The 134,993-nt window shown below is 37.6% G+C and overlaps 1 protein-coding gene and 1 pseudogene across 2 annotated transcripts; one reads left to right on the forward strand and one right to left on the reverse strand.

The window, feature by feature from the left end:
• Nucleotides 1-45,705: 45,705 nt before the first annotated feature.
• On the forward strand, nt 45,706-121,646 carry LOC131046457 (uncharacterized). 2 transcript variants are annotated; one of them, XM_057980208.2, is made up of 4 exons: nt 45,706-47,459; nt 88,893-88,970; nt 119,593-120,108; nt 120,288-121,646. In XM_057980208.2, the coding sequence occupies exons 1-4, from the start codon at nt 45,909-45,911 to the stop codon at nt 121,356-121,358; spliced, it is 3,216 nt and encodes a 1,071-aa protein (XP_057836191.2). In that variant the 5' UTR covers nt 45,706-45,908; the 3' UTR covers nt 121,359-121,646. The 2 variants fall into 2 exon arrangements, with proteins under 2 accessions (XP_057836191.2, XP_057836192.2); XM_057980209.2 differs by lacking the exon at nt 88,893-88,970.
• Nucleotides 47,756-53,869, reverse strand: LOC131857114 (auxin transporter-like protein 4; annotated as a pseudogene).
• Nucleotides 121,647-134,993: the final 13,347 nt, after the last annotated feature.

Raw genomic sequence — 134,993 nt, forward strand, 5'->3', positions numbered from 1 at the left:
GGTTGCTGACTGAGGGAATCTAGGGATGGTTGGAGAAGATTTAGGCATGAGAGGACAAGTGGACTCAAGTCCTTCCTAAGATGCAGGGATGTTAGAGATAATATAGAAGAAGGTTATGAAATATGTGTACGTACACAATATTTCATTAAATTTGGAAGTTGAAGATAAGTGGCTAATAAATGATTTATTTATTTTAATTTTGTTGAATTAATTTAGTCACATGATGGATGAGTTGGAAAAGGGAAGATGAAGTGGAGATGGAAGGTGAGTTGGAAATGAAATTAAATAATTTAGGAAATCATTTAATATTTTGAGACTATAGGATAGAAGAATAATCATTAGATATTAGATATTCGAATGATTGGAGGAGATAATTAAATATTATATATTTAATTAATTGATCATAAGAATAATTAAATATTAGATATTTAATTAATTAGAGGAATAGGATAGATGAATTAATTAATAAAATATTTCAATTAAATTAATTAATAAAAAGACACGAAATGAATTAAATAAATTAATCTTTTCAAATTAACTATTTAATAGAAGAATAAATATAAAATATTTATTTAATTGCTCATAGCCAATTTTTATGTGTATACAGTTTTCAAACTTATATGTTTTGTAAGTTAACTATAAAGTCTTTTTTTACAATCAATGTCGCACTATTTACAAAATCACCTTGTTTTCATTAGGCTATAACCTCTAGACCTGATTTCTGTAAATATGCACCTTAGTTAGGAGTTGATTTCATTGCTTTAGATGTTCTTAATATTTTCATAACAACCCTTTATATATATATTGTTTATGTGTATTTCTTTTAGTATCTGTGAGATACCATAGTAGTTGACTCAATATTCATATAGCTTTGTATGTTAACTACATAAAGTTTGTTATTGCAATGAATGTGTCTTTATTTACAAAATTAACAATCAACAAAACACAACCAACAGTTAAGATTCTAAGACAAACACAATACGGTAAAGTAAGTGGCCATTACAAAACAACTACCTTATTTTCATTACGTTATAACCTATAGACTTGATTTCTTACCTATACTTTTTAAGTATCTCTGTGATACAACAGTCACCTCAATATTGTTTTAAGAAAAGGCCAACCATTGATAATTATGCACCTTACATTAATTACGGTTTCATTTCCTATTGGTTGAGTTTAATTGTCTGTGAAGTGCATTTGTTGAATGTAATAGAGCTGGTCGAGGTGCATTATTTAGACTGCCTACAACATGTGCATTAGACCTCATTAAGGTGCACTGTTTTGACCACCTAGAAGAGGTTTCTTTCTCTAATATAACCCAATTTGTAATTTATTGAATGTAAGGGTCATCTCTAATTTTCCTGTTCTTGTAATGTTAACCAAATTTATAATTTATTAAATCAAATTCATTTATGTAATTTTCTTCTCTTTTGTTTTTCGGTCCTCATTTTCCTTTGAATTGTTTCTACTCAGCAACTTTCCGATTGATTACGTTTTACTTTGGTGGTTGTCGTGAGCAGTGAATTAGTCCTTTTTGCATTGTTCAACAATGTTTTGTTTTACTTTGGCATTGGCTGCCTTTTTCTCCTGTATTAAGTTCTTTAACGATGTATTTTCACTTGTTGGTTCTCACAAAATAGTGAAACAATAATTGAATCAAAATTTTACAATGAATAGAGGGATGCAAGAAAGAGAGGACATTAACAGTGTTGTGAGGAAGCTTTTGGAAGAGAGCAACAAGATAAAGCAGAACCTCATAAAGGTTATTGATCGGCTCGAACGTAGAATGGTCAAGAAATCAAGAACCCCTCCTCCTATTGTTGCCACTCTTGTTTCCACCATTCCCAGTATGGGCAATGATGATGATACTATTAACAAACTCAAACTCTACCCTCTTCCTATACCAAGTCTTGAACAATTAATTGATCCACTAAGTGTTTTTGAGCTAGGAGATAAGATGCTTAAGTGGAATGATAATCAATATGGATGGGTTGCATGGGTAGATACTAATTACAATTAATTACACACTATTTCATGGGTTTAGTTCTTATTTTGATTATATTTTGATATTTGAAGTAACCTTCATACTATTCATACTCAATTCTTATATGTGCAACTCATAAATCGGTACTGTGATTTTTTGTCTTGGTGTACCTATTACAAGTAACATAAAAGAAATATCCACACACCATTGTGTTGTTTCAATTTTGCTTTGCTTTACTCTATTTTGGGTTTCCTTCTACCACATTTTGATGAACACATAAATGCATACATATGAGTACTGAAAATTACAATGGACCATTACATTGGAAACATTAGAAATTGTGTTAAAATTACAGTAAGACAACTTTTGTATTCGGTCAAAATACCTTGCTATGAAACCTTGGATGCAATTAACAAAGTTCTTTATTGTATTTCAAAAGCTATATCATCTGATTGAGAAACAAAAATGCCATTGATCATTGAGATTTTTGTTGAGCTATTTTAATTAGAAGCTTTTGCACTGAATTAGAAGATTAAACCATGGCTTTGTGCTGATTTTTCTATGTATTGTGATGTTATGGACACTTTACAACTATGTGATGACACACACATATCCCTGTTACAATATGTTGTTTTTACTGTTTAGTTTTACTAGTGTCATCATTTTGGTTTTCAAGCATTTTTTACCTTTCTATTTTGTCTATGGTTGCACCTTTATTATATTAGTCTAATAAAAAAAATTGATTATTTATTTAAATAAGCTTTGAATGATAAGAATGTTTTATATTTGAAATATTTTTAATTTAATACAACTATCTTAATATGTATATAAAAAAATGTTAACTCAAAGTTACAATTGGAATCTAGCAGTTCGATCAGAGATCAGATCTACTTAAAATATTGAGTATGAGTTTAGGTCTTCCTTAGAATCTTTCACTAGTCTATAACTTGTATTGACTTTTCTCAACCTTTACAGTTGACCAAGCATAAACTGTAAGTATCCATTGACAGATAGCAATTTGAGATTAAAATGAGAATGTGACCCACTTGAGTGCCCTTCATATATAAATGAGATATAGAAATCAGACGATATCTCCAGCAACGTTCTGATACCACTCTCAATGAGTTTGTAATTAAGGCGATTATTAAAACAAATGGTTGTCTGCAAATCTGTTGTTCTTTGTTGTCCATTCCTCATTTTTTGTGCATTGTTTTTGGTGTGCAAGTTTTCAAGCCATTAAGGTTTAGTTTGGTGGTTGTCCTTGGCACAGACTTTTTGAATCCATTATCTCATTATATGTCTTCTAATAAGGAAATTTCCAACCTCGTACTAGAAATGAGGACCAAAAAACAAAAGAGAAGAAAATTATAGATTAGGATTACTCGGTTTTTAGTTGCCATCACTTTTTGTTTGCCACTTCACCAAGATTCATGCAAAGGACACACGTCACAATCCAAATACGTTTGTATACACCTAAATATATCCACAAAAATACCTATATTTCTTCTTATATACTTTTATATAGATACATGCGTATTTATATATATTCATGTCTTAGTACAATTATATATGTATTTACATACTGTAGCGTCATAAATTGTACGCACTTGCTGTGGTGGTACAATTTCACACCTAGTTTAGCACCCGCCTTGGTGCATTTTACATTTTGCATTGCATCTCTCCTTTAGCACTTAATTAATCAAATTAATTAGGTCTAAGGCCCTATATCATTGTCCTCTACATCATAAAGTTGGGCCCTTTCGTTAAAGCGTGCCCTTTTCATTTTATTCCTCCAATACATCACTCAATCAAAAACCCTAATTAAGTCCTATTTTGAGATTGGGGGCTTGGTTTCGGGGGTCAAAACATCTCGAAATCACCTGTAACTTTGGGATTCTCTCTAAAATCATCATATCCGACGGCCCTGAAAATTTGGTGAAAAGTTGTCGGGACCGTGGCGCCCAGAGTGCACATGGTCCCAGACATTTTTCCCGAAATTTTAGGAGCACAATCCAATCACAAAATAAAGCCTAACCCCAAGAAATTGGCGGGAAATTCAATCTCTAGGTCGGCCAAATGACGAAATTACGATCTAGGGTTTCATACATAAGAGCTCTCTTTCTTCATTTGAAAGGATCCGGAATTTTGTTTTCAGGAACCTCATATACAGCGAAAGAGAAGATCTTTGAAGACTTCAACAACATTCAACATCCTTCTATCAAGCATTTATCAATTTCATTCATCCATTTAGGGCTTGGAAGACATTGAAGAACAATAGGAGATTACCGACTGAAGATTGGCTTGTACTCCTCCCTTGAGGGTTGGGTATGATTTCATGTTGTTTTCATGTCTTTGCATAAGCTTCAATATATCCTTTATTCATGCTTTAGATCACTTTGCATCTTGATTTAGAGCATTTACATTATCATTTACAAGCAATTAGGGTTTACTTTCTAGGTTGCTCTAGTTTGCTTTCTTGCATTTTAGGACCTTGCACACACACTAGGTCTGCACACACAATACATTTTAGAAAACAACTTGGCTATTCATGGAAGTGGAAATCACCGAAGCGGGGGTTTGACTAAGGCAAAACCCTATATAGCCGCCCATACCCTTTTCAGATATAAGTGCAGGTTTCGGGACTCGGACGACGCCGCAGGAGACAGATCCGGGAAAAGCAGGTCGAGACAACACTCCACATCAAATTGCAGAGCAAAAGACCTAGATAGGGGCGCTGGGCGCCCTGGTCCTCCGGACAGACAGCATTTTTTGACACTTCCAGCAGTTTTCCAGAGTGCAAAACAACAGTTTCAGGTGCAGTTTTCGGGACAGAATTAGGACAGTGGCGCCCGCGCCCCCGTCCCGAACATTTTCAATCCGATTTTGACTCCAGGTACACATTTGCATTCTTATTTCATCCTTGTATTTACAGTTGTTCATTGTTTAATCTCAATTCTGCAATCTTGTTATTCGTTTGTATATGCATTTTGGGATTAGGACTTGAACTTGTATCATTTTATCTTTCAATTTCAACGAAGGAATAGAAATCCTAATAGGTAGCCCGTGGCTCTCTCTTTCACAAGAAGAAGTAGCCAATTGTGTGATACCTCTAGGCTCTTTCGTATTCCGTAATGTGTGTCAAAAGGTAAGATTAGGGCATGTTAACCTAGTCTCGCTTTTTCCCCTACACATTTTGGTGAACCCGACGTGAATCTATCATTGCTTCCTCTTGCATTGCATTTGTTAGATCTAGATCTAGATTTAGTGTGTTTTCATTTCATTTTCATTAAAAAAAAAAAGAGTGTGTTTCTTTGCATTGTGTGTTTAAATTTCATGCAACCTTTATTTCAAAATGTCAGATTTTTATTTGCAAAATGTTCATGCTTTCGATGATTATTATGAGTATAGCCAAGACGAATTAGATGAAGCTTTAGATGAGTTTTTAAACCCTAAAGATGCCAAACCTTCATTTTACCAAAAACTCATAAACCTTGTTACTATGCCATTTAGATGTGATGAGAAAGATAAGTCGAAGGGTTCCTCTCAAGGGTGCATTCCTATCAACTCTTCCACTGAATCTAGTAACATGGTTGTGTTCAATAACCCCCTCTATGAGGAGATGTATCCTTTTGAATCAAAAGACAAACCTTTTAATCGATATGATCATGCTTTGTTGGATGATGCTCTGGATGACTTTGTAGCTTTATCGAAATCTTTAAACAAGAACAAGACTTCTAAATTGGTTAACATGATAAACCTGAATGAACATAACAAACCTCTTTTTGAAGTCCAAGGTGCTTATCCTTCTCCCACCTTTCAATCACCTCTCCTTACTGTCCAAGGAGGGTATGATCATGATTCCTTTCATACTCTGAATAAACCAATCATCACTGTGCAAGGAAGAAAACCTATAAGTCCTTATAGTTATGCCAAGCAAATAACTAGAGAGAGTTATCATGCGGTTGCCCATACTTATCACACCAGAAATAATAGGCAACCTAATCCTCCTCCTATTATTCCAGTTTCTCTGCCTAATCCTCAACCAATTCTTCCACAAGCTCCTCGTATTTCAAAAATTATGGGTAAGGAATATGATCTCATAGAACAACTTAAAGCTACCCTGAACCTATGAGTAATAATTTTGTGGCCGCTTCTCAAACTTCTTCTCCTCACACCTCTAATTATGAAGAGTTTGATTCTTTGTCTTATGAAAAACCACCTTCTCTTCCTGAAATGGCTGATCGTTATGGTCGTGGTTTTCACATTTTTGCTAAGCATGGGTATCATGGAAATGGTTGCGGTGCTCATGAACAAGGGATAAAAGTTCCTCTAGAGACTAATTTTCACAATTATGCCTTTGGACTTGGCTATAATCCCCGCAAACGCACTAAAGCCTCTAAAAGACCATGCATTAGTGTTAATACTATCTCTACATCTCTATCAATGCAACACCCTGAGTATATTGATGGGGATCCTTCGGGTGACTGTGCTTTGGATATCTTCCCTACCGACGATGCTTTAGCTGAGTTCTTGGGAGCCTATGACACTCTTCCTCGTTATCATCACAATAGGGGACTCCCTTATTGTTTGAACACTGAAGCCTATTTTGGAAAAGAGATTGATAATGATGAGACTGTGAAAGAATTCCCTCAGTTAAAGGATACTCCTCAACAAAGTAATCTTCTCATAAGTGACACCACTGATGTTAAGATGGATCCTTGCAATAAAGAGAAAGTTATTAAAATTGGAAAATGTTTGGATGAAGAGGAACAAAAACAATATGAATATTTATTGCACGAATTCCCCGAGATCTTTGCTTGGACATACTCTGATACGCCTGGTATAGATCCTAAGATTGTAACTCATAACATTGTCTTAGTTCCCGATGCTAAGCCCGTGAAACCAAAGATTCAAAAAATGAATCCTAAGGTGGCTTTGCTTGTTAAGGCTGAGATTGAAAAGTTATTGGAAGCTGGATTTATCCACCCTATCGACTATTCCCCGTGGATTTCAAATATTGTCGTTGTGGCTAAACCAGATAACAAGATAAGAATGTGTACTGACTTTCGGGATCTAAATAAGGCTTCTTTAAAAGATGATTTTCCTCTTCCAAACATTGAAATGATAGTTGATTCTACGGCAGGACATGCCTTGTTATCCTTCATGGATGGTTTTTCAGGATACAATCAAATTTTCATTAACCCTCAAGATCAATTCAAAACCGCTTTCACCACTCCTTGGGGTACGTTTTGTTGGATAATGATGCCTTTTGGATTTAAAAATGCCGGTGCAACTTATCAACGAGCGATGACCCTTATCTTTCATGATTATATGCATAAGATTTTAGAGGATTATGTTGATGATATTTTAGCCAAATCCTTTCTTTGCATGGATCATATTAAAATCCTTCGTCAAATCTTTGAAAGAATTCGTAAATATCGCATGCGCTTGAATCCCCGAAAATGTGTTTTTGGTGTGGATAGTGGAAAACTATTAGGGTTCATAGTTTCGCATCGTGGGATTGAGGTGGACACTAAGAAAATAGATGCTATTGTCAACATGCCACCTCCTAGAAATGTGTCTCAACTTAAAAGCTTACAAGGAAAGATTCAAGCTATTCGTAGGTTCGTGTCTCAACTTGCGGATCGTACCTTTCCTTTTACTCAACTTCTTAAAAAGGATATCACTTTTCAATGGAACGAAGATTGTCAGCAAGCATTTGAAGATTTAAAAGTGTATTTGGCTAGTCCTCCTATTCTTCAACCTGTCGAACCTTCTAAACCCTTCCTTCTGTATACAGCTGCTTCCTCTCATGCTCTCGCAGCATTGTTGGCCCGACATGATAAAGATGGTAAGGAATGTCCGGTTTATTACATAAGTCATACCTTACTCGATTATGAGACCCGATATTCTGCGATACAAAGACAATGCTTGGCCTTGGTGTTTGCGACTCAGAAATTGAGACATTATCTTTTAAATTCAGAAGTCCACGTCATGGTAAAGTTTGATCCTTTAAAGCATCTTTTCTCTAAAACCGATTTATCAGGATGCCTAGCTAAGTGGGTTATGATGTTAACTGAATTTGACCTTAAATTTGTTTCACAAAGAGCAATTAAAGGACAAGCGTTGACCGATCACTTAGTTGAGGCCCCTTCGCCTTTCTCCTTCCCTAACCCTGAGTCTTTTCCCGATGACTTCATTCTTTCTATAGAGAAAGATGAAACTTGGGAGTTATACTTTGATGGCTCTAAGTGTCGTACGGGATTGGGGGCAGGTGTTGTTTTGATTTCTCCTACAAGGAAATCCATTCCCTTATCCTATCGTATAAATTTCCTGTGTACCAATAACATTGCTGAGTATGAGGCTCTTATCGCAGGAATAAAAGTAGCCTTAGCTCTGAACATAAAACACATACATATCTATGGGGATTCGCAATTGATTATAAGACAAGTAACAGGACTGTATCAAGCGAAACAAGACAAATTATCACAATATAAAGATCTTGCTATCTCTTTATTACAAAAATTCGATTCTTATACCATGGAACCTGTTCCTCGAAAAGATAATCGACATGCGGACACAATGGCATGTGTGGCTTCTCTTGTATCTTTAGAGGACCCTGTGGTTGATCTTAAATTCGTTATTCACAACCTTATCTCTCCAGCTATTGCAGACGATTCTAGCTTGGTAACATGTTGTGACTTTATAGACTCAGATGAATGGTACTCGCATATCATAAGATATTTGACCAATGGTACCTTTCCTAATTCTGCTAATAGGAACACTAGGGCTAGAATCCGCAAGCTGTCTGCTAGATATATCATTCTTTCTAATGTCCTTTACCAAAGGGGTTATGATGGTCTTCTCCTTCGCTGTCTTAACAAATCAGAAATCCCCATTGCTCTTGAAGAGGCACATTCAGGTGCCTGTGGGGGGCATTTTGGGGGCAAATCCTTGGTTCAGAGATTGCTTCACATGGGATACTATTGGCAAACTATGAAGAAGGATTCTTTTTCATTTGTTAAGAAATGTCAACAACATAATAATTTGATTCATGCTCCTGCCCAAGAACTTCGTTCTCAAGTAGCTTCTTGGCCTTTCTCCGCATGGGGTTTGGATCTTATTGGTAAAATATCTCCTCCTTCATCTCAAGGACACACCTTCATTATAACTGCAACAGATTACTTTACGAAGTGGGTAGAAGCTATTCCCCTTTGCTCTACTACTGCTGAAGTAATTTGTCAATTTCTTTTAGAAAACATCATTTCTCGGTTCAGGATACCTTCCACTATAATCTCAGATAATGGGACATCATTTAAGAACAAGGACGTGAAGAAATTCCTCGAGAAGTATCATATCAAGCATCGATTTTCTACACCATACTATCCTCAATCAAATGGTCAAGTTGAATCATCCAATAAAATAATTGAACAAATTCTTCGCAAAACTGTGAATAAGCATGGTAAGGATTGGAGTAACCAGCTAATCTATGCTCTTTGGGCCTACCGAACGAGTGTACGAATTGCTACAGGAACTACTCCTTATAATCTTGTTTATGGTGCTGATGCTATTATGCCTTTAGAGTTAGAGATTCCATCACTTAGGGTTTCTCTCAAAGGTATAGTAGATGATGACTCTTATAGAGAACAACGACTTCAACAGCTTGAGATGCTTGATGAACAACATATAAACGCTCTTGAGCATATCCAAGCGTATCATAAAACTCTACAACGAAGCTATAATGATAAGATTATTCAACGTTCCTTCTCAGTAGGTGACTTAGTCCTCTATGAGAATCAGCGCAATGTGAATGCCTTACCTGCAGAAAAGGGAAAATTTAGTCCTAATTGGCTTGGACCATACATCGTTATTGAAGATTATGGATCAGGTGCTTACAAAATAGCGGATGTAGACGGTACGCCTCTTAAAGAACCTATCAATGCTATGCACTTGCGTAGATATTATGCTTAATTCTTTATTCCTTATCTTTCATTTCATCTATCTTCTTTTCAGTTCTTCAACATTGGATAATATGTTAGTATCTCCTAATTAGAGCAAAATAGAATTAAATGTATGGTGTTTAATCTATATTGCTTTGTTCTCGACAAGCGTGTTTCTTTACTTTATAGTTTGTCTTGAATTCATTTATGTAAATTGTAAAAGATTTACATTTCCATTATGCTAGCATATTATACAGTGTCTTTATGTGTTAAGTAGAATCGTATCATGTTGTGTTTAAGCTCAAAATTAAATCACATTAGTTATATGATTCTTAGACTTAATGCATAGTTCTTCCCTATCATCAACGTAGTACTTGATTAAATATTTTAATTAAGTCACGCATGTATCAATTTAATCATGGAGCATTGAGAAATCAATCACATGGAAATTAAATCTTGAATATACATGTACATCTACCAAATGTATTAGATTTAATCAAAGCAAAATATACATTGTTTTAAGCATTAAAGATAACACATTTGAGACAAAAGAGAAGCATGTATATATATATGTGTGTGTGTGTGTGTGTGTGTGTGTGTGTGTGTGTGTGTGTGTGTGTGTGTGTGGATCGTATACAAATATAGGTCATTGTACATCCAAAATATGACCTATTCTACATCATAAAATCATCTCCTATCCCTGGGGCTGGTGGCTGGAGAGTGTCGACTAGATGCTCCCTCCTGATCCGGCCGTGCAGGTGGACCCATGGGTGTGTAGTGCGATATAGACCGCGAGTGACTCCGAGAGGAACTCCTACGATCTCTATCCATAAGGATCGTACGATAGGAGGTAGCCTCGGCCTGAGCTGCTGCTAGATCTCGCCACGCCCGCTGAAGGTCCTCGGATAGGACTCTCTCTCTCTCCCTCCATATGGCTACCTGTACTCGGAATGGGGAAAACAAGTCCTCATGCCGACCCGCATTCCCCTGAGGCCTATAAGCAATCTGTGAGGAACTCGGGATCTGTGCCATCGTGGAAATGTCTGTCACTACCTGCTGAATGACGGAACGCCACTCCTGCACATTAGCTGTAGCAGTAGAATAGATTTTTGTTAGTACCATTCTATATATCATCAAAACATTAATTAATCAATATAAACCTACTATACCTGGATCTCCCTCACACCAGTAGGGATCATGATATGGTAGCATCTATGACTGGGAATTACTAGGCTCCCCTCGCTCGAATACTCTGTGCACAATGGGTGTAGGCTGGACGGTACTAGGAATAGGTCTCCGTATCGCCTCATGTTCCCCCTTTTGGGGAATAAGAGGAGGATCCAGAGCTATGGTATCATCTCCTGAATGATGGGGAGCTGCATCTGACCCTTCCTCATCATCTCTATCCTCCTCCTCATCGCATCCTCACCTGCATCCTCATTCTCCTCATCTCTATCTGTGTCCTCCTCCTCCTCCTCCTCGGCACTAGGCTGATCTCCTGTGGATGGATCAGGATCTCCTACCTCCTCATGACCCTCTCCCTCCTCTGGCTCCTCTGACTTGGATCCCTGGTCCTCATCTCGGTCTCCATGTCTCCATGGGCCTAGATGGCCTATCGGGTGATCTGGTGGAAAGATAGGCCCTGGGTATGATCTCATAAACCATGAGACATACCTGCGCTATGCTCTAAGCTCTGCAGAGTAATCAGTAACCACATCCTGATTAGATCCCTCTATATCTGTAGTCTCGATGTCATCTATCGTCAGTCTTGCTACTGCTCTAGGTCTGGGAAGGACTCGTGAGTGTCGGGTATAGATGGGCACATCGGCTGGAACACACTGCTCTAGCCCAAACTGCCTCCGTACTCGGTCGAAGTAGAATGGGACTATGATATGTGAATATCGTCCCCGTAGTAGGCGGTTCCTCTGTAAGCATGCTAACTGTCTCTCCATCCCATCCCATCTGTGCATCCGCAGATAGGGTCTCCATACTGTCACCTCGGCTGTCAGTCTATCAAGTATCACTCTCCAATATAACAGATCTCCAAATCTCCACTCGCTGGTAAGTGGATAAGCAAACACCCTAGGTCGCTCGCTCGCCATACTCAGCGGAAATCCGACGGGCCTGGTGCATGTGAAGTGCTCAAATATCCACACCTGCAGAAGTGTGCATGTCATCAAACTGAAACCCTGTCCAAATACATACTCCTCAAGGTCGTGATAGAGATGTGCAAGCATACTCCGACCCCAAGCATACACTCTCTTGTGTCTCTCCATAGCTCTGATGCACCATGTGAGACCCCCATGCATGTGCGTACCTCGCCCATTAGGGCAGACGGCTAGTGCTATGATGGCGATCATAAGGCGTCTCAGAAGGGGTACCTCCCCTGTAGGATGTAAGAGCCAGCTGACCATGATGCGACCTCTCGTCTCGCTCGGCATGACTCTCCCTATGCAATATACCTGCTCTCTCTGATGGTCTTTCGCTGACCGATCGGTCGCATATGTAACAGTCGCTCCTCTGATAGGAAGATGAAGTATACGGTACACATCCTCAAGTGTAACCGTCAGCTCCCCTACCAGAAGATGAAATGTGCATGTGTCAGGATCCCATCGCTCCATCAATGCCATCAGCATCGCAAGATGGAACCGAATGGCTGGCATGAGGATCGCATACCATAATCCCATGATCGACAATGTGTCTCTCTCTGCCTGAGTTAGCCACGGAATCTGATCTCGCAAATTGCGAAGAATATGTCCCGCTGTATGCTCTCTCATGTATGGGAGACCCTGCAACACAAAAACATAACCGTAATCAGTACTCGATCATCAAAATCGCTCATGCAAACTATCGAACATCGTATGCCAACCCTGAAATCCCTCACCAAGCCTTGATTGGGACCATGGCGCCCTGTCAAGGACCATGGCGCCCTGATTGGGACCATGGCGCCCTGTCAGGGACCATGGCGCCCTGAGGGGACCATGGTGCCCTATCAGGGACCATGGCACCCTGAGGGGACCAGGGCGCCCCACAGGGACCATGGCGCCTTGGGTGGGGCCCGGGTCAGACTTCAGAGCTCGCAAACGATCACAGAAAAGTCAAATGCGGAAAATCAAAAGTCAAACATTCAGTCAACTCACCTTGTCCAGTGGCTCGTCGTCGATCACGGCCTGGCGAAGGATCTCAATCCTCGTGGGACACTCCGGTCGTCGTGAAGGCATGATGATGGCTATGTGGGCTCCGCTGCAATGAACAGTATTTCAAAATCAACAAAGTGACAAATGCAAATGTCACTTTCAAAGTATATACTTTCATTTCTTTATCTTTACTTTCAAAACCCTAATTTTCCTCTATCATTCATTTCATCATAACTTGAGTTTGGGAGATGCGATTTTCGAGCTGTTTGTTGCGTAGGAATCGTATTTTCATTCCCCTACTCTCGGGATGTTCCAAAAAGTGCTCTGATGAAGCCTATTCAGTGAACATCCCTCATTAATACTCTCTTACACAATTTGTTGTAAGTAAACATGCTACCCTGTTTCACCTCCCTAATAAGCAAGTCGAAACAGGGGGGGCATATAGCTACTCACAAATTTCATCACTTTCCTTAGTAAGCATTAGGTGATTTTGTGATCTAACGTGTGTTTTGTAGGGTGCGGTTCCTAACTGTGTACTGCAGATACTGCTCGGGGCTTCGTCCGACAACTTATGGATATATCCTTTTTCAAATGATGTTTACTTTTCTGTACTTTAGCTTGCATATGCACGTAGTACTCATATGACCGCTAAAGTGGGGGCTAAATGCAGCGTCGTAAATTGTACGCACTTGCTGTGGTGGTACAATTTCACACCTAGTTTAGCACCCGCCTTGGTGCATTTTACATTTTGCATTGCATCTCTCCTCTAGCACTTAATTAATCAAATTAATTAGGTCTAAGGCCCTATTTCATTGTCCTCTACATCATAAAGTTGGGCCCTTTCATTAAAGCGTGCCCTTTTCATTTTATTCCTCCAATACATCACTCAATCAAAAACCCTAATTAAGTCATATTTTGAGATTGGGGGCTTGGTTTCGGGGGTCAAAACATCTCGAAATCACCTGTAACTTCGGGATTCTCTCTAAAATCATCATATCCGACGGCCCTGAAAATTTGGTGAAAAGTTGTCAGGACCGTGGCGCCCGGAGTGCACATGGTCCCGGACATTTTTCCCGAAATTTTAGGAGCACAATCCAATCACAAAATAAAGCCTAACCCCAAGAAATTGGCAGGAAATTCAATCTCTAGGTCAGCCAAATGACGAAATTACGATCTAGGGTTTCATACATAAGAGCTCTCTTTCTTCATTTGAAAGGATCCGAAATTTTGTTTTCAGGAACCTCATATGCAGCGAAAGAGCAGATCTTTGAAGACTTCAACAAAATTCAACATCCTTCTATCAAGAATTTATCAATTTCATTCATCCATTTAGGGCTTGGAAGACATTGAAGAACAATAGGAGATTACCGACTGAAGATTGGCTTGTACTCCTCCCTTGAGGGTTGGGTATGATTTCATGTTGTTTTCATGTCTTTGCATAAGCTTCAATATATCCTTTATTCATGCTTTAGATCACTTTGCATCTTGATTTAGAGCATTTACATTATCATTTACAAGCAATTAGGGTTTACTTTCTAGGTTGCTCTAGTTTGCTTTCTTGCATTTTAGGACCTTGCACACACACTAGGTCTGCACACACAATACATTTTACAAAACAACTTGGCAATCCGTGGAGGTGGAGATCACCGAAGTGGGGGTTTGACTAAGGCAAAACCCTATATAGCCGCCCATACCCTTTTCAGATATAAGTGCAGGTTGCAGGACTCGGACGACGCCGCAGGAGACAGATTCGGGAAAAGCAGGTCGAGATAGCACTCCACATCAAATTGCAAAGCAAAAGACCTGGACAGGGGCGCTGGGCGCCCTGGTCCTGCTAGGACAGGGGCGTTGGGCGCCCTGGTCCTGCTAGGACAAGGGCGCTGGGCGCCCTGGTCCCTGGGACAGAGGCGCTGGGCACCCTGGTCCTCCGGATAGACAGCATTTTTCGACACTTCTGGCAGTTTTCTAGAGTGCAAAACAACAGTTTTAGGTGCAGTTTTCGGGACAGAATCAGGACAGTGGCGCCCGCGCCCCCGTCCCGAACATTTTCAATCCGATTTTGACTCTGGGTACGCATTTGCATTCTTATTTCATCCTTGTATTTACAGTTGTTCATTGTTTAATCTCAATTCTACAATCTTGTTATTCGTTTGTATATGCATTTTGGGATTAGGACTTGAACTTGTATCATTTTATCTTTCAATTTCAACGAAGGAATAGAAATCCTAATAGGTAGCCCGTGGCTCTCTCTTTCACAAGAAGTAGCCAATTGTGTGATACCTCTAGGCTCTTTCGTATTCCGTAATGTGTGTCAAAAGGTAGGATTAGGGCATGTTAACCTAGTCTCGCTTTTTCCCCTACACACATACATACGTATATCTATGTACAGATGTATCTATGTATGTATATTTATTTTCATGTGCGTATATATACACACGTATTTATCTATATAGATATATGTAACTATAGATATATGTATTATATGCCTATGTACGTGCCTTGATATTCTTGCAGTTCCATTAATACAAAACAATGTAACTGTATCCTTGTTGTCATACATGCTTCAATGCCTTCTCTCTTCAATTGTTAAAATTTTAATACATTTGTGTTCTGTTACAACTACTAGATATCTTATCAACCTTCCACACAACAAGGTGATGCCATCAAATCCAGGAGGAAGCAAACAAATAGAACTTACTATGCAAATAATAGGGTGAATATCTCCAACAAATGACAAATCAAACGACGTGCACACCAAGCATCTGATAGTGACTTCCAGACACTATTAAAAATGCAAACCAATGAGCCTCAGCTGAATAATGTTCCCCAAACACATTGTACTACTCCTGAGCTCATCCTACACACTCCTACATTCCAACACACATTGTCTAACTTCTGAATTTTTTTTGACAAGTTGGAGCTCACAGAGGCATGTTCTGTTTGTAGAGAAAGCTATGTGGGCCTGATTATTAAACATGCAGACCATGCAGTTGTTTGCATGAGATGTTCTACTGAAAAAGGCATTCACCATTTCTCTTCATCAAATAATATGGACCCAAGTGAGCAACCTTATATTTTAAAGTGTCTTTCCCAAGTAGAAGAAATCCTCATAGAAAGGATTGCTTCTATTTTGCAAGTTACTCATGCAAGGGGAGGCCAATATAAATATTCAAGCCACACAATTAACTTCCCATAGGATATTTCAAAAATTGATATTTCCTTGCCACGAAAAATTCAAGATTTAGAAATCCTTATTGTTTGTAGAACTAATTTGGAAGGGTTAAGTTATGATTGTTATGTTAATAGGTATCACGTTGTGAATGCATTGACTTACAAAATTTAGCATGAATAATATTATAAAGATGTACTCCTTGATCTTGCTGCACTACAACTATTGCCTAAAACAAGTACTGACATTTTAGATATGTTACATTCAGTAGATACACCTCAAGAACAACCTATAAAAGAAAATGACGATGTAGCCATCATGAACCATGCCAAAGAAGAAATGGAAAATACTTCTTCATTTATTCCACGACTTCCATCCTCAATGCCTAAACTAGATGCAATTAGGACAATCCTACATCTGGATACTACCGACAACAATGTTGTCCCTTGGCCAATAATCAGTTCATCACCTATCAATGAATACAATACAAAAGGTTTACTTACAATGGCATTCCCAACATTATTTCCTAATGGATTAGCTTTAGCACTTCAAGACAAAACAAAACATGTACATTTGCATGAACATGCTTTGCACTTGATAAAATATTATGATCAAAGATTTGGGTAGCATGTCTAATTCAGATATTATATCTACAATCTTATGATGAGGTATCGCTCTCAACAATCAGTTGTTGTTTTCATAAAGACAAATTTAGAAGATTCTCTTCTAGCCAATGTTCATGCACCAAGGGAGCACTTGCAGAACACACCTTCAAATGAATTGCCTAACCACATCATGCGATATGTTGCCTCCCTGTGCGACACACATGCATTTTGGAGCAAATCTCATAGGGACCTTACCATAATGATAGAACAGTTATGACCACCAACACTTTTCTTCACGTTAAGCTTAGCTGATACAAAATGGACTGACCCGCACAAAATGTTTCCAAACACTCCCTCAAATACTTAACAACCCACTAGAAAACAATCTATTGAGAATCTTGTCAATAACCCGCATATAACTGCTTTATACTTGCATCTAATTTTCAGATCTTTCGTGATGAAGTAATTGTCAACCTATTGCATGCAATCAACCATTGGTACAGATATGAATGGCAACACCGAGGGTTTGCACACATACATGGATTTCTATGGTTGTCACATGCACCTAATATTGACAACCTTGATTAGACAAATCATGAAAGCATTCAACCAGTTAAAACTTTCTTTGACCAATACATCACAACATGGAATCAACATAGTGAAGTTGAGCGATCAAATAGGCAGTATACACGTCCAATTTCAGATCCATGCCTTTCAAACACAGATGCCATTTTTAGATTTGATCCTTCCACATAATACACTGAATTGGTGAATATTGTTCAGCATCATACAAAGTGTTCAAAGTTTACTTGCTGAAAAAGAAGAGCACAACTCTTGAATGTCGTTACAAAGTGGTGCAGGAGCACCTAGATTAACACTTAGTTTTCTTGATGCATTTTCAAAATTTTGGAGTGATTGATCCTCGTTGGGTCAATGAGTGAATAAAGGACTATTGAAAGGTCCAAAAGTGTGTTTTAAGGTTATTTATAGCTTGATTGTCTCTAGTTTTAACTCATTTTCTCAGTTTTGGCCAATGTGCCTTTGTAAGCCTAAAATGGCATAATGTTGCAAAATTGTGTAAAATGATTTGTAAGGCCTCATAAGGCTTTTGGAAATGTTGTTTTGATGTTAGGAAACCATCCTAGGGGGCATAGAGTGTGTAGATATATACAAGTTGCAAAAATACATTTTGGAGCAAAAGTTGTCATGTTTGCTTGACAACTTTTTGCAACAAAGTGTGCAACTTTTTCAAAAATGCCCAATCGGTGGTTAGAGGTCCGATGGGTGGTTGGTTTGTAGTGAGTAGGCATATATAAGGCCTTTCAAATCATTGTAAGTGGGTTGGAAGATCCAAAAAACCAAATTCCTCAATAAGCTACTTCAAGCATTTCTCTTGTTTTCATAAAAAAATGGCAAATTGCTTATTGCAGTTCATACTGGATGAATTAGAATCCGTATTGTACCTTCATGGATGCTTAGTATGTGTTGGTGTGGTTCTTAGAAAGTATTTTTGACATTTATTTGTGTAATTTTAATTGGTGTTTTGAAATTCTTCCTAATTACACTGCTCTCGGCCTGAGTAGGGGTTAAAGCCCAAGAGAATGGTTCCAACTTGATTTTCCTTTGTGGTTTCTCTATGCCCTTAGTGATTTGAGTAATGGAGTCTATAAATAATGTAAATAATTTTTTTAATTTCCTGGAAGTTGCTTGGGATCATTTTACCTCCATGCCCTAGGCGAGCTCTGCCATAGCCGGCTAGGAGCATGACTACTATTCTCATATTTGCTTGCAGGGGTGATCTAATCTAATTGTGCCAAGTATTTGGTATTGAATTTTATTTTATTGCAAAGCTCTAGTATGAGTAGGGAGGTATGAAAAGGTGTGAAGAATGGTAAACTCCTTTGAAGAAGACTCATAAGCCCAAAACCCTACACAAGAGCCAATTTGGGGGTCGTACTTGTACGAACAAACCAGACCTTCTCATCTCATAAATATAGAAGAGTGTAGAAAAGGGTATCTAGATCACAATAGATTTTGGGGAGTCCTTTGGAAATTTTTTGAACAAAAGAGCAAAAACTGAGAAAGGAGGGCTAAAAGGGGCTCATAGGGCTACTAGGCCTTAAAATTAGGAACCTACAGAAGCGATCAGGAAATAAAGGGAAATAAACTTCAAAGCCACATGGTAGAAGTTTTTAAACCACTTCAGACTCCTCCTAGTCCCCTGCAAGTGAAGGTTAAAGGATTTGACATGTTGTTGGTTGGACTTACTCCTGTGAGTCCTAACCTTGTTTGAGTAGTTTGAGCAAGATCACTGATAGAGAGTTCTCCAAAGGAGATTGGGAGGTTGATGTTGGTTCAACAAGGAGAGAAGGGCATAAGACAAACAAGGAATCCCACAATGAGACCTACTTCTATTGTATAAGTCAAAAGTGCACTTCTTTGTGAGATTCTCCCTGTCAAAGTGGTATCAGAGCTAGTTAAGATTTGGGAAGGATCTAAGAGACTGAGTCAATCGGTGAAAATAGTCTTAGAATGGTGACTAATGCAGAGTTAGCCAAAAGAGTAGAAGACCGAGAGGAAAAGAATAGACTCCTCAGGGAAAAGTTGCAACGATTAGAGAACAAACTAGGTGAAGTAGAAGACAAAACTGAGAAGATGACTATCAAAATCAATGAAGAAAAGGGTAAAGAATTGGTAGAAGAGGATGGCACACTTGAACAAGATCTTATTTTGCCAGAAGAACCTTTCCTTAGAGCCATCAAAGCTTTAGGGGGTAAGTCCCTAGAAGGAGTGCCACTTTTTAGTGGAAAAATGGAACTAAAAGCAGTTATGGAGTTGATTGAAGGGTTAGAAAATCACTTTGATTGTGATGGAGTTAGTGAAGCCCAAAAGGTGAAGGTAGCCAAATTTAGATTGAGAGGAGCAACCTTGACTTGGTGGAAGTTCATCCAAGAGGAAAGACAAAAAGAGGGTAAGAACCCAATTTCGACTTGGAAAGGAATGTTAGCCAAAGTAAGAGAAGCTTATATCCCTGAAGACTATGATATCCAACTACATAAGAGGAGACAAAATTTGAGACAAAGAGAACTATATGTGAGTATCTACTCTGAAGAATTTCAAAAGTTGTGTTTGAGATCCAAGGTGGTAGAAGATGAAAGCATCAAGGTTGCTAGATACTTGAATGGTTTGTGGTGGAATATCCAATAAGAGTTAAGTTTGTTGTGTCCTAGTACTGTCCACAAGTGCTATCAATTGACACTCAAGGTGGAAGAGAAGAGTAAGAAGAAGAAAGAGAAAAGTAATAGAGGCAGAGGTAGGGGAAGAGATGGTAGAGGTCATAGAGGTAGCTATGGTGGAAGAGGTGTAGACCAAAGATCCCAAGGGGAATCCAAGTTGGTAGAGCAAAGTGGGGATTCCAATAGCAAGAGCAGCTATAGAGGAAGGGGATCTAGCAACTCTAATAGAGGAAGGTCTAGTGGATCAAGAAGAGGGTCCTATTTCTCCACAATGAAGTGCTACAATTGTCACCAACTTGGACACCCGACCTATAGATGTCCTGAGAAGTCTTCTTCATCCCAAGGAGGTGAAAGGAGAGTGAGTTATATCCAAGAAGATGCAGAAAATGTGAAGACATCAAAGGTGAGTTTAGATTTTGAGGTAGGAGAGAACCTCATGATAAGAAGAGTTTTGATCAAAGAACCGATGAAGGAGGAACCTAGTCAAAGAAGATCCTTGTTTAGGATAAAGTGCAAGATCATGGGTAAGGTGTGTAGAATGGTGGTGGATTTAGGATCCACTGATAACATAGTGTCAGAAGAAGCAGTAAGCAAACTCAAACTGCAAAGAATCCCACATGGTGATCCTTATAGGGTTACTTGGCTCAACAAGGGACAACATGTTTTGGTAAATGAGCAAACTTGGGTGGAGTTCACCATAGGAGGCTACAAAGACAATATTTTGTGTGATATCTTGCCAATGGATGCATGCCACCTACTCCTAGGTAGGCCTTGGAAATTTGATAGAAAAGAAATACACCATGGAGAAAATAATTCCTACACCTTTCAAAAAGATGGAGTTACTTACAAAATTTAGTTCATAAGAGATGAGGAAGAGAGAATATCTAAGGGTTCAAATGTGTTATTAGTTGGTGAGAAGGAGTTCATGAACACTCTCAAAGAAGGTGAAGGAGTGGGGTTTGCACTTGTTGTGAAACCAAAAGAGGAAAAGAAGTACAAGAAGGTTTGTATCCCTATTGAAGTGCAACAAACACTCAATCAGTTCAAGGAGATCATAAGTGATGGAACACTTGCTACTTTGCCTCCTCAACGAGCCATAAGTCATCAAATTGACTTCATACCCGGAGCCTCATTGCCTAATAAAGCAGCCTACAAAATGACACCGGAGCAAAACAAAGAAGTGGCTAAGAAAATCTAAGAACTTTTGGATAATGGTCTAATAAGAAAGAGCATCAGCCCATGTGCAGTTCCCACCATTTTGGCACCAAAGAAGGGAGGTACTTGGAGGCTTTGTACTGACTCAAGAGCCATCAACCAGATACAATCAAGTATAGGTTTCCTATTCCAAGAATTGAAGATTTAATGGATTGTTTGGGAGGTGCCAAGTATTTCATCAAGATAGACCTCAAGAGTGGCTACCACCAAATCAAAATCAAGGAGGGAGATGAGTGGAAGACAACATTCAAAACCACATAAGGTCTTTATGATTGGCTTGTTATGCCATTTGAACTCACAAATGCCCCTAGCACATTCACGAGACTCATGAATGAAGTGCTCAAAGATTACATTGGTAAATTTGTTGTTGTTTATCTAGATGACATCTTGATTTTTAGTAAGTTTAAAGAAGAACATCTTAGGCATATAGAGATTGTATTGAAGAAATTATGTGATGAGCAACTAACTATCAATTTGGAGAAATGTGAGTTCATGAAATAGGAGTTGGTATATCTTGGGTTTGTAATCTCAAGTGGTGATTTGAAGATGGATGTACCTCAAAGGTGGAAGCAATAGTCAGTTGGCCTACACTTAAAACATCAAGTGAAGTGAGGAGTTTTCATGGTTTGGCACAATTTTACAGGAAGTTCATCAGAGGGTTCAGTGAGATATGTGCACCTATGCTTGATACAATCAAAGGAGGTGTAAAGACAAAGTTTTAGTGGACAAAAGAGGGCCCAAAAGGGATTTGAACTCTCGAAGACAAAAGTGGCTACTCAACCTATCCTTGTTCTCCCAAGCTTTGACAAACTCTTCACCATAGAATGTGATGCAAGCAACATAGCGGTTGGAGAAGTTTTAAGCCAAGACAATAGACTGGTTGCATTTTTCAGTGAAAAGCTCAATGAAGCCAAGAAAATGTATTCTTCCTATGATTTGGATTTATATGCACTTGTTCAATCACTTAAAAAATGGAGGCATTACTTATTGCCTAAAGAATTTGTGGTTTATACTGATAACCAAGCTCTTAGTTTCCTCAACTCCCAAGAAAAGTTGAATCATAGGCATATCAAATGGGTAGAGTATGTGCAATCTTATACTTTTACCATTAAACATAAGAAAGGTCAATGTAATAAGGTTGTTGATGCATTAAGTAGAAGGTTCCTATCAGTTCAAGAAGTGCAGCTCAAGAGCATTGGAGTTGATAGTTTTAAAGGGCTATACCAAGATGATAAAGATTTTGCTGACATCTACAAGGTTTTCCAAGAGTTTAAGAATCATTTTCGTAGTGAGTATGCAGATTTTACTTTGCAAGATGGTTTGTTATTTAAAGGAGGACAAATTTGTGTGCCAAGAGGGTCCATGAGATAGAACTTGATGCAAGAAAAGCACAATGGTTGCTTAAGTGGTCATTTTGGGTTGAATAAAACCTTGGAACTTGTTGAAAGATTCTATCACTGGCCAAAGATGCAAAGTGATATCAGAAAGTATGTTGAACAATGTGTTGTTTTTCAAAAGGCAAAGGGAACCTCTTCTAATGCTGGAATCTATTACCCATTGCCTATCCCACACCGGTCATGGGAGTGTGTAAGTATGTATTTTGTTGTTGGTTTACCCAAGACCAAAACTGGATTTGATAGTATTTATGTTGTGGTAGATAGATTTAGTAAAATGGCCCATTTCATTCCATGTAAGGTGACTCATGATGCTAGCCATATTGCTCATTTGTTTTTAAAATAAGTAATTAGGATTCATGGTTTGCCAATCAGTATAGTGTCAGATAGAGATACCAAATTCATTGGTCATTTTTGAAAAACTTTATGGTAGAGATTGGGTACTAATTTGTCTTTTAGCTCCGCATACCATCCCCAAATAGATGGCCAAATAGAAGTGGTCAATAGGACACTTGGGAACCTTCTCAGATGTTTGACAAAGGAGTATGGACAAGCTTGGGATCAGATCATCCACCAAGATGAATTTGCTTATAATGACAATGTGAATAGATCAACTGTTAAGAGTCCTTTTGAGGTAGTTTATGTGATTCATCCAAGAGGTGTGTTGGAGCTTAGAGACCTTAGAAGCATGGAGCAGAGGAGTGGACATGTTGTTGACATGGCTCAGTCCATGAAGGAGATTCATGAGCAAGTTAGGCAGGATTTACAAGGCAACTCACAAAGAATCAAGGACAAAGTGGATGAAAAGAGGAAGAATGTGCAATTTGTTGTTGGAGACTTGGTAATGGTCCAATTGAACATGGAAAGAATTCAAAAATGTTTCCCTAGAAATATTCAAATGAGAATGATTGGACCTTGTAAGGTCTTGGCTAAGTATGGGCAAAATGCTTATAAAATTAATCTACCCGGGGACATAGCTTTGTCTCCTATATTTAATGTTGCAAACTTGGTGCAGTATAAAGGCACACTTCTAAAGGAATGTAGGAGAGTCTCAGATGTCTCTCAATCACTTTTAGACCTACCTTTTCCACCTCCAACCATGCTACAAGCTGAGAAGGTATTGGATTCAATAATCCTCAAGAAGACTAGGCACACCACCTACATGGAGCATTTGGTTAAATGGCAGCATTTTCCAGAATTTGAGGCCACTTGGGTACCTAAAGAAGACTTTCCAGAGTTTTGAATTTCTCTCTTTTTTTTTCCAAAAGGAGTCACTTGACTTCTTTCTCATTGGGGGAGTATGGTGCAAGAGCACCTAGATTAACACCTAGTTTTCTTGATGCATTTTAAAATTTTTGGAGAGATTGATCCTCATTGGGTCAACGAGTGAATAAATAACTATTGAAAGGTGGACAAAATTGTGTTTTAAGGTTATTTGTAGCTTGATTGTCTCTAGTTTTAACTCATTTTCTCAGTTTTGGCCAATGTGCCTTTGTAAGCCTAAAATGGCATAATGTTGCAAAATTGTGTAAAATGCTTTGTAAGGCCTCATAAGTATTTTGTAAATGTTGGTTTGATGTTAGGAAACCATCCTAGGGGGCATAGAGTATGTAGATATGTACATGTTGCAAAAATGCATTTTGGAGCAAAAGTTATCATGTTTGTTTGACAACTTTTTGCAACAAAGTGTGCAACTTTTTCAAAAATTCCCAATCAGTGGTTGGTTTACAGTGAGAAGGCATATATAAGACCTTTCAAATCATTGTAAGTGGGTTGGAAGATCCAGAAAACCAAATTCCTCAATAAGCAACTTCAAGCATTTCTCTTGTTTTCATAAAAAAATGGCAAATTGCTTATTGTAGTTCGTACTGAATGAATTAGAATCCGTATTGTACCTTCATGGATGCTTATTATGTGTTGGTGTGGTGCTTAGAAAGTATTTGTGACATTTCTTTGTGTAATTTTAATTGGTGTTTTGAAATTCTTCCTAATTACACTGCTCTCAGCCTAAGTAGGGGTTAAAGCCCAAGAGAATGGCTCCAACTTGAAATTCCTTTGTGGTTTCTCTATGCCCTTAGGGATTTGAGTAATGGAGTTTGTAAATAATTTAAATACTTTTTTTTGTTTCTTGGAAGTTGCTTGGGATCATTTTACCTCCATGCCTTAAGCGAGCTCTGCCATAGCCGGCTAGGAGCATGACTGCTATTCTCATATTTGCTTATAGGGGTGATCTAATCTGATTGTGCCAAGTATTTGGTATTGAATTTTGTTGTATTGTAGAGATCTAGTATGAGTAGGGAGGTATGAAAAGGTGTGAAGAATGGTAATCTCCTTTGAAGAAGACTCATGAGCCTGAAACCCTACACAATAGCCGATTTGGGGGTCGTACTTGTACGAACAAACCAGACCTTCTCATCTCATAAATATAGAAGAGTGTAGAAAAGGGTATCTAGATCACAATAGCTTTTGGGGAGTCCTTTGGAAATATTTTGAACAAAAGAGCAAAAGCTGAGAAAGGAGGGCTAAAAGGGGCTCATAGGGCTACTAGGCCTTAAAATTAGGAACCTACAAAAGCAATAAGGAAATGAAGGGAAATAAACTTCAAAGCCACATGGTAGAAGTTTTTAAACCACTTTAGACTCCTCCTAGTCCCCTGTAAGTGAAGGTTAAAGGATTTGACATGTTGTTGGTTGGACTTACTCCTGTGAGTCCTAACCTTATTTGAGTAGTTTGAGCAAGAACACTGATAGAGAGTTCTCCAAAGGAGATTGGGAGGTTGATGTTGGCTCAACAAGGAGAGAAGGGCATAAGACAAACAAGGAAGCCCACAATGAGACCTACTTCTATTGTATAAGTCAAAAGTGCACTTCTTTGTGAGATTCTCCCTATCACAAAGCACCTTGGACTGAACAACAAAATTCAACATTGACAATAGACCATAATAATAGCCCATGCTACAAACCAACAAGGAATGATAGTCATCTCAATGTTCACAACCCAACCATGCTAGCCATATGGAGGGCTAATGTTTATTGCCAAGTTGTCTGCTCAAAAAAGGTAGTGCTCCAATATATTTCTAAATACGCATAAAAAACTGAACGCAAATCAGAGAGCTATACTGACATGTTAAAACGAATTGTTGCATCAAGAAATACAAAAGATACAATTCTCTTAGCATATCAGAGATTTATGATGGGCGTTATTGTTGATAGGGTAATTGGTGCTCAGGAAATTTGCCATATGCTACTAAAACTCCCCTTGATCTCCTGCACACGTCAATTTGTCAGCCTCAATGTTGGCAAAAAATCTTCCAGCGTATAATAAACTGTGATGAAGCTTCTCAGCCATGCATTTCTTTCATTTCCAGTTACATGAGAAGACCGTCCGAGTTATCAAACCTAACTTTGCTTCATTCAACCCAACAATATACATACAACCAACAACGCAAAACAAGTAAATGGTAGAAAATAAAAGTGATTGTAAATGTCTTCCCCCAGTTCAGATCCTTGCCTACAAAAGATGACAGTACATTTGAATCTTTCAGTTGGAGTGAATTGCTTTTGTACAAGCCTTTCCGCAACATTCCTCTACACGTAGGTACATCAAGTGATGAAATTATAGTCAATTGGAAGCAACTTCAAAGCACTCATTACACTCGATGGCATGTTAATGGAATTGAAAAACATTCCACTGCTGAAAATAATGAAGACCTCCACTTGCAAGATATTCCACAATCTACTGATCAAGAACTCTACGAGTGGGAGTCCCTGTCACAAATGGGAGCTTCAAACAACTTTGATGTTGCTACTCTTCAAATGTTTGGTAGGCATGATTATGACCTCCACTTTAATTGGAGTGAATCTGTACCTAACAAATTCCTTCATAGTATAGCCCCTTAATTCGTTTCAACGAAAAAAAGCCAATCAGTTGGCACCCTTGCCAAGATTCACTCAAGTACCCCTAATTCTTTTGAGCTTGCAACAAATAAAAAAATTGCACTTGATATTATAACCTCCCACGCTGCACAAAATTTGAATGTCTCACCATTATGATTGATCATTCAAGGCACAACAGGTACTGGGAAATCGTTTCTTATTGACTATATACGAAATAAGTTAAATTTCCACTTAGTTCCAAAGCAATACCCATTGCTTGTGCTTGCACTAACAAGTGTATCCACTGTAGCATAGAAATTAGGAATCATCACAACAAGTAGATCAATCACAAACACAAGACATGATAACTTAATCAAAAGAACACTCATGAAATGAACCTAATTCCAAAGCACATTCAATAGAGGTATGGAAACAAAGCATCTAAAAGAAAATATCATGCAAACCATATAACAATTCGGATGCTTCTTCCATGCGGCTCCATTGTTGTTCTTTCCTCTTCAATGGGTTTGTGGATCTCACCTACAAGTGCACACACAATTGAAAGCAAAAAGCTCAAGAGTACTAGAAACGAAAGTTCAATAGTTTGATAGAAATTCGGGGTTCATCAAGGATTCGAAGGCCTTGATTGAAGAAAATTATCCAATTTATAGAGAAATTGGATAAATGACAAGATTGGCATGATGCAATTCAAAGGGAAATTGCAAATCAATATGACAAATTATGACAAATTATGCATTTCCCATGCACAATTTGATTGATTGATAATTGATGACAAATTATGACACATTTCATGTCAACATTGATTGATTATCAATTATGACAATTTCATGACAAATTGAAATGTCACTCCCATAGAATTAGGAGATGAAATAGGAGGGAAAAGGAATTAGAAATTTGAAAAATTAGGAAATTGAAATTGATGACAAATTAGGAATTAGAAATTGATAGAAATTAGAATTTATTAATCAATTCACAAAGAGGAATAATTAGCCAATTAAATAAAGATTTAATTGTAATAAGAAGACTTAGGATTAATAAATAATTTAGTAATCCTAGAGGAAGAAATGGCAAATTAGGTTAAATGGCTAAATCATAAAACCCTAGAAGACGAATTAGAAATGCGAAAATGACAATTAGGTCTTGATTGAAGATAATTAATATCATGATTTTGAATTGATAAATGACCAATGCGACAAAATGATTTGATTGGTAAATGCGCCAATTGACGAGGAACAATGACAAATTGATCCAAATTGACATAATTGAGACAGACAACGATGGATAGCGAAATGATCGCAAAATGACAAGATCGACAAGAGGACAAGAATCGATGACAAATAGATTGCAAAACGACAAGATTGAAAATGACCACGATCGATGGCAAATCGATCGTTAAATGACAAAATTGAACATGACAACGATTGATGACAAATCGATCGTGTGATGACAAGACTGAAAAGAGGACAAAACCCTAATTAGGATTGACGATGTCCAAAATGATGACAAATTAGCACGCACATTGATGCAACAAGATAAGTTCGATCAAAATCATGATTGGATAATGTTGTCGACAAGACCAAATTTGAGGACGAGATGATTGAAGAATGTAGAAGAATGACTCGATGTTCGCAAATGATAAAGACCAAGTGCGTATCATAGGAGAAATGTTAATGCGACGCAAAAACCTAAAATGAGGCAATGCGCAAATGTTAAAGTATGACCTCGCAAGCGTTGACCATTTTTAGGTGTCTACATTTTGCCCCTCTTTGAGACAATGCGATTTTAAGCGTTGTTTCAAAGAACAATGATGAAAATGCCCCAGACAATAACAATGACATATGCATGCCCCCTCGAGGAATTGGCCGGAAACATGCGGAAAAGAGGCCAATTGATCGATAAAAAAAAATGGTAGGATCGAACGGACTGACAATCGGATATCAGATGCATGAAGGACAAGCAATTTAATGTGCACAAGACCGCGACCAACATAAGATGGAGAGGACGCACGTCCATCTATGCAATGACAAAGAGCTATAAATGAGACCAAGAGGGTGAAAATTGCTCATTTTGACTAGCCAAAGAGGCGAATTTGTTGCTCTGGACAAGAACACTTGCAGAGAGATGGTGAACATTCCAAGGGCAGATCACCTCGGAGAACATGTATGCACATTCAGACGATCGGACGACGCAGGAGCAGCGATATGTATCTCGAAAACCCATGTGTTGAATTTCATGAATTTGACGCGTTTGCGGGACATTGCGGGGATGAGGAGGACAGAGGAAGCACCCAGTGACAGAGGCACGTACTCCTTATGACAGACAGTGGACATTATGTAGCTTGATATTATGTAGTCAGCCTGCGGGCCATACTTAGGACAGACAGTCCGATTTTGTACTCCGACATGATTGTGATATGTGATATGATATGCATCGATATGATGGGATGCAATGTGTTATGATTTATGTTATTTTCCATGTATGGATGACTTATGCACTGGTTTATGAACATGTATGGATGCATTTTTATGTATTCGTATTTTTTTTGATGCATTTATGAAATGAAATGGATAAAATGCTTGATGTAATGCTTGATACAAATGTACTAACCAAATGGATGCAGGACGCAATATGGTTTTGGATATCGGAGCACTAGACCGAACTGACTATCCGACCGGACGGAAGAAGTGTTAGTAAGAAATGAGACAGAAGACAGTTAGAGATGATGAAAACTTGCTTTCAGTAATGCACTTTGTAGGTGAGAACCTTTATTTTTATTTAGCAAAATGGATGCGTAGCATCATGGCATTGAAGGCCAGAGCTGAAATGCAACCCTTTTTGCATAAGACAGACACATCATAGACAAACGACAATCACAATCAAAAAAAGAAAGAGACCATGAGCCATCCCGGTCACTCTAAATCACTCAGTGACATCATCGAGCGACATAGGAACATGATCGAAGATAAATCAATAAAAAGATAAGATGCGCAAATTCAAACAAACAAACAAACATCTTGATCTTCATTGTCAAAAGTTGAACGTGCTGATAGGACGATCATGCTGTCTGGTTTCAGGAAATGTGGTACCCCGTCTAAGACAGGACACAGTCTGGTTTCGAGTATACCACACCCTGTATAAGACCCATGATAATAAGAACAAGGACAAATGAATTTGAGGTTGATTGACATGACAAGTTTGATCAGTGTGAATGTTTGGTTTTGATTGCAAAAGTTCATCTGGTTAAAGCATGATTTCATTAAGTGTCGTTGGATGAATGCTCAGTGATTTGTCTGATGCACAAAAGGAATACTTTATTGCAAAAATGCATGTTTTTGGTTTTTGGAGTTTTACAATTTTTTTGTGTTCATTCTTTTTTCTTTTTTTTTTCAGGACTTTATTTGATTTTTTGGATTATTTCAAGACATTATTCAATATTTTTTGGTTTATTTCAGGACATTATTCAATTTTTAGGAATTTTTTCAGGACATTTTTCAATTTTTAGGAATTTTTTTTAGGACATTTTTCAATTTTTTATGGATTTATTTCAGGACATTTTTCAATTTTTAGGAATTTTTTCAGGACATTTTTCAATTTTTTATGGATTTATTTCAGGACATTTTTCAATTTTTTGGAATTTTTTCAGGACATTATGCAATTTAAACGCTTCCAGTGATTGATCATGACGAGGGAAAAGCACCCAATGCGCACTTGAAAGACACATAAACCAGGACCAAAACAAATGTACAAGACACGGGAGTAAACAAGACAGTGATGTTGACCAATAACAGGCCTGGAATAAAACATTGGGTTAAGACAAAAATAGGTATGATAACTGGCCGAGAAAAAGCATGGCTAGAAGTCATGATAGATGACGGAGCAATAAGCTCATTACTCATGGCGCCTGATTGCCAGGTTTTCACCATGGTACTTGCCCAAAGCGCCTGTTTGCCAGGTTTTCACCAGAGGGCGAATCATTCATTTTTTTCTTTTCTCTTTTTGCTTTTTTGCTTTTTTCATTTTTTTGTATTTTTGCTTTTTTCATTTTTTTGTATTTTTTTCAGGATCATATTTGAAGAAAAATCTGACAGCAAACTATGCCCAGTACTTGCGAAGATGCATGCTATTAATAGGATCAGACAAAGGGTCACCTTCGGGAGTCCCAAGCTGATATGCCCCCGATCCATAGGCTGCAGTTACTATGAAAGGCCCAACCCAATTAGGTTCAAACTTGCCCTTGATGATGTCAGTAGACTGTGCATTCTTGGGATTTGCCTTTAAAACCAGGTCTCCCACTTCGAAGTGTCGCCCTTTGACCTTCTTATTATAAGAGCGACGGAGACGGTTTTGGTATGCTTGCAAATGTGTTAGAGTTGTCTGACGTTTTTCATCTAACATCTCAAGCTGATGCAGCCAAGAGACTCTATGTGTCTCATCATCAACCAGGTGTTGCAAGGAAACTCTCAAGGAAGGAATCTCGACTTCCAAAGGTAAAATGGCTTCCGCACCATACACCAAGGAATAAGGTGTTGCACCAGTAGGTGTGCGGATAGAAGTGCGATAGGCCCATAGTGCTGGATTTAACTGTACGTGCCAATCTCGACCAGCGTCATTGACAACTTTCTTCAGGATCTTGATAATGGTTTTATTTGATGCTTCAGCTTGATCGTTACCCTGTGGATAGTATGGGCTAGAAAAACGGTGTTGAATATGAAATTTTTCACAAAGCTCTTTAACATCTTTATTCTTGAAGGGTCGACCATTATCCGTGACTATGGCAAGGGGAACCCCATATCTGCATATGATATAATTTAGCAAGAATTTTGAAATTTGGACACCAGTGATATAGGTCATGGGGATGGCTTCAATCCATTTTGTAAAATATTCTGTAGCTGTAATAATGAACTTGTGCCCATTTGCAGATGTTGGGTGAATCTTGCCAATAAGATCCAATCCCCACTGAGAAAAGGGCCATGGAGATATAACAGAATGAAGCTCTTGAGCTGGTGCATGAATATAATCTCCATGAATCTGGCACTTGTAACACTTTTTCACAAACTCATGAACATCCTTTTCCAAAGTGGGCCAGTAATACCCAGCACGAATCAAATTTTTGGCTAGGCTAAGACCATTAAAATGGCCCCCACATATACCATCGTGAACCTCGTGTAAAGCCGTTTGTGCTTCGTCAGAATCCAAACACCTGAGGAGGGTATGGTCAAAAGAACGACGGTAAAGGGTGTTGGCGATGATGACATATTTGGCTGTGTGTCGAATAAAGGCTCGACGTTGGTTAGCGGAAAGGTTAGGTGGTAAGGTTTGGGATTTCAAATACTGATATATGTCATTGTACCACGGGGAATTGGGACCAACAAGAATGCACATCACATCAGTTGTCGGAATGTCGAAAGAGGGGACTAGCAATTGTTCGACCAGGAATTCACACTTGTCCATATTCTGAGGTATATTTATCATGGAAGCAATTGTAGCCATCGCATCTGCCGACTTATTTTGTATTCTTGGCACTTGACTAAAATAGATAGCTGTGAATTTTGTCTTGAAGAAGTCTACCATGTGCTTATAAGGAATAAGCTTTTCATCCTTTGTCTCATAGTCATCATTGACTTGTCGGATGACTAATTGAGAATCTCCATAGACTTGCAAATGCTTGATGTTCCAGTGAACTGCCACTCGGAGTCCCGTAACCAATGCTTCGTAATCTGCCATGTTATTGGTACATGGGAAAGTTATTCTGTATGACTTTGGAATAGCATCACCTTGAGGGGTGACAAACAAAATGCCTGCGCCGGATCCGAACTTGGTGTGGGACCCATCAAAGTATAACTTCCATTCTTTGGATGGTGTGAAAGCAAAGACTGATTCATCTGGGAAATCAGTCAACATGGGATGATCGTCTGAAATAGGAGCATCTGCCAGTTGATCTGCTATGACTTGTCCTTTTATCGCCTTTCGCTCTGTATACACAATATCAAATTCACTGAGGATCATTACCCACTTTGCTAGGCGACCTGTCAAAGCTGCTCGGCTAAGCAAATACTTTAAGGGATCAATTTTTGCAACCAACAATGTTTGGTGGCTTAGCATATAATGTCGAAGCTTTTGTGTTGCAAACACCACTGCTAAGCATGCCCTTTCAATAGTGGAATAATTTAGCTCATAGCCTACCAATGTCCGGCTGATATAGTAAATAGCTCTTTCTTTGCCGTTCTCATCTTGTTGGGCCAAGAGAACGCCTAATGCTGTTTCAGTTGCAGAGATATACAATAAAAAAGGCTTTCCTTCGATAGGAGGCATTAGGATGGGTGGCGACAACAAATAGTCTTTTAGAGCTTGAAAAGTTGATTGACATTGCTCAGTCCATTTAAAAGCAACACCTTTGTGCAGTAAATGTTGGAATGGATGACATTTGTCGGCCAACTGAGCTATAAAGCGACGGATTGACTAAAGCTTTCCTTGCAGACTTCTTAATTGCCGGAGGTTTGAAGGTGGAGGCATATCCATTATTGCTTTGACCTTGGCGGGATCGACCTCAATGCCTCGGTGAGAAACAATGTATCCGAGCAATTTTCCAGCTGTAACACCAAAGACACACTTTTTTGGATTAAGCCTGAGTTTGTAGGTCTCCATTCTGTCAAAGATTGGGCCCAAGATGGCTAGATGACTATCTCTGGTGACAGATTTGCATAACAAGTCATCCACATAATCCTCCATCAAAGTATGCATAAAATCATGAAAGATTGTCGTCATTGCTCTTTGATATGTTGCACCGGCATTTTTCAGACCGAAGGGCATCACATTCCAACAATAGGTGCCCCAAGCACAGGTGAATGCGGTCTTATGCTGATCTTCAGGTGCAATACGGATTTGATTGTAGCCGGAGAAACCATCCATTAGTGAAAGCATCTCATATCCAGCCGTCATGTCCACTATGATGTCTTTGTTTGGCAATGGAAAATCATCTTTAGGGCATGCTTTATTCAGGTCCCTAAAATCTGTGCAGATGCGGATGCCCCCAGTTACTTTGCTAACTGGTACTAGATTTGAAATCCATTCTGCGTAATCAATGGGTCTAATGAAGCCCACATCTAGCAATTTTTTTAATTCCACTTTGACCAAAAGAGCCACTTGAGGATGCATTTTTCTAAGTTTTTGTTTGACGGGTTTAGCACCTGGTTTCAGTGGCAAATGATGAAGGACTAACTCTGGATCAAGGCTAGGCATATCTGCATAAGACCACGCAAAGCTGATCTTCTTCTCTAGAAAGAAATTAATAAAATCAATCTTCTCTTGTTTTGACAAGGAAGCAGCAAAGTGGATGACCTTAGGGTTATCAGGTGTACCCAAATTGATTTCCTCGGTCATCTCTACCAGCAATGTGGATTTGTCCTGAATTGATAGGGGTACGTCCACTCTTCCACCTTTGGGCGCCTCAGAAAGGTTTTCACCCGCAGGTACGTCTTTTATTTTTACTTTTGTACGATCAAAGAGCGCCTTACGGTTTTCACTCAAAGATCCATTCTTTTGATTTTTTTCTTTTTCTTTTTCTTTTTCATGACTGGAAGAGGGAGTTGACTCCCCAAAATATGTCGTTGAATCCAGGTCAATAGCAAAGCCTGCCTTATGGTCGCCTTGCGGTATACCTTCCCGTAGTCCCAGGAACTCTACAATTGCTTCGTCATTCTGAAAACAGTCCAACGTGAGCGGTTCTTGTTGGTCATATTGGATAAGTTGGGGATATATGAGGGGCATGTCATCGTCGATTGTAAGGATAGAAAGGGCTGATATGGTAAAAATGTGAATGTCTGTGGTGTCACTATCCGAACTGCTTGTGTCGGATTCGGAGCTGGGATCCCAAAATGACTCGATCCAAGCATGAGGACAGGTTTTAGGAAGAGGAGTTATTTCATGTTTATCCTCCATAGGCAAGTTATCAGGGTCAATGAAGATATTGCCAAGGGCATAGGAGCTGGAAGAAAAAGAACTCCACTCCCATTCATTAGAATCAGTCTCGGGTTGGGTAGCCTCAGGTGTTATTTCATCGTCAGAATCACGCCCTTTTCGACACGTGGACCTTTTGGTAAATGTGGATCCAATTCGTAACGGTACAAAACCTAACCCTAAAGTTGGGGGTCGCCTCTCAGGTATGATGGGTTCTATCCTTCCATTGTTTTTCAAGCCTAAGCCACTGCAGCCATCATATCCTTTCTTCTGCAGCATAGTAAATCCTTTGCCATATAATTCCACTGGCAACTTGACAGGTGGAGTTTCAGTTGGATCCTTATAGAGCCAATCTATGACATCATCATCTATAGTTTCTTTGTCAAGTTCTCCCCATCTTGCAAATGCAGTGGGAGGCTGATATTGAATAACGACCTTGGGTTCCTTTTGCAATAAATGCGGTTTTCCATATGACTTTGGAGATATCGGCAAATTCCCAATGAGGAATGTTTGGTACATTGAATATTCTCCACACCCTTGGTCTTGTATCTTCAGTTTTCCTTTGACAACATCCAACAATGCATTGGGATCCACATAACTATCTGATTTGGCTTCTGTATTGACTGGTACTTGCCGCTGAGGAGTATCCCTTAGGGTAGCACAAAATTGGAACGGATTAAGATCTCCTGGAATGGTTATCTCAGTTCCGTTGTAAGGATATTTTAGACATTGATGATAAGTGGACGGAACTGCTTTCATGGCATGAATCCACGGACGGCCAAGGATCATATTATAAGGGAGATCAAGGTCTAGGACTTGTAGGAAAGTGTTTTCCGTCACTGGACCAACTCTGATGGGCAATACAATTATCCCTTTGGATGGGCGTTCAACATCATCATAGGCTTTGATTGTTATCCTTTTGGAAGCATCAATGTCATTTTCTGAATATCCGAGGCCAATGACCACTCTTAAGGTGCAGATATTAAGACTCGCTCCGCCATCTATCAAGACTCGTCGGATTTTGCAATTGTGGACAAAGACTTCTAGGTGCAAAGGGTCATTATGGGGAAGCTTGTCAGGTGAGATATCACTATCGGAAAATGCAACACTTCGGGAAATGGCTAAATGTCTAATCCGCGCTTGAAATTGGTCAACATCAATATCTGTTGGGACAGTGGACTCAGTCAAAGCTTTATCTAGGACTGCACGATGCATGGGAGACATTTTCAACAACTCCAGAATGGATATTTGTGCAGGTGTTTTTCCTAGATGATCCAAAAGATTATACTGACTCGCAAGAACTGGTTTGGGAGGAGCGGCAGGAGCTCCTTTCACAACTATTTTGGATCGACGAGTGGTGACCGCACAAGAAGGATCTTGTCCTTTTATTCTCAAGGTTGAAACATACTCATTTGACGCATGAAAACAATTAATGACATTGTGATAACTGGTATTTGCATAATTGGCCGTTTGAACAGAATTGGAAGATGACGCTTTACCCTTGTCATGATCAAGCAAAGGAGTTTTGAAAATAGTATGATCAGTATTAGAGGTCGGATGGGTTGGATCTATCTCAATTACTCCTTGTTCCAATAAATCTTGAATCATATGTTTTAATTGAAAACATGAAGCGGTTTTATGTCCTTTGGACCGATGATATTCACAGTACGCATTATCATTCCACCAATGCGGTTTTACCGCTGGTTCTGCCTTAATATCTGGTAGTTTGATAAACTTCGCTTGTATTAATTGCTTCATGACTGATTCGATAGGCTCTCCCAATGGTGTAAACTATCGAGGAGGCCCATCCCGCGATCGGAAGGGTTTGCGTTGTTGATTTTGTTGTTGGTCTTGTTGTTGATTACATTGTTGAGCATATTGTTGTTGAGCATGTTGTTGATATTGTAGCTGTTGAGTATGCGGTTGATATTGCGACTGTTGAGCATGCTGTTGATACTGCGACTGTTGAGCATGCTGTTGGTATTGCGACTATTGAGCATGCTGTTGATACTGTGGCTATTGAGTAACATTGTTCCTGGGTGCTTGATTTTGTTCCATAGTCGACATATTAGGAACACTCAACTTCTTGATTGTGAATGGGGGTTGATTTGCATTCACCACTCTCGCATCAACAACACCATCATTAGTGACGTTCTTGTTCTTATACCAAAATCTGTTCCTATCCCCTGAATAATTTGTGTTGTCATTGTCCTTATTGAGCTTGATCATTCCTTTAGCTACAAGAGCTGCTTCAATATTCATTCCTTTCTTAATGAGTTTTTCTATAGTACTAGGACTTTTCAATTTTAGCTCATACATCATTTCTGGAACTAGATTCTGGATAAACAGATTCACTTGCTGTTCTTCAGGTATATCGAGAGAAGAACGACTATACAAACTTCGCCATCGTTGCAAAAAGGCCACTAATGGTTCACCTTGCTTTTGTTTGGTATTGCATAAATCCAACATAGTCACATCACTGTCGATGTTGAACGCGAAATGAGATACAAACTTTTGTGCCAGTTCTGACCAAGTCTTTATATTTCCTGGCAGATGAGAATACCAATCCATAGCTTGTCCAGTGAGACTTCGTGCAAATAACCGCATTAAATATGTGTCCTCATAGTTTATTTCTGTGCATGCCGCGTAAAATGCTCGAATATGATCTCTTGGATTGCCATTCCCTCTATATTTCTCAAAGTGGGGTGCCTCAAAATGCTTAGGGAAAGGGGGCATGTATACACTCTTGTCAAAGGGATTAGGACATAAATCTTGATCTGTATACAACTTCTTTGTTCCTTTAGTTTCTAATGCGTCAACTTTTCGTCGCAACATCTCAAGTTGTTGCGCAATTGTATCAGATTGTAGAGGTTCATCATTAATCCCAGTTGGTATTCTTTGTTGATATATCGCATTTCCGATTGGCTGTTGATACTCCGCAATGGCCGTTTTTGGCGTCTCCTACATATAAAGTTCTTGGTACTTCTCTTGTTGTTGCAGTTGTGCTATGCCTTGATATTGCAATTGAGTAGGCTGTTGATATTGCATAGGTGCCACTTGCGGTTGTGAGGTAGGATAACTTGTTTGTCTTGGCACATATTGTTGGTGTTGACGAGTTGGAATTTGTTGACTTTGTGCCAATTGTTGTCGCGGTGTATATCCAATCATTTGTAAAAAAGCTTGTTTAGATGATTTTCGTTGCTTCTCCTTAGGATGGGGTATAGCACTTGCATTAACTTGTTGTGTTGTTTGTCCAATCCCTTGTGGTGGTTGCAAGTTTGTGTTAACTTGTAATGGTGCCGAAGGCGCTGCGATTTCTTGTCGAATGCGACATTGTTGTTGTTGCACTTCATTTATTTGCACATTTGATCGTACCTTCTTCGTATTACTCAATTGTTGCAACAATTGCTGATGGTGCACACCACTATCTATAGCTCTTTGTGTAGCCATTATCGAAGGATCTGTCGCAATAGTGTTTGACAAAGATACATAAGAACTTTGTTGCATCATGGAATTGCTTTGGACATTATTGACATTAGGCATTCCAGTTGTGAAACTTTCTTGTATCTTGGATGTTGATCCAATTTTATGCATATGAGGAACCACTTCTTGTTGAGGAACCACTGTCGATATTTGCATGGTCTTCATTTGATCTTGTATTGCAGGCATTGTATTGAATAATGGATTATTTATCGTCTCAAACAACGACTTTTGAGGAATAGTCACTGTCAATGCCTTTGAAGCACGTTTACTCATCAATGTAGGTTGAAGCTCTTGTTGCACATTTTCTTCATTGAGATGCGAAGAGAAACTTAACGGCTCACTGCCTTGTTGTGTTTGCACATTAATTGGTTCATTTAAGGGAACCATATCACTCATCATGTGAAGATACTTTTGAGGACACGTTTTAAAGACTTTGCTCAGGAACTTATCCATCCTTTTTATTACCTTTGGATCTTGAAGGAACATGTCAACCTCATCAGAAGCATCAGAATCAGATGAAGAATCTCGTTGGACATTTGGATTCGTTTCTTGTTGAATACCTTGGTCTGAACCGAATCCTTGTGAAAGAGTTTGGTCTTCATACAGTGTTTGAGTTCGAATGTCATGTTGCAAATTTGGTTGATCCCAATTAAAAGGTGCACTTCCTCTTGGAGTTGGTGGAACACTCCCATGTCCTGGTTTCATGGGTACACATACTGGTTCATATAATGGAGGTGGTCCAAGTTGAACCGTTCCATATGGTGGTAGAGATGTGTTTAATGAACCTTCAACTTGCACTGTTTGACTAGTTTGACACTGCGAATTTACTATGTTATCCATGGATTGATACATTGGTTCACTCATCTTCTTAGATCTTGATCTTGTCTCAACAGGCATGTCACTTATGCAAATGCAATTTTTTTTTTTTGGAATTTTTCAAAGACAATATATGATATGCAACTAAATGCAAACTAAATATATGAAAATGCAATCTATGTTTTTGGTTGTTTTTGAAGATTTTGACAAACTTTTGAAATGCAAATCTAAGAGATGGACCTTTAGGAAATTGAAATGATGTCTAGACCTCAAAGGACAAAAGGACTTAAATGACAAAGGACAAGATGACAATGTCTCCCCTATATGCTTGGATACTAAGCTAGGTTTGACGAAATGATATTGATGACAAAAGGACAAAGGACTTTGATAAGGTCTAGACCTCTTAACAATGACTTAGGGCTTTACCAAAGATTTGGATTACTCAAGTATGACAAGACCTAGGTTTAACACTATATGCAAAAGGAAAATTAATATGCAAATGATCTTAATATGATATGATAATGACTTAGGTTTAATGAAGAGACTTGGGATATGCAAATGCAAATGTATGACAATGTCAACCTAAGATGAAACCTAAGGTTTAATTATGAAATGATATTACTCTTATGCAAGAGGACATATGCTAATGGATGACTTTTATTGATATGCAAAAGAAGTATGACTTAGGTGAAACCTAACTTTGATACTTGATAATGACTTTGAAAGATGCAACCTAGGATGAACCTAAATGTAAGTGACATAAGAGTTGAGACAAGTTTTTGAGCAATGTTGGATAACCATGCTTGAAGGAATATGATCTTTGAATCTTGTTGAACTTTTTGTTGGATGAATGTCTCTTGTGCTTAATCTTATGTTATATCAATGTGCTTGTTCTTGAAATGGAATTCAACTTTTGACAATCAAAGAATACAAGATATTGCAATTTAGACTCAAGACAATCATGCTCATTTCCACATTTCTTATGGTAGGCAAAGACATTAGGTACTTGAGAGGTAGACTCATTATGGGATTCAAGGAGAATACATAGATGCTTGACCCCACGGGCTCCCCTCCACGGCACTCACTTCTCAGGGCAGCCAAGCATCAGTCCCCATGGAATCTCCCCATGGCGAACTTAGTATCTCTTCCAAGTATCCGAATTTGTCCTTCTCAAGCAACTAGAAGGGTTTTTGGCCTCTAAAAACAAGGTATGTGGTAAGGATTTCTGTCAAGCATTACTCCTTGATGTCATGCAAGCATGATTGAGACATTAAGCCCATCAAGATACCAAACAAATGTAGTCGCGCAAGCACGATTTAGACCAAGAGGCCCTACTTAGATGTTGATATGAGAAAGAGTTCAAGGGTCATCACTTCCCAAGTAACTGCAATTCCCACGTAACACTTCCTTCAAAGCTTTCGCCCATCAGGTATTTTTTTTTATAGTGAGTTAGAATGCCAAGGAATTCTAGCCGTACTCACTTTGGGTCGTCCCCTTCTCACGATTATCACTTGCTTGCTAAAGCAAAGTGGTCGGGAAGGCAGGCCCTCTAATGGAGACAAACAATCAACAACACCAGCATGGTATCGAAGATCTGGATTTCTGATCACCCTATGAAGGATGAGAGCATACTCTCCTACTCCAATGTCATACTTAACAAACAAAGCAAACAAAGGTTCATTTCCACCTATTTATAAATCACTAAGTGCCTAATTAAAAAACTCAAACACACAATTTGGTTGTTTCTCCAAGGCAACCTGCAAAACACATGTCAGAAGTTTGATTTGTTGTCTTTGACCATCGAATCTGCATAACACATGTTAGTAGTTTGATTTTTAGTCTTTGTCATGCGTATGCCAAGATCCTGCACAAATAATCAGTACCAAAATCCAAAGCATAGAAAACAGAATGCAAAAAAACATCAAAAATTTCAAGTAAACTGCATTTTTTTAACCTCTGATCTGGACTTTACACAGGCACAGAAGACAGGACACAAGCGCAGGATGTGTAACACAAGCGCAGAATGTTGCAACACAAGCGCAAGATGCTTCAACACAGGCGCAGAATGCTTCACACAGGCGCAGGAGTGTCCAGAATGCAATGCACGGCTCTGTTTTTTAGTTTTTGACCTGCAAATCAACTTAGAAGCACTCCAAAACACAGTAAGATGGTTAGAAGGTTAGTATTCACGTCGGGTTCACTAGTTAATGTAGCATAGAAATTAGGAATCATCACAACAAGTAGATCAATCACAAACACAAGACATGATAACTTAATCAAAAGAACACTCATGAAATGAACCTAATTCCAAAGCACATTCAATAGAGGTATGGAAACAAAGCATCTAAAAGAAAATATCATGCAAACCATATAACAATTCGGATGCTTCTTCCATGCGGCTCCATTGTTGTTCTTTCCTCTTCAATGGGTTTGTGGATCTCACCTACAAGTGCACACACAATTGAAAGCAAAAAGCTCAAGAGTACTAGAAACGAAAGTTCAATAGTTTGATAGAAATTCGGGGTTCATCAAGGATTCGAAGGCCTTGATTGAAGAAAATTATCCAATTTATAGAGAAATTGGATAAATGACAAGATTGGCATGATGCAATTCAAAGGGAAATTGCAAATCAATATGACAAATTATGACAAATTATGCATTTCCCATGCACAATTTGATTGATTGATAATTGATGATAAATTATGACACATTTCATGTCAACATTGATTGATTATCAATTATGACAATTTCATGACAAATTGAAATGTCACTCCCATAGAATTAGGAGATGAAATAGGAGGGAAAAGGAATTAGAAATTTGAAAAATTAGGAAATTGAAATTGATGACAAATTAGGAATTAGAAATTGATAGAAATTAGAATTTATTAATCAATTCACAAAGAGGAATAATTAGCCAATTAAATAAAGATTTAATTGTAATAAGAAGACTTAGGATTAATAAATAATTTAGTAATCCTAGAGGAAGAAATGGCAAATTAGGTTAAATGGCTAAATCATAAAACCCTAGAAGACGAATTAGAAATGCGAAAATGACAATTAGGTCTTGATTGAAGATAATTAATATCATGATTTTGAATTGATAAATGACCAATGCGACAAAATGATTTGATTGGTAAATGCGCCAATTGACGAGGAACAATGACAAATTGATCCAAATTGACATAATTGAGACAGACAACGATGGATAGCGAAATGATCGCAAAATGACAAGATCGACAAGAGGACAAGAATCGATGACAAATAGATTGCAAAACGACAAGATTGAAAATGACCACGATCGATGGCAAATCGATCGTTAAATGACAAAATTGAACATGACAACGATTGATGACAAATCAATCGCGTGATGACAAGACTGAAAAGAGGACAAAACCCTAATTAGGATTGACGATGTCCAAAATGATGACAAATTAGCACGCACATTGATGCAACAAGATAAGTTCGATCAAAATCATGATTGGATAATGTTGTCGACAAGACCAAATTTGAGGACGAGATGATTGAAGAATGTAGAAGAATGACTCGATGTTCGCAAATGATAAAGACCAAGTGCGTATCATAGGAGAAATGTTAATGCGACGCAAAAACCTAAAATGAGGCAATGCGCAAATGTTAAAGTATGACCTCACAAGCGTTGACCATTTTTAGGTGTCTACATCCACATATAACATTCAAGCTACAACAATCCATGCTGCCCTCCGCATACCTATTCAAGAATATCATCCTTTAACAGGGCATTCCTTATTGATGTTTCAAGAGCAATACAAACATTTACGGTACATTTTGATTGATGAAATGAGTTTCCTTGGCCCACAATTACTCATCAAGTTTGATAATAGATTGCGACAAGCATTTCCCACTAGACAACACAAATCATTTGTAGGCCTCTCAGTTATGTTGGTTGGTGAACTTGCACAACTACCCCAAATTATGGACAAACCGTTGTATGCATCCCACTCAACAACACTCGCTTTATGGCACTCCTTCACTGATGTTGTCACCTTAGATGTTTCTTTCTGCCAACAAGGTGTGTCCCCATCACAGATGCAGTTCCGTGACCTTTTGCTAAATGTACGCAACACAACACCATTGCAATCAGACTAAGAAATTATGTAGATGCGCTCAACACATGGTTTGACACTTGATCAAAACAACCACTTTGACCAAAAAAAACATTTGTTTGCAACCAATGCAGCTTCAAACTCACACAATATTACAATATTAAAGCAATTGCACTCACCCATTACACGTGCAAAAACAATCATAACACATCACAGAGAAAAACAAACTCACCAAGATGAGCAGCTCTCATTTGAAATTCTTCTTTCTATAAACCAGCAAGTAATGCTCATTGCAAATTTATGGATAGAAGTTGGTCTTGTGAGTGGTTCTTTGGGACAAATCAAAATGATTGTCTACGATGCAACTTCTAATCACCAGATTTACCAAAATATGTTGTTGTCCCCTTCCAACATTACACTGGACCACCATGGCATGCTACAAATCCAAAACATGTTCCCATTCCACCAATTACTAGAGGAAACCGCACACAGATTCCACTAACGATGGCATGGGGTATTACTATTCACAAATCACAGGGACTGACACTAGACTTTGCTACAATTGACAATGGAAAAACAGAGAAACAAGGTCTCGCGTTCACAACATTGTCTCGAGTAAAATCAATTGAACACCTTCGAATTCACCTGCCTTTCACTTACTAGAGGTACTCGAAATTGCAAGGTGGTCCATCAACCATTTCAATAAAGAATGAAGAAGCTTGTTTGCTGAAGCTTTGTCAGATCACAAAGGAAAATTACTTGCAAAAAAATCCAACACAGGTATTGTAACCACAACGTCTATACCCTTTTGCATAGCATATATCTTCTTTCATGCTTTGCCACACATTATAACTCTTGCATCTTGCAAGGTCAACAACAAATGTAAAAGGTTCCATCGTAGCAAGAACTTTCCTTTCTCATTGTTGTTCGCATTCCAAAAATACAGGTTCGCACATCACGTACACTCACACTTCACATTGTTCTCGTTGCTTCTATTTACCCTCCTTCTAATGTTTACTCCCTACAATTACAATATCTCATATCTTACTAAAACTTCTCTCATGTTCTTCTACTTGCAAGCCATCAAAAAAGAGATTATTTTAAACCACACATGACACAAGGGTATCTCAATCTCTTTGACCTTTGCGTTCAATGATGCTAACTTCTGTTTGTACTTCTCATCTTGTTTGCAGATTTCACAACCACCATAAAGTTTTTTCAGACATATCATCCACCATGCTTTCAACAATTGTAAGTACCTTCCTTTCCTATACTTTTCAATCTCCAAGTTTCACCAGTTTCAATTATTTAATGCACCTACAATGTCCTAATAGATTTTAATTTCTCGCAGGTATGCAATGGTGACTTAAATTCAGTCTACAAAACCGAGCAACAACATACAGTGCAATACAACATCAACAACTACTCAATGCTTTGATTCAGCTTTGCAACCAACATTTTACATAACATCAATTAAGTACTTCACAAATATATACCTTAAATGGCTCTATAACATGCTGGCAATGCCAGCATGGGGGTTGGAGGGTGGCTAACTTATATTTTTTGGGACCAACACATTAAATTGGTTGGGTTTTATACAATCTAAAATAGAAAACATTTGTAATGAGTACTTTATTTTGCTCTTTCGTATTGTACATCATGCTACCTTCAACAACATGGGGGTTAGTGGGTGGTTAACTTTAGATTTTGGGAACAACTGAAAACATTGGTTGGGTTATGTACAGTTTTATATTTTCATATATATAAAGATTCCACTTTTCTTTTCCTTTAATTGCTTTCTTTCTATATGATGCTTCTACAAACCCACCTATCGGCCTCCTGTTGCAGGCACTCCCCCTACAACTGCTAGTATTAAATTGTGTGAGGATAACCTTAACCTAACTAAAACTATATATAGAGAGAGCACAATAAGATAGTAAGATTGAATTAGGCTAATAGAACATTTATGCTTGTGCATGGAAGGAATATTTACATATTGGAGCTGCAATAAAAGTTAAATGCATGGAAGTGTAAAAATTGGTAATTATGATTTGAATTTGGGAATTTGTGTAATCAAAGAGAACTAAAGGCTAATATAATAACACATATTTAACACAATATTTCATCATTTACTAATATTTAACTATAATAATTTTTTTGATCAAAATGGACACAAAATTAAATGAAAGTATATACAATGTATAATAGTTTAATAATAATAATAACTTTAATGAATGAATAGTTAACAATTTAATTTAATAATATTATTACAATTTTATATAATTTATAAGGATAGAACTATTCATCAATAACAATAAAATAATAATTATTAAAAATAATATTTATTTTTTTAATTACATGTGTTATAGTAAATATAGAAAAAATTAAAATGTGAAAAATATTTATGTCATAATTCATTCTTCAATATTCAATTTGAGTTATATTACTCAAATTTTGTTTTCAATTTTTTAAAAGCTTTTATTTTAGTTAATTATTTTATATTGTTTTAACTTTATTCTAATGTAAATTATAAGATATAGAAGACAAAAATTTGAATATTAGGTGAAATTATATTCTTAATTTATTAAATGAATGTGGAGTGCTTTTTTAAAAATCTAAATCAATTATTTAATTAGCATCAAAATATTTTAATCATCTAAAAAATTGCCTAAAATAATTGATAGAATTTTTTTTTAATAATAACTAGTTAATAAAAATACAGATTGCAATAATACTAGTCTAACGATAAATACTAATAATATTAAAATCAAACTATAATATGTGACATTTTTGAAAACCCGTTTGACACCTTGGAGTCGTAAGGTTTTTATGCCGTTAAAACCCTAGTTAGGGTTTAATCCCGAAAGCATCGTTACAAGCATTTTGCTTCCTCTGATCTTAAATTTCATATTTTTCATCTAAAGGATTTATACCCTTATGGCCATAATGCCCCTGTTCTTCAAATCATCAAGCGCATTGAATTTACAGAAGAAAAATGGTCGGCTTGCATTCAGCAATCAGAGAGCAAAGGCGTGACAGGAAATCTGTATCTTCGGAAGTTACTGAGCTCGATTCATTTCTTTTAGACGAACCATTGACGGATAAATTTGACCCGCTTAGTTCACCATTGCAAGATTTTGAAGACTTGGGTTTTATAGACGATTGGATATGCGAGCCAGATTGCTTTGAAATGGCTGATACACAGACAAGTTTTGATAAAGATATAGCAGCAGCAAAAGAAATCACTGAGAGAAATAAGGTACGTGAAGAGTGTAGCCCAATTTCTTTTACATTAGAGGCTGCAGGTACCTCACCTAGTGATGTAGACAGTGTAGGGGTCATGATTGGAGAGGTTTGCTTGGATGGGGATAAAGGCATCCTGTCCGAGCACACATATTTGGAACACACAATAGCTCAAAATGAGTGCCGAAATGTTAAAAATGGGTGCCCAGATGGAATACGTGTTAAAACAGAGAAAAGTGGGTGCGAAGATGGAAAAACTGAGTGCCCCGATGGGTCAAGTAGTCTATCTGAAAAAGATGGAGGAATTTCAATGGGAAAATCAAAAAATGTAACTAGTTCTGGGGTTTCAGTAACTGGTCCCCTTCTTAGGCCAAAGGAAGAATGTGTTGAAAATGCCAACTCAGTTAAAAGAACATGGAACAATATGGAAATGAGTGTTCTGGAAAAGAATGACTCTAGCTTCGATTCGTTTAGTGGTTTCGAACACCGGGTAGATAATTTTGTGAAAAGTGAGGAATTCCCAATGGGAGAATCACATAATGTGGCAAACAAAGGCGATGGTTTATCTGAGATTTTGACCCCTGGTGCTACTCTTAGTTCTAATGAAGAAAATGCTGACAATACCAGTTTGATTCATGGCACAGGAGGCGGCATTCCTGAAAGGAGTGTTTTGAAAAACTGTGGGGTTCACTTAGATGAGCATAGAGGTTTTGAAAGCGCTGGACCAGATGCCCAGTGCCCAAGTGGTGAAAGTGAAGAAACATTAATGGAAACATCAAAAATTTTGACAATCAGTGGCAACGGTGTTTCTGGGCTTTCAGTGACTGGACATAATGAAGGCCATACCAACATAGTTCAGGGAATTGGGTATAACACTAAAAATGAGGTCAATGAGTTTAAAAATACAAAAGTGTCAAGAATAGACTATAGTGATGTCGAGAGCGGGGAGATAGTGAGTGAAGATGACGGGGAAGAATGTACTGGTCTTATGAAACCAGACTGTGAGGAATGCATTGATATGGTCGAACCAGACAGGGAGCACTGTATTGATATGGTAGAACTGGATGGTGAAGGTTGTGCTGGTATGGTGGAATCAGATAGTGACTATTGCTCCGATTCTTTGTTGGGCAGTGCTGACAGCGATTATAGTGAAGAAGATGAGTATGTAGGAGGGGAAGAGGAAGGAGAAATTAAAGTTGACAAAGGAAGAAGAAAATTGCATGTAGGAAGCTTGGATTATGATTTTGGCAGCAGTGACGACGAGGTTCCCAAGGGGCCTATACGGTCAAAGCATGAGCTTGAGGTAATTTTGTTTTATTTGCTCTAATGACATTTTCTGGACATATCATGTCCTGCAAAGAAAGTAATTACTCATTGTCTGTTTGATCAATTTGCTCTCAAAAAACTAAAGAGGAGTTTCCTATGTTTTTGAAAATTTAAATACACGCTATTCTGTCTTGTATATTTAGGTTCTGTCCTTTCCGGATGACTATGTGAATATTTTCTGCGTTCTTAAAAGATAATGCTGTCCACAGTTTGCAAACATTCTCTTACTTATTTTTTGTAGATGGCAAATTATTTTGTTAGATTATCGCAAAATCATGTTGATGAATAGCTGAAGATGCCACCCTTGGGGGGGCACTGGTAGCTCTTTGCAAACAGACCAAATGTGTTCACTTGTTGGAAAAAGTTAGTCATGCTTGCCCAGCCACCAAAGCCAAAGCCAACTATTAATACCCAACCTACAATGAATATGTTCAAGATGTACATAGCTGTCCAGCCTCGCAGGAAAAATGGAGGCTTTTCCACAGAGTTCTGTTGACATGAACATGGAAGAGTGATGTTAGGAACCTAGAAACATGAAAGCTTGCCCATAAAACACTCATCAATAACTTTTTAATCAGCTTAATCAAAGATAATTCCCACAAAACTATTTCATAGACTTCATTAACACATTTATGCTATTGTTTCCGAGATCAAATGCTCATAGGTTTACCTTTGTCTTTGTCAGTAAGAATGCTAATTAATAAACTAAAATTTTAAGAAAAACAGATTTATGCTGTCAATTCTGAAATCAGATGGTAACGTTAAATGAATGCTTTACCTCTGTTCTTCTGCAATAGGATTATTAAGATAAAGAGAGAGAATTGGCATAGTTTGTTTGTTAATGTTACAGCTAGGTCGGATCCCTTCTAGGGCCAACCTAGCACGTTTGGATGACTAATGGGCCCTTGGCCTTAGTCATGTCCTATAATACAATAATCATATCTCGCTTGAAACGTGTGGGGCTATTTCAGTTTTGGCGCCAACCTTATGCATCGAATTGTAATTATATATATTCTTCTTGCAAGCCGACTTGGGAAATTAAAAAGGGCTAAGTCGCCTATAAATACAAGGCATTAAGCATTGTTCAAACACATCATTCACTCAGTGATTATCTCCTATATTCAGCACTCACCAGCGAACCACTTCTGTGATCAACGAAGTACAATTCAAGGATAGCGGATCATCCTTGAGAACAGCAAATTATCCTTGAGAACAGCGAACATTACTTTGAAGACAGCGAACATTACCCTAGGAGCAGCGAACATATCTCTGAGACAGCAAACATCCTATTCTTGGAGATAAGTTCATCATTATGTGTATATCCTAGGTTGAAGATATTATTCTACTGTGCATAATTTACCGGTTCCAAATGCTTCATGTGCTGAAGGCTAAATTGTAAAGATACCTACTGATTATTGAATAATAAGATCTGAGAATTATAGCTGGGTTTTTCACCTTCAAGAGGGAGGTTTTCCCAGGGTATATTGGTGTTCTTTGTGCACATTGATTTGTCTATCTGTTATTGCTATCAAATTTGCTAGAGTCTGATCTAAAATTAAAATTGTTACCTGTCTGGCAAGAGCTGTCCTATAGGTGAACATATGTGCCATAGATGGTATAATGTAGACAGTGAAACTGACCAAGAGAGCACCAACTGCAGAATTGATAGGCCCAAAGAAAGGAAAAATAATTGCAAGGAACCAGATTGGGACCACAACAGGCAGCCTGGCCAACGTGCGGAGAAATATGCTCTTTGTATCATGCATGCCAATTACTTTCTCCCAAACAAAATATAAAGGAGTGCATGCAAACCCAAAGGTAATAAACTGTACAAAAGGAATACACGAGATATATTTCTTGTCGGTGGAAACAATTGGATTTCAGCAAGTCTGAAACAAATTAATAAATTTAAACTGGATGAATCTCTCAGCAAATTTAAGTCCAGATCCGAAAAAGGAAAAATAAAATATATACAGCAGCTGCCAAACAGGGCTTCAAGTACCTGGTGGATAAGCTTTAGGATGACTGCAATATCATGGAATGCTGACTTGGGGAGCAAAGAGAAAGCATTAGAATGATTCAAAAGCTCATCTCCAAATGCCCAGTAGACAGATATTGCAGATGGCAGAGTCAATGTCAATACATAGAGAGTTGCCAACAAGTAAATTGATTTGAATTTCTGAGGAATCCACATGGCATGCATTATTTCCCTGCAGGGAATAAAATTAAAATCATGTTACAACATATTAATCCAGCTAGTTCATCAAACTTAAGTTCAGGTGATAGGGGAAAAAAAAAAATTAATTAATTAACTAATATCCATGAATTATTGAAGTAGACCAACAAGGCTCAAGAACTACAGAAGCTACAATAGGTAAATGGAGCTTGGAAGTATAGCACGTTTCATTAGGTCAATAGTACGTGAGTCAAAAGCAATATCTAGGAAGCAGAAGGAGGCTGATAAGTGATGAAGAACTTACACCGTAACAGCATGACCTCCAAAAGTGTAAAGAATATTTGTGGATCCAGTAAAGTAAAGCACAAGTCTGGTTGGTGCAGAGTGTTTCACATCTTCAACCTATTTAATTGGAACACTGTTAGATATTCTTATGTAGTCTGTAACTAAAACTTTCATCAGTTTCATGTATAGAAAAACTACTATGCAGGATGTCCAAAAAATCTTTGGCAAATGAAGTTTGAACTACACTAGACTTTCAGTATCTATACCTGTCCATGAACAAGTGATGCAATTGTCATGTACCATGCTGTGTATGTTGTCATTTTTAGTCCAATAAATGACCAAATTCGATAATTATGGAAAGATGGAATAAAGACTGTGGTTGCACAACAAGCTCCAAAGATGTATGTCCAGGTTCTCTTGTCCAGATTATCATTTATATAATATATGTTACTGTAAACAAAGCAGGCCTCAGCACCATAAATACAAAAGCAAATACAAGAACCAGACGGTTAACATTTTGGGTGTGAAGCAAAACCCCCCAAAAAACTTGACTAGAAAAAATACTTAAATTAAAACCAAAGTTACATGGACACGGATATGGTATCGGATATGGATACGTCTATTTTTTAAGACCGCCAATATGGATACGGCTATTTTTTAAGACCGCCAATATGGATACGGCTGGATACGTCATTCATTAAAAACACATACACATATATTTAACACAGTTTTCTAAGTTATTCGAGGAGATTCTCATTACTTCAAAAGCAATATAGACACATAATTGCTACATAAATAATGAAAGTTGATTTGACATTTTACAACATGCAAAAATAGTAGAGTTGCATTGGAAGATAACCCAAAAAATGGGTCAGTGAAATAGAAAAACATTTCATCCGTCTTTCTCATTTGGTGTAGGTTTTGTTAATATCAATTTTTTTTTAAAATGCATGAATGAAGTTTTTTAAAATTAAATTTTGGAAGATTTACATCAAATTTTAAAAAAAATCAAATCGCATTAGTATCTAGCATGGTTGGAAATCAACGATTTTTGGGCATGTGTGGGTACATTATTCGACGTGTATCCGGGCTGTATCGGATACATATCCATTCTGGAAATGGGAATGGATACGGGGATACGCGTTCCCAGTGAGGGACAAAGGAGTTTCCGGCAACTCTGATTAAAACCCTAAAAGTAAAGCTTACCTGGCACAAGCTATGAGCTGTATGACAGATCCAAAGAGAAGAAATGTACAGTTAAAGGCAAGGCCAATGGCTTTCCAATAGGCTCCCAATAGACCATCTAGAACCTCAAACCACTGCAAAGGACACAATAACACCTGTAAGTGTGCTGTGCTGATATCAGTGCCAATATTAAATTGCGAACTTGTGTGAAATCTCCTTCAGTTTCTACTTGGTCTGGTCTTCATCTATACACAATATTATTGCACAAAGGAGAACTGGACAGTAAAACTTGTAGTGACTCAGAAGAAAATGATCAAGCAGTTGAGTACCTGATTGCATGAAGTATCACTCTGCTATGCTGAGGCAAATTTTTGGGCGATTAATAATATGATTTCTGTCTATATGTGTTGATGAAATGTGATGCTTTGTATAAATAGGTCCTATGGAATTATTATACTTTTTCTTTGTATAAATAGGTCCTATGGACTTATCCTTGATATTTGGCATCAATGAAGTTTGCATAGCGCTTGACACAGAACCCTCGAGTTCAACTCGGCAAGACAATTTGTTTATAAACTAGCCTACATCTGGATCATTATATACCTAGAGTTAAGTCAACAGAGAAACCCTCAGTCCTCTTGTTATTATAGAGTTCAAGAGAGATTCTACAAGATTATTCAAATCTAATCTCTCCAGGACCAGCATCACTTAAGGGTTCTACCGTCTACATGTTATAGTCTCATAGCACAAGAGGTATCCTGCCGTCTGCTGACATCATAGTGTAACTCTCATAGAACAAGAGGTTTCCTGCCATATACTGCCATCATAGTGTAACTCTGATATTAGCATTTTTCGGTGAATCTCTACGTAAAATTCCTTAAGCTTTTCTGAGATGTACAACCTGGGCATGATATCTATCCATCTGGTAATAATAGTGTTTGAAGATTCTGCATGTTAAGTAGATCCCTATGGCTTTGTGGTCAACTAGTTATTTGTAATCTCTTTCTGGTACTAAGATTACTTTAAGGCTCTGTAAATGTCAAACAGATTCCTTTTGACTTCGTGGTTAGTTGTTGTGGGTAATAGATATGGGCTGTACGCTGATTACACCAGAGGCCTCTGAACCCATAAGATTGCAGAATGCTGTACTATAAATGGGTTACTTTGGCTTGTGGTTAGTGTACTCTGTATCAGTGCAATTTGTGGATGTCATAAGCACTGGTAGCATCCAATCTAATCCCACCAGATTGTTGTGAGAGAGAGAAAGAGAGACAGAGTTAGTCAGGGGATGTTCCCTGGCACAATGTCAGGGATATGCAGCCATTTTGAAAATTATTCCACTATTATGTTGGGATTTTTATCCACGCAAAAAATGGTCTTCACTAGTTTTTTGGAATTGACCTTAGGACCACTGACTTTTGCCCCCACATCATATCCCAAAGTTAGATTTTTCCACAAAATTACCTTTGTATATACCCGCACAACTACCCAAAGCCACATCAAGAACCCAACCACAAAACTATTGAATAAGTAGCCCTTACAAGATTTGGGTTTGAGAACCTCATCTCCATTTAATCACAGATTAAACTACAGCGTTGGGGCAATTCTGTCAAGTATTCCCGGCCATGGAATGCCGACCAGGCAAACCACTGGCAGAACTCACCTTAACAGGTCAGGAAGTAGCCCTAGCAAACCCAACGGTTAAAAAGTTTAGACTTTACTGAGATAATCACCTGAATAACATGGTTCTCCTTCTCCTTCCTGCTCTGGTACTCAACAGAAAGAACACTAATCAGATAAGCTGTCCAGGTACCCATGAGGCCATAGAATATTTGGAACAGGACCCCAGACACCATTCCAAGCTGTGAGAAGGAGTATGGCAGAGTTAGGAGCACTTGGGCCACCTGCAAAATCCCACAGTCCATAACTTATCACAACATGCCATTAACATTAAATGAGGCAAATGAACAGAACAGAGCATAACTCATTGGACACAAGAAAATCCACAACACCCACATGCCTAAACTTTCAAGAACACAACCAACAAAACCCACATCCCTTAACGTTCAATGACACAACCAAAGACATCCACATCCCTTAACTTTCGATACCACAACCAACTATGATGTTAGCATTGCCACACTGCAGGAGTTATACAGTTTGAAATATGCATAGATATTAAGTATTAACTGATACACTACTGTCCTATGTAATTATATGAAAATGACACAATACAGACTGAAAACTAACACACAACATGACATTTGCCCAGATTGGGGGGATGGGTCTGTGCACCTGGTTTGATGCACAGCTAAATCAGGCATCGTAAATAGAACCCCCATGCCAGAAGAAGCTCTTAATGGTCCCTTTAATGGATGCCTCATCAGTACTCTTATTCTGTAAATCCTTCCCCTCCACCTCCATCTCTCCATAATTAGCCACAATGGCTTCTTCTGCCTGCTTTTGTGTAACCATCTTCATCAGGAAACAGTAAAAGAGCTCAAGATCTGTCGTTGCAGCAATATGTTGACTCAATCGAGCAAAACATACACCTTGAGCTGCCAAAGGAAGGATTCTAGGTGAATTGAGGCAATAAATTCTCAATGTAGCCTAAATATCCAGAAGCAGGATTGTTATTCTTGTTCTTCACCACAGCTCAAGAGAACATACATACTTATTGTATATATATGTTCTCTAGCGGTGTATGTCTTGCTATCTAACTTGAGCTCCTACTGCTTCTGTTGTTTGACAGGATATCCCAACCAACCAAACAATAATACTGTTACCAGAAGAATAGAGAGCTCTTGACTATTAGAAATTAAAGAGAGTAAAGCGGCCTTATCATAATTTTTTTAAAACAAAATATATTGCTTGCTTTGTTTGGCATTGTTGCCGTCATGCAAAGCAGCAGCCTAGAATGAGTAATACTCATGTCATGATAATGAGTCTGCTCTGGGCCTAGGCATGCGGATGTGCATAATTATTAGTGTCACCCACAGCACCCTAACACTAAAGGCAGCAGGGTGACATCAGGCTAGAGAAGAAGGGGATAGTGGGGCTTAGGTGGTAAAGTATAGTTGTTTTTCACATTGTAGAATACTGCTTGCATTAGCTTTCAAAAAATGCTTCCTTGCATAGAAGCAGGGTTACTTTTTTCACCAAAGTGCGAATGCCTGCTGTTTGGGAATTTGTGTCCCATATTAGAGTTACCTTTGTGATGTCTATCTGACCTTAACACGCTTCTGTTATCAGGGTGTCTTTAGCCTCTTCTGATTGTTACACAATGTACTGTAATTAATGACTTTTGCATGCAGAAGTCTTCTTACAAATTTAATGCGATGGAGGATTTACACAAGAAATTGGTGTATTACTTATCCACCTAATGCTGATCTGTGAACTCTTAAAGCATAGTAATATTCAGGGAATATTGAATTTTTTAAAAGATTATTCACAAATTTCTGATTAAAATTTTAACCATTTTTTCACTCTTCTTGTGAATTTGTTTATGTCCTGCATGATTCAGTGCTTTTGGATTCAGGCAAACCATTTCTCCATTTATGATCTTGTCCAAGTAAAAAGGTTTTATTTTTAAAGTTAATATTTGAGGGAATGTATTTGAAGTTAATATTTGCCATGATGAAAAGCATGTTGTTGTTGTGTTCAATTTTTTTTAATGTAAATGATAATGCTAGTTACATGTCAAAGAGCTATTTTGTTACCCCCATGTAAAATTTGGATCATCCTTGTCATATAAATTTTGAATTATGCATGTTTTATTTTTTTGAATTATCCATGTCAATCAAGTTCTTACTGTCAGTAAGACAGTTTTAGGTTGTTCTTTTACGGTGCTAAGGAACCTTGATTCATCAATCAAGGTGTGCGTAAGCTTTGACAGTTATCTTAATTTATAATGTTAGCAAGATGTGTTGTGATTGAACAATTTAGTTCTATGTAGTGTAACCTAGCATTCTTGCATTTATTGACTTTTATAATTGATATCTTATTTAAAACTTATGACACTATAACATTTTAGTACAAGAATGCAAGTTAGTTTATCATCAATAATCAACTGAGAAACAACATACCTAAGTTATCAAGCCACTGTAGCATGAGGGTAAACCCACACAATTGATCAAGCATTAGGAGAATATATATAGTTAAAAGGGGAAGTTCATAAATTGGTAATTTTAGCTGTTCTTCTCCTTAATCTCAGCATCTTAGCCTTCTTGTTCTTCTAAAGATCGGTTTTCACTGTTAAGGAATTTAGATCAGAGATAGAGAATACAACAGTCTGGTAATATGTAGTGAGGATAGACTTTAATAAGATCAGTGCAATGAATATGTTTTACCTCTGATATATATATATATAACTCTAACTATTAATCTTCTAAGATAATATCGACAGCTTGCTGGTTCGTGAAACTGCCACAGTTATTGGTTTTGGTTCACAGCAAGTGTCAATGCCTATAAATAAAAGGATGAAGAGTCATGTCCATGTAGGGGCATGACTTCTATGTGGCTTATGCCATGTAGAGTCATGACCCTACGAGGACATGACCCTTCGTTCAATGTCGTTATATATTACTTGCTTCAATCTGAATGAAGCTATATCCTTAACACTCCCTCTTAGCAAAAGAGGATTGAATTTCATAATTAAGTTTTAAGGAACAACATTCTAGATATACACATTCATTTGACATGATCATTCACTCAGTAACACTTACTAGTGAAATACTTCATATCTCAGAGAGATATGGATTATCTGATATCTAGCACTTTGGGACAACAACTACTTGAAGTCTTATCAGATTACAACCTTGATTCTAGTGACAATTGTAACTTTGTCATTATCACAGGTGAAATAATTTTAGTATCATGATATCTGACACATTCCGGGACAGCAAATTAATGTAGTCAATCATGATATGATTGTTATCATAATTTCTAACATATTTCGGAAAAATCATTTAATGATAACAATTCAATAATTCATCATAGCAAATTTAGTATCAAGATTTCCGGCACATTCCAGGACATCAACTTAATGTAGTCAATCTTGATAACAGATCAGGTTATTGTGAAAGTCGTCACCTTACAATAGCGATCTTACACTTGCATCACATGAAAGATCGTCACCTTCCATGACATAGCACATACATGCAATATTGCATTCAAGATATTCATGAATATATCAATTACATATGATTAAGATTGATATCAGAAATTTCCATTATAATTTAGTTTTACCAAGTTTACCTCTAAAGTACTCCACTTTCAACTTTGCAATATGTCGGCACTTTGCTCTTCAATGCTGATGTAGGTCAATTTGATGACATCTCTGTCTACCATATCTCTTATGTAATGGTATGGGATTTCTATATGCTTGGATCGATTATGAAAAACTGGATTTACAGAAAGTTTGATGCAGCTTTGATTATCACAGTGAATCACAGTGGGGTTTAGGGGCTTCCCAAATAGTCCAACTAGCAATTTCCTTAACCATACTGCCTCACGTGCTCCCATGGAGGTAGCCATATATTTGGCTTCAGTGGAACTTTGAGCAACTGCTAACTGTTTTCTGCTAAACCAGGATATCATAGCTGATCCAAGACTAAAGCAACACCCCGTTGTGTACTTTTACGATCAATGGAACTTCCGGCCTAGTCGGAATCAGAATACCCTTGGAGTTGTATCTCAACATTTTTATACTTCAGGCCAAGTCCAATAGTGCCACGCAAGTATCTCAGAATATGCTTAGTAGCCATTAGGTGAATCTTCTTAGGTTCGCATATGAAATGACTTAACACATTGGTTGCATAACAAATATTAGGGCGAGTGTTTACCAGGTACATAAGAGATCCAATAATTTGTCTATAGTATGTAGGATCTGTAGGTTTTGAATCTATTGCTTCACTTTTGAGCTTATGAAGATTTGTTTCCATTGGAATGGATAGAGGCTTACAATCTATCATACCAAATCTGGTCAGGATATCAGTGGTGTATTTTCCTTGATTTAGGAAAATATAATTTCTCTTTTTGCTATACTTCTAGGCCCAGAAAATAGTGCAGTAGACCTAGATCCTTCATATCGAATTCAGCCACAAGATCTTGTTTGCATTTTGCAATGAGGTGATCTTCTCCTGTTATCAACAAGTCATCAACATAGAGAACAGGTATTAACATGTCACCATCTGATATTTTGAAGTATATGTTAGAGTCTGCTTCATTTTTGGAATATCCTAGTTTGGAGAGATAACTATCTATCCTTCCGTACCATGCCCTGGGAGCTTGCTTAAGGCCGTAGAGAGCTTTTTTTAGTCTACACACATAGAGATTTATATCATGTGTAGCAAAGCCTTCAGGTTGTTCTATATATACTTCTTCCTCAATAACACCATTCAAAAATGCGGTCTTCACGTCCATTTGGTGTATCTTCCACCCTTTGGAAGCTGCAATGGCAATGATGGTTCTTACAGAAGTATATCGGGCAACTGGAGCAAATGTCTCTTCGTAATCAATTCCAGCCTTTTGAGAGAACCCCCTGGCAACGAATCTGGTTTTGTGTTTTTCAATACTACCATCTGGTGCATATTTGATTTTGAATAACCACTTTGATGAGACAACTGATTTGTCTTTTGGTCTAGGTACAATGTCCTAGACATCATTTTTTAAGATAGATTGGTATTCCTCAATCATTGCATCTTTCCAAGCTTGACATGTTAAGGCCTCTTCAACATTTGATGGTTCAGATTTTGTAAGTTCGGTAATGAGTGCAACATAGCATGATTGACTTCTTGTTTTCTTATTCTCTTTGAATATTTCATCGGGTTCCACATTATTTTCTTCAATCATCTTTCTTGCCCATGGTGGTCTTTTCTTATTGTTAGGATTTTCAATATTCTCAAAATTTGGTGATTGAAGTTCATGATTTTCTATGCTATTCTCCCTTTGATTTTCAATTGTAGGATTTTCATCTGATTTTGCGATTAGACCATCTTTTGCACTTAGAGATAGTTTATAAGCAGCATCTTCTTCAAATTTGACATCTCTACTGATTTCAATAAATCTTCGTCCTTTAGTGGTTTCATTGTAGCCAACAAATATGCCTTTCTCCTCGGAGGGTTCTTGTTTGGTTCTCTTTTCTTTAGGAACGTGAATATACACGTGGCAACCAAAGATTCTTAGATGGCTTAAATCTGGTTTATTTCTTGTAAAGGCTTCTTCCGGTGTTATATTCTCTAGGATTGAATGAGGGCATCTGTTTTGAATGTACACAGCTGTATTTGAGGCTTAAGCCCAAAATGAGATATGTAGATTTTGATTATGCATCATTGCTTTAGTAGCTTCGATGATGGTTTTGTTTTTTCTTTCTGCAACTCCATTTTGTTGAGGATTATAAGGTACAGTACACTCCCTCTTAATCCCAACAAAAATGCAGAATTCTTAAAAATTTTCAGAGATATATTCACCCCCATTATCTGATCTTAGAGTCTTTATTTTCTTCCCAGTTTGATTTTCCACTAGGGCCTTAAATTCTTTAAATTTCAATAACACTTCATTTGATTCTTTGAGTTTTATGAAATAGATCCAAGTTTTCCTAGAGTAATCATCAACAAATATCACGTAATACAAGAATCCCCCTAGTGATGGTAATGACATTGGACCACACAAATCAGTGTGGACAAGTTCTAGTACAACTTTTGATTTTTGTTCACTTGAGGGAAAGGACCCTTTTGAGTTCTTCCCTAGAGCACATCCTTTACAAGTTCCAACATGATTAGATTTTAGATTGGGTAATCCTGTGGTAATTTTTCCTATAGAAGGTAGGGCACTAAATCGAAGATGTCCTAATCTTCTATGCCAAATTTCATTAGAGTTCGATACTTCATGATTTAGTGCTTGTTTTTGAGTATTACATAATTTGTATAAACTACCATCTCTAGATCCTATAGGAATGGCATTCTTTATGTTAGAGTTTTTAGGCGAGAGTAGAACTTTATCTTCATGGAAGGTGACACGATATCCTTGATCAGCTAGTCCTGAAATAGAGACCAAATTCTTTTTGATACCTGGTACAAAGAGAACATCTTTCAATTGTAATGTAACTCCTGTTCTTAATTGAATTGAGCAGGTCCCAATTCCTTTCACTGGATAGGTAGAATTGTTTCCTATTGTAAGTTCTTCAGTTGAGTGGCCTTTAAAGATTTCGAATTGATCTCTAAAACCGGTTATGTGTCGAGATGCTCCACTGTTGATTATCCACATATGTTTGTTTGAGTTTAGTTTGCTTGATAAGGCTAAGAAAAATAGAGGATTCTCTACTTCCTTGATTTCAACTATGGTTGCTTGAGCTTTCTTTCTTTCTGGGCAGAACCTGTGAGTGTGCCCAAATTTATCACACTTGTAGCATTGAATCTTGGAGAAGTCTTTGCTTTTGTGATTATTTCCTCTCTTCCCTTTGAACTTCCTTTTCTTCCCTTTGTTGCTTGTGTTAGCATGTAGTGCTTGAATTTCTCCCCCTTTGTTTGGACCCAATCCTCTTGTGATTAGTTGAGATTCTTCTCGAGTACAATCATTCTTGAGTTGATCGAATTTTGGTAGTGTCGGACGAGCACTAATGCCTTGAATAAAGGATTCCCAACTGGATGGTAATCCCTTAAGTGCTATTAGAGATAGCTCCATATCATCTATATTATTCCCAATAGTTGACAATTGGTCTTTTAATTCTGAAATCCTCCTTTGTTCATGTAGATATGCATTAATTGCCGTTTTAAAGTGAGCAATCTGCTTGCATTATTTATTTCATATGAGTTTTGAATGGTCTTGAACATATCATAAGCTGTAGTTAGTTTTGAGATGGTTGGGAGAATGTGATCTTTAACAGCATCAATTATGATTTTCTTAGCCTTGTTGTGTTGTCTTTTCTAGGTTGTTTTCTCTGGCTCGTCTTCAAGCATCTTAGCATCTTCTTCTATGTATGCATCTAGTTCGAGTTCTTGAAGAATTGCTATTATTCGAATTCTCCATGAGACGAAGTTGGATGCGCCTTCGAGTCTATCCTCCACTCTAACACTGTTCACCATGATTGTTTTTTCCTTTGATTCTGAGTGCAAGTCTGAATTTTTTTTGGAAAAGAGGTGTCACTATTTTATTATTCCTCTACCAATGTGGCTTTGATACCATGTTAAGGAATTTAGATCAGAGATAGAGAATACAATAGTCTGCTAATATGTAGTGAGGATAGACTTTAATAAGATCACTGCAATGAATATGTTTTACCTTCGATATATATATATATAACTCTTAACTATTAATCTTCTATGATAATATCGACAGCTTGCTGGTTCGTGAAACTGCCACAATTATTGGTTTCGGTTCACAGCAAGTGTCAATGCCTATAAATAAAAGGATGAAGAGTCATGTCCACGTAGGGGCATGACTTCTACGTGGCTTATGCCAGTCCACGTAGGGGCATGACTTCTACGTGGCTTATGCCACATAGAGTCGTGACCCTACGGGGACATGACCCTTCGTTCAATGTCGTTATATATTACTTGCTTCAATCTGAATGAAGCTATATCCTTAACTTGTTGGTGTTGGAAATAAGCCACACCCGAATTGACGATGGACTGGTCCAAGAGGGGCCAGGAGCTCAGTGGTAGAGCACTCCAGCAGCGTATGGAAGGTCCTAGGTTCGAGTCCTAGCTGGTCCATGTCTCAACATGGTATTAGAGCCAGGTCCAGGCTAGGAGCCCCAAGTGCACGAGAGGTGTGGCTTAAGGCGGGGTGTTGGTGTTGGAAATAAGCCACACCTGGACCGACGATGGACTAGTCCAAGAGGGGCCAGTAGCTTAGTGGTAGAGCACTCCAGCAGCGTATGGAAGGTCCTAGGTTTGAGTCCTAGCTGGTCCGTGTCTCAACATTCACTAGTGCAGTATGGGAAAGGACTAGACCAATAGCATGAGGACCTCCTTAATTCACAAAATACACAAAATAAGCATAGATCCATGATACGTGTTCAAATATATAAGATACGCATTATGGTAATTAATTACATAGCGACATGAATGTTTAATATAAAAAGCCAATAACATGGCAGATCATTAGGAAACGTAATCCCTTATATTAGTTCGTGAGTGTTGGATATTTTGTCATTGATGTCAAACGATGATGATTCAAGGTCGTATAAATCTTAGAGTATTTCTCAAAGTAATAGATTGAGCTGCCTGGTTGTCTTCTTGAGGTGCTTGAGCTGGTTGCTTGTGTGTTTCAGCTGCTTGATAGTTTGCTTGAGCTACTTGGTTGCTTACTTGAGCTGCTTGCTTGTCTACTTCACCTAGCTGCCTGTCTACATCAGTTGGCTGCTTGTTTGTGCCAAGTCATATCTTATGCCATGCCATTGTTTGAATCAAGGTTGAAAAACATTTTCTTGACAATAACTCTTTTGGGCCAAGATTTTTGAAAAATTGGGACTTGGCAAAAAAATGGGGAAAAATTTGGCAATAAATCTGCAAATTTATCAAACATTTGAAAACATATAATTTCTTAAAATAAAAAAACACACACACATACTCTAAATTTATAGAACATAATAACATATTACTGATTTCCATCATATATAAATCAAAGTTTGAGTCAAATACATTTCATATACCAAAAAACAAGTGCAACCTCTGAATAATTTTGAGTGAAATACATATTGTAGAGTTTAAACCACAAAACAAATACAATCTTTGAATACATATTAAGTTCAAGCTTTCATATCAATGAAAATTAGAAACCCTCATTTTTTCCTTTGTCGTCGTCCATGTGTCCTTCTCCCGTGCGGAAATGATCGGTGACCACTATCTTTTGCGGTCAAAAGTGTAATGCATACCGAAAAAAAATTAGGTTTCCGTTTTGACTTAAAAACAAAATACGGTTTTTTTTTTTAATGTAGAGATTTAGCGCTTTACTTTCGATTTTTTCACGATTTTTTCTAAAAAAACTCATCAATTTTTTACATTAAATCTCTGACAATTTTTTGATAGATTTAGTCATTTACGTTTTTGATTCGCAAAAAATTGTGATTTAGTTGATATTTTCATCACTGGTTTGAATAATCAAGGGATTGATTTCTATAAACTTTTAAATGTGGCGGCTTGTTTGAAGTATGCATTGCATATATTCCCATTTATACTTGGCATTATTTATTCTTCCTATCTCTTGTTGAATGGCCCAAGTTTTTTGTAACATTTTGTATGAGTTTGGCACTTATTTAAGGGATGCATTTCTAATAAATCAAGCATGATGGAGCCATTTTTTTGGGCGTTTTCTTTTGAGGTCTACTGCTGTCGTGTTTCCTTGGTCAGCAGCTTTAGAAATCTATGTTTGGCGTATTTCTTTGGAGCAAATTCATTAATTTGTTCTTTCTCTTATAATGTGGTGGCTTTGATTCCCTATAACGTTTTTCCAACACTTAAGATTCAAATGAAGATTTGTTGTGTGGGTTGGTATTGGAAAACATGTGTATCCTGAATGAGACTATCGTATTCTTTTTAAGGAAAAAGTTATTGGGGGAAAGAGAAGGTACACTAGTGTTGGAATTCTTTGCTTGTTGTTTTTGTGCATTATCGAAGTAGCTTTAATATCTGCAATGGAATTGTGGTTGTGTATGAAGAATAGAAAAGTATTGACATGGTGGTTGGCACGATATTCCTTCTTCAAGATGTGCATGAGAACTTACCATATACTGGGTGTTAAATATACTAGATGATGATTAGGATGAGGTTTTTTTTGGTCATTTTGATGAATGAAGAATATTGCAACCGTCTTCTGTTTTTGTGAGAATTTATAGAGTATTTGCTAAGTCACGACTGTGTATGATAGTGATAAAAATGGAGTTTTTTTTTTTTGATTGATTGAGCTATAATGGAGTCATGGCTTCTTGGAAAATGCAGATGTGAAGCCGTTTTTTGTTTTAACATGTTTGTACATTGATGAAGTCTTCACGACTAGGCTATGAAACGTTAGAGATATTGTGGGAGTATTTTGTAAAGTATAGACGAGTTCATCAAAGTTGTGTATGGGGAGTATAGTTGAGTTTATTTGAGATGCGTATGAAAAAAGACTGGTGTGAGATGAAAGAATATTATTGTTTTGGTCTAATGTGACTTGTATTCATTGATACATCTACTGTTGAAAATACAAAAATGCTGTGTAATTTTTGGATTGAGATTGAAGTTCTAAGAAGTATTTTGAGTTTAAGTGTATTTTTTGAGTTGGTGCTCAAATTGAGGTTGGTGCCTTAGTTGGCTGGAGTTTGTGCGTCAGTTGTTAGGAGTTGGTGCTTTGAGGTTGGTTGGTACTTGTTGTGACGTATTCACACATCGCCCCATTGCAAATGGGGACCCCTGCTTTTTGCTCTCTAGGGTTTGTTTTCTAGGTCTTTTAGGGTTTAGTCTGTTAGCCTTTGCATGGTGAGTGCTGTCAGGAGGATCACTGGATGGCAGGCTTTGCTTGAGCCAGGGTGAGTCCACATGGCCCCAGAATTAGGGTTTCTTTGAAAATCTTCCTTAGGGCTTGGTTTTGCTCTTGTTACTAATTGTGTCTTGCTTGGTGAGTGAGTATCATTCTTGATATTGATATTGTTGAAGAAATGGTGAAATCTATGGGTCGATTCAACAATTTGCATGGTCTCTATACTTCTCAAATTTGATTTCATGTTATTAGATGAGTGGAAGAAATGTGTTTGACTGATGGCGAAATTTGTATATCCATACTACTAGCAGTTTGTTGATTGCAGACTTGCCCTGTGTACTCAACTGGAATCATCCAGCTTAAGCTTAACTTCAATTGTCGCTTCTTCATTGACATGCATCAGCTTGATGGTGTCTATGCCTGTAGCGATGATCTGAACATCATAAAGCTTTCCTTCGAAGATCGCACTAACCTTGTGGAGATGGTCCTGGGATGTCAAAACAAGACTTACTTAGAATTTCATCAAAGGTCATTCATTGCTCCTACATTCTTAGTGTCAGAATTAGATTCTTCCCTCGCCCTCGTCCTTTTTTTTTTTTTCTTTCAAAATCTAGACTAGTGAAATCTTGTGTTCCAGCAATATTCAAAGCAAATCAAACGTTTAGTCATCAAGTGTAAGTGCCCTTGTGATTCTAGCAAAATCACATGATACCACAAAGAGCTTATCCACGAGTAGAGAACCTACATACAAGAACCTTGGAGTTGCCTCGACTGATCCTTCGGTGAGATCTTCAGCAGTCGGGAAACTTTGCTCAAGAGAGGATAAGGTACCTTTAGGTATTTTATTCTGTGTTTGCATGTGCATGAAAAACACATCAACAGAATTGGCGCTCGAAGGAGGGCCTGATTGCGATGAATGCCTAAACACCTGAAAATCCAGATTCTATCAATTCATAATTTACAAGGAGTAATCTTAAGGACTTTTTTACCCTCCTCCTGCGCTCAACAGAATTGGCGCTAGAAGGAGGGCTGAGCATTTGAACGTTGGATCTTGTCAAGTCACATTGCATTTGAAGAAATCATTTGAAGGCTTTTTACCCTCCTCCCACGCTCAACAAAATTAGCAGTGTCTGACAGTGAACGTGAACTCTTGAATCCAAGGAAGATCAATGGATAGCCTTTTCTCAAACACTCGACGAAAGTGATACAAAGAAGGAAGGTGATCGCTGGGTCGTCAGTTGGACTTGCGAAACAAGGAAACAAGCTGGAACCAATTGAGCTTTCAAGTTGAATCTGAGATATTCAAGATCTCTCTTATTCCGGAAAATCCAAAAAAGTGAAAAATAGAAAATCCAAAAAAAGTGAGAAATAGAAAATCCAAAAGAAGAGTGAAAAAGTGAAAAACCAAAAAAATAAAATAAAATCTAAAAAATGAATGATTTCTCGATGGAGTGACAACAGTTTCACAATGAGCAACAAGTTGATTTTCCTCAACTTTGGTGGAGATTAGATATACAGCTTTATCCACGCAGATTGTCCGAGTTTGCAAGGCCAGGGCAGTGTCGAGTCCATGAGACAGAGGAACATGATGAAATGCATTGTTTGAAGTACTTATCAAGAATTGAATCGGTAGCACAAGGAAAGATCTTCTTTTGGGATGTCCCCAGACCAAAGGCAGAAGAAAGCAATTTCAGTGTCCCAGAAACCAAAGATCCTCTTCTGAGCTTCTTGTGGATGATCGAGAGTCAACTCATTTTGAATGGTGAAATGCATTTAGAGAACACATTACTACCATTGTGGTGTAGAATTCACAGCTCACCTCACTCTGAATTTACTTGCTCAATATGTGAAATGGCTATCAATCAAGTCAGAAACCAGTTTGGAATGCTAACTTTGTTCGAGGAAGAATGCATCATGAACAGATCTTGGGGTACACATCTCGCAGCTGAATTCAAGAGGACCTATGAACAAGACATTGTTCCAGCATCTGATTGTGAGAAGGATCAGTTGTACGTTGACGATACAAATGCACCTGAGGAACAATGTATTACAGTGGATAGCTCGCAATGCCATGCACCTGAAAGGAATATCATGAAACAAAAGTTGAAGAATCAGTTGAGAATACTCAAACAGTAATAAAGGAAGATCTAGGAGTTGAACAAGCAATTAAAGGAGAAGGTGACTCATTCCTTGAAGAATTCTCGTTTATGCTACAAAAGGAGATCCTTGAGATTGAATTGCAGGAGGTTTCAAATAGCATCATTGAAGAAGACAATCAAGTTGAGATGTTGAACAAGGAAATACAAATCATCATAAGTGAGCCCAGGTATGAAGAACAATTCAAAGGGGCGCTTAAAGATTTCATCACCATCATACTATTTGAGGAAGCACTGAAGGATCATATAGAGGAAGCACAAGTAGAATCACTGCCAAATTTTTTTCAAGATAAACAAGCTATGGTGAGTGATGCGATCCATCATCAATTGCGACCTCCCGAGACATCGCTCGAGGATGAGACATCACCTGAGATTATCTTTGATCAACTAGAGGAAATGTTTGAGGCTCAGTCCATCAGGGAGTGCTTGCTTTTTGAGGATATGCTAACAAAATTTCATGAAGATGCTTGGTTTATGCAAGATGTCTCAATGAAGGCAAAGAATGTTGAGCTATTTGAAGGGGCGCTAACCTTATTCAAAGAAGAACTTGTATATAAAGATCAACATGTTGTGGATGCTTGTGGAATTGTTCATCATCTGTGGCGACCTCTTGAAGCAGTTGGTGACCTCGCTTCCGACAATGTAGTGCCATCCGAGCCTGAAATATGCCAGGTTGTCTCTTTCCTTAATCCTAGCCTTGAAAGTTATTATGATTTTGATTATGGGGATTTTGGGAAAACAACTTGCATCTGGATTGATCATGGTCCTAACGAATTACCCCAGTTGATCATTTTAAGTAAAAACTTTCTTGAATATGAGAGATGCATGGTGAGAGCTTGCTTTTTTGTGTTTAAGGATGAATTTGCTCGACTGAGAACCATCACCTTTGCTATGCTCCTATTGCACAACCTGAGAAATCATGTAAAGTCATGTATATATTTTGCTTCTTTGAGTCGTGTTGAGTCGAGGAGTCTTGTATATAGTTTTTAGAGTAGGTTTTCCTTTCGTGTGTCTTAGCTTAGAAGCTTTTGAGCCTTGTTTTTAATTTGCCTTGGGTCATTTGACTCATGATCTTGGGTAGTTCAGTCTTTTGCTTTCTTTAGATAGTTTGCTTTTTGGTGTGCGCTTTAGCTTAGTTTGCTTTTGGGTCAGTCGTTTGCTTTAGTTTAGGTGTCTTGAGTAGGAGCCTCCGTTTGTAAGAAAGGTGTTTGTGTTGTTTCTCACACGCTGGCAATATCCTGGATCTTATGTTAGACTCATTTCTTAGATATCTATTCATGAAGTGCTCGGAATCTGAGGTTGTTCCTCTTTAGCTTTATCATCTGATCAGGACCTGTATTTGACTTGGAAGGGAATCATTTTCTGTGTCTTGATGCCGACATTTGTTGATTACTATATCTTTACATATTAATAGACTCCGAGTCATTATGGTTTTTAGGCAAAGCTGTGATTGGTGAAAAATCTAAAATCTGGCTTCAGCACCACCGCAATCCTCAAACCCTAGTAAGCTTCACTGCTTACGAGCCAAAAGAATTGACGGAATAAAAAAAGCAATGTCAAAAGGAAAAAATGAGAAAATAAAAGAGAAAAATCAAGAAAAAAATGAAATATCAAAATTGGCTAATGGGAATATACGAGTAACTCCATCGGGGCTATGGACGCCCGGCTGGCAATGGAGCAATGTTCGTGAGATTGCGGCGAGAACCTCGTCGGGACTATAGACGTCTGACTGGCAGCGAGGCTCTATCTAGGATGCTTATGAAGTGTAGATATACTATGTAGCCGATCACAGGGGAACTTGAAGGTCATAATTGTCTTGTCGAGAGGAATGAATACACTTGCACACACCTGGGTAATCAAAGACTAAGGTCTGGATGTAGTTAGAGATTTTCCTTCCACTTTGAGTACATTTTCTAATCTCTTGATAAAGCTAGGTTGAATTTTCCGGAGGTTCTAAGTGTCAATTGAGTCTTTATCTCTGAAATGTTCAGGAACATTTATTCAAGGTGGCGCTAGATGTTGTGACGTATTCCCACATCACCCCATTGCAAATGGGGACCCCTGCTTTTTGCTCTCTAGGGTTTGTTTTCTAGGTCTTTTAGGGTTTAGTCTGTTAGCCTTTGCATGGTGAGTTCTGTCAGGAGGATCGCTGGATGGCAGGCTCTGCTTGAGCCAGGGTGAGTCCACAGGGCCCCAAAATTAGGGTTTCTTTGAAAATCTTCCTTAGGGCCTGGTTTTGCTCTTGTTGCTAATTGTGTCTTGCTTGGTGAGTGAGTATCATTCTTGAAGGTCCGAGCTAGGTCAAGTTGGTGAGTGATGAAGTCTGGAATGTCATCCTGATCTTCAAATGCCCTGAAATTTGGCTAAGTCTGGAATGTCCTGATCCTGAAATTTGACTAAGTCTGGAAAACTGAAGAATCGTCCAAAAACTAGATTTTGCAATATAACTCCTGGAGGTCCGAAACCACTCTCAAACATCCTAACAGTATATATGGAATATAACTTCTTATACTTAAATGTTATATTCCATACATGAATCCTGACGGAGAGCCCAAAATGTCAAATTTTGCTCCTGACCCTTCCAAAGGGTCCAGAGCGAAATTCTCCATAAGACATTCTACTTTGACCAAAACCTAGAACTAACGCATTCCCAGGATTGAATGAAGGTAAAAACGCTTGTTTGAACGAGGAAATGTGAAAATGAAGTCAGGATTTGAGCCCAAGGATGATTTTCGCTCCTGACCCTTCCAAAGGGTCCAGAGCGAAATTCATTTTTTCTCCACTTTGCTCTTTGATATGACCAAGTTTGTTGACTTCTGGGGCATGATGGGAAGGTTTTGATGCACATTTGTCTTTGAGAGGAGATTTGAGCTGACAAAATGATGGAAATTAGCCTAAAGTAGGAATTTCAATAAGGTCAAGTGCATTGAATACATACACCTTTGAATACCTTCCAGATAGGAGCTCATAGAACCAGTCTCTGTAAGTACACCATTGGAAGAACATTGTTAGAGTGCGTTTCTGCCCTGTTGACGTGTTTTTTAGGACTACGGCGAACACAAAATAAAGTTTACCGACCGTCACTCTATTCTCTCTTGATCAAAGTTATACCGTATGCTAAGATTGCAAAGAAAGTTCAAACGACTAACTCCAACGTTCCTTTAAGCCTGGACACGACTTAGTTAGTTGATGGGGTGGTTGTTAACCGAAGGGGCCTTACGTATGTTCATAGAAGATCTTAACAAACTTGCGGGTTCAAGGATTTTTTACGCGAATGATTTGCAATGAAAGCTCTATATTTTCGGATTTTGGGGGTTTAAAATATGCGGAAAGCAAATGAGTGAAGGGTTTAGAAAACTAAGTTAAGACTAATCTAATCCTCACAAGGAGACGAGATCACTCATGCAAAATCTAAGCACGCTTTCGTTCGCCAGCAAAGCACAACTAAGCGAAGGCGGTGCAATCTTTAGGGGGTGTGTAAAGGTTTTTCAAATCACCAATGGAGACCATCAAATCGAACAATCTTCATGGATAATCAAAGTTAAGCATACACATATAATGGAGGCTCAGGCTAACTTTGCACAGTATGCAATAATCAACTACACACCAAAAGTATGAGCTTGTACTTTGCAACAAGTAATCCTATCAAATCCAGCTCTTCTAACAACATAAAGCAAATCTACTTTAAATGAAGAGAGTGAGAACATGCAAGCTTTGAAATAACACAAGAACACACCAACAATCGAACAGTATATTAAGTGTTTGTTTCAAAAACTCTAAGCAACAATCTTTGAAAACAATCTCTCCTCTTGTTAAAAATGAGGGGGGTCACCCCTTTATATAGGCCTCTGGCCTTGGCTACATGCAAAACCCTAATTAGGGTTTTGCCCAAAAGATTCTCCACTCAAGATGCAACAGGGTGGGAATCAACAATTAATACCCACAAAGCCCATATGCAATCAATTCAAATAAGCCCAAAAATGGCATCCATTCGTGCATTAAATGCACCATTTCCATCAAGTTTGCCCAACATACGATGAATATCCCCCATGGAGAAATAAATGCCCATCATTCCTTCATGTGATGGCGACATGCGGAAGGAATCTGTTATAAAAATGACGGCTGCATGCAAAAGATTCTTCATGCACTCAACATGCATTGATCGGGCTGTCGCTTAGGCAAAATATTCCAACAATAAATGCGTCGCCACTATGCCTTCACATGACGGTTGCATGCAAAAATGCTCCATTGACTCAACATGCGTGGACGCAACTGCCACTTGGCAAGAAACCCCTGGAGAGAAAACTTTAGGAGAGAAGAATTTGATCCATGAAGAGTTTTCTTGAAGTTTTTCAAACTTTCCTTGCTCTGGAAGGGATTTTCAACGTTTTTACATCATCGCCTATTTTTTAGGAACTTTCCTAAAATTTAGAACCTGAGTCCAGGGGAGAGAGAATTATCTCACGAGTCCAAATATGTAAATTTATTTAAATTCCGATGATATCTGGTGCCAAAAAATGGATGTTTTAGAATTTTTTCCGAGTGGATTTCTTGCTTTTCATTCCATTCCATGACCCTTGAATTTTACATGCCTTAGAAGATTTCTTCAATTTTCTGACTAGGCATGGAATTTTGACTTTGATGGAGGAAATTCATCCTTTTCATGCTCTTCTTGGATACCTTGACTTAGAACCTGCCTCTGACTTTGGCTCTGAATTGCTTTGATGAAGAAATTTTGATGACGATTGACTTTTCCTGGACACTACCTTTCTAGCGCTCCACACTTGCCTTGGGTTCTATTTGCTTACAGAGAAGGATTTTCACGTTTTGAAGTTTTCCATGACTTGATGGATTTGGTGCCCTTCTTGGACCTTGGGGGCTATTTCACTGTGAAGGAGGAATTTGATTATGCATTGTTTCCATGACACCCCCTTTTGGGCTCTCTAACCTCTACTTGGGTGCTGATTTACTTGGATGGAAGAATTTTGGATATTCATTGATTTTCAACAACCCCCCCTCTCCTAGCGCCCTCAACTAGACTTGGGTGCCAAATTAGCATGGTGAAGGAAAAAGTGGTGTGGAGGAATTTCCTACACCCCATCTTTCTAGCGCCCCTCTTCCTCCTTGGGCGCCAAAAGGCTTAGGTGGTGGAATTCTCATTTATACCTATTCTCTTTGGCATCTCTTTTCTAGCTCCCATCTTTGCCTTTGGGCGCCAAAAGCACTCGAGCAAGGAATTTGAGGGGGGTGGAAGAAATTCCTCCATCACCCCACTTTAGCGCCCAATTCCTTGACTGAGCGCCATTTCCTTATGCTAAGGGAGTGATGGTCTTTCCAAGCCACGCTTGCATACTTCCACCTTGGTGAAGATTCTTGCTTGGTATTTCATCCATACTTAGCCGATTTTGGTTGTTTCCAGATCAGGATGCCATATTTGGAGCTGAGGAGACTTTCTTTTTGTACTTAAAAGATTTTGCATGCTTTCCACTTTTGGAATAGGAGTTCCATACTCAGCCATTTTTTTTATCACTCTGCTTGCTTTTGACTTTCCGAATTTAGTCGAGTTCTTAGGAATGTTTAGTCTTCAATGTTTGTTCGCAAGGAACCTGCCAAAATAGATTTTCCCAAAATAGTAAGTGTTTCAAAATGTTTAGAGCAAAACAAGACGTAGTGAAACTTACTAAAAATAGTAAGTGCTCAAAATTTGCTCATTCACGTGTTGGATCCTTAGAGGGTCCTGATTCCATTGCAACTTTCAGTTTTTAAAAACCTTAAAAGGAAACCCTTAAAATCTAGGACTAAAGGTAGAAACCCTAAAATTGACAAAACGAGCCCTAGACTTAACCAAATTCGCTCAAACGAAAAGCAGACTTGATCAAATTGACCCCCAAACACTTACAAAGCGAGGAGACTGAGAAAACTGCCGCAAAAAGACTCGACAAACCAAAGCCAAAAGACCAAGAGTACCAAAAAAGTAAGGGGTCTCCATTTGCAATGGGGCAATGTACAAAAACATCACAACATGTCCTACCACGAAATATTTTCACTTTCTTGGAATCTTTAATGACACGAAAGATACCTGATTCAACATGAGGAAGACTAGCAAAGTATTATTGGCAAGAGTAATGGACTTTGTGTAGTACGATTCTAATACAACAATGCGCACAAGGAAGAACATAGTAACTTCATTATGATTTCGAACTCTTTCCAAAGAAAACTCCAAAATACTTATGGGCATACAAGAGGACATAAATGCACACAAGATCACATAAGAGCATAAATGAGTATTTTTTGTGTGCTCTTCAATAAGGTCAAGTGCATTGAATACATACACCTTTGAAGACCTTCTAGATAGGAGCTCCTAGAACTAGTCTCTCTAAGTACGCCATGGGCAATAACATTGTTAGAGTGCGTTTCTACCCTACCACGAAGAATTTTCATTTTCTTGGAATTTTTCATGACACGAAAGATACCTGATTCAACATGAGGAATACTAGCAAAGTATTATTGGCAAGAGTAATGGACTTTGTGCAGTACAATTCTAATACAACAATGCGCATGAGGAAGAACAAGTAACTTCATTATGATTTCTAACTTTTTCCAAAGAAAACTCCAAAATACTCATCAGCATACAAGACCACATAAATGCACACAAGATCACATAAGAGCATAGATGAGCATGTAAGAGTATTCAAGAGCATATTGTTGATGTGTTTTTTAGACATCTCTAACATAGAATAAAATACCAATGGTATCTTACCCTCTCTTGATCAAAATTACCTCAGATGCTGAATGTGTGATCAACCAAGACCATTCCAAGGTTTCTATTATCAGTTCTTGACGTGTGGGTAACTCAATTGGTCGATGTTTTTTCCAGTTCCTGCAAGGGGTCTTATGTAGTTGTTCTTAGAAATTTCAATCACAAGGAATGCTACCTTGACGAATGATTTGCAATGATGCTCTTTACTACTACTACTACTACTACTAATTATCGCTTTAAAAAAATGTAGAAGGGATAAGGGTTTAAAGGTACTAAACTACCACTAACAATGCAAGAATGATGGACGATTTCAAGTGAAACTCAACTAAACTTTGCTTAGACATGCGAAGAACATCTCCACAAAGCTAGTGCAATCTTCTAAGGATAGCTAATGATATTCAAATCACTACTACGAACATAGATACCATCAAGATGAAGTATATTGACGAAGAAGTAGTAACCAAAGTTGAGCTTTGCTATGCAAGCTCCAGTCGATTACGCAAAATACTCCACAACCAATGAATACTTGTAGTATGGATGTAGGAGTTTCATCATCAATCATGCACATAAGTCTTCTATTCATCTAATACTTAAGCAAATTTACTCTAAATTTATTTTGTTTTTAAAGTTTTAAATTCTCTCTCAAAAGTATGAAGAAACAAGCAATTGCTCCAAGACACAATAATTCACCAACACTTCAATGACTTTATTATTTCTGGCAGCATCAATCAACAATTCTCCAAATTCTTCTAATTGATCCCTTTCAAATGAAATGAGTGGGCCTTATACAATGCTCCCAATTACAATGAGTGGCTAAGATTAAATCAAGATCAATGGCCAAGATCAAAACTCTAATTAGGGTTTGTCTTAACAAAACCTAATTTATTGAAAATCATTAAATATCAGTTAATGGGAATGTGATACCCATTTGGCACAAACATAGAGGAAAAGTCCTCCAATGAGAAAAATGATGCCACATAGGATCATAACAAATTATCTTCTAGAAATTTATTCCCTTTATCTTTTTCTCTTGCAAATTCAATGAATTTGGATACCATGAATTCAATCTTGGTCATTGGAGTAGCAAGCACGTTTTTCAATTGATCCTCCATGAAGCTCACCTTCTCCAAGGTAGAGGCTCACCTTGTCCAAGGTAGAGGCAAAGGTTGTCTCCCATCTTGGCCCAAAATTTTTAGTCTTGCTGGCAAGTACCATGAATGAGTGTATATCATCCAGTTGCTTCTCCAAAGGTGATCCAGCGATTCCAAAGAATATGACCTTCACTCTTTTAACTAGCTGATTGACATCCATTTGAATTCCTTCACTCATCTCCTTCTCGAGTATGATCTCGACTACCTCTACAATCTTGTCATGTGTCAAGTCCATTGCATTGTCCACTTGGGTGCAACCATTGCTGATATCCTCGAAGATGTCCATCATTCGAAGCATGTTTATAACATTGTTGGGGATTAGGTGACTGTCTATCTTTCAACACTCCTCCATTTAACAAAGTTTGCTTAGGTAAATTCTTCATTGCTTGCGATATCGGCATGGTGTGATCTCTAGTGAAAACGAAAGTGTCATAGGCTGCCATGAGGACCTGAGTTCTCTAAAGAACACTTGTGACTTTATCGAATATCCTCACTATCTCTTTCTCAAATGCAGTTGTCTTCTTAAAAGATTGATTTATCGAACTCCCCATCAGATGGGCTAAAGTTCGCATCTTCTCCAAATTATCAATTGACTCTGGAGGAAGCATCGATGGTGGCATGCTTGAAGGGTCATGTTGTCTTAGCGGTTCCTTGAACTGTTGCAAGTAGTTTCTTAACACACTCACTTCTTTCTCCAATTTCATATTTTTTTCTAACTCAATTTTAGCCTGTCATGAATGGTCTTCATTGTGTCATTCAAGCTTTCCATTGCTTGCTTGATAGTGATTGGGCCTAAGTCAATAGTCTCCAAGTCATACTCCTCTGCTATAATCTCAATTGCTGGCTTGTCTACTCTTGGCTTCGCAGTTTGTATAATCCGAGATCCTGCATCATCCCTTGTAATCTTGGATAAGGTAGTGGTCTTCTTCTTCTTCTCAACTGTGTCTTGAGTTCTATTCAAGAAGCTATCTAAATCATCCATTGGCTCATCATCTACCAATAGTCAACCAATAGTCAATATGAGTGCTCAAGCAAGGGTATGGAGGAATTCTCCTCCATACTACTTTTTCCTTCATCATGCTAAAATAGCACCCAAGTGTGCATTAGAGCACTGGATAAGGGGAGTCAAGGAAAAGGTCATACCAAGCATCCAATGCCCAAGGTCAAGAAAGGGCGCCAATTCAAAGGTGCTATGAAAATTTTGAAATTGAAGAATTCCTCCATGTAGTGGAAATAGTGCCCAAGTCCAAGTCAGGGCGCTAGATAGAGGGGGTCATGAAAAAGTCTTCAATGGTCAAATTCCTCCACTGTAGTGTTTTAGCGCCCAAGGCAAGCAGGGAGCGCTAGGTGAAGGGGGTCATGGAAAAGTGTTCAAGATCCAAATTACTCCATGAGGGTGAATCGGTGCCAAGAAGAAAGATAGAGCACTGGATATGGGGAGTCAAGGAAATTGAAAATTCCTCCTCAAGGTGAATTCCATGCCCAAGTTTGAAGAGTAAATTCCAAGGCAAGGAAATAGGCAGTCAGGGATAGATTGAAAAAGAAAATTCCCCCCGGGAAAAAAATTGAAACATCCTCTTTCTGGCATGAAAATTCATCCGAATTTCAGGAAAAAAAAAATTGGCTAAGTAGGAGAATTTTCTCTCTCTTGGACCCTAGAACTCAAATTTGGAAAAAATCGCAAAAAATAGGAAATGTGGAGAATTGATCAAAAATCTCCTCCAAGGCAAGGCAGATTCAAAATTTCAATAAAATTCTTCGTGGATTAAATTTTATCTCTCTATAAATTTTTTCTCTCCAGGGGTTACTCGCCAAGTGGCAGCTAGGTCAACACATGCTGAGGTAGTGGAGCATATTTTTTCATGTAGCTGTCACATTTAAGGCATTATGGTCATACTTTTTGCATGCAGCTGTCACATGTGGAGATGATGGGCGTTTATGGCAGCGTGAGTAGTTTTGCATGGAGGAATCTTTATTGCATGTTGGGCGAATTTGATGAAAAGTGGTGCATTTAATGCACAAGTGGGTGCCATTTTGAGCATGTATGAATTAATTGTTAGTTGGTATAATGGCATTTATTGAATATTCCCACCTTGTTGCATCATGTGTGTGGAATCGTTTAGGGCAAATCCTAGTTAGGGTTTTGCATGTAGCCAAGGCTTGAAGCCTTTATAAAGGGGTGATCCCTGTCATTTGTAAAAGGGAGGAGAGATTGCTTTTTGAGATTGTTGTGATAAGTTGTTGAAGCTGTAACTTAATACATTGTTCAATTTGATGGTGTATACTTGTTCTGTTTTGCAACTTGCATGGTCTCGCTCTCTTCACTTAGAGTAGATTTGCTTTTACTATTTAGATGAATTGGATTTGATGAGATTGTTTGTAGTGATACCCTTGCTCATACCTTTTGTTAGTAGTTGACTGTTATTAACTTTGTAAGGTTAGTTTGAGCCATTTTGCATGAAAACTTAACTTCGATCATCGGGAGAACATTGTTTGTTGATGGTGTTCATTGGTGTTCTAAAAATATTTTGCACAACATTGGAAGATTGCACCACCTTTGTGTAGTTGTCTCCTAGTGGCAAAGCAAAGTGTGGTTGGTTTCACCTGAGCAATCATTGTCTCCTTGTTCTTAGAGTTAGCATAGATTTTCTAAACACTTACCTTTTATTTTCGACATATTTAAATCCAAAAATCCTAAGAAAGAGCTTGCTATAGATAAATCATTCGCGATTGAATTTCTGAAAGTTACAAATTGTTTAATCTTCTTCAAGTGTGCGTAAGTCCCCTTGGATTACCAACAATCATATACGCCAACTAAGTCATGTCCATAGCATAAAGGAACCTTGGAGTCGATAGTTAGAACTTACTGCAATCTTTGCATACAATCGTACTTTGATCAAGAGAGAGTGAAGTGACGGTTGGGCAACTTTATTCTGTGTTAAACGTTGTCAGAAAAAAAACACTTCAACAGGTACCTCATTAAATACTATTTTATGTACGTAACCTCAATTCTCTCCTTGGTTAGAAATCAGGATGGACATGTGTCCAATTCATTGTAATGATCTTGTTGGCTAGAAGGAAGTTTGTTGTAACAAACCCTGATTAGGGTTTCAATCTCCGCCATTGATTTTGAATCAATTTGAGCCATTGAATTGTATTGAGAGCACTATAAAAGGCTCAAATCACTCATTTGTAAAGGGTTAACAAGAGTAGAATAATAGTAGAGTAATAGATAATAGTTCATAGATAGCAATTAGAGTAGAAGTTAGATTGGGAGCAGGCAAAGATTGTTGCCAGGACTTTGTTGTAAAGAGCTTATGATTTTATTGAAGCTGTGGTGAATTTGATGTGTTATTTCAACAAGTTGCATGGTCTCTACTTCTCAATGCATTTTCATGTTGTTTAGATGAATGAAAAAACTTCTGCATGATCAATGATGAAAGTCATATATCCATACCACTAGCAATTTGCTGATTGTAAGTTTGCCTTGTGTGGTCACCTGGAATCCTTAAATGAGCTTAACTTCAATTGTTGTTCGTGCTTTGATATGCATTACCTTGATGGTATCCTTGTTGTTGATAGTGATTTGAACATCATATACTTTGAAGATCACATTAAGCTTTGTGGAGTTGTTGCTTTGCATGTCAAAGAAAGGCTTATTCAAGTTTCACCAAAGATTGTCCATCGTTCCTACATTCTTAGGATTATATTAGAATCCCTAAACCTTATGTCTTTTGCCCTTTTATTTCCAAGTAAATAGTTAGAATCTAAGTTCCAACAACATCTAAATATTCAACATTCAAGTACTCAACGGAAGTCCCCTTGGATTACCAGCAATCACATCAACCAATTGAGCTATCCACACATCAAGACCTGACTAAAGAAACCTTGGAGTCGTCTTGGTTGATCATATAAGTTAGCATCCGAGGAGATTTTGATCAAGAGAGGATAGAGTGCCTTTGGTATTTTATTCTGTGTTGCATAGTGCATAAAAACACATCAACACTTTGATCCCCCAAAAGTGCGACTTAAGCATTGGAAGACTTCCTTTGCCCCCCTAAATCAGCAACCTAAGGGTTTTCACTTCCTTTGACCCCTTGAAACAGCGAATTAAGGTTTTTGCATTGCATTGTTTGAAATGGGATCATGATTTTTGCTAAGTGTTTTGCTAAGAAGATGTTGCAAGTTCAATTGATAGCAAGTTAGGAAGGAGTCAATCACTTATAATGAAGGGTCAAATCCACGAGCTAAGGCATGGCGATTTCCTTTGATTGCCTAGATCAGCGACTTAAGCATTTTGGTTCATATCCTTTGCCTCCTCCAATCAGCAACCTAAGGTGTTTCGTTTCCTTTGATGGTCTAGATCAGGGAACTAAAGGATTCTATTTCCAATCAAGCTCCCAATGTGCGATTTAGGCATTTCAGACCTCATTTCCTTTGAGGGTCTAAAAGTGTGACTTAAGGATTTTACTTCCTTTGACCCCTTAAAAGTTCGACTTAAGGATTTTACTTCCATTGACCCCTTGAAAATGCAACTTAAGAGATTGACTACTTCCTTTGCCATGCTAAAAGTGCGATATAAGGGTTGAGTGATTGCAATTGACACCTCAAATCAGCGACTTAAGGATAAGCAATTTCCTTTGACCCCTAAAATGTGCGACTTAAGGAAATATCGTTTTGTAAAGAGGAAACATTGAATTCACATCAACCTTGAATGGGCCCACGATAGTGAAGGAAAAACATTTATTTAAATTTGAATCTATGATCACAAGCCGGCCTTTGTTTTTAGTTGCAAATCATTTAAATGTAATCGTATGTCGGCCTTGTGATGATGTATTGCACCCTTTCAAACAACTATAAAGTTGTGTTGATCATTACATTTGATCAACACAAAATCTATATTGCCAGCACTCTTATGAAGGCAGCAATTCCCATCAGACATATCAGACATTTCATATTGTCAAGTTTGCCAATGCTAGGAGGGCAAACTCATTCCTTGTTGACTGCAATTTTCATCAAGACAAAGGTGAGGTCATCAAGACAAGGCGAATTTGCCATTGCTTACTTCAAGATTGCTTCCATTAAGAATCAGTGAACTTCCTTTTCCTTCCACCTCTACTTCCTTCCACTTCCACTTCCACTTCCTTTGCCACCTGAAACCAATGCAAATAAGGCCTGTCCTAGACCTGAAACCTATCAAAACATGCATATTAAGTGGAAAATCATACATAAATCAGGCATGAGACACAAAATCATATGTTTTCATGATTAGAAAATTCATCTCCAGATTTAGAGAAGGTAATAGGAAGCTTGATTAAGTACTTTTTGCAATGTCTTGATTCAAGCTATGTTTGTTTCCAGGTTTGATGCAAGTAGGATGAACATGCAAAGCAAGTGATGAGGACCAGCTCCAAGATGAAGGCTTATCAGCTCACATAGAACCTCAAGATTTCACCACATAAGCAAAGACAAGGGCCCAAAGAAGACATTGCACTTCAAGTCTCAAGCTCATACAAGGCAGCTGATGGGATCGTCAAGCATAATGCACTACAATGCAATGAGCAGGTCAAACTTCACAATTGGGATATAGCCACATAAAGGAGTGCAACGTGGTGAAGGTCATCACAACTGCAAAGTAACAAGAAAGACATCAAGATCAACACGAGGAAGGCGCATAGAACATGATTAGCATGATGATACGCTAGCACACTTCAATTTCAATATGTGAGAGGACATACATGGAAGGCTTTACCAACAGGTAGAAGGATACAAGGCAGCTGTTTGAAGGAAAGAATTTCACAAGATTACACAAGAAAGATGAAGATAATGCATTCAAAGCAAGAAGGAAGGATCAAGCATAAGCATCACAAGGTCTACATCAAATGCAGCACTAAGGCGGAATTCCCCAAACTGGAAGATGAAAAGTGAGATGATCAAGAAGAATTATAGTCACACACTTGTGATGAGATACAAGGATGAGCTAGCTGAGGTGATGCCTAGTCATCACTTATCCAATCATATCATTTTAGGATAACACATCCAAATCCAATGCTCCTAGCTCATCCATCAAAGAGACAACTTCCACATGTGGGCACAAAGCTCAATGCACCTGCCATTGTCATTTATTGGTCGAAAATTAAAAGGACATGTGTCTCACTCAGTGTAATTTTGTCATTGGTCAAGCATTAAATGCTTTGTAATGGGCTTAATAAACCTTAATTAGGGTTTATATTTTTTAATATTGGCTATTGATGAGGATTTGATCCTAGCCCTTCATTGTAAATGAGAGCACTATATAAGGCTCCACTTTTTCATTTGTAGAGGTTAATAGACAATAGTTAATAAGTTCAACAATAGTTCATAGTTGATAGATGTTAGATAGCTAGAGTAGAGTAGGAGGAGAAGGCAAAGATTGTTGCTAAGACGTTGTAAGAAGCCTGTAAACTTCATTGAAGATATGGTGAAATTCATATGTTGATTCAGCAATTTGCATGGTCTCTACTTCTCATTTATTTTCATGTTGTTTAGATGAGAGGAAGATCTTTGTGCATGACCAATGGTGAAATTCGCATATTCGTACTACTAGCAGTTTATTGATTGTAAACTTGCCTTGCGTAGTTAACTGGATCCATCATTAGCCAAGCTTAACTTCAATTGCTACTTCTTCATTGATATGGATTGTCTTGAAGGTGTCTATGCTCGTGGTAGTGATTTGAACACCTTAAACTTACCTTAGGATATTGCACTAGCTTTGTGAAGATGTTGCTTGCATGTCAAACCCTAGCTTAGTTGAATTTCATCAAGATTAGCTTTCTCAACCCTCATCCTTACGCTATTTTTTCAAATTAGTTAATTTCCATGTTCCAACAATATTCAAGATTCAACATTAGTCCACTTTGTGATTCCAACAATATCACATCATACTATTGAGTCTATCCAAGAGCACGTCAAGACTTGACATTTGAAACCTTGGAGTCTTCCAATTGATCACATTGTTTAGCATTTGGGAAGATTTTGTTCAAGAGAGGATATAATACAATATTTTTTTAGTGTTGCATGAAGTCATAAAACACTCATCAACACAATGTTCTTGTGATATGCATGGTGAAAGTGTCATTCACCCTCCTATAATGCACTTTGTCAGGGTAGTGCAACAGTTTGTATGATTCACATGCTCCCATCTCTCTGGCTCCACTTCCAACTGGACCTCTATACATCAATCTTGCGTACTCATGAGCTCTAGCAAGTGAATATATGATGTATAAACTCATGTAGAATGTCCTATTATGCATGAGCTTCTTCAACCGTACATCAAGGTTGCTGCTTATAATTTTTGCCTAGTTGATCTTCTTTGCATTGGTTGATATCGCTTCCATGAAATAAAACATCCAATTCTCAAATTGAGACGCTTGATAGATTCCTATAACGCGGTTGAGTAAAGTGATCAAATCATCGAACTCCTTAAAATCAACCTTGTGGAGCCTATTGGGTACCTTGAATATGTGGGGTCTACTCTTCAATAACCAACACTTGTTTATTATACTTAGGCATTTGTCGGGGTCGTCTTCAAATATTGTCTGTGCTCCTTCCTTGCTCTTGTAAACCATGCCTTTATGATCAAGTATGTGGAAAGCTTTGCTGATAGCTGTCTTAGATAGATAGGCAAGTATTTTGCCATCAGGTGCCACTATCATCCTTGTGTTGGTATCATTGTGCTTGACACACTCAACAATCAACTCATTGCATGGCATAGCTGGAGGGAAGCCTGTCGCCTCTATTATCCTGCTCTCAATCATCTTCTTTGACAATCCAGAAGGTTTGCTTGTTTATAGTGGGCCTTGGAACTTTTTCATGTCAATTCGCCCTAAATTGGTGTCTCTCATATTGTTCCAAAATGATGTGATCTTGGATTCCAGCATTTCTCCCTTTGAATCTTCTTTAATGAGGGTTTGGAGTGTACCTGCTCCAGTCTTTGGGGTTGCCATGCCCTACTTGCGAGAGTTGTCTAAGTTAGTTTTATAATATGATATTAATGCTTTACAAGCTGAAATTAATCACCTAAGTTAGCAATTATGCTCTAAAACTGATAATTACTAAAATCTTCAATATTGCTAAAAACTCTAGGTGCTTGTGTTAAAATTCTAGCTTGTAAAACCTGGTCCTAGAACATAACCATTTAATCCTTATGAATTTTGCATTAAAACTCGTCAAATGATCAATTCAAGTTCTCTTCTATGCCTGAAACTTCATAAAAACCCAAATAGTGGAGCTAGATTAGCACATGAAGGTCTGATTTTTTATAAAAATGGTCACATATGACCTGGCTCAGACCTGAAGACAAGTTCTAAGCTGGCTGGGAGCTTCAAATTTGCCCTTAATTTGGCAAGATTGCTTTTAATTATATGTGCTTTCAATGTGATATCATCGTGATAATGCCTTGAAGCTCAAATTGCCTTATTGGTATTGGTGATCGCTTCACTTCTGATGGTGATATCACTGTCTTTGAAGGTAGATCAGTTTGCTGTTTTTGAGCTCTAACAATGTTGAATCATCAATCATCAATGAAGGCTTCACCTTATGCTTGAATAGAATCATTGTGGTTATCAATGGTGATCAACTTGTGCTCTTGGATGCAAATTCACTGAATGCTGATAAGCTTGCCTAAGCGTTTGAATGGAATCACTGTCGCCGTCCAAACTGATCAAAATCATAGCCCACAAAAGCTAATTTGTATTGCCAATGTATTTTGATCATATGCAATGATCAACATTGCCTTTATAATCGTTTGAGGGGGTGTGCTTCTTCATGTCAAGGCTGACTTGTGTCTCATTTAATGTTTTGCAATTTCGTTTTTCAAGGATGAAGGCTGACTTGCTTTCACCAATTCAAATTTGAATTAAACCTCTTCTTGCCTTGTGGCCCCCTTCTCTTTGATGGGTGCAAAAACATATGTGTCTTCCTTTAAGTTGTGTATGAAGTTCATGCCTTTGGATGGGCATTGGAAGTGCTAAGGTGAAAGGTCGCACCTTGGAGAGGGCAAAGGAAATAGTGTGTGGGAGGTTGCGGCTTGAGGGGAGCAAAGGAAGTTCGGTACTTTGCATGGGCAAAGGAAGTGAATGATGAAAGATCGTGCTTCTAGACCATCAAAGGAAGTTTGCTCCTTTGGGACCTGTTGTGACCATTTCACACATCGCCCCATTGCAAATGGGGAACCTTGCTTTTTTTTGCTTTTTAGGGTTTGTCCTTTTAGGTTTTTTAGGGTTTTGTCAGTTAGCCTTTGCATTTTGAGTGTCGCCCGGGGGATCACATGGATAAGCAAGTCCGGCTTGAGTGAGGTCCTGATCCTGAAATTTGGCTAAGTCTGGAATGTCCTAAAATTTGGCTAAGTCTGAAGTCCTGATCCTGAAATTTGGCTAAGTCTGGAATGTCCTGATCCTGAAATTTGACTAAGTCTGGAAACTGAAAAACCTCAAAAAAGTAGATTTTGCAATATAACTCCTGGAGGTCTGAAACCACTCTCAAACATCCTGAAAGTATATATGGAATATAACTTAAAGTATAATGTTTCTTCTTTCTTATACTTAAATGTTATATTCCATAAAAATTATCCTGATAGAGAGTTCAAAAAGTCAAATTTCGCTCCTGTCCTTCACTGAGGATCCAGAGCGAATTTCGCTCCTATCCTTCTCCAAGGGACCAGGGCGAAAATGTCCTAAGGTACACTCCTCCTAAAGATCAAATAAAATTAAACTCGAAGCTCCAGTTAAAAGTACCATTTAAATGCCTAGATGAAGTTTTGGACGAAAAAAAGGAGATATGCAAGGTCTAGATTGAAAAATCGCCCCTAGCCTTCACCAAGGGTCCAAGGCGAAATTGATGATATCCTTCATTTTTGCATTAATTGAACGTTGACATTCCTTGAAATTCAACAAAATTTGCTAACTTTGGAATATTTGAAAAAATTAATTAAATTGGCATTTAATAAATTAATTCTGGGCCTCAAAAAATCGAATTTCTATTATAAAGGCATTTAAAATTAATTTTTTTTGTGAAATTAAAATTATAATGTGGAGCGCACAAGGCATTATTTTGCCTTTATTTGCTAGGTCGGCCTACTCCTTTTGAGGTTTTATTTATTATTTTACCTTTTATTTGCCAAGTCGGCCTCATGGGTAAATGGAAGGTGAGCGCTCTATATATTGGGGGTGTTGTTTCACAATTCAAATCATTCAATCATCCTTTCAAGTACGAAATTGGAGAGCAATTTGAGGAGCGAAATCTAGAGAAGTGGAGCGAATTTTTACTAAGTGTGGAGAAGCTAGTGGAGGGCGAAATTCACCTTGAAGGCTATTGGAGAGGTGTATTTCTTGCTAGATTGGAGAATAAATTCCAGATGTTTTGAAGGTATTTGAAGGCGAATTTCCAGATTTTTGAAGACTAAACGTGGTGGAGTTCTTTTCCAGGCTAAAGGAGGTGCATTTTATCCAAGGGAGAACTTTGATCTATGCTTTGCCTAGCGAAATCTATTTTTACATCATTTCTTAGAGTTAATTCTCAAGAAGAGGTATGGCAAAATCATCTTGACACCCTTATTCAAGGTTTGATTTTTTTTTTGACATTTGTTTTGGAAAATCTAAGTATTGTGTAGTTAATTAGGAAATGATAATTCAAAGATTTATCATAAGGTTTCCTAATTAAAATCTTGAATCTTCCTTTTAAAGTTTAATTTTTAGATTTCAAGATATATTACTAATTTTGAAATGTTGTGTAGGTATCAAGATGGCGACTCCCAAGCTCGAAGGATCTACAAGTCGGAAGGCTCTCCTCAAGGAAAATCAAGCCAGATCAAGGATGGTCTCCTCCAAGAAGATCAACAAGGGACAAGGGCGACCTCCTCTAGCCTAGCATCATCAAGGATGGCTTTCTTCGATCAAACATCAACAAGGGCGACCTCTTCCAATCCAGCGTTCCAAGGCGAGGTACATCATCATCCTACAAATCAAGGACACAAGAAGCCAAAGCAAAGGGTTCGTTGAAGAAGCAGATAGTACCAGATGAATTAATTAAAGCTAGCTTCTCAACAACATCAAGTTGAATATTTACCAAGTTACAAGTGTCAGACGAGGTGGCATCCTAGTCATTACTTCTCCAGTCAGTGTGGTCCACCTCAGCACGTCCAGATTCAATGTACCTAACTCATGGAAGGTGGCACAAACTCCGATGTACCTACCCCGGCTATCCACTGGTCGATTTTTCTAGAGAGGACATGTGTCCAAGCAATACAATTTTATCATTGGTCAAGCATTAAATGTTATGTAATGGTTGTAACAAACCCTAATTAGGGTTTTCATTGTAAAATCTTGGCCATTGATCTCGAATTGATCTCAGCCATCGAATTGTATTGAGGGCACTATATAAGCCCTGACATTTCATTTGTAAAGGGAGTTAGAATATAGTTGGAAGCAGTTAATGAATAGAGAGTAGTTAGAAGGTGATTAGCTAGTTGATAGAATAGCAATTAGAGTAGAGAGAGAAGGCAAAGATTGTTGCCAAGATGTTGTTGTAAAAGACTTGTAACTTCATTGAAGAAATGGTGAAATTTATGGGTCGATTCGACAATTTGCATGGTCTTTATACTTCTCATATTTGATTTCATTTTATTAGATGAGTGGAAGAAATATGCTTGATTGATGGTGAAATTCGCATATCCATACTACTTGCAGTTTGTTGATTGCAGACTCGCCTTGTGTAGTCAACTGGAATCATTCAGCTTAAGCTTAACTTCAGTTGTCGCTTCTTTATTGATATGCATCAACCTGATGGTGTCTATGCCTGCAGTGATGATTTGAACATCATAAAGCTTTCCTTCGAAGATCGCACTAGCTTTGTGGAGATGGTCCTGCGATGTCAAAACAAGACCTAGTTAGAGTTTCATCAAAGATCAATCATTGCTCCTACATTCTTAGTATTAGGATTAGATGCTCTCTTCGCCCTTGTCCTTTTTCCTTTTTTTCAATCAAAGCTAGCAAGAGCTTGCGTTCCAGCAATATTCAAAGCAGATCAGAAGTTCAATCATCAAATGTAAGTCCCCTTGTGATTCCAGCAAATCACATCATACCACTGGAGCTTATCCACACGTAGAGACCCTACATCAAAGAACCTTGGAGTCATCCCGATTGATCCTTTTTCACGACATCTTCAGCAATCAGAGGCTTTATTCAAGAGAGGATAAGGTACCCCTGGGTATTTTATTCTGTGTTAGGCTGTGTACAAAATACACGTCAACAGGACCCCAAAGGAAATGCTGAGGTCGATGTTTGAAGGAGCATTGACAGCGATCCATCACTTGTTGATTAACTTGCTATTCCATTCTATCCCTTTGCTTGCCATGGATCAGCCTTTTGATAATCTCTTATAAGAAGCAAGGGAAATGTGAAAGTTCGCTGATTTTGGGGGGCAAAGGAGGTTCGCTGATCTTGGGGGGCAAAGGAAATGACTGAAATGTGGTTTGCTGATTTGAAGGGGCAAAGGAAATGCTTCAAAGGCATCAAGCTTGAGTTTGTTATCCTCCAAATCAGATGCAAAACACACTAAATGCCCCTCTTTAATCAAATTTCGAGGTCTCCTTCCTTGATTGGGCTTCAATGAGGTCTAAGGGAGTGCATCTAAGGAAGATCACAGCTTGAAGGGGGCAAAGGAAATGTTGAGCTAAGGCAGGTCATGCCTCTAGGGAGGCAAAGGAAGTGATCCAAGCTAGATCGCAGCTTTTTGGGGTCAAAGGAAATGACTCCAAGATGACAAGTTTGTTCACTTGGCACTGAGCCTCTTCATGATCACTTTGACTTTAGCCTATCCTCCTTCCAGCATTCACTCTCTAAAACAACTTGCCTTAATCAAATCTCAGCACTTCATCTCTGATTTTGCAAGCTAATGATGATGATCAAATGAAATGATTATCATGGATCGTTCATTTCAAAATGTTGAGAAAATCAACTCAACCTTATTCAACTCTAAAGGATCATACTGCTGCCAATCCTAACCTAAAACCTAAAGCCAAAAGCAAAAGAGGGGGTCCCCATTTGTGATGGGGCAATGTGTGAAATGGTCACAACACATGACTATCCGTGCAATGATTAATAAATTCACATCCCGATAAGCATACAGGGTTAAAATAGAAATAATAGAGATTTCATCTTTTAAAGAATAAGCAAATATTTACTAAAGAAGGTATATCACATGCACATGTAAATATAAATATATAATGGTATGTACATATATGCATATACATTCTTATATTGAAATGAAATATAGAGATTACTAACATGAACAACTCAAACATTAAGAATTGAATGAAAACACTCATGCATAAAGGATACCTAACTCATACATGGTTTTGCATCTCTATTATTTCCAATTTTATTGCAATAATATCTCCTAAATCTTATCACAAGCTCTATCCTCACTTGGTTAATCTACTATATACAAGAATGTTGCCATCAAGTTGTCAAGACCTAGATTTAACCTAGATTCAGGCAAACATTCCATATACTATTTATCCAACAATCCCAATTATTTATAAGTTATCCTTAAGATTTATATTAAAAAAGGAATTATCCTCAAGTCAACTGTTGAAGAGGTTGAAACTAAAGTAATGTATGCATGAACCCCCAAACATACACTTCAAGATTCAATATACACCAAAAATAGTATTTCACAATCAATGCTTGTTATGATTTTCAATGTAACCTAGATACTTAATAATAATTAATACAGGTATATCACATGCCATAATTCTCGTGCAATCCTAAAATAATAAGACACTCTTCCAATATGTGTGATCCTTTATATTGTTGCTAAATTTACTTAATGATGGAAAAGTCATTAGAAACCCTATATTAGTTTTCCCAAAAGAATAGCAATCAAATATTTTGCTAACATACAAACATTAAAATATCTTATTCTTGCATTATAATTGATTGTCCTTCCTAATAACTTGATCCTATCAAACTGAGGTTTTGCTCAGTTTTCTCTTTTAGTGCAACAAATGTCACAGTAGCATTTTAGGGGCCTTTTCTGTTTCCTCTCTCAAAAAATGCACGAGAAGATTAGGTAGCTTTATCTGTATAAGGGTCAAAGGACTAAGGTGTGGAATGAAATTCTACAAACAGTTTCCGTGGATATTTGGTATTTTACTATACTCAAGGTCCTCCTTCAATGACTTCGATATAATTTTCACTGATCAGAAGACTAAATTTGTAACTCTCAGAGAACACCTGTAGGTGTTAACTGCTTACAATTCCAAGTTTCATGTATCTACTTCTATAACAAGGGTGTTGTAAATGTAATTCACCGTAGTCTATTAATTGACAAGCTAGTACGAGATTCGTGGAAGTTTGTAACAATGAACCATGTTGATTTGTGCGTTTCCCTGAAGGCCCTATTTGTAGTACCTCAATGTTTTCAATTTTGGGTACTTAGGTGCAGAGATGAGATGTTTCCTTGCCATCACTGACTGACCACTGGGGAGGGTGCCCTACCTACCTAGGATGTTTTGGCCATTTTGGTGTCATTTTGCGAATTCCCCTCTTTTTTGACTCAGTTGGAGATCCCTGTGAGTACCTAAGATTGCATTTGGACTTTGAGAAAAATCCAATACAGATTCCATGAACATTGTAAAAAAGTTAAAAACATTAAAACGATTATTATGCAAACTCACAAAAAGGAAGAATCAGCATTACCAGAAGTAAGTTATGGCATGCTAACATAATCATAATTGTTTGATCAAATCTTACATATTCATGGGGAATACCGACCATCAAAATAACACTGCATGGAGTTGAGAGCATGAAAATGTCCTTGTGTTTTTTTAGCCCTATTTGATAAAATGACGGAGAAAAAATTATCTCATATTTATTTCCTTTGCTTTGTACATATAGCAAGCACGAGCGAGATATCTACTATATGTAATTGACACATGCTGTTAGATACAAGCAGCAAGCATGAAAAAGTCTCACCTTTGCCTGAAGATATGCCTAACAGTTGTTTATTAGATATGACAGTAAGAAAATCATTGATTTAGTAAAGTAGTCTTAATGGAATTGGTTCTTTTCTTATTGCGATAGTTCTGAGTATTGGTTTTGTTAGCATCTAGCAGCTTTTACTGATATCTCATGGTGATATATTGGTTTGGATATAACCTTATGTTACACTCCAAAAATGACTCAAGGTTTGCATGCAGGTCCTGCCACCTGTTCCTCCAGTGAACATAGTGCTGGAGAGTCATCATCAAACTCAACCTGCTGGTGTAATTGCTTCTGTAAGCATAGAATGTTTTAGCAATTGTATTTGTAATCATTACTATGATTTGGCATCTTAAAATACATTCCTTACTCTCATTGCATTAAATACTAACTGCTACATCCTAAGGAAGAAATTATTGTGACCTGACTATTTCCTTGAATGTTTATGCTTCTTATATTCTTTCTAGAAATGATTATCTTATGTGCCCACAATCAAAGTTATTTCTGTTTAAACCTTTTGAACACATGTTTGAAATGCAAGTTGTAGCTCTATCCTCTTCTTTGGGTTAGCATATCCTAAAGAGAGATATTAGTGGTAGTCAACAGCTTCAGAGTTGTGAATAGTGATCATGATAAGAGTAGCATTTTAAAAAATATTTCATGGAGAAGTACATGGTTGCTGCGGTAAATATGGAGTTCTATGAAATTGTTTCATGAAACTAGCTGTGAGAGGCTACTTTTTTTATATGTATTTGTTAGAAATTAGAGCTAGCATCTTAATTTGCACCTTTCAGTGTGACAAAACATAACAGTGTGTACGGTAGGACCTTTCTTTGAAGTGTGGGGGGAAGCTCACTTTGAAGAAGAGTGAATGAAATGATGCGTTTCCCCACTTCGTAATTTATAAAACTTAGAAATAATGGGGATTTATGTTGAAATAAAAACCTATCTTTTTGTTATTTGGCTGGGGCACAAGGTAATTTGACACTCGTGCTCTAAAAAGATTTTGTATTTTCTCTATATTGTAGAAAAAAGACCCAAAACAACTAATGGCACTTGTATTTTTCAATTAAATACAAAGATTGAAAATTACAAGTAAAATGTGATTGAATTGAAATGAACACAAACAAAGATTACACTTAATAAAAAATAGTAGAATTACATACAAAACTACAAAATTTATGATAGAATTGCAATATAAAGCTTGCAATGGTTATCAAGTTGTACTTAACTCACAAGACAATTTAATGTGGAAAACAAAGCACTCTATGAACAACAATATCGACAAGTAGACATGAAGATTACTATTCAAAATTATTTGTAAGCTTCACAACAAATTGCATAAAAAGCCAAAACATACATAGAAAGGAAGACCAAAATACTACATTGTTTGATAAAATATAATATAAGGATCCAGTGTCTTACATCTCTTGAAATAAGAGATTTAAATATATGACCCTTATACTCGTTGTTGCATGAGGGATGCATTCTCCCCCAAAAATCTTAAGTTTTTGGGACAGGGATGTCCTTGGGACATGGGAAAATCAAGGAGGGGTACCCTTGTTACCCATCCATTACCATCATTGTCTCTAAGATTGACTTTGGGGCATTTTCCTATGATAGGAGATGTTTCCAAGAAACATGTTGCTGCCCCCCGCCCTGTAATATCCCTACATAAATATTGATATATAATCAATTATCTTATTTCTCATCTTATTAATTTATTTCTTATATAACCAATTTCTATCTTATATTCTTATATAATCAATATCTAAATATTAATTTATCAACAATGTTTAATATTTAATATTAATTTATAATCAATAATAATTAATATTAAATAATATAATAAATAAATCCCAAGTATTGAAGTGCTGTTTGAAAAGACATGATTCCATTAATTTTTAGCAACAGCTTATTAAGAAACTCATGATGATGGAAGGGGGTGCAAGGAAAGGGTGTTGACTAAGTGCCACGTCCTTGCACACAATGACAAGACCATTGAAAAAGGTTATAAGGACAGGATTCCTAGGGGGAAGAAGGCATCGAATGATATGTGATGCCCCCTTTTTGTTGACATCAGATGTTCAATGGGATTAGCCTATTACTAACCCTCGTAGGCTAATAAGATTGAATAGAGGATCCTTTGAGGGATGCAGCTTCTCCAGTGGTCAGAGTTTTGTAGGTTTGGCTTTCGTTCAGCTTCATTTGGACTCCATATGCATTACTTACTATTTAAAGTAAGTCAGAGATGTTAGAGATGGACCCCTTTGCTATTTTTAGTAAAGGGATATGGATGTATGCAGCTTCATCATGTCAGCTCCCAGTTCAGACGACGTTCAAAAAGGATGAGTTATAATGGATATATTAATGTTTATTTAGTTTAAATAAACATTAATGGTTCTGAGCTTATATTATTAAGTTATAATATAAACTTTATATTATAACTTAAGTGAGGGTCGAGCTATCAAGTTGGGGCCATTGGAATTAATTAATTACTCTCAAATCAAGGTAATTATTAAATGATAGAGTGCATCTAATTTTATTATCATTTAATATCATTTAATGAGCAAAGGAGAAATCGAACTTGTGAGGGAAATATATATATTGTCTTGAAGAACTCGAACCTCATGGTGAATTATGCATTTTGATATCTGAGAAGTTTGAGAGAGGAAGAAACCAGGGTTTCAACCTTTGCACTTTGGAGAGCGTAAATTCTTCGAAGCTAGGGCATCTGAGGTGCTGAAATAATCACTGATATTTGCCATTGGGAGTGACTTCATTCAGGGTCACTATTTATGCACAAATTGAAGAAGAATCCATGGAATGTTGAGCTGATTAATGAATTTCATCTCCAAGTTGAAAGATCAGATTGGAGGAAACTTTGCCAATGCATTGTCATCATTTATTTTGGAAGCTGCTACAGTACCCGCGTGAACAGTGTTCCGCTACAGTAAACGCTACAGTACCTTGCCAATTTTGTGATTTTTGTGGAGACCAAATTGGAGATGTTTGTTCAGATTTATGATGAAGATTGAATAAGGAGTCTTTGGCTGCTTCTTCTACATTCTGCAAACCCTTGTAGCCGCCTTCATCACCTTCAGATTGTGGTCGATTGATATTCCAGGTCTGTTCTTAAATATACATTTGTTGCCTGTGAAGTACACGTTTTATTTGCAGAAAACTGTTTAGTAATGAGTCTAAGACTTGCTGTTGTTATTTAAGGCTGCTACGTAGGGATCCCAGTCATTGTATGTTCAGAAAAAAAGACATCTCTTATTGCTGTTACAGTCCCAATTCATATTTCTGGGTAATATTCAGGTTGCCTCTGTGAGTCTTAGCAACAAAGGGGTATCCAGTAGATGGCTGTCATAGTCTATGATGCATAGAAATGTTCCTTACATGTATTGCCGTGTGCATAAATGCCTTGTTGGGTCATTAATGCAAGCTACAGGAATGTTAAGGTCTGATATCAAAATCTGAGACTCACTGTCATTGCAATCAGTCCTAACCTTATTCAGAAATTAGTAGATTTTATGCTAATAAAATCTTGTAGTGTTGCTATGGAAGAATTGTAATAACCATGAGGGGCAAGGAGACTATATTAATGGTCCTAGCTGCTGTAACCACCATATCAATAGAGATTGAAGACATTTCTGAACTTGTGCATTGCTGATGAATAATTCTGAGTACACTAAATTGCAAATCAAAAACCAAATCATTCAAAAACACAAACATTTGCAAGTTGGAGGCTGGATAACCCGTAAGGGTTACTACAGTGGTATCAGAGCGGTTTCCTGCCAACCTGTTGGGTAGATTGATTCAGCTAGTTAATCATGGTTACTTCAAGTACCCAGAATCAGTGGGACTAGAATATGAAGCAAGTGTATTCCTAATTGGAAAAGTTGAAACAAAACCAGAAGAATCTGGATGAAGTGATTTCACACCCTGCAAAACTTGATAGAATTGCTCGGTATATGACATCTATTTTTAAGGGGAAGGAGAAACAAGAGGGCTTTACAGGTGAAGTATCTAGAAACCTCTGTAATGAATTTCTAGCAACTTGTGACCAGCATACAGCTGAACCTATGGCAAGCAAAAATCAGACTTACATGGAGAAAGATGTTGGGCATAAGACACTTCATGATGACTCCAAGAGTGAAGAGGAGCAAGAGCCAAAAAAAAGGATAAAATTTGAAGTGGGTGATGATGATTCCCTTCATGATTCCTTTGGGGCTGATGTTAAATGCACTCACGAAAATCCAGAGGCAAAAGTAACAGGTGAAGTGTGGACCAGCAGTATTGAGACCGGGTCTATTTCAGTTGATCTTCACCCAGTTGATGTTACAAAAGGAAGAAAGGAAGAAACAGTGGATTCTATAGGACAGGGTTGCATGAGTCTCCTAGTTGGTGATATGGAGGTTATGATTGGGGACTCTTTTGATACTCCTAAGAGTGAACTTACTTCTCTGCATGAGGTTAGCGATTCACCATCCACTGAGTCTACTTTTTGGAGTGTTGATGAGGAGTTTGGGTTGGGAACTACTGCTGCTCTAGTACCAAACCAGCAAGAGGACACTTTAGAAGAATATTTTGATGAGAGTCAAGCTCTCCTTTGGCAGCCCACAACTTCTACTAATGAATTTTCCTTGGTCAGTAAGTCTGATTTGGAGAGCCAACTTAAGGTTGGTGAAGATAAGATTGTTACAGCATTGTCCCATTTTGATCAATTCCGCAAGATGGTGGAAACTCATCTATGGAAGGTCCAACTTGAAGGGAGATATAGAGGCGTTGAGGAGGTTTCATCTATCTCTGATTTGCAAGCATTTAAGACAACCATGGAGATTATGAAAAATAATTATTTAACTCTTCTTTCTGATAGAGATCACCTACTTGAATTGGGCGTTATATATTCTGATGCATTGAGGACGAAGGAAGAAGAAGTAGACTCACTTACTAATGAGCTTAGGAATACTAAGGAAACCCTAGAGGCTACCTTAGTGGCACTTCGGCTAGCTGAAAATCAGATTGTTGAGCTTAATCAGAAATCAAATTTGTTCCAGTCTACTTCAGGTCAACAATCAAATGTAACAATTGAGGAGGACCAACATGTAACCGAAGTTGATGAACTCCGGGTGGATGAGATGGTACAGGAAGGTTTCATGAACAACAAAGAGATAGATGCATATGAGCATGATGCTGATTGTAAATCAGCTGTCTCACATTACGATACAAATAGTAGCTTTGAAGTTAAGACTTTAACATGGAGTACAAATCAGTTTCATCGGGTTGAACCTCTTGCTGTAGTCTATGAAAATGTGTATCCAGAGGTGGAGGCGGTAACACAAGCCATGGGCCAAGTTGATAGGATTGCCACACTTGTTGATTATCTCATACAACATTGGTCTCAAGATGGAGTTTCCATGACAAGCTTACAAACCATTAGGCATGCATTAGGAAGGATTAAAGCAGATATCTCGGTGTTACTTCCTGATATCGATCATGCCTCTTCATGTGATGAACAAGATGAATCATACTATATTGTGACTAATGATTGTGAGAGTGCAATATCCAGTGGTACCAGTAATTCTACTATCACTGAGGTTGTCATTGATGATAGCACTTGGGTTGGTCGGAATGAGTATGATTCATCTACATTCGATAGGCCGATTGTGTTTAGTGATGAGCCATTAACTGAGGTTGGTGCCTTTTATTGCAACTATACAGTGAGGAGCGCTCATCATTTTTCTTTTGATCCACACGTGGATGACCTGATGTTGCGTAGGTGTGGATTGGCTCAGGGATTATATCATCTCTTGTGGGATGGAGGGTCGCCATCTACAAAAGATGGGACTAGAGGCTGCAAGTACTTGATTCAGATGGTTGTAGGAAATTATTTGCAGGGACACCAGTTAGTTTTCCATCATACTGATGTGTATCCGACAGGGTTGGTCACTCTTATATCACCGAGATTTCGTACGAATACATGGTTACAGGGTGATTATTGTGTTAGTAGCTGCAAGTTGGATTACTTGTTGAGTCAGCACATCTATGGGAGTCTAGCAGAGGTGAGAGATAGTTGTGGAGTTGCAGATACCTTCAGGAATTTGTATCTCTTTATCGAAGATGGATGTGAGTGCAGTTTGCTTTGGGACCCGAGTGATGACAGGGTTAACACTGTAGTTTGGGTGGGTTCCGTTGGTTGGCTTCACCACTTTTGGCATGGTGAAGATGAGATCAAAGTTGAGCAGCAGGAGTTTGAGGATCTACTTGGCATGCTTCTATTCGAGGTTTGGGATCTTTTGGGTGCATCGGGATTTCAGACAGAGCTTGCAAATGAATTTATGGGTGTGCACATGATGTTGAACATGTACATTTTCACATTTGACCCTCATGTATGTGATTTGTTTCAGATGCACAGTTCATTGGAACATGTGATGGCCAGTTTGTATGAGAGCATACCTTGTGCCAAGTTTGGTAGCAACCAAGATCAGTGTTATGAGTTGCCTCCACTTGAGACTCTTACTCCAGTGACACGAGATGGCGGGGATGAGTTGATTCATTAGGTTCAGCTTGATGTGTCAGGGTTACAGGAGTCATTTGTTGATAGTAGGGGAATTGTGTAGGTCTTCACTTGGGATCCAGGTGGAGGAATCTATTTGTCGACGAGATTGCTTGGGGACAAGCAATTCCAGGAGGGGTGGACTGTGATGTCCCCTTTTTGTTGACATCAAATATTCAATGGGATTAGCCTATTATTGACCCTCGTAGGCTAATAAGATTGAATAGAGGGTCCTTTGAGGGATGCAACTTCTCCAGTGGTCAGAGTTTTGTAGGTTTGGCTTTCGTTCGGCTTCATTTGGACTCCGTATGCATTACTTACTATTTATAGTAAGTCAGAGATGTTAGAGATGGACCCCTTTGCTATTTTTAGTAAAGGGGTATGGTCGTATGCAGCTTCATCATGTCAACTCCCAGTTCAGACGACGTTCAAAAAGGATGAGTTATAATGGATATATTAATGTTTATTTAGTTTAAATAAACATTAATGGTTCTGCGCTTATAATATTAAGTTATAATATAAACTTTATATTATAACTTAAGTGAGGGTCGAGCTATCAAGTTGGGGCCATTGGAATTAATTAATTAGACTCTCAAATCAAGGTAATTATTAAATGATAGAGTGCATCTAATTTTATTATCATTTAATATCATTTAATGAGCAAAGGAGAAATCGAACTTGTGAGGGAGATGTATATATTGTCTTGAAGAATTCGAACCTCATGGTGAATTATGCATTTTGATACTCGAGAAGTTTGAGAGAGGAAGAAACCAGGGTTTCAACCTTTGCACTTTGGAGAGCATAAATTCTTCGAAGCTAGGGCATCTGAGGTGCTGAAATAATCACTGATATTTGCCATTGGGAGTGACTTCATTCAGGGTCACTATTTATGCACAAATTGAAGAAGAATCCATGGAATGTTGAGCTGATTAATGAATTTCATCTCCAAGTTGAAAGATCAGATTGGAGGAAACTTTGCCAATGCATTGTCATCATTTATTTTGGAAGCTGCTACAGTACCCGCGTGAACAGTGTTGCGCTACAGTAAACGCTATAGTACCTTGCCAATTTTGTGGTCTTTGTGGAGACCAAATTGGAGATGTTTGTTCAGATTTATGATGAAGATTGAATAAGGAGTCTTTGGCTGCTTCTTCTACATTCTGCAAACCCCCGTAGCCGCCTTCATCACCTTCAGATTGGGGTCGATTGATATTCCAGGTCTGCCCTTAAATATACATTTGTTGCCTGGGAAGTACATGTTTTATTTGCAGAAAACTGTTTAGTAATGAGTCTAAGACTTGCTGTTGTTATTTAAGGCTGCTACGTAGGGATCCTAGTCATTGTATGTTCAGAAAAAAACGCATCTCTTATTGCTGTTACAGTCCCAATTCATATTTATGGGTAATATTCAGGTTGCCTCTGAGTCTTAGCACTAAAGGGGTATCAAGTAGATGGCTGTCATAGTCTATGATGCATAGAAATGTTCCTTACATGTATTGCCGTGTGCATAAATGCCTTCTTGGGTCATGTTGTGACATATTCACACATCGTCCCATTGCAAATGGGGACCCCTTTTTTTTTGCTTTCTGGGGTTTGCTTTCTAGGTTTTTAGGGTTTTGTCTATTAGCCTTTGCATTTTGAGTGTCGCTAGGGGATTTTGAGTGTCGCTAGGGGGATCACTAGGATGGCAAGCTCTGCTTGAGCTAGGGGGAGTCAACAGGTACTCCAGGTTAGGGTTTCTTTGAAAGTCTCCCTTAGGCCTAGTTTTGCTCTTGTTGCGAATAGTGTCTTGTTTGAGTTTGAGGAGGTCAATGAAGCTTGGTGAGTGAATATCCTCTTTCAAGGTCTAAGCTAGGTCAAATTGGTGAGTGATGAAGTCTGGAATGTCATCTTGTGATCTTCAAATGTCTTGAAATTTGGCTAAGTCAAGAATGTCATCCTGATCCTGAAATTTGACTAAGTTTGGAAAATTGAAGAATCCTCCAAAAACTAGATTTTGCATTATAACTCCTGGAGGTTCGGAACCACTCTCAAACATCGTGATAGTATATATGGAATATAACTTAAAGTAAAAGAACTTCTTTCTTATACTTAAATGTTATATTCCATATATGAATCCTGACGGAGAAACCAAAATGTCAAATTTCGCTCCTGTCCCTTACAAAGTGTCCAAAGCGAAGTTCAATTTCGCTCCTGACCCTTCCAAAGAGTCCAGAGCGAATTCCTCTATAGGACTTTCTACTTTGATCCAAACTTAGAACTAACTCATTCCCAGGGATTATTGAGGGCAAAACACTTATTTGGAGTGAAGAAATATGAAAATGAAGTCAGGATTTGAGCATAAGGAGGAATTTCACTCCCGACCCTTCCAAAGGGTCTAGAGTGAAATTCATACAAGACCCTTTTTTCTTCACAAAACCTTGAAGTGAATGCTAACTTGGACTGGAGGATGATCAGGAGAAGCCTAATGAGTTATATCCAAGCCAAAGAAGGGAGGAAAAAAGTGAAAATGAGCCTAGAAGGAAAATTTTGCTCCTGACCCTTCCAAAGGGTCCAGAGCGAAATTCATATTTCCTCTATTTTGCTCTTTAACTTGACCAAGTTTGGAACTTCTAAGGCATGGTTTGGAAGACTTGGATGCATATTTGCCTTGGAGAGGAGGTTTGAGGCGATGAAATGATGGAAATCAACCTGGAAGGAGAATTTCGCTCCTAACCCTTCCAAAGGGTCCATAGTGAAATCCTCAATTTGACCTTCTTTTTTGCCTTAAGCCCTAGGTTGATCTTGTCTTGAGCTAGTTTGATGGTGGATTGCCTTGATTATGGTGAAAGGAGCTTGAAATTGATCAAGTTTGAGGGAGAATTGGATGAATGAAGTGTGAAATCAACCAAGAATGAGGATTTCGCTCCTGACCCTTCCAAAGGGTCCAGAGCAAAATTCTTCATTAACCTGATTTGCTTCCTTGCTTAGGCTACCAACCTTGTTCCTTGGGTGTAGAATGATGTATTTTTGCCTTACAAAGAAGATTGGAGTTGAAAAGATGAAATATCAAGCCTAGAATGTGGATTTCGCTCCTGACCCTTCCAAAGGGTCCAGAGCGAAATTCCCCCAAACCTCTCATTTCTCTCAAATTTATGCCAAGACAAGTGTGGGTTAGGGTGAACTAGGATTGGAGATGTCCTTGGGCATGACTTTGAGGTGCTAGTAATCAACAAATGTGAAGGAATTGAGCAAAAACTAGGATTTTGCTCCTGACCCTTCCAAAGGGTCCATAGCGAAATTCCTAAGATAACCTATTTCCCCTTCAAAACAAGTCAATTTTGGTTTTTATGGAGTGAGGTATTCTTGCCTTGTAAGGTGAATTGGAATGAAGAAAATGAAGGATCAAGTCTAAAACTTGAATTTCGTTCCTGACCCTTCCAAAGGGTCCAGACCAAAATTCTCAACTTCACCAAATTTGCTCATGATGAAGGCCAAGTTGTGGATTCCTAGGCTTTAGAAAGAGAAAGATAGCATATGCTTGTCTTGGAGGCATTTTGTAGTGAAGAAATGATGCAATTTGAGCTAAAATGTAAATTTCACTCCTGAACCTTTTAAAGGGTCTAGAGCAAAATTCCTAAGTGGTCTAATATTTTGCCTAGGTCCTTGAGAAAAACCTATTCCTTGGCAATTTTGGAGGTGAATGACTTGATCTTGGTGAAGTAATGTTGAAAATGAGGTCTGATTGAGCAACTTTGTCAAAATTCGCTCCTGACCCTTCCAAAGGGTCAAGAGTGAAAATCTAATAGGGCATGTCCCTGGAGAGGATATTGAGCAAAATTCCATTTTGATGTCTTCTCATTAATGATTTAAGGTTGAAAATGCTATGTTGAAATGAATATGTCATATGTACTTAATCATCCTTTGATTTATTTTGCAGATAGGAGGAGATCAAGCCTGGGCAAGGATGACCTATTCCAGTCCATCATTATCAAGGACACTTCAAAGGCATGGAGGAGGACTCAAGGTGTTTTGAAGCCCTGGAAAACTACAGGTGTTCAAGAAGTTGCCAAAACCTTCACTTCACCACACTAAGGAACCACATGATGACAAAGAAAGGCTTTGCCAGCACTTCAGGGCGATATATGCTATTGGAGAAGGAAGACTTGACAATAAGGAAGCCTCATCAAGCAAAGGAAGTACATCATTCATCACGTCAGAGACTAAAAAGGATCAACCAAGTCACAAGCGTTAGACAAGGTGGCATCCCAGTCATCATTCCTCCGATCGGATTGGTCCACCTCAACATGACCAAATTCAATGTACCTAATTTATCGAAGGCGGCACAAATTTTGGTGTACCTACCCATGCTTCCTATTGGTCCTCACTCTTGGAATGTAATTTTCTCATTGGCTAGAGGAAGTTTGTTGTAACAAACCCTAATTAGGGTTTTGTTGTGACCATTTCACACATCGCCCCATTAAAATGGGGACCCCCTCTTTTTTGCTCGTTTTGCTCGTCCTTCTCTCTGCTTTTTAGGGTTTTGGGTTAGTATGTCAGTCGTTTGGACTAGGGTCAAGCCTTAGGGTTTCCGTTCTGATGTTTTCAGGCCAGTGTCCAGTCCATTTTGAGACTTGTTGAGCTTCCTCCCGTAAGATGCAATTTTGAAATAAGGTGAATTCGTCAGAGGTCAAGTGAGCCTGTCTAGGTTCAGTCGGAAATTTTGAAGGCAAGTCCAAATTTTGCCTAAGTGTTAATGAGGGAATTAAGAAATTTTGTCCGAGTGAATTTTTGACCAAATTTTGAAAATTTTAATAATCGATTCCGGGCATTGGAAAATTCTTATTTTTGCCTTGTCAAGTAGTTAAAGCCTTAAAATCATGATATTTTGGCCTAGGGAAGCAAGTTCGCTCCTGTCCCTCAGCCAGGGACCAGGGCGAAAATCGTATTTCTATGCATCTTGTGAATTAATTTGTTTCATTTGTCTTGTGCAGGGTCGCCAGGAGATGTGGTCGAACGTAAATTGAAAGCTTTGAGGATTTTGAGATTCGAAAATGGCAAATTTTTGGAGTTTGAGGTCAAATCGCTCCTGTCCCTCAGTCAGGGACCAGGGCGAAATGTCTTGCCTAGGCTATTTTGACCTCATTTTGATCAAACTAAAGCGTTAAGGGCATAATGAAAGGTGAAATCAACATGACGGAGCGTCCAGACTTAGTCGTTTGCGAAGAAAAGATGAACATTTGCCCTCAAGGACAAAAATCGCTCCTATCCCTCACTGAAGGACCGGAGCTTGTTTCTCAAAATTTCACTGTCCTTGCAGGATCAAGACGATTTTTGGATTGGAAGAGATAAAGGGAGGCATGTTCTTTCCATTGAATATAATTTGAAGAAATTCGCAAACAAGGAAATGTGCCAGGAATAAAAAAAATCGCTCCTGTCCCCCTCACTGAAGGACCGGAGCTTAAAATCCAAAATTGTCTTGTCCTTGAAAGATTTCAATGATTTCGCAATTTAAGAAGAACAAAGGAGGTACATCTTATCAGTTGAATATAACTTAAAAGTGCTATCGTGAGGAAAATTGGCCCTAGAAGCAAAATCGCTCCTGTCCTTCAGTCAAGGACCAGGGCGAATTTTAGTGATAGCTCCCGTCCCTCTCCCAGGGACCAGAGCGATTTTCCTTATAAGGCAAGTTTTGGGCAAAGATCAAGTAAGTTTTAAGTTTGAGGCAAGCAAAGGAGGCGTAATGAACCCATTGAAGATAATTTGAAGATTAAAAAAACGCCAAGTGAAGTTCATGTTGTCCTAGGCGCTCCTGTCCCTCAGCCAGGGACCAGAGCGATTTCTTCCTAAGGAGAATTTCTCACCAAGATAAAACGAATTCTATGTCAAAGGTGAATGAAAGGGAGCATGACGAGTCCGTTGAAGATAGTTTTAAGCATTGGCAAAAAGTGATTGAGCCTACAAGTGCAAGTTCGCTCCTGTCCCTCAGCCAGGGACTAGGGCGAAATCAAGATTTCCCTCCAAGTTTAAGTCACTCCAAGTCAAGGTACAAGGAGGCAATGATGTTTGGAACGCCTCGACAAAGAATGAAGTTGCAAAGACCGCCAAATGTGATGAAATTACCTAAGTTCGCTCCTGTCCCTCTCCTAGGGACCAGAGCGAAATCTCTAAGTATGCTTAAATTTTGAAGGCCACGTTCGTTTCAAGTGTTCAAGAAGGAATAAAGGACGTCGTTTTACGCCTTGAAGACAAATTGATATCAATATGATGGAGGATTTGCACTATAGACCAAAGTTCGCCCCTGTCCTTCAGTCAAGGACCAGGGCGATATTTACTAAATTGGTCATTTCTTTCAAAAAACCACGTCAAGGCAAGGTCGCACAAGGTCGCACAGGGTCGAAAATGTCTTTGAGAAGATGATATGCAAGAAACCAAACGTCAAAAAGTGATCAACTTGAGCAAAGAGGCAAATTCGCTCCTGTCCTTCAGTCAAGGACCAGGGCAATATTCATAAAATCAATCATTTTCTTTCCTAGATCACATCAAAGCAAAGTTATACAAGGTTTAAAATGTCATTTGAAAGGTGATAAACAAGAAGTGAATGTTAAAAGATCACAAATTTGAGCTAGAAACTAAAGTTCGCTCCTGTCCTCCAATCAAGGACCAGGGCGAAAACCACCTGAAGGACAAGTTTGCTTTGCAAAGAAGAAGTTTGGCGTGTGCGAAACAAACATGGAGATCATTGCCTACCTCACGAATCAATTTGGCAACTTAGAAGACAAAGGCCAAGGAGTAAATGCAAAATTCGCTCTGGTCCCTCAGCCAGGGACCAGGGCGATGATGATCATAAGGGGCTTTCGTCTACAACATTGAATCAATCAAGTTTAGGATTCCTATTTAAATTGCCAATATCAACGTAAGAGATGTGGTTTTGAACGTAAAAGGTGAGAAATTCAAGAGCAAAATGCTAAATCGCTCCTGTCCCTCTCCCAGGGACCAGGGCGATGTGGTTTGTACCTCTTTACATCTCCCAAATTTTGGCGCTAACATAATTTTCAAATTATATTAAATGCTAAAAATCGATAAAATTTGAAATATTCAATTAAGTTAGCATTTAAAACTTGCGCATGAAACATTTAATTAATTAATTTTGCCTTTTAAAAAATCGAAATAATTATTTATGAAGGCATTTAAATTAATTAATTAATTAATTAAATAAAAAGGGTGAGCGCTTGGATTTTATTTTTTATGTTTTATAAAGTCGGCCCCTATTTTTTATTAAAATTTGTTTTTAATTGCTTTATTTTCCAAAAGTCGGCCTAGGGGAGATTAAGAGGGTAAGCACTTATATAAGGAGGTGAATTATTGCATTTTCAAATCATCATTTAAACATTCCTTTGCATGTGATTTGGAGAAGACAAGGAGGTGCGAAATTTCATCAAAGGTAGTGCGAACTTGGTTTGTGGTGGAGCGAATTTGCCATCATCACGTTGAAGACCTCAAAAGTTGGCGAAGTTGACAAGGAAGGCATTCGCTAGAGGAAGATTACGTAGAAAACTTCAAGCTTTGATTTTGCCTAGGCGAATTGCCTTGTTTTGCATTTTTTAGAATTAGCTCTCAAAGAAGGTATGGCGAAGTCTTCCCTTATTTTGAATTTTGATCGTCATAGCCTTGAGTTTTGAATTTTGAAATTTTGAAATTTCAGTAGCTCAATCGTATTTAGGAAATGATAACTCAAAGACTTATCATGAAGTTTCCTAAATTTAATCTCTAATCTATAGTTATACATTGCAAAATCTATTACTTATTATGGAATGTTGTGTAGGTGTTACAATGGCGACCCCGAAGGCAGGAGCATCCACCAGTCGTCCAGCTCTTATGAAGGAAGATCAAAAGAACGAAGAACTGGAGACCAAGATCGTGTCTAAGTGGAGCAACATTGGAGATACCAACTTGGGCAACTTCAGTACGAAGAAGTTTGGAGAGGTCCCTTACATTGGCAAGCCATCACCTATCGCCAGGAGGATAATTGAAAGTGGCATCATTAAGGCGGCTGGCTTCCCTCCAGCAGTCCAGTGCCATGAGTTGATGATCGAGTGTGCTCGCCATTATGATCCACAGTCAAGAACGATCGTGTCCAAGGAGGGAAACACTTTGGCTTATCTTTCAGAGGAAGCTATAAGTGAGGCTTTCCATCTTCCATAGCACAGAGATATGGTCTACAAAAGCATGGAAGGAGCCAGGTCCATGTACGAAGACGATCCGGACGCTTGCCTAAGCATCATCAACAAGAACTGGTTACTTAAGAGTCGTCCTCACCTGAGCAAGATCCCGAACACACCACATAGGATCGATTTCCAGGAGGAGTACAGAGATTTGATAACAATGCTTAACCGAGTCACAAGCGCCCCTCAAGCCTTCTATTTTGAGAAGTGGATGTTCTACTTCATCCAAGTGATAGTTCAGGGAAAAGGAACAATTCATTGGGCTAGAATGATTAGCCATTGCTTGGATGTACAGTTAAGGAGACTGAAGGCTACCAAGTCCTTCCACATGAGTTCATACGTCATATATGCCTTGATTAGGAGCTTTGAGTACGCAGGACTACCTCACAGAGGAGTGATTGGAAGAGGACCCGGCGAGGTCAGAGTTTGTGATTCCTATGTCCACTTGCATCATCCGCCAGGAAGTAACTACAAGTTAGTTAATGATACCTTCACGATGAGCATCACCAGGACGTTGCAAGGTGGGATTCACAATAGGCTATCACAGGATGCACAAGAGCTAGTAAAGAGGTACGGTGCTTGGTTTATCCAATTTCCGAAATTTACATATATTAGAGTGCATGGATGTCCTTCACCTCCATACATGTTGCCGAGATATCCAACAGACAGAATAGTGTTACTTGAGGTAACTAGGTAGTTGGCAGCTTATGCGAAGGCATTCAGACACAGACATGGAAATGGAGTTCCTGTGCCTATCATATTAGGCAATTCAGTTGAGGTATGTCCTAATGCTCTAGCCATGGATGATGCAGAGAAGGAGTTAGCTTTGTATTCTTTTTCATTCTTTGCCTTGAGAGAGAGCTTTGATCCATATGGATATATAGAAGAGACAGTCGGTAGAAAATATAAGCATGAGTTTCAGATAGAAGATTTTATGATGAATCTCTTAGATGATCTTGAAGTGAAAAGAAAGATGCATTCTAGATTGCCTTTGGATTTCATCAGGAAATGCAAGATTTACAGAGTGGCTGACCAAGCTCAGGACAGTGGCAGACATCTCCAATCATCCTATGATCAAGAAAGCAAATCAGTGAGGTTGGATTGGAATGAGCCCGAGGTTGTGGATCTAGATACTTTGATGGCTCCAGTCTTGTCTTGTACTCGCAGATGGGTTGATGTGCAGCATCAGAAATTGAGAGAGCAAGGCATAGCTATGACTTTCACCTTGGAGGAGAAACCAGCTGAAGGTGGAGCAAGTGTAAGCGAAGGTAATCCTAATCCCAGAAATGCAAGCGAAGGCAACCTTCGAAGCGCAAGTGAAGGCAATCTCCATCCAAGAGGCTCGAAGAGGAAAGAGAGACCTGAGAAAAGAGAATCTTCCAAGAAGAAGCAAGAGGCCAATCGAGATCGTTCATCCGGCGCATCTTCTCGACAAGAGAAGAGGACATTTGAGATAGAGGAATCTATGGAATCAATGGTACAAAACGATAAAGAAGGACAGGCACCTCGAAGGTCACCAAGTGGATCTCTCCAAGATAATGAGTTGCATGAAGATAAAGAAGATAACGAAGTAACATCTCCTCCCAGAGAAGAAGAAATATTGCCTAAGGAGATTCAGGTTAAAGAAACAAGATCGGCCATCCCAGATTGGTTAAAGGAAAGACTAACAAGGGTGATTGTGATCGAGGACGAGGACAACGTGATTGATTTAGAGAGCCTTGTTGGACATTCCCAGGAAGTGATAGAGAAGAGGAAGGCTACTAAGATGACCAAGATGATTAGAGATGAGACTGGATCCAGGAAATTGCAGATAGCTACACCGGCAGTGGACAAGTATGAAGGTGAGATCCTTGCTGAAGAATATGATGTAGAGACTTTTGAGCTTGGTCCACTCACAGCCGAGCAGACACTAGATGATGCTACCGATTCATTTGAGGCATTGAAAGACAAGCTTAGGGAAGAAATGGAGAAAAATAGAAAGCTTGAGAGAGAGGTCGGTGCATGGAGAACATATTTCAGCCATCTCAATCAGCCTTTAGGACGTCAGGATCCAGCAAGATCACCTGTACAGGCACTTCCCCTTCAATCAATTGGTGAGGCAGAGAGAGTCAGGAGCTTGGTCCAGCTTATGAGCTCTTGGATTGACAAATCTCATACAGTTGCCATGGAATTTGCAACGAGGATGATGCAGACCATTCATAGGGCTATCCAGGTTCTTGAGATCATCCACAATTTGATGATAACGGTAGCCGCCTTTGCTCATACTAAAGATGTTATCATTCCTGTCTTGCAAGTAATCAGACAAACATCAAGGAAGGTCCTAGTGCAGGAAAAGATCATGGATGGAGGACCTCATAGTTTACTTCAGTGGTCGACCTTACTCCAGATGAAGGAAGTTCTCTTCGAGGACATCAGTACTAGATGCAGTCATGTTGAGGAGGTTATCCACCCGATCCAGGACAGAGTGTTTGAGGTACTACGTACCATTCTTGGCAGGAGGATCGAAGTTGAGACAGATGTGGATTTGCAGGAATTGGAGGAAAGAGTTAAGGTCATCTTTTGCAAAGATGCAAATGTTATCACTGATGAGCAGCGAGACCAGATGTTTGCTACCATGCTCCTGATTGAGAAGACTAAGGAACTTGAACCTGAATGGGACGCTGCTCTTCTCAAGGCATTTGATCAGGTCATCCACTTGGAAGAAAGAATGAGGAATCTTCCCGAGATTCCAATTGCTGAGATCGAAGGAATCGTCTCCAGATTCATTGCATATGCTAAAAAGGAGCATTGGAAAGGGAATAAGATTCTAGATGAGAGGTTGTTATAGATGACATGGCACCTTAATTGTCATTGGTCTATGTCTCCTAGATTTTTGTGCCAAATTTAATATTTGGCTATGCATTTAATATTGTTCAGTAAAAAGGGGGCTATTTGTAATAAACCCTAATTAGGGTTTAGGTTTCATAATCTTGGCCATTGATCTTCTTTCGATCTGGACCGTTCATTGTAATTGAGTATGCTATTTATACCCTCATTTCTTTCATTTTGTAACTAGAAAAATTAGAGAAGAGTTATGTATTAGAGAATTAGAGAGATATTAGAGATTAGCAATTTGATTTGTAGCAAGATTGAGCTTTGAGGAAGGAATTTCAAACAATTGTTGTACATGATGGCTTTGAGATCAATAAAATATTGAAATTATGGTGTTTTATTGCTATTCTTGTGGTTATCTTCATGGTTGTTCACTTTCTTGAATCATTCTCAATCAAGGTAGTGTTTTAGTTCGAAGGACAAAGTGTTGGACTTGATCTTTGGTAGGATTCACTTTCCAAACCACTAGCTTCTTGTTGATTGTAGGAACGCATTGCGTGGTCAACTGGATAAACTTGAATCGTTTAAACCTTCAATCGTTGTTATATCTTGGATATGTGCCTTCGTGGTAGTGTCCTTGATCTTTGATGTATTGAAAAATCATTTGTTACCTTAGAAGATCGCATCAATTTCAATTAAGTTGTTATTTTATGGCAATATTGAAGTTGGTAGAATCTTGCCAAGTCTCGTTCACATTGAGTCATTCTTAGGGTTAGACTAGACTAGATCTCTTGCAAACCCTACTCTTTTGATATTTTTTGAGAACTTGTTTAGTTTAGGAAATTCTTCGGAAACGTAAGGCCCTTTGATGACACAGCAATCACAACGACCATTGGTGCTTATCCACACGTAGAGACCCTACTAAAAAGAACATTGGAGTCACCCTAACCGATCCTTCTTGCGATATCTTCAGCAGTTAGAGACTTTATTCAAGAGAGGATAAGATGCCTTTGGGTATTTTATTCTGTGTATGATTGTGTACAAAATACACGTCAACAGGTTTCTATCTTATAATCCTAGCCATTGATTCTAAGACAATCAGAGCCGTCTGTGTGTAAAGGGTTCTCTATATAAAGTAGTGTTCCACGGAAACACGTTTCCCCCTATCAGGCCCAAGTCCCCCCGTCCCCAAAACATTTTCCCTTTGTCCCCTCGTCGCTGAAGCTTGTCCCCGCGTCCCCGCGTCTCCCCGTCCCCAACATCCGTGGAACACTGATCTAAAGCCCTGGCTCCACATTTGTAAAAGGTTAATAATTAATAGTGAATAGTCAGAGAGTAGGAAATAGTTAGAGTAGAGTAGAAAGAGAAGGCAAAGATTGTTGCCAGTAAACTTCATTGAAGAAATGGTGAATTCTATGGGTCGATTCAACAATTTGCATGGTCTCTATACTTCTCAAATTTGATTTCATGTTATTAGGTGAATGGAAGAAATTTGTATGATCAACGGTGAAATTTGTATATCCATACTACTAGCGGTTTGTTGATTGCAGACTTGCCTTGCGTAGTGTTGACGTGTTTTTTGTACACAATCATACACAGAATAAAATACCATTAGGCATCTTATCCTCTCTTGAGAAAATAGTCTCTAACTGCTGAAGATCTGCAAAAAGGATCAGTTAGATGGACTCCAAGGTTCTTTTAGTGGGGTCTCCACGTGTGGACAAGCTTTTAGTGGTATGATGTGATTTGCTGTTTCCTCCAAGGCGTCTTACGGATTCCAAAGGCTCGAAGATTTCACTAAACTAAAAAGGAACTTTAAAAAAAAGGAAAAAGATAGGGCTTAAGAGGTCTAATCTAGCCTAACCCTATGAACGACTTAGCGTGAATGAGATTTGGCAAGACTCAACTAACTCCAATTTTGCCATAAGATAACAACTTAATTGAAATTAGTGCGATCTTCTAAGGTAATAATGGTATTCAATGCATCAAAGACCAAGGACACTACTACGAAGGTACATATCCTAGATGCGAAAATGCTTGAAGGTTAAGGACTCAAAATGTTTTCCAGTTGACCACGCAAGGCGTTCCTACAATCAGCAAGAAGCTAGTGGTTTGGATTGCGAATCCTACCAAATATCAAACCTCACACTTAGCCTTTCAAATTAACAAACTACTTTGATTGAGCATGATTCAAGTACATCCAACAACCATGAAGATAACTTATGAAATTTGCAACAAAACACCATAACTTCAATATTTTATTGATTTCCAAGTCATCATATACAACAATTGCTTGAATTTCTCTCTTCAAGACTCAATCTTGCTACAAAATAAAAATTGCTTACAATTCTAATCTCTCTATTTCACTCTTAACTCTATTCTCTATTAACTGACTCTAAATAAAATGAAAAATGGGGGTATAAATAGCATCCCCAATTACAATGAAAGGTCCAGATTGAAAGTAAATCAATGGACAAGATCATGACACCTAAACCCTAATTAGGGTTTGTTACAAATGACCTCCTTTTTACTGAACAATATTAAATGCATAGCCAAATATTAAATTTGGCACAAAAATCTAGGAGGTATCAACCAATGAGAAATAAGATGTCATGTCATCTGTAACAACCTTTCATCTAGAATCTTATTCCCTTTCCAATTCTCTTTCTTAGCATATGCAATGAATTTTGTCACGATTCCTTCGATTTCTGTGATTGGAATCTCGGGAAGATTCTTGATACTCTCTTCTAAGTGGATAACCTGATCAAATGCATCTAGAAGAGCTGTGTCCCAAGTAGGTTCAAGTTCCTTTGTTCTATCAATCAGGAGCATGGTGGCATACATTTGATCATACTGCTCATCTGTAACATCTGCGTCCTTGCGAAAGATGATCGTGATTCTATCCTCAAATTCTTGTAAATCCACATCTGTCTCGACCTCGATCCCTCTGCCAAGAATGGTACGAAGTACCTCAAATACTCTGTCCTGGATCGGATTGATCACCTCCTCAACTTGACCACATCTAACACTGATGTCCTCAAAGAGAACACTCTTTATATGGAGTAAGGTTGACCACTGAAACAAACTGTGAGAATCACCTTCTAAGATCTTCTCTTGTGCTAGAATTCTTCTAGACGTATGTCTTATAACTTTCAAGACAGGGATGACAACGTCCTTGGTATGGGCAAATGCAGCTACTGTTGCCATCAATCTGTGAATTATCTCAAGAACTTGGATAGCCTGGTGGGTGATCTTCGACATCCTTGTAATAAACTCAATGGCCACCGTGTGAGATCTATCCATCCAATTACATGTACGCTGGACCATATTCCTGAATCTTTCTGCTTCATTGATTGATTGAAGGGGCAATGCCTGCAATGGTGATCTAACTGGATCCTGACGTCCCAAAGGTTCATTGATGTGACTGAAATATGTCCTCCATGCACCGACCTCTTTCTCAAGCTTTCTATTCTTTTCTACTTCCTCTCTAAACTTATCCTTCAATGCCTCAAATGTGTCGGTGGCATCATCTAAAGTCTGCTCTGCTGTGGATGGTCCTAACTCAATAGTCTGTATATGATAGTCCTCTGCTAGGATCTCATCCTCATATTTGTCCGCTGCCGGTGTAGCTATCTGCAGTTTTCTAGATCCAGTCTCATCTCGAATCATCTTGGACATCTTTGTAGCCTTCTTCTTCTCTGTTGTCATATGTGAACGTCCAACAAGGCTCTCTAAATCAATTGCACTGTCCTCGTCCTCAATTGCGATCACCTTAGTCAATCTTTCCTTCAACCAATCTGGGATATTTGATCTTGTCTCTTGAACTTGAATTTCTTTGTGTACTACTTCTTCTTGTCTGGGAGGAGATGTTACTTCATTATCATTATCTAAATCATAGTCTTGGAGGGATCCATCGGATGAAACATGCTGTGCCTGTCCTTCCTCCTGCCTGTCATTCTGTACCATCGATTCCATGGATTCTTCCAATCGAACTGCTCTATCTTCTGGTCTGGAAGAAGTACCTGGTGTTTGATCTTTGTTAGCACCTTGCTTTTTCTTGGAAGGCTCTTTCTTTTCTGATTTCTCCTTTCTCTTTGAACCTCTCGAATGGAGATTGCCCTCACTGGCACATCGAAGGTTACCTTCACCTGAATTCCTAGGATTAGGATTGCCTTCACTAACACTGGCTCCACCCTCGGCTGGCTTTTCTTCCAAAGTAAAAGACATGGCTATGCCTTGTTCTCTCAACTTCTGATGTTGAACGTCTACCCATCTGCGAGTACAAGACAAGACTGGTGCCATCAATTCATCTAAATCCACGGCCTCGGGCTCACTCCAATTCAGACTTATTGTTTTGCTTTCTCTATCATATGAAGATTGGATGTGCCTGCCGTTGTCCTGAGCTTGGTCGGCTACTCGGTAAATCTTACATTTCCTGATGAAATCCAAAGGCAATCTAGAATGTATCTTTCGTTTCACTTCGAGATCATCTAGGAGATTCATCATAAAATCTTCAATCTGGTACTCATGTCTAAATCTTCTACCGACTGTCTCCTCTAAATGTCCATGAGGGTCAAAACTATTCCTCCAAGCAAAAGATGAAAAAGGATACAAGGCTAACTCCCTCTCTGCATCATCCATGGCTGAGACATTGGGACATACCTCAACTGAATTACCCAAAATAATAGGTACCTGAACTCCATTCTGATGTCTGTGTCTGAATGCTTTCACATATGCTGCCAACTGCCTTGTTACTTCAAGTAACACAATTCTGTCTGTCGGGTATCTCGGCAACATGTATGGGGGTAAAGGACATCCATACACTCTAATGTAAGTGAACTTGGGAAACTGAATGAACCAAGCACCGTACCTCTTGATTAACTGCTGGGCATCCTGAGATAATCTGTTGTGAATCCCTCCTTGCAGCGTCCTGGTGATGTTCATCGTGAAAGTATCATTGATTAACTTGTAGTTCTTCCCTGGTGGATGATGCAAGTAGGTATAGGATTCACAAACTCTGACCTCGCCGGGTCCTCTTCCAATCACTCCTCTGTGAGGTAGTCCTGCGTACTCAACGCTCCTGATTAAGGCATAGATGACGTATGAACTCATGTGGAAGGACTTAGTAGCCCTGAGTCTTCTCAACTGTACGTCTAAGCAATGGCTAATTATCCTAGCCCAATGTATTGTACCCTTTCCTTGAACAATCACCTGGATGAAATAAAACATCCATTTCTCAAAATAGAAGGCATGAGGTGCTCCTGTAACTCTGTTAAGCATGGTGATCAAATCTCTGTACTCCTCTTGGAAATCAATCCTGTGTGGTGTGTTCGGTACTTTGCTCAGACGGGGACGACTCTTAAGTAGCCAGTTCTTGTTGATTATGCTTAGGCAAGCATCTGGATCATCATCGTACACTGATCTGGCTCCTTCAATGCTCTTGTATATCATGTCCCTGTGCTCTGGAAGATGGAAGGCTTCACTTATGGCTTCCTCTGAAAGGTACGCCAAAATGTTTCCCTCATTGGACACAATTGTCCTGGACTGTGGATTGTAATGACGGGCACACTCGATCATCAACTCGTGACACTGAATGGCTGGAGGAAAACCGGCCGCCTTAATGATGCCACTTTCTATTATTCTCCGGGCGACAGGTGATGGCTTGCCGATGTAAGGGACCTCTCGGAACTTCTTCGTGCTAAAGTTCCCCAAGTTTGTATCTCCAATGTTGCTCCACTTGGACACGATCTTGGTCTCCACTTCTTCAGTCTTCTGATCTTCTTTCATAAGAGCCGAGCGACTGGTGGATGCTCCCGCCTTTGGGGTCGCCATACCTACACAACATTTCATTATAAGGAATAGATTTTTGCAATAAATAACGTAGATAAGAGAGATAAATTTTAGGAAACCTAATGATAAGTCTCTAGAGTTATCATTTCCTAAAATACAACGATTGAGCTAAGAGATTTAAAATTCAAAATTTGAAATATGACGATGAATGAATAAAACAATAATAATTAAATCGCCATACCTCGATAGAGAGCTAACTCTAGAATGCAAAAACAAAATTTGCCTAGGCAAAATTGAGGTATAAAGATAATCTTCAATATGATCCCCTCAAATTTGATTTCGCCACCTCTGGAGAGAATGTGATCTTCAAATTTGCTCTTGGTGTGGTCTTCGAATTCACATCACCTTTGATCTCCAATGCAATTCGCACCTCTTCAAACACACTTCGCACGCCTCACCCTATCTTGGGAATGTCTACGCCACCTTTGGTTTGGAATCGCACCACTTTTGGAATGTCTAAGCGCGCCACCCTTTCATCCCTTAGGCCGACTTGGTAAATAAAACCATTTTTAAATGATTTGCAATGAAATGACAAGGCCGACCTCCATATATGAGCGCTCCAATTCGATTTTTTATATTAATTAATTAACTATTAATGCCTTGCGTTTTTTTTAAATTTGCAAATTTCGATTTTAATAAAGGCAAAATAATTAATAAATGTTTAACGCCACATTAAATGCCAATAAAAAATGGATTTTCAATTTTTTAAATTGATTTAGCATTTAATGAAATTCGAATTGTTTAAATTTGGCGCCAAAGATATGAAAATAAAAGGACGTACCTCATCGCTCTGGTCCCTTGGAGAGGGACAGGAGCGATCCATGATTTTGGTCTAGATTCTTGCGTTTTTTGACGTTTAACTCCTTCATTTCCACGTCCTAAATCGATCATCTGGTGGTCCTTCGAACTTGAATTTCTTCCTTGTGCGAGCAAGTGCGTCCCATGACCATTATCGCCCTGGTCCCTTGGAGAGGGACAGGAGCGATCTCCATGTTTTTGCGTTCACCTTGCATCTTTGACCTTCGAAATATCATTGCTTGTGTCCTTTGCGCTTATTTCCACTTGTTTTTGCAAGGTACCTTCGATGTTATAAGGATCATCGCCCTTGTCCCTTGGAGAGGGACAGGAGCGATCCACATGTTTTCCTTGGTCTTGGCGATTTTAAACTTCGATCTCTTTTGCAATGTCCTTCAAACGTTATCCTTCGCACTTCCTAACCTTGCGTCGCCTTGATCTTTGAAGGAACGGGAGTGTTCTAATAGTATCGCCTTGGTCCTTGTCCAAAGGACAGGAGCGATGGGAGACTTTTACCTTGATTAGCAATGTTTGGACGTTTAAAACTCTTGCAAATTATCTTCAAACGATGTCCTGGAGCATATGTAACCTTGTGTACCCTTGTCTTTACGTAAATCTTGCATGGATTAATCTAATATATCAATATCGCTCTAGTCCCTTCCTGAGGGACAGGAGCGAAGTTCATCATAACATGCTTGTTTTTGTTTGTGCCAACTTGCAATTATCTTCATTGCGTGGAATGATGTCCTTTCGACCCTTTTGGTAACTTGAAATTTGTTTGCCTTTTGAAATTTACGCCATTATGTAGATATCGCTCTGGTCCCTTGCCAAAGGACAGGAGCGATCTGGGTTATAGAGTGCAAATCCTTCCATGTGATGACCCTTGCAACGTTGTGCTTGATGGAAATGCCTTGAGATGTCTTCGCCACCCTTCGTCTTGACTTGGATCAGCCTTGAACCTTGGAGGGACGACCTTGAACTTTGGAGGGACGGGTCATCACCATTGTATCGCCCTGGTCCTTGGAGAGGGACAGGAGCGATCTTTCCCTTGTGGCCTTCATCTTACTTTGCCATGCTCTAAGTTTATATTCAACGGATTCGTCCTTCTTCACTCTATCCACCCATGCTTTTACATTATTTGTAACTTTGCAAGAAAAGCAATTATATCAAAAATCGCTCTGGTCCCTTCCTGAGGGACAGGAGCGAACTAGGCATTTAACACTGGTATGGACGTCCCAAAAATCTTCAATTTATATTCAATGTGCTCATCTCATGTTTTCCCTTGTTTTTGAACGTAAACTTGCCTTGACCCTTGTCTGGATTTTGCAAAATGGAAGAAATCGCTCTAGTCCTTGGGAGAGGGACGAGAGCTACAAGGTACCTCGCCCTGGTCCCTTGGAGAGGGACAGGAGCGATTTGGTCAATATAGATCATTCTCCTTCGTTTTTGCATCTCAAATTATATTCATTTGGCAAAGCATCTTCCCTTGGACGTCCTCAAATTGCTAAACTTTCAAAATCTTGCAAGGACAAGACGAAATTTGAATTGTAGCTCCGGTCCTCCACTGAGGGACAGGAGCGATTTTCTTCCTGGAGGCCTTTCTGTGCTCATGAAAATCTTCAATTTATATTCAATGGAAAGATCTTGTCGTTCTCTATCACTTCAAACGTAAAATTTGTCTGGACTCTGCAAGGATGATGAGATATTTGAAATTGAGCTCCCGTCCTTCACTGAGGGACAGGAGCGATTTTGCTCCTACAGGCCAAAATAACAAGATTTTTCACATTTTAACACTTCACGAGGTGAAAACAAATCAATTCCAATGCCCAGGATCAAAATTCAAAAAAGTCAAAATTTGGTCAAAATATTCAGTCAGACAAAAATTCATATTGACGGTCAACACTTAGACAAGTTTAAGCTCTGCATGAACATTCCAATTGAAAATTAGACCATTTTGGCGAATTCATTGCATTCAAAATTTGCATTCTAGAAAAGAAGCTCAAAAGCTCTCAAAAAATGACTGGATTTTGGCTTGAAAAGGCAAAATTTAAAACCCTAAGGCTTGGCCCTAAATCCAGACAACTAACTGACTAACAAAACCCTAAAAACGAAAGCGAAAACAAGCGAAAAACAAGCAAAAAGAGGGGGGCCCCATTTGCGATGGGGCGATGTGTGAAATGGTCACAACACGTAGTCAACTGGAATCATTCAGCTTAAGCTTAACTTCAATTATCTCTTCTTCATTGATATGCATCAACCTGACGGTGTCCATGCTTGTAGCGGTGATCTGAACATCATAAAGCCATCCTTAGAAGATCACACTAACCTTGTGGAGATGATCCTAGCATGTCAAAGCAAGACTTAGTTAGAGTTTCATCAAAGGTCATCCATTGCTCCTACATTTTTAGTGTTAGAAATAGATCCTTTTCCAACACTTATCCTTTTCTTCCTTTTTTTAAAATCAAGGGCCAGTGAAATTCCACGTTCCAGTAATATCCAAAGCAAATCAGACGTTCAGGTTGTCGAAAGTAAGTCCCCTTGTGATTCCAGCAAAATCACATTGTACTGCAAATAGCTTATCCACATGTAGAGAACCTACATATCAGAACCTTGGAGTTACTCCGACTGATCCTTCGGCGAGATCTTCAGCAGTCGGGAAACTTTGTTCAAGAGAGGATAAGGTACCTTTAGGTATTTTATTCTATGTTTGGTCGTGTACAAAAAACGCATCAAGTAGTCATCAATGCAAGCTACAGGAATGTTAAGGTCTGATATCAAAATCTGAGACTCACTGTCATTGCAATCAGTCCTATCCTTATTCAGAAATTAGTAGATTTTATGCTAATAAAATCTTGTAGTGTTGCTATGGAAGAATTGTAATAACCATGAGGGGCTAGGAGACTATATTAATGGTCCTAGCTGCTGTAACCACCATATCAATAGAGATTGAAGACATTTCTGAACTTGTGCATTGCTGATGAATAATTCTGAGTACACTGAATTGCAAATCAAAAACCAAATCATTCAAAAACACAAACATTTGCAAGTTGGAGTTTGGTTAACCCATAAGGGTTACTACATGATAAGGAAAGAAAATAGAGATTGGTGGACATAAGCAGATTGCTGTATCTTGCTGCCATCGGTATGTTTTATTCATAAATTGTTGTAGTACCGAGGCTTCTCTCTGAGAACTGTTCTGCAGTTATATATTTATAGTAATGTCTGAAAAATAAATGAATATATATGTGTGTGTGTATGTATGTCTTGATTAGAAAAAATAATAATATTAGATTGTAAATCAGAAAGAATCTTAAGGTAATAAACATTAAGAAGAATATGTATATGCTATTCATTCTTGCTGCTATTATCAGTATTTATGAAGACGGGGATGAGGTGTTCCAAAGAGGGGTAGTCTAAATCCAAGCAATAGGTTAAGTCCCAAGATAGGGTGGGGATCAACGACCCATAAGCCTTGAGGGTATAGACCCAAGATAGGTAAGGGCTCGGATCTGTAAACTTTGAGGGAACCTATTGCAGTTGGTCTCTAAGCGCTTTGGTAACATACATAGACCCTTCTCCCTTAAAACTGAAGTAGTAGCAGGGTTTGATATCTATATTAAGAACTATGAATCATGAATTTAATTATCTAATGAGGAAGATAAATAAGCACTTCTTAACAACTAATAAGTTGAAGAATATCAATGACTGGTTCTCATGATTAGTCTCAATCAATTTTAGTATATTGAAATAGGTAAATTATTTTAATCAGTTAGGGGACTTTACAAATGGTATCAGAGCCTTGATCTTGCCATCCTGCAGGGAATGCATTCTAGCCAATAAGAAGGGTCTAACAATGAGTATATTCACGTGTATACTCCGTGTATGCTCTGTGTCTTCATATATCCACGTGTATGCTCTGTGTTTGGCTCTATATTTTTAGTTAATCTAGAATATGAATAACAAGAGTGAACCAAAGGGGATATGAAGGTCATAGATGTGTGTCATGCTTCTCACCTTTGTTTTTCTCAAGGAAGCAACTAAACATAGTTCTTACGATTACAATGTCTCGAGGGAAAGCACTAAAAAGGTTTTTTAAAAAAAAATTAAAAATGTCTCTGTTCTAGTGCTTGTAGCCCAAACTCTTATGGCTATGGGGCTCACAAAAATCTATAAAAAGACATGTCAGACTCATTCCAAATCAAAAGATTTAATTGATTGAAGTTGAAAGTTGGAAGTAGGGGTATCAAGCCAAGAGCAAAAGAACATTAGGAGAGGGAAAGTGAGATCGGAAAGAAGACTTAGAAGAGTGAAAGCATTTGCTAGATTTGTTCCTCATTTGAACCTCATGGTAAGCATTTTTTGTTTTTCAATTTTTCAGTTTTCGTTTAGTGGTTATATCTTCATTATTAACTTTGAAATTCATTTTGGTTTGTAGGCTTGTAGCTTTGTTTTCAATTTCAAAATTATAAGTCAAATTAGGAATTCATATTTTGTATCCTCTACTTTTGTGCTTCATGCAACTTGAATTCAGAAAAACAAAGTGAAATCCTTGTTTGACCATTTAAGTGTTTAACTTTACAATTGTCAATTTATGACAACAGTATTTGGGTTTTTAGACTTTATTTTTAATCATTTAATTTTTTTTTTTTTTGTAAATTAACGTATAAATATATTATTAATTTTAAAAATCAATCATAACATTGTCTGCCAAATTAAGATTTTGACTTTTGTGTACCCTTTGTTTTTGTGCTTTATGTGACCTAAAGTAAGTAAAACAAAAGTGAAATTCTCATTTGACAAAGGTTAAAAACAACGATTCCTATATATGTATCCTTTGCTCTTACACTTTGTGCGACTTGATGTAATCACCCCATTTTTAATCATGTTGTTTAGTGAGCGTTGCTTAGTTTTTGGGGTTTTCCGAAGGTTTTGAGGTGAGTTGGGAGAGTTCTAGCATTCTCGGAGAGCTCTGTGCAGGGTTTTCTTGGCATCCAGTGGTGGTTTGGAGTTCAAATGGCTTTCTCGTTTGTGGTGACGCCTTTTGGGTTGTTCTTTTCCACAATTCTTGGAGAACACTGCTATTTTTATTAAGTGCCCATTTTTGGCACCTAATATCATTTTTCAGCACCAGTGCCTTGGCGTGTTTAGTTTCAATTTTTGATGCCTTAATGATGCTTGCTGCATACTGGTTTGGTTTATTTTAATATTTGTACGAAAATTATAAAGTAATGTTTTAACATTCACTTTAGTGTTAAATATTATAAAGTTATGTCCCCAAGTTGGATGCCTAGGGAAATGTTAAGTTATTTTAAAATGTCAAAGAGCTTTTTTGAGGACAAAAAGGAATAATTTGAAATTTAAATTGCCCTAATTCCCTCCAACTCTACTTAAAGGAGTTTTGGCTCTTATTTTCATGATGGAAAGGTTGCAACACAACAAGATGTTGCTGGAATGAAGAGGAGTAAAATCAAAATACAAAAAACAATGGTTGAGTGTGTTTCTAGTTCAAGAATACCATTGTTTGAGTGTGTTTCTACTTCAAGAATACCATTGTTTATAGTTGTAGATCAGGGTTTTAGAGAAAAGTTGAAAATCTTTATGGGTTTTTGTGGTATGCAGTTTTAGAAGTTTTTGGTATTGATTTTAAGTGATTTAAACCTTAAAAAAATCTATCCCAGATACGCATTTCCCCATCCTCTGCCATCCCTGTCTTGGAAAGTTGGGTTAGCATAGTATTTTTGCTTTTAATTAGACTGTAGATGTAACTTCCAATGCTCGCTTAAGAGCTGGCAGTAAAATCAAAATACAAAAAACAATGGTTGAGCTAGTACATCACACAAATTAGAACAGCTCTATAAGGGTGACAGGATGTATTTCGGAAAAATTGCGTGCAGGAGAACTCGGAGTGGAGATGTGTCTTTTCTCATCTCCACTGTTATGATACAAGAATTACAACCTGATATGCTCAAACTGAACCACCAAGAAAACTGAGATTTCTTCGAACCTTCTACAATGCTCTATAAGCTTATATTGTTCTGCTACCAGTAACATTGATTCTTCTTTTGATTGTTTGCTAATACTAGAATAACTGTCCCCATTGCACGGTTTTTTAGAAGCATCCATGTTATCTTATTTTTTCTTGGAAATAATCAATATGCAATATGTGATTTAGTTTTATGTTGTAATTATGAGTTAGGTTAACTCCTTTGGATCCACACTGTTACATAATGCATCCTTTCAAAATTCGTTGGTTGTTTTTGATCCATTCTATTTACATAATGCATCCTTTTAAAATTCTTTGATTGTTTTTGATCCACATTGTTACATAATGCATCCTTTCAAATTACAAGTCAAACAGTCAATTGCCTTGTTTTCCCCTGTGTTCAAATTATAGACCATGAATGGAAATGAAGATACACACAAAAGATTTTGATATAAACATCTTCTGACCCCCCTGGTAAACAAAGAATGCATTATCTAGTCTGTTATTTGTTTTTTCTGAATTTTTTAACTTCCTAAGCAAACTGGACCTTTTTCATTTTTGTGTCTTTTATTTTTCTAATATAAGTAAAAAGATCCAGTACCCTCGTCTCCATCTGTCATCACCTCCCCTGCCCTTCTCCATTTTATTTTTAAATTCTGTTTCAAGAATTTTCTAATAATGCAATATATAATTTGGGGAATTTGAAATTTCAGGTGCTAGGTACTTCTATAGTTGTGGAAGGGAGGGAGTGCCATACTCCTCTCAATGAAGGTACAATACTTTGGAGTCAAGAGAAAAGATTGCCCCTAGGTTTCATTGATGAGGTGTTTGGACCAGTGAAGAGCCCATTCTATCTTGTTCGGTTTAATACTGTCAATGATGTGCCTGACTTTGCCAAGGAAGGGGTGCATGTTTCATATGTGCCACAATTTGCAAGTTATGTGCTAAATGATCCAAATTTATATAAGAAGGGATATGATGCATCTGGTGATAATGATGAAGAGCTATTTGAAGAGGTTGAGTTTTCAGATGATGAGAAAGAAGCAGGGTATAAAAGAGAAAAAATAAGTGCTAAGAGAGGAGCAAAATCAACACAAAATGTTCAGGAAAAGGATTGTGGCAGAGCTAGGAAAAAGCCCGAGTTTATTGATTATAGGAAGAACAAATTTAGTCAAAGCAGATTCCAACAGAATGCAAACTATGCAAATGGGCTGAAAGTGAGAGCTCAGGTATATGGAAATCTTTCTTTTGATCAACCAACATTTGAATTTGCTATTGCACAGCATATTATTATATTTTTTGTATATTTTATGCTGTAGGTGAAATATTCTATATTTTGGGTCATAGGTGATATTTCTACCATATTTTATAGCAGCATATTTTGATATTTTTACTATACTTTATGCAGGAGGTGAAATTTCCTTTGAAGAAACCATTTGAAAATAGTTATCGTAATGGGCCACATGTTTCTACAAATCAGGTAAAAGACTGTAGTGTTACTAGTTTCCAACACATGCCCGAGTCTGCCCAATCTCGAGTTGGGCTTCAAACATCTGGGATGAACCATAAACAAAAATCTTCACAGCACTTGAGCCATCAAGGTGGTTTTGTAAAACAAGCAGTGATCCGATCAACAGAGTCCGGAAACCCAAGACATGGACTGCATTTCTCCAATGGGGCACCCTCTTCTCATGGAAGAGTGACAGGAGGGATTCATCCTATGCGGCCCTCTTTTGTTGCTGGGAAGTCTCTATCTGATGGTGATTATAAAGCTAACTCATCTACCAGTGATCGTGGTCCATCACATGATCAGGCCCAAATCTCACATCTTGGACAGTCTTATGCTAAGCCCATGCATGATTCATTGGGACAATCTTCCCCAGTGCAGCATCACACTGGGACTTTGCATGATCCAATGGGCCAAACTTCTCCAGGACAATCTCAATTTAGGCCTGTATGTGGTCCAGCTCAAGGATTTCATCCAACCGCAGTGTCCAACTTAGGTCAGCCACCTGGTGGACCAATGCCAAATGGTCAGCAGACAAATGTCAATCATATGGGTTTTCCACCAATGCCCGTACATCCTGCATTCATGGGACAACCTGCACAAGGCAGTAGCATTCAACAGGCTATGGCTTTTATGGCTTGGAATGCTGGACGATCTAACCATGTAGCTGGAGGGTCTCAATTACTACCACCAAATGCAAATCAAGGGGCTGGAAATCCACTAAATTTCAATCAGATGCACACGTGTGTTGGAATACCTGTTTTACAACAGCCAGGATTGTATACAAACATGGGTGCACTTCCTGCGCATAATCTAATGCCATGGGGGCAGCAGACAATTCCTCAGGGGAATACAAGTCATCTGCCATCACAAAGCCCAAGCATTCCATTTTCTCAACCAAATAATATGTCTGGTACTAGACCACCGCATCCATCCCAAGTAGCTAAAGATAGTCCATTGCAACATAATTAGAGGATTCTTGCAACTGTAAGAGGAATGTTTTCTCACTGACTATATTAGGTATTTTATCTCTGTTTTTACAAGTCTTTTCTGAGTGTATACACATAGGTGTACAGTTTGGAATTGAATATGGATTTCCTTTGTCTATATCAAGGTGAGTTAGGCATAAGATTTGGAGTCTTTTGTATTTTCTTTTTTTAATTTGATCACGCTGTTTGTCTTTGTACTGTAGCTTTTGTAAAATATGAATAAGCTACTTGCTTATCAATGGAATCTGGCTTCATAAGCTCTTGGTTTTCATCTGTTTCAGTCTTTCATGTATATATATATATATATATGTCTTCAAATGTCAGTTTTTGAATCTTGCTTCAAGAGAAGCAGCAGGGATTGCAAATTTTTACAGTTGGAACTGATATTCAGCTCTTTCTTATATCAAATCTCTTAAAACTGATTCTATTGAACTGCTTTGACATGCAAAATAGAAGAATTGGAAGCAGCAGATGTTATGCTCTAGTTTGCGGTTTATCATTAAGCTATACCTTTCTTCCATGTAAAAAGGGAATGTAGTCTTGGATGAGTATGCTTGCCAATTGCTGGGGTTTCTATTCTAGTTGTAAGATGAAAATTATTTTTGTTGATACAAACCCCAAGCAAGTTAAATGAACAACTAGCTAATAATTGCTCATCAAGAGCACAACATGAAAAGAGAATGAAGTATCGAGAAAACAGGCCTCTCTGTATTTTTGCAGCAGAAATATGCATTTTATGGGATATTTGAAAATTGATGGAATCCACCAACGTTTGCTACTTAGCTCAATGAGAATGATAAACTTACTTGTACAGTCGATTCACTTTTATATTATCCCAGCTATTCCTATGTACCATTTTGTCTCACCACTTGTCTATGTATCGACAGTTGTGTATATATCGAAAGCTTCAATAAACCTTAAAGTTTCCCTCTTACGTTTTCCTCTTTCAAGCTAGGTATTTCACTCTTGAAGCAATAGAACCAGCCATATACCCCCAAAAAAGAATAGTCTGAATCCCAAACTCAACAAATTGGAGTCCGCTTCCAGAATGTAGATTGCACAATAAGATGCAAAATACAATTTATTCCTGGATACCAAAATGCTGGGAACACCGAACCTTCGGAAATCATGTTTGCAGTATATATGCACAAAATTGATTTGTGGAAAAGGCTTTAGAAACTTTTAGCAAATGGAAATGGCTGATATAAACTCAAATTATGCAACCCAGGCCACCATACATGGCTTGTGTCAAGATAAACAGTAGATGCAAAACGAAGTCCCAGAATATGTCCAACTCCCTCTACGCCTGTGTCAAATGAGAACTATGGATCGGAGTATAGGTATCCATTAGCGCATGATGTAAGAAGGATTTTAGTCAGATTATATAGTGGGAAATGCGCCAGTATACATGTATACAAAATGTGGTCTTATAACCAGGTGTGTAAACTGTTTAACATAATGCCTTGAAGAAACAGAGTCTTGGAGAAAGCTCACAAATTGTTTGACAGAATGTCTTGAAGAAATGTGATCTCTTGGACTGTTGTAATTGTAGGAAATATCTAATGCTGAATTCATAGACAATATGGTTTAAGTTTATTGGATTTTGCCCATGGTATTATACGAATAACTTTGAAAAATGTAAACAGGCTTTGTGATGTAGCCTTGCCTGATTGGTTCTACGATTCAAGGCAAAGCACATTCTATGATTGAATGAAAAATGAGATTGGAAACAAAGCCCAGATTTAATGTTTGCAATTTTAATCACCAGACTGTAACGTTTAGAAGGTGGATGTCACCTTTAGCAAATCATCAGAAAAGATTCTAGACTCAGTTAATGAGGGTAATTTTTGCCCTGCCTTTGCAAAGGTAGTTGAAAAAATGGATAGTAGAATAAAGGCCATTCTTATTTTTATGCTTTAAGGTGAGCAAGGGCAGCCAAGGTAATCCATACACTCAGGACATACAGACAGATGGGATATAGTTTTGACGCACTTAGAACATATGTTCCAGAGATGGTTGAATTGCATGGGAGATTAATGAATAGCTAGCAAAAGTAAAATCAAAGAATGCAGAAATTTCAGGGAATCCATAAAATTTACATACAGAACAATTCGAGCGTTAAATGCAAATCCATTTTTATATCATCCTCTTGATTTTGTTTCTAAAAACGCCACTGACAGCATAAAGAGATTCACAGTTAAACTACAGGTAAGCTAGTCAAGACTTGTGATCCAAATTCATAGACATTCTCGCCTTTTATACAACTACTTGGGCATTTTATTGTATGAGCTACCACGAGAACAATATAAAAGCTACTTCAAGTAAGTGTAGATTTGGCTGGTAAGATTGCTTTTAACTGACGATGCACAAGGTGTTCTGAAGGGAGTTGAACAAAACAAATATGATGTCATGGGAAAGAATTTGCACTTGCTTGACCTAGATTTATTTCTAGATATTTATAATCACTATAAATAATAGTAATGCAGAAAGATTTGTTTCAATCTAGGAAGTTCAGTAATGGGGATCTAGATTATTTGTATGTATGGTTATTTGTTACTTTAGGTATTTATCAAGAACAAAATTGTATGAGTCATAAAATTTGCAATTAGGAAAGGAGAAATAGGTGGGTGAATTTCTTAGTAGAAATCAGGTTCGATGATCCTTGATGTGAAAGCTAAGGAAAAGTGTACCTTGAAGGATGTACCATATCATAATGATGATTCAAATACAGAAGGTTGCCTCGGTATGGATGGTTTAAAAGAAGGCAAGTACTATGCATTGCGATTGGGCAGTTCTTGCAAATGATTATGGACTTGTTTTTAGGAATATAGTGTCAAAGAGTTATCTAATTTTGAAAGACAGATTAGTTTACCAATCTCTTTAGGTATGTACAAGTAAAACTTTAAATATCTACATTTGGCCTTCATTAAAATGATGTGATGGCAAATAAAAAACCTTTGAGGAAGTCAACAAATAATATAAATAATATGACTTTGAAGGAAAGCGTGCATTCTATAACGAAAGGTTGGCCACATGGTACTAGTACTTTATTTACGAGTCTAACAAGTGTTCAATAGACTGCTGAAATCCAATATTGATCAAAGGGGTGACATACTGTAAAGGGAATTGAGATTGATACAAGGATCTACCTCAACAATTAACTTGAAAGGACACCTAACCTAAAGAGAAAAGCTTCAAGAGAAGTTGGCCAAGCTATCAAGAGGAGTAATTGTTCTTAAGATTGGAGAAGCTAGTGAGTATGTTCTAGGTGAGAAAAGGAATAGTTTTTTAGATGCCTTAAATACCATGAAGGCTATAGAAGAAGAGGATTTTTTCCAAGTGGTGGTGTCACCCTTGCTCTTTTTTATGTAGCTAAAAAAAATTAGCTATAATTCCTAAACCAATTTTTATTAGAAGATTGGAGTTTAAGTAATTTATAATGCACTGACATCTCTTACACATACTATTATAGCAAATGATGGTTTAAATGGTCGTACGGAAATTACTATAAGATACAAGGGATCTCAAGGTTATGCCACCACCAAAGGTGAATATGTTGACATAGTTAAAGCAAGAAGTATTGGTATTAGAATAATATCTTTCTTTGTGTTATTAATGGTCATTTAAGTTGTTTCTAATTTCGCCTCTAGTTAACGATTGTTTCTTTTAGAAACATCGTCTTTGTAACTCTATTTAAAGGAGCTTTGTCTTCTTGATTAATTGAACAACAACGATTCTTTGAAATCCATATGCTTTTGCATCTGTATTATGGTATCAGAGCTTTGGTTATTTTCGACATAATTTTTCAATTAAAATTTCGTCATGAATTTTTAACAGTTTTTTTGAAAAATTTATTTGTTTATTTGAAATTGCTACTTTGGCAGTTCGTTTTGGCTGCAGCTACTAGGGTTTTCTTGCTATTTTCTACCCTCTCCCGCGACCCGTCTCTCCTGCATTTCCCGCAACCACGCGATGTGATTTTTTTCCTGCCTGCAAATTTTTTTTTGCCATTTTTGGATGGAAATTTGCATTTTTGATTAGGGTTTTTACCCTTCAGATCAAGTCGAAATTTTTTTCTGCCATTTTTGGACGGAAACCTGCATTTTCGATTAAGGTTTTTACCCTTTAGATCAAGTCGATTTTTTTTTTCTGATTGCAGATTCTTGGTGGGTTTTTCAAGATCTCAACTGGGTCGTCATTAGAATTTTCTGGGTGCCTCGATTTTCGTGCCTCAATTTTTGAGCCAGCGGATCCAGATTCCAAAAGCAGATTCTCTTTGGGTTTTTCGCAAGGATTTTTGGGTTGTCTTCGGATTTTTCTGGGTTAGCCGGATTTTTTTTCTTGAAATTAGTGCCGGTCATACTTCATTTTTTGAAGTATGTACCTGCATCTGCCTCTGTTTTTGCATTGGGATTCAATTTTTTTGAATTTCGTGCCAGCACCTCTTCTCAGTTTTTTCGTTTTCTGTGCATTGGGAAACATGCAAGATGGCGTCATTTACCAACTTGATGTTGGAAGGCAGTTAGGTTTTGCGCACTTAGCATCTTCTCAGTACCTCGTTTTTCATGCCTCGAAAAACATGAAGATGGCTTATGGGCATCGATGTTTGTTTCGGTTTTAAATATTTTTTTCCCTGAAATTTTTTTTGATGGGTTTTAATATTTTTTTCCCTTAAAAAAAAGTCTGGGTTTTTAAATATTTTTTGTCCTTGAAAAAAAAATCATTTGAGGGTTTATGATTTTTTCCTCAAAAATTGTACTTTGCTGCAGTTTGTTTTTCGTCGCACCTGGAGTTGTTGTGCGAACATCTACACTAGTCTCTTATTTGTAGTCTATTTTCGAGCATCTTGCTCATCTGCAATAGTTTGGAGGGTTTGTCGATTTTTTCCTCAAAATCATAACAACTCTTCATGGTGTCTCTGGTTACAGGGAGGGACAGTTCTCCAACATCAGGTTGGACGGTTGGTGTTGTTTTGGGTATCTCCAGAAGTTCTGCAGTTTCTGGGAGGGTTGGTGGCAGACTCATCTCAAGTGGCAGAGTTAGTGGCAGACTCTTTTCTTCTGTTGCAACGTGTTCTGAGAAGAAGGGGGCAACCTTCTCTGTTAGTTCTCTTGGTAGTTAAAACGATGACCATTAAGTGAGGGTATTAGAATAATATCTTTTTTTGTGTTATTAATAGTCATTTAAGATGTTTCTAATTTCGCCTCTAGTTAACGATTGTTTCTTTTAGAAACATCATCTTTGTAACTCTATTTAAAGGAGCTTTGTCTCATCGATTAATTGAACAACATCGATTCTTTGAAATCCATATGCTTTTGCATCTGTATCACTCACCGTGGTTTTTACCTATTTGGGTTTCCACGTCAAAAATATTTGTGTCAAGTGGTGAATGTTTTTGTGGTTATGTTTTCATGGTTGATTTACTTAACTACTTAACTATTTTTTGATAAGTTATGATAAACGAAAGTATTGAGATATGAAGAAGTTGTTTACTGTTAATTTGTTGTAACAAACAACCGGTTTATCTTATGAGTTTTTATCTTGACAGAGTTATCATTCTAAGTTTACTTTGAGAGATTGATTGGTAAAGTTTATTATCAGTTTTTCTATCTACTGATTCACCCCCCCCTCTCAGTAGTTGACCAGATACTTATTCTTTCATCATACAATCAATTTGTTGGGGGAAGGCTAGGGTTAGCATCAACATTAACATTAGTGGTAGTGGACCAATCTGAGCCCGTAGTTTCAGAGGAATTTGATTCATTAGAGGAAATAGAATCAGAAATCGAGTCCTCAACATTCTCCACCTCCTTGTGCACCTCAATTTGGGTTTCCACATCAAGGTCCTGTTTAGAGGTTGTGATAGCTTTAAATTTGGCCATACACACATGGTTCTTTCTTGTGGGCATTTTTGAACTCGAATGACACTTCACCAGAGTTGGAGGGGGTGACAATGAGATCTCACCAGAGGGGTTTAGGACTAAATGAAAATCATATAACCTACGAATGAAACCTCGATGAAGGGGGGGTTTACCCTTAACACAAGCCATAGAAATAGATTGTGATAGAGAGGAAAAGACCCAGTAGGGAAATTTCATTCTTACCCTGTGGCGAAGGTGGTTCAACGTAGAGAAACTCTGAAGGTGGAATCTCCTCTTTCTATCATCCAGAGTGAAGCACTTCATGATAAGAAGGGCAACCTCCTTCCAGATACTAGGAAGCTCTTCTCTCTTGTAGCTGCTTTGGGTTTTGGAAACCCCTTCCCCAGGTTCAAAGAAACGGTCAGAATCTTCGTTGTAACTCCCCTTTGGCTTTTTAGGAAAGGAGACGCCATCGAGGGCCAATATTATATATCTTGTTAATGATTAATATTTGGCATTTCAATACACTTGTATTTTAAATAGAGTTTTAATAATATCATTAATTATCATCCAAAACCAATGCCGTATTCTTCCATACTAGGTCACCATTACCCCTTGCACTCACTTCTCGTTAATCATATAACTTGTAGACAAATGATCTACAAGTGACTTTTTGATGAGAGATTATTGGTGTGCTAGCCTAACCCACCATAACATCAAACACTAATGCAAATGTATGAATAATTATGAAATCATAATTCTCAAGAGTCATCACTTTAATTTTGATGTACTCACATGTACAAGCTCTTAATATATTTCCTTACAGTGTTAATAGTCACCATTTTAAAAATTTGACTATTTTAACCATTAATTTTTTTTTTACCAAAATCTATTAACAACTTCAAGAAATAGATCTACCAACTTTTAAAGAAATAAAGCTACCAAGAGTCTAAGGAAATATAACTACTAGCAACATGAGGAAAGATAGCTACCAAAATTAAAACAGAGTACTGATAAGAAAAAAAAATTGATTGATTTATTCATCAATAATTACAAATTTATATGTGCAAGATAAGTCAACAACTTTTTATATAACTGCTAGATTTATTGACAACAATTATAGACGATTAATAGCTAACATAAACAACAAACACATGACTAACAACAAGTACTCAAATGAATATATGACTAGATGAACACATCTACAATATCTATGACACATACAAAAAATGAATATTATCAATCATAAATTTATGTTCTCTAAAAACCCCAAAAAATATTCTCCAATAGCCAAAAGAATCACCGTCTTTCTTCAACTCTATATATCACAATGGGAGGATATAATATTCTACTTCTGTTCAACTGATCTTTATAGTATTTCTCCTTGGGTTGAACTTAGAAGCAAATTGTTGTAGCCTTTTGAAAATGTCGCACTAAACACAAGGTAATATAAAGATGAGAAAATATTGTTGGAAAAGTTGACCTTAGCGAGTTCCACTAACTAGATTTTTCAAATGGCTAAGTGAAGTAAAAACATTCTCCTTGTAGAAGAAAACATCATATTTTAGATTAACTTGGAATAGAAACAAAGATATTACAACAATTGTTAGGGTGACAAAAAGTTAACATCTTTTGTCTTATGTGTATATAATGTGGACACCTAAATCTGCACACTTAATTAAATGAATTTCATATTTATTTAATTATCATTTATCTACCCATTAATTAAACTAAGGTTTGATTAATATCCCTTTTTCTTCTATCTAACCATTAATTAAATTCAATATTTAATTAATTCTCCTTCCTTCCATTAATTGAATAAATTTTATTTATTTGATTAAATCCCCTTTCCACCATTTAATTAAATTTACATTTAATTAAAATCATCTCTTGCAAATAAATAAATCAATATTTATTTATAAAGTCACCCCCACTTACATTTTCCTACAAATGCAAGTTGCATTCATTTTTAGTTAAAATAAATATTTTTATTTTAATTAAAATCCCTATTTCTCCCGCTTGCATTCTCCTACATTTCCCATTAACCTCCTAATCATTCTTCTAGAAGCCCTCAAATCCCACTTATTTAGCTTAAATCTTCTAATCATATCACATCCCTAAATTTGGGGAAGTCACCTCTCAAAAGTTGGAAGAAAGTCTTCTAAATGCATTTAAGACTTTATCTTTCTCAACAAGTTAACATGTTGAGTTCCCCAAATTTGTAAGGCTCTTGCAAATTAGCCCCCAAAGTCTTCCAAACCCTTAAAGGCTATTGCAAAAGCCTTGAAGGTTTCTCCCTTCACACAAGCTAAACCTCCAAAGTCTTCAAAGAGCTTTTAAAGTTCTTACAAGACACCATCTCTTCAACACATCAACCTATCATGGCTTGTCCCTTTGACCATCTTTCAACTTTGCAAAAGAGTTGAACCAATGGATAATAGCCTACATCCTTGGATAATAGCTTTATCCAACAAGCTTGCCCACATGGGGTTAACCATTAAGTCTTCCCAAACATTTAATGCACCCTTATCCCTCCGCTCAAGCTTCCTCATGTTGACACATGTCAACATAGGATTGGTTTGAAAATCTCACATAGATTGAATAACTTTCAATCCTAGCCCTTCTTAAGATCATTAAATCTTGACCATTCATCTGACCATTTCTTCTATAAATAACTCCAATTTCTACAATCCAAGGATCCAAGTTTTTATGCATCCAGGTTATCAAGAATTTGTATTTGCCTCTCTCATAAGCTTAAGCATTTTAGATAGCAATAACATTTTCATAGCATGCTAGTTTCTTTATCATATCTTAGTATTATCATAGCATCATCATGTTAGGATAGCATATCATTTTAGCTTAATCTTCATATCATTCTCATGCTATCTTAATATCACACTAATCTTGTTATTTTGCACCATATCATTAGCTAGTTTCATATCCATATCATGCTAAGATCTTAGTTGCATAGCATTTAGATCTTTTATCATATATCCCTCGTTCTTTAGGTAGTCATCCTAGAGATCAAGTGCTCATCCAAGCTGAGAGCCACCTTGATTTGAAGGATCCTTGGAGATAGAGATCAATGGAACAATCTTAGGAGATGGATGACTTAGCTTGTTTTGTCATTTAGATCTTTGTTTTGTTATGTTTCATTGGTATACTTGCTTGTCTATGCTGTTTATTGGCTAACCACTCTTTCAAGTATACATATAATATAGTACAATATGAATGTTTTATATGTTTTCTATTTTTAAGGTGCATGTCAAATTGATTAATACATGGTTATTGATATTGATGTGTATTGTGAATGTCTCACACACTTTGCATTGTCATTCAATTATTTACTAACAAAGTATATGTAGTAGAAATTTATTTTGATCCTATCTTCATTGATAAATGTCAAAAATCAATCATATGAGTCATGAAATAATAAATTTGTTGAGGTTGGAATTAAAGATTTCCTTGTTTTGTTTTTATTGCAATGTCATGTTTCTCTTTTTCTATTATAGTTTTATGATAATTGGACTATTTAATAAGTATGTACATTTGTGTGTATTTGTTAGTCCCGCCTATCTATAGGCGGAAACTAATGTTTTTATTTCTGCCTATTAATTTGCTTTGAAATCCGTGACAGACATTTATACTAATGTTTATTTTATAGTTTATCTTAATTTATTTATTAATATATTTTTCTTTCTATTTTTACATTTTTCTAATTGGCTGATGTATTTTTTCCTGGGGTTTTTGTTTTTTTCTTTAAAATAGAAATAGATGACCAATCAAATTTGACTAAGTAAGATTTTCTAATGTTAAAAAATTTAAAATTTGAAATCTAATTCACATCATGCGGCGGGTGACAAATAGTAGGTAAGACTTTCCGACTAAGGAGGATTATTTTAATATTATTTTAGTAGATGCCGAAAAGGTAAAATGAGTTCGTGGGACCCGTGAATGGATATATTTTGGGATAATACAATAATATAATTAATTGTATTCTATCTTTAATGATCGTGCTGCCAAGCTGGAAAGCTTATCCGCAAGAAGGATTTCTGTGTACCGTATTGCACAAAGACAAACTAGAGGAATTATTTCCCCTTCCTACGTACAGCTTTTTATATTGTTTAAATTAAATTAAATGAAAAAATAAAATACAAGTATTTATATTAAAAAAATAAATCTAATTATTATGTGTATTATTAGTCCTGCCTATCTATAGGCGTTATTAATATATTTTTCTTTCTATTTTTTACATGTTTTTAATTGGCTGATGTATTTTTTTCTGGGTTTTTATTTTTTCTTTAAAATAGAAATAGATGACCAATCAAATTTGAGTAGGTAAATTTTTTGATGATTCTCTAATGTTAAAAAATTTAAAATTTGAAATCTAATTAAGTCGCTCCGCGATCCCACCATCATGTTGCCTGCCCCTGTTGCCCAACTCCTCTTCCTTTGCCTCGGTGCTGAGAATTAAGACCCCCATCTTCCTCCATGATGCTTTGTATTTTTCTACATTGGCCAACAAAATGTTTTTTTTTTACTTCCACCGTCAAAACTCTGTATGCAATTAAATCGTCACCAGATCAACATAATCTTTAAATTGTATACTTCATTCTCAACCTGCTACACGTAACATTCCTCCTGCTATTTCCAAAGCCCTGTAATATCAAAAAATTTGGCAGAAATTGGGGGCATACAATTTAGACCTGGTCAACAATCATTTAGACGGTGAAATTCAGGGGAACTTTGGAAATTGGGTGGAGCTATTGCAATTGAACGTTTCAAACCACATTACTAGAGATAAATATTTCACCATATGAAAATTTTCATTATTTTTAAACAAAATAAAAATTTAGACGTTTTTATTGGTCATTGTAGGATATTTTAGACATTTTGTTTTTTAATTTGTTATATTCTTAGTTTTATTTATATGATATCATAGTTTTATTAAGCTTATGTCTATGAAAAATTTAATTATTATATTAAACAAAAAAAGATTATAAATTATTATTTTTTAATAATATTTGATATTATGTATGATATCATAATAAAAAATTACATAAAGAAATTTTTACTTTTTTTAAATCTTTGTAATATCTTTTTTTCCTTTTTTGTATTTTTAGCTTTTTTATTATGATTTTATTTGTATTTTTTAATGTAAAAGTTAAAATGTAAATTGTATCAATTTTAATATAGTTTAATTTATTTTGAACTTTTTACTTGAATTATATAGTATTAATTTTTTAAATTTAATTTATTTAAGAATTTAATTGTATTTATGTTCAATTTATATAATATTTTTTTTGTTAATATTGAATTTATTTTTCAATTAATGTTATTATTGTTTTTAATATCAATATTTAATATTCTTGTATAATATTATAAAATAAAATAACATCCTCCCCCATGTTTTACACAAACATCTGCATTTGTACAAATCATTTTTGCCTATTTTTGGCACTAGGCAGGGACTCATGCTGCCTCACAGCTCTTGTTATCATATAAAATTTCTTTTTCTAATTTTGTTCAGATGTAATTTCAGGTTAATGAACTATTAAATTTATTTACATCGACAAGTTGATCATGATTGTGTTAGAACAAAAAAATGAAAACAACATTTTGCATTTTGCCAGTGATTGGCAAGATGAAGCTTGATAATATTTGAGGTGTGGGAGCTACATTCAACTCCCTTCCATTCTTAGTAATTAAAGCCCTGTAATGAATCCAATAAAGGTGTTGAAGGAACCTGGTTTTTGAATGGAAGTAGAACATTTTTCTCTTGAGGTAGGTATGCGATATTGTAACTTATCATCTGAAAATAGTATGTGAATGCAATTATACAACAAATGGCAAAGGAGGATCGATCCATAGTAAAAATTCAAATTATTTCAGTCAAAATAATTTTAATTAAATAATTGAAATGTTTGTTATGGATTGGTTCTTCTTTTTCATTTGTTGTTTAGTTGCATTCACATGCTATTTCTAGATGATAAATTGCAATACCACATACCTAAATCATGAAAGAGATGGTTTACATTCATTCAAGAACCAATTTTATTCGACACCTCTATTGGATTCATAATGGGGCTTTATTTGCTGCAAATAGAAGAGAGTAAAATGTAGTTCCCACACCTCAAATGTTATCAAATTCCATCTTTCTAATCACTAGTAGAGTGTAAAATATTACCAATTTGACAAGATAAATGACAAACTTGCTAAAGATTCATTCCAAATAAAACAATTGAAGCATTTTGATCTAACAACTAAGTGGAGGTAAGATTTGTTCCAAGTAGAGGCCATAAATGTGGAGGAAGGAAGATGTATGTTGGATGACTTTATTCCACCAAGTAAAAGAAGAGTGGTTTGATAAGGTGACATCTAGTAATTTTTTTATCAAGATTGAAAAACAATTCGTGAAGGATAAAAATATCATGCATAAATCATTGCACAAAATTTAAAATTCAAACTTCATGCTCATATCTTTTTTCTAAATGTTATTCAAAGGATGTACAATGTATACAAATCACACTAGAAACTTTTAAATGAAGTTTATCTTCTAAACAAATGATTTATGTCCTTTCTTGGAGAGAAATTTGTAAAATAGTTTTGATTATGTTGCCGTTTTGTAGACATACCTTTGATAGACAAGAATGACCCAAAAGTTTGCCTTTGATATCACAAAAATATACTCTTGAGAGTAAGTGATATCTCATAGTCTCTATATTATTGAAATACTTTTCTTTAAGTTTTACATGTTTTACAATATTTCTGAAAATGAAAATGAAAGTAAAGAAAAAATCATGATTGTAAACTCAACCTTGTATATTGAAAGAGGAATGTTTTGATCACTAAGACAAATATTATTCTTAGATTCTATGTTAGAGATCCCATGACACTTAAGATTTCATAATATTAACCTTGATCATATCTTCTTTGTCTATGAAGCTAAGTACCATTATTTTATTTAGATTTTTTGTTCTTATTATCACAAAAATTCATAATATCAATGCCTTCAACTTATTCAATTAATAGTCTAGATTAATGCGTGTTTATGTATATGTATATTATTGAACTACTCTAGTTGATCTTTAAGAAAAATAAAGTTTCGTTTATATAAATATATGAAAATTTCGATAAATTTTTTTTTTTGATTGCACTAAACAATACATGTAATTACGTCGAAGGCATCTCCTTATATGAGATGGACAAGCTCAAATAGAAAATCTAAGGTTGAAAATTCTCTTCAGCTTGGCAAGATGATTGAAATCATCTTAGCTGTGTATTTTTACTAATAATATGCCTAGCTATGACTTGACTAGGCTGAAGCTTGAGACAACATTATGTGACATCTTCCAATTGCTCTTCAATTGATTTAATATTCAATGCTTATTGGTGGTTCTTCTTTATAAGCATCCCACTACCACTCCATCACTATTTGCCTTGTACCCAAAAATAAATAAAGTCACTACATGTTTTTAATATTCAAAATTAATTGATCCATCTTCAACCAAGTGCCATGTACATGGATTACATCATTGTTCCTCACCTCACAGACAATGCATTTAAGACGTATGGGTACCTTTTCCTTATTTTGTTTATAATGGAGGCATAGATCATAGTTTAATAATGAAATTTATATTTTGTCAATAGGTTAAGTTACTTCTAGCCATTGGCACAATTTTTATGGTGGAAATTACAACTTGGATTTGATAGGCTATAAAATATATAGTTCCAGTCAGTAGTACAACTATATTGAA

This window comes from Cryptomeria japonica, chromosome 7 (assembly GCF_030272615.1).
Source record: "Cryptomeria japonica chromosome 7, Sugi_1.0, whole genome shotgun sequence".
Lineage (NCBI taxonomy): Eukaryota > Viridiplantae > Streptophyta > Pinopsida > Cupressales > Cupressaceae > Cryptomeria > Cryptomeria japonica.

Coding starts and splice junctions, on each gene's coding strand:
- LOC131046457 (XM_057980208.2), top strand. CDS start 45,909: ATGGTCGGCTTGCATTCAGCAATCAGAGAGCAAAGGCGTGACAGGAAA. Junction 47,460..88,892: donor GGTCAAAGCATGAGCTTGAG/GTAATTTTGTTT, acceptor GTTTGCATGCAG/GTCCTGCCACCTGTTCCTCC. Junction 120,109..120,287: donor GGCTGAAAGTGAGAGCTCAG/GTATATGGAAAT, acceptor TACTTTATGCAG/GAGGTGAAATTTCCTTTGAA.